The sequence below is a fragment of the Brassica napus genome, chromosome C6 (assembly GCF_020379485.1).
Source record: "Brassica napus cultivar Da-Ae chromosome C6, Da-Ae, whole genome shotgun sequence".
Taxonomy (NCBI): Eukaryota; Viridiplantae; Streptophyta; class Magnoliopsida; order Brassicales; family Brassicaceae; genus Brassica; species Brassica napus.
The window spans coordinates 43,511,256-43,650,205 of record NC_063449.1 but is presented as its reverse complement, the minus strand read 5'-3'; the positions used below and the strand labels follow the sequence as shown (position 1 = coordinate 43,650,205).

Genomic DNA, 138,950 nt, shown 5'->3' with positions numbered 1-138,950 from the left:
AAAATAGCATTTAATACATAAATTCAACCAATAGATGTTTTGGATTATATAAACAATTTACGTTATGAAATAAACATTTTTTTCTAAAACTACTTATGTATCAAAACAGGAGGAGTATATAAACTTGTTGGGGTCAAGAAAAATAAGCTCGATATAATCAAACAAATAAAAACGGTTATTTGTTTCAGACTGAACTAGTAGTAATTTATATGGTTACTGGCTAAGTTTGATAATTATTTTTGGGATTAGAAAATCATAACACCTATTGCAACTTTTTCTTCATGTTTAATGCATGGTCACAAAATTAATTATCAGGATTGATTTCTTATGCTAGAGTTATTTACCATAGTCAGACACAAGTTGCCAACGATCAAACAAACATTAAAAAGAAAACAAAATCTATTTTAAATTGATAATCGGTAACAAGAACAAGAAACTAAACGGAAAGAGTGAAATACAGACAACCCAAGGTTATTATGCATTATTTTTTTATATTTTTTTGGGTTTTGCAATTTTGAAGTATAGTGCTGTATTTGATGATGAGGTTTATAAGAAAATTAAAACATAAGAAGTAAAACTAATGGAATCCCATGGCTCCTGAAGAGGCAGGTGCGTCCGGAGGCGGTGAAGGTAAAACGGTAAACGCTAATACTCCACTGATCGCCGCTGCGATTGCTCCCAGTACAAATGCCGGTAGGTTTCCACCGCCAAAGAGTGCGTCGAAAGGTCCTCCTCCTAGTGATACTATCATTTGTGGTATCACGATCGCCAAATTTAGAACTCCTAAAGAAAGCCCTGTAAAAAACAAGAAGAAAACAAACAAATTTTAATTATTTAAGTTCGAGAAATGAAATTTTTTTGTTTCAACTATATCAGGTAAATTACATGAAATTCATGGGTCAAAGATTCATGAACGAATAACACAAAGATGTCAATACTCAATAGTATCACTAAGCTAATAAATCCAATTAAATGAGTATATAGATAAACTTGTAGACTTGTAGTTATTATAACCAGAAGGTTTTGAACAAGTTACAATGAAAACTAAATTTTAATTAGATACGGATAAAGTTGGAAACATATTTCTCAGTAACTTTATTCAATTCAAACGATTGAACTTATTTAACTGGTCACACACATTGTCAGACAAATAAATTTCTAAATTAACGAGATTTTTTAATATATTTTGTAAATAAATTTATAAAAATTACCTTGGCCGGCGCCGGAACTGCTTGAAAATATGGAGGCTAGTGCAAACGGAATACTGAAAGTAATCTGTAAAAAAAAAACGAATTATTTGAGTTATATTTAGCCAAAAACATAAAATTAAATTAATATACACACAAAAATACTTACAGCCAACGGGATACCAAGAACAGCAAATAGACTCAACGCTCCAGCTCTAATACCGGGCGACGGTCCGGCATAAGGACCGGCGATTTTCCGGTAATCCGCCGCCAACTTTGTAACAAGAACCGTCATGGCCAAACCAACAGCAAGAATGAAGTTCACAATGCCCCAAAGCCGTTTAGCTCCACCCACTTTCCGACCAATCCACTCAACACCAAGTGACATGAAACCAAGAACAATAGAGTTAAACATAAGTCCCAACGCACCAGAGTGTACTCCTTCGTTGTACAGTTTCTTCATTCTATCGTCTCCTTGTGAACTTCCACCGTACACTTCACGTCCCATCCAATCAGTATCGAACAAAAGAAACGGGAACCATGCGATCCAGTTAAGAGCCGTGACGATCAAAAGCATCCACATGGGACGTTCCATGACTCTAAACGCTCCAAAGATTTCTCCAAAGAAAGGAACGGTCTTAGTGTTCTCCTCACCGGGGTTAACCTGCGGAGGAGACCATTGTTTATCTTTAACGTACCAAAGAGACGTGACGGTGACGATGAGGAGGAGCGTGATGGACAAGAAGAAACAGCTCTTGAGATTCGCGCAGTATATATCGCAAGCGTTTGTCATCGCGAACGGGAACATTTTGTGTAGGTTCGTGTAGGAACCAGCCGCGTACCCCAAAACGTTTCCAACCGCCATAAAGAAGGAGAAAACCGCGTTTGCGACTCGCGTTCTTTTAGCGTCTCCCGCGGCTAAGTCGGCTAGAAAAGCGCGGCAAGGTCCTTGAAGAGTGTTGTTGGCAACGTCGAGGATCCAGAACCCGAGAGCGAAGATCCCTATGGCTCGAACCCTCGGCGTTTGCTCGAGCTTGTCACCCATTTTGTACCCGATGTCGGCGGCGTAACCGATCAAGAACACGGCGACGGCGACCAAGGCGGCTCCGGAGGCGATGAAAGGACGACGGCGACCGAATCTCGACGTGCACCTGTCGCTGTAGTAACCTACGATAGGTTGAACAATCATGCCGGAGATGGGACCGCATAGCCAGATGAGGGAGGACCATTTGTGAGGGATACCGAGAAGTTGTACGTAAGGAGTGAGGAGAGAGAGCTGCAGGGCCCACCCGAACTGTACACCGGCGGCGATGGAAGCGACGGAGATGATCTTACGGAGAGGAGATGGCTGGTCGAAATCTTCCTCGATAGACTGTGTCTCTAGCGCCGCCGTATCTTTAGCTCCCATTTTCATACAAAACAACAAGAGAAAGTGTAAGTGTTATAGAAGAAAAAAAAATAAAAGAAAATTTGTTTATTTTTCTTTTTTCTTCTTTTTTTTGGTTTTTCTGTCTTTTCTCTCTGTTTTTTTTTTGGGTACAGAAGGTTGTGTTTTTTTTTTGGTGACGAAGGAGACGAGAGGATGGTGTTGTATTTATAGTTAAATGAGGAAGGAGGAGTGATTTTTTTTAATTATTTTAAAAACTTGGAGATGAATATTTTCCGGTCAAGAAAATTAATTAGCATGAGTTTCTGTTCACGTGTTATTTAGATGACATTATTTCCTGTTTTATTTATTTGTTTTCTGTTCTTACGGAATTTAATTGGTTTCTCCTTCTTCTTGAATCAAGTGACTTTGACGTAGTTCAATTTCTTTGACACTTCTATTTTTCCTTTTAAATCCGAAAAAGTTCCGAAATTTATTAATCTCAATACATTTCATTTTACTTGACTAGATTTTTCTACGATATTCCATTGGTGGGTACAATGCAATTATAATTGAGTTAAGTTTGACTACAAATAAATATTGAGAGAAGACTTTATGGTTAAAATTGGTAGTTAATTAATTAATTTTGAATAATAAATCGCTTAAATAGTAAAAAATCTGAAAAGAAAGAACTGATGAATGTATGACTCCTTTTTGATGAATATAATAAATTTAATTTTTTACCAAAAAAAAGAAGATGAATTTTGACCACAAACAAGGTAATTAAATAAAATTATATTTTCTTTGGTAAACAGTCAAAGCTTTGTTTAAGCAAATACCAAAAAAGAACAAATACATGATTGTCAGCGTCCTACTTATTCACATGGTTCACAAATATCTTGACTTATTCTACACAATGATACAAACAATACTGAACTATCGAGTACGAGTAAAAATGTCTAAAGTTTAACGATGTAACAAAAAATAAATTATGTAGTTTAGCCAGGTAAACGTTATACATGTATGCCAACGTTAGGCCTAAAAAATCAGAAGTTTAAGGCACCTAATACTACATGGTTCAAGCCTTCAAGGCAAATTTCATTAATGGCCTGTTTGGATCGTCAAGACATATTTTGTGGTTGCCGTGGATCAACTCTAATAGGCTCCAATCACGTCATAGATGAAGCATTGCTCAGATCACACCTTAGATCAACCCATTCTCATACCCGACATGTTCATACTTGGGATTATATCTTACTAAGATTCAACCTAGGAAACACTTTCCAAAACAATTCTATACGAGTAGACCCAGCAATGGCATGGCTTCCTTGGAATTGATTATCTCACCGGTTAATCGCTTCGACTTTACTTACTTTCCAAATTTTACCTTTCCTTAGAATCGAGAATTCCAGAAAACATTTTTCCACTTTTCAACTGGACACGCGACTTGAAAAAAAATGCTCAATGCATTTAATTACTGAATTCTTGGATTCTAGTTGTCTGGAAGTAGTCTCAGGTAGACTCCCCCGGCACCTATGTTTATAGACTTTGATCACTTGTTTGACAAACTCTTAACGCTGTCTTTTTCTACCCATCCAGGGTCTAATTTTATCACAAGTTATTTACTATGCATAAAGTTTATATAAATTGCACTCATGAAACATTGTTTAGCCAAAGCACTTGAGCACCAATTCTCATGTCATATGACCATAGAAACGACGTTCACAACATGTCGGCGTAGCCAAAGCACCAATTCACGACAATAACGCAAACTCATTTCAGAAAAATAAAATATTTTGTAACGAGAAAAAGTGCTATATACCTGAATTTTTGAGATATTTACTCCAAATAAACTCACTAACCACACATAAATTGCACCCACGAAAATGAATTTTGAAAAGATGTGCTATATGAACATTTCAGGTTTGAGGAATGTACTCAACATAGCTGAATAACCTGCTAGTGGTCAAAATTGTTTTTTGCTAATCATTCAAAAGGGAAATTGCACCAACACCCTATATACAACAAAAAAAACTCCTCCCCCCCCCCCCCCCCCCCTCTCTTTCCTATTTTCTCTTCCTATCTTTCTCTACTCTTTCTCCCAAAATCTAATTTTCCATTTTTTTTGTTATTTGGCAAATAAGCCCCACAGAAAAAAAATCACAGTAATAAAAAAAAGGTTATTAACAGATAAAATCAGCAACCATTAGTATAACCATTCAAAACCTTTAACTGACACAGTCCACATAAACAACACAAACTTCTTACCAAATCATAGTCATAAGAACTCAAATAATAGAGTTAGTTATAGAAAATCCAAAGTTGACAAAAAAAAATTTTTTTTTTTTTTGAAACACATATATTTCATTAAAATAGAAGAAAGGTCAGTTAGGAGCATTGATACCATCCTCAACTACCAGCGGTTCAAATACAAGCTGAGCATTTTTTGCTAAAACATCAGCAATCATGTTCTTCTCCCTAGGAATCCAGCCAAAAGAAACAGATTCAAATTCAGCAACAATAGAAAGGATATCAGACACTATGCTATGCAACTCTGCAACTTCAATCTCAGTTTTTAGGCACTTAATTAGGTGGGCAGAGTCAGACTCGAAGCGCACCGATCGCATTTCCAATCTTCTACACGTTAGGGTAGCTTCCCTAAGCGCCAGTCCCTCCGCCATCAGGGGGGATCCAACGAAATCAAGGCGTTTTTGAAAAGACCTGATCTCCGGTGAGGTTAGGAGAGTCCATCCTAGCCCTGTAGAGTTTGATGACGACACCCACGCCGCGTCCGATCTGGTGATTGTAGCTCCACTCGAAGCATATATCTCCTGAGACCAACGAGCTGGTGCTCTTCCCAGCTCCATTTTCGCATTTACACTCCATTCACGTGATAGATTGATTGCAGTCGACAAGGTAACTTCCGGAGAAAGCGAGAAGCCCTCAAAAACAAATTTGTTCCTAGCCTTCCATAACGACCAGATGATCCAGGGAACCAGCGCTTTTGAGGTTATTCCCGAAGGGGGTAGACAAGTTTGGTTGCAGATAGAGGGCCATGCCGCCATTAAATCTATAATTCCTCTAAAGTCCATGTCGGTTCTAAGGGGAGCTAGAAGCCACACCTTCTGAGCAAACCCGCAGTGGAAAAGGAGATGAGTGATAGATTCGCTACAGCCACATCTTTTACACTTCGGATCGGCGTCAATATGTCTTTCAATAAGGCGCTCTCCAACTGGTAAGGCTCTTTTTAGGACTTTCCAAGCAAATTGTTTAACTTTTGGGGCGCAGTCTAAGTTCCATACAGTTTTTCTCCAGTTGAAACCCACTTCTGTTGGAGCCACTCCGTCATCCTCATCGATGGTGGAGAAGTATCCAGATTTGGTTGTGTAATCTCCGGATTTCGTACCCAACCAGATTAGCTTGTCTGGAATCCCAGTAACATTCGGTTTCAAGCATAAGATCTTTTCTTCATACTCCGGCACCAGTCGCTGTATTAAGTCTATGTTCCACTGTCCCGAGTTTGCATCGACCAGGGCTGATACCATTAGGCCAGCGCTCTGTTCCGTCGGTGGGCCCATAGGGCTCTCTTGTTTGCTCAGATTGAGCCATAGATCGCGCCAGATGCTAATAGAGTGACCATTGCCAATGACCCAGCCGATGTTTTTCGTAAGCAGGTCACGGCCGATCAGAACACCTCTCCAACTGTGTGACATAACAGAAGCTTCCCCTGCTGTCAAGAAATCACCGTCTGGGAAATATTTCCCTTGTAGGATTTTCCCCAAGAGGCTAGCCGGGTTGTTGATTAGTCTCCATCCAATCTTGGCGAGCAGGGCGTCGTTAAATTTCAGGAAGTCTCTCATTCCCAGTCGGTGATTTCTTGACAGCAGGGGAAGTGCTTACATAAGGACATGGGGAGCTTAAAACATGTCATGGAGAAGGAGAGAATGGCCGATAAAACACTCTGAAGCATGACAAGTTTGCCAGCTGAGGAGAGAAGCTTTGTGGACCAGCTTCGGGCTTTCTGTTGTATGCGGTCGACAATGGAGAAGAAGAGGTCGCGTTTCCGACCGCCAAAGTGCTCCGGTAATCCAAGATACTTTCCCACGCCTCCTTCCTTTTGGATATTGAGGATTGTCTTGATCGAGTCTTTCAACGCTAACGGGGCACGGTGGGAGAAGGTAACCGCCGATTTTTCACTATTGATCGATTGACCAGACGCTTCTTCGTAACTCCGTAAGATAGACAGTAGAGCCTCACTGTTTTCCGCTGAGGCATTGAGGAAGAACATTGTATCGTCTGCAAAAAGTAGGTGGTTAATCCGGGGACATCCTCTCGCGACTTTGACCCCTTGGATTAATCCTTCTTCTTGAGCTCGGTTACATAATCCCGAGAGGACTTCACTACACATAATGAATATGTAGGGAGAGAGGAATAGATAGACAGTAGAGCCTCACTGTTTTCCGCTGAGGCATTGAGGAAGAACATTGTATCGTCTGCAAAAAGTAGGTGGTTAATCCGGGGACATCCTCTCGCGACTTTGACCCCTTGGATTAATCCTTCTTCTTGAGCTCGGTTACATAATCCCGAGAGGACTTCACTACACATAATGAATATGTAAGGAGAGAGGGGATCACCTTGGCGAATCCCTCGGCTCGGTACTACCTTCCCTCTAGGCAAGCCGTTAATGAGGAAGGAGTATGTAACTGATGAAATACATTGTATTATCAAGCTGATAAGGTTTCGGTGGAATCCCAACCGAGCCAGCACAAGCGCGATAAAATCCCATTCTAGCCGATCATAGGCTTTGCTCATGTCCGTCTTGACTGCCATCGCACATCGCTGTTCCGCTTTAGATGTTTTTAGGAAGTGTAGGACCTCGTGGGTAATAAGGACGTTGTCCCCAATAGCACGACCCGGAACAAAAGCCGACTGATTCTCAGAAATCAGCTTCTCCATAATCGGTTGGAGACGTCTCGTCAACAACTTGGAATAGATCTTATAATAGATGTTGCACAACGCAATGGGGCGAAAGTCCGACACCTTTTGCGGGTTTGTGATCTTTGGCATAAGACGGATATGGGTATGATTTACCCCTTCTGGCAGCGGCTCTCCCCTGAAGAAACTCTGTATTTCAGTGACAATATTCGGTCCAATCTTATCCCAATGAGTGTGGAAAAAGCCCGCGGAGAAACCATCTGGTCCGGGAGCTTTATCAGCATGAATAGAGAGAGCCGCCTCCTTAATCTCAGCTGCCGAGGGCATGCTTATAAGCATGGTGTTGTCTTCCGCCGTTATGATGGGACGGAGAGCTCGTCGGACTGTATCTGCTCTCTCGCCGGGACTGGTTGTGAATAGCTTCTCAAAATACTCCTCTATGACTTGAATAATCTCCTCTTCTTTATAGACCATCTGGCCATCATCTCTCTCAAGCACAGTGAAAGCATTCCTTCTTTTACGAGTCTTTGTAATGGCATGAAAAAAACCGTTATTACGGTCACCAAGCTTCAGCCACAGCAAACGGCTTCTTTGCTTCCAATAGTCCTCTTCGGCCTGGTAGGCTGAGTTAAGTTGAGAAGAGATCTCCTGGATCAGGACCAGATCTTCCACTGGTTTTGAAAGGGCGTCGTTGAGTTCCTTTTGCTTCTGTTCAATTACCAACCGGCTGTTGCGTTGTTGTGTGCGGTTCCAGATTGAAATAGCACTTCTGGTGTTGGCGAGTTTCTCAATGACCGACACTCTCGGTTGTCCAGCCCATGCTTCCTCGATCACCTTCTTCGCATCATCGTTTTTACAGAGCCGTCGGTCGTATCGAAAGATTTCTCTCCGTCTTTTGCCGCCTTTATCAAAGAAAGATATTAGCGGTTTATGATCCGACCCCTCGAACCCGAGGTATTGACTCCTTACAGATGGAAAGCATTCCGCCCAGTGCGTGTTTGCTGCTGCGCGATCCAGTCTGCAGCGGACGATATCATCGCCTCGTTTTCCCCTCCAGGATAGCGGATCTCTCGTATGCTGTAAATCAAATAAGTCGCCTTCTGAGAAGAATGTCCTCATGTCTGAAAAGGACCTCTCAGGCCGTACTACTCCTCCATCTTTTTCATCGCCGCAGAGGATATCATTTAAATCATCCGTAACAAACCATGGTTCATATCGGGCTAAAGCTAGGCGGAGGAGATGGTCTCATGTAGCGTCCTATTAGTTCCAAAATATCTATCTATTTATTATGCCTAGCCGTTTAAGTTATGGCAAAATAATTGGAGTTGAATTTGTATTGATACGCGTTTTATATTTGATGTCTTTAGTTCTATGTTGACGCATCTCTTGGACTTGAGTTGTATCTTCTGTTGTTTTCCTCTTGTTCTTTACTTCTACTTCAACTCTAGTCTTAGATTCCCGTATCTTCAGCCATTTGATAATATCATCAAAATAATATTCCACAGATTTTTTTTAAATTATTATACATATGTATATATCGAAAGCAAAGTGAATATCCATGTGAATTTTTTTACAAATTTGTAATTTTCTTGTACCTAACGAATATTGGTAAAAATGTCAACTTCATAACCTTACTGTTATTCAATTTTAGAATCAGACTGAATAGCAAATTAAAATAGCTATTACAGAGTAGCAGAGATATCCGACCCTAACTAACCAGGCTTATTTTTATTCATTTTACCCCTAATTTTTGCAGCTCATTATGTGAATTTTGGACAGTGAATTTCTTCACTCAGTAAAATATAGTGATTCACAATTGTTACATGCAAATAATTTTAATATAGATGGTTATTTAGATAGGGGAAAACTAAACAAAAACTTATTACTAATAACAGAGTGGATATCAAACACAAAGTTTGGTGAGTAAACTAGTTAAATAGAGGAAACAGAATGGTCTGTAGGCAAAAAAAGAGAGAAGAAAAACAAAATTGGATTACATTGGAGGTAGCTTACAATTGGAGATCGAACATGAGTAGAAAACGGTTGTTTACAAAAAAAAAACATGAGTAGAAAACGGTAGGTCGATAGCCTACTGAAGGACATACACTGGTCTGGTTCTATTGAATATTGCCTTTCTAAACAATCATTTTAAGAAGTTCTCAGTATTTCCAAGATACTATCACTTGAAATATTTAATTTTACAAAAAAAAAATTGAACTAATATATGAGGTATTTTTATCTTCTTATTTTTATGGCTATAAAATATAGTGAGTATGTTTTCTGAATTTATTTACCTGCCAAATGCCCAAAACATTGAGAAGTTATGGGATCGAGAGGAGACTTGGTTGACTTTAAATAGTAGGGACAACAAAGAGACAAAGCCTCTCTCCATCACTCTATCAATGTCTATGAGGAGAAGTTATTGTGTCTGAATCTGAAATAGCCAAGTTGTTGTATGGATTCATCTTATTTATCCCACTGTACTCTTTTCCCTTCTCACCTTCCTCATCTCTGACTTTTCTTCCCCGTCTTTTTTTTTTGCCTTTTACACATTCACATAATGTCTTAAACATGCCCAATTTTTGTATATGGAAGATAATAGCAAGCTGGGCCAGACTGAGATAGCCCAGCATGAAGAAGCAAAGGTGAAGCCCATTACTTTAGCACCAACGGTAAAGTCGTCAACATTCAACGTTCAAAGGAGCTCTCGATGTACGACGGCTCCAGCTCACATCATCGGTACATCCAACAGATTTGAATGCCTTACCTCATGTGCTGTCACATGCTGACAAACTAAGAGGATAAGATCTATCTTGTATATAAATAGGAAACGATGATGTAACGTTGGATCAAGTTGAATAACAAAAGTAAAGTTAAAGTTATCTTCTTCATTCAAGCTTTTCTCTCTGATCTTTATGGTATCAGAGCATGGAAGACAATGATCCGTTCACGTCTCCTTCTCTGAGTATCACACACTGTGTTACTCTCAAACTCTCTTCCACAAACTACCTTTTGTGGAAAACTCAGTTTGAGTCTTTTCTGTCAAGTCAATCTCTGTTAGGGTTCGTCAATGGTGGCTCTGTTCGACCTTCGCCTACTGTCACTGTCCGTAACGGCGATGAAGTCACGGAGCAGGCAAACCCGGAGTTTGGCAAGTGGGTTAAAAAGGATCAACTTGTCATGGCATGGCTGTTTGGTTCACTGACTGAAGAAGCGCTTCGCTCTGTCTATGGTCTTCACTCTGCTCAGGAGGTCTGGTTCAGCCTTGGAAAGAAGTACAATCGGGTTTCAGCTACAAGGAAGCTTGATCTCCAACGAAAACTGCAAGGTATGGCTAAAGGCTCCAATACTATGTCTCAGTATCTTAGTGATGTGAAGAGTATTTGCGATCAGTTGGATTCTATAGGATGTCCTTTGTCAGAACAAGAAGTCATTTATGGTGCTTTAGGAGGTTTGGGTAAAGAATATGAGTCTATCTGCACTGTAATTGAACATTCGATGGATACGGCTGAGTTAAGCTTTGAGGATGCAGTCTTTAAGCTTACCAACTTTGATGACAAGCTGCAAGCGCAGAGTCAACCTACTGAGACAAGTCCTCATATGGCGTTTCATGCTGGTCGTGGGTATTCTAACCGTGGTCGTGGAAGTGGTACTTACAGAGGAGGATACAGAGGAAGAGGTTCTCAGTCTTACTCTACTCGTGGTAGAGGTTTTCAGCAGCAGTTCACAGGTGGTTCGAACAACAACTCAAGACCAACATGTCAAATCTGTGGACGCTATGGGCACTCTGCTGCTAGGTGTTACAATCGTTTTGATCAGGAGTATGAAAGTCCGGAGAATCTTCACAACGCCTTCACAACAATCAGGTTGTCTGATCAACAACAACAGTCAGGACAAGAGTGGTTTCCAGACTCTGCTGCCTCAGCTCACATTACCAACAATGAGTCTCAGCTCCAATCTTCAGAGCCATATCTTGGTAATGATCAAGTCATTGTAGGTAATGGTGATTATCTACCTATCACTCATGTCGGTTCAGTTGCTATTCACACGCCCCAAGGTACTCTACCTCTCAAAGATGTGTTAGTCTGTCCTACTATAACAAAGTCACTGCTCTCTGTTTCAAAGCTCACAAAAGATTACCCATGTGAGTTTACTTTTGATTCTGACTCTGTGTGCGTAAAGGACAAGGAAACAAAGCGAGTGATAGCAGCAGGAAGAAGGCATAAGGATCTCTACATGTTGAAGGATAATCGGTTTAAGGCTTTCTACTCTTCAAGGCAGCAAGTCACAAGTGATGGGGTTTGGCATCAAAGGCTGGGTCATCCTCACAAGGATATTCTTCAACTTCTGGCCAAAAATAAATCTATAGTTTTGAATAAGAAAGACTGTCAGTTGTTTTGTGATTCATGTCAACTAGGGAAGAGTTGCAGACTTCCATTTTTACCTTCTGAAACTGTTTCTACAAAACCTTTAGAGAGGCTTCACTGTGATCTTTGGGGTCCAAGTCCTGTAGTTTCCTCTCAGGGATTCAAGTATTATGTGATTTTTGTTGACAATTATTCAAGGTTCACATGGTTTTATCCACTCAAGATGAAGTCAGATTTCTTTTCAGTGTTTCTTCGGTTTCAAACACTTGTTGAGAATCAGTTTCAGGTGAAGATTAAACAGTTTCAGTCTGATGGAGGGGGAGAGTTCATTAACAACAAATTCCTTTCGCATCTGTCCAGTTGTGGTATTAAACATCTCGTGTCTTGTCCGCATACGCCACAGCAAAACGGTCTATCAGAGAGGAAGCATAGACATATCACTGAGCTTGGATTAACAATGTTGTATCACAGTAAAGCACCTCAAAAGCTATGGCTTGAGGCTTTCTTTACTGCAACGTTCCTTGGTAATCTTCTTCCCTCGTCAGTTCTAGAAGATAACAAGAGTCCCTATGAACAGCTCCATGGTCAGGTTCCAGTTTATACTTCTCTAAGAGTATTTGGGTGCAAGTGCTTTCCTTATTTGAGACCTTACATGAAGAATAAACTTGATCCCAAATCTCTTCCCTGTGTGTTTTTGGGCTACAATGAGAAATACAAAGGGTATAGATGTTATCATCCTCCTACAGATAAGGTCTATATAAGTCGTCATGTTCTTTTCGATGAGAGTTCTTTTCCGTTTGCTGATCTCTACAGCAAGTGTCATGATCAACAAACATCTCCTCTGAGAAGTGCTTGGTTAAAAACTGCAGTCACAGCAGCTATCAATGTGGAGGAGTCAGACGTTGTGTATACCGATGAAGAAGTTCCTCCTTTGAAGAAGAAGGTTTCTGCTCCGGTTCAGCTGCCTCCACTGAATGCAGATGAAAGTCACACAACTGAGTCAAGTGATTCATCTTCAAGTGCTAGTAATGATGATCAAGATCAAGTTCCACCTGTGATTCAAGAACCTTTTCCTGCTCCACCGGTCCACACTATGGTTACTAGAGCACGAGCAGGAATTTTGAAGCCAAACCCTCGCTATGCTTTATTTACAGTAAAGTCAGATGCAGTTGAACCAAAGTCTCTGAAAGCTGCGCTGAAGGATAAAAACTGGACTGCCGCGATGGATGTAGAAATGGAGAATATGGAAGAGACAGAAACGTTTGAGTTGGTTCCACCAGAAGAAGGACAGAATCCATTGGGATGTCGTTGGGTTCACAAGATCAAACTAAACGCAGATGGAACTGTCTTAAAGTACAGATCAAGGCTTGTAGCAAAGGGAAATGAGCAAGAAGAAGGAGTGGACTTCTTAGAAACATTTAGCCCAGTTATAAGAACAGCAACCATCAGGACTGTGCTTCATGTTGCGGTTACAAAGTCTTGGAAGATTAAGCAACTGGATGTTCAGAACGCATTCCTACATGGTGACTTGAAGGAGAAAGTCTTTATGATACAACCACCGGGTTATGAAGATCCAGCAAGGCCAGACTATGTGTGTCGACTGAAGAAGGCAATCTATGGCCTTAAACAAGCTCCAAGAGCATGGTTTGACAAGTTCAGTCTGTTTCTTCTGAAGTTTGGTTTTCAGTGTAGCTTCCCTGATCCATCATTATTCATATATCATCAAGGAACTGATGTGATATACCTCCTGCTATACGTTGATGATATGATCTTGACAGGGAACAACAACACATTGATTGATCGTTTGCTTGAACAGTTGAATGGTGAATTTCGTATGAAAGATATGGGTGACATACACTACTTTCTTGGTATTCAAGTTCATCACACTGCAGAGGGTCTGTTTATGAACCAGTCCAAGTATGCTCAAGATCTTCTGGTAACTGCAGGGATGCAAGACAGTGCTCCAATGCCAACTCCTTTGCCGATCAAGCTAGATAAGCTTCAAGGAGAAGATGAGATTTTTCCGGAACCAAGCTATTTTCGAAGTCTTGCTGGGAAGCTGCAATATTTGACACTCACAAGACCTGATCTTCAGTTTTCTGTGAACTACATTTGTCAAAAGATGCATCAGCCGAGTATGTCAGACTTCGTTTTACTCAAGCGTATCCTGAGATATGTTAAAGGTACTACTGAGATGGGTATAAGCATCAAGAAGTCCACGGACTCAACACTTCTTTGCTATAGTGATAGTGATTGGGCTGGTTGCAAGGATACCAGAAGATCAACTGGAGGTTTCTGTACATTTCTTGGGAGTAATATCATTTCCTGGTCGGCTAAACGACATGATACAGTCTCGAAATCATCAACTGAGGCTGAGTATCGCACCATGTCCATGGCTGCATCCGAAGTTGCTTGGCTACAAAATTTGCTGAAGATAATGGGATTGGAACAGAGGGTGACTCCATTGCTTCTGTGTGATAATCTTTCGGCGGTTTGTCTTACGGCGAATCCGAGGTTTCACAAACGCACAAAACATTTTGAGGTTGACTTTCATTATGTCCGGGAAAGAGTTGCCATGAAGTTGTTAGAAGTGAAGCACATTCCAGCGTCACTTCAAACTGCAGACGTGTTTACAAAGTCTCTGAGCCAGGAAGCATTCTATCGGTTGAGGAACAAACTGAGTGTCTCACTTCTGACGACACTAAGTGTGAGGGGGAGTAATAGCAAGCTGGGCCAGACTGAGATAGCCCAGCATGAAGAAGCAAAGGTGAAGCCCATTACTTTAGCACCAACGGTAAAGTCGTCAACATTCAACGTTCAAAGGAGCTCTCGATGTACGACGGCTCCAGCTCACATCATCGGTACATCCAACAGATTTGAATGCCTTACCTCATGTGCTGTCACATGCTGACAAACTAAGAGGATAAGATCTATCTTGTATATAAATAGGAAACGATGATGTAACGTTGGATCAAGTTGAATAACAAAAGTAAAGTTAAAGTTATCTTCTTCATTCAAGCTTTTCTCTCTGATCTTTAGAAGAGTCAAGACCCTTGTTCTATTCTATTATTTTCATTGCCTCCTTGTTTGTTCTAGCATGACGAATGCATGACATATTAACCTTAATCTAATTTACGATATCGATATGTAACTATAAGTCTTTAATAAAGGAACTAGTGCATCTAGATAAGCTCTCAGTTCATTGCGCAATTGTTTTGCATACCATGTTCCAAGGAAACTCTGTTTATGTACGTTTTCTGTTACGGATTATATTGTATAATCCTATATATTGTAATTTGTATATTGCTATTTGTGAAAGAAAAACGTTCAACGAATTATGATATATAAGAAAATGACAAAGAAACCTAATATATCTAACTTTACACCCAGAGGTAGACCGCTATAGCCAACTAAGAAAAGTTAAGATAATTTATAACTACCGAAATAAACAATACGTACCGGTGCTGTTAATCGTAGCTATTAATAAAATTGGTGCCCACCAAAAAGATTATTCGAACCATCGGTTTAGAAAAGTGTAAACAAAAATTGCATTGTGCTCTTTAAATATCTTGAATTTGAAGTGAGCTTTATTTATTTAGATTCATCGATCCATCACGGGCACCACCACAACGACGTTTTTTCTCTATATATAATTATATATATATACAAGGTGATTTTCTCGTGCATAACTGTTTCTAAATAAATATATTAATTTTTTTAATATTTTAATTTTTATTATTTTGTAATTTGTATGCACGATTTATTATAAATAATATTATTTTATTTTAAATAAACATGTAGTTTGGATATTTAACATTTAGTCATATGTTAAAATGTATTACTTATTAAAGTATAACTATATTTTTTGTGTTGAAATAGATTAAAATTTTGATTTTTTTTTGTTATTTTGTATTTAGACTTATCATTATGAGTATAAAAAGTTAGATATTTTAATTACTCATTTTGTGGGTTATATTAAGCTACACATATTTCCTCAAATCAAAGCACAGTTATTTTTTATTCTAGTTAAACTACATTAGTCCAGTTCCTCTTAAATACGTGTGTGTACTTTTTAAAATTCTTTTGTATAATTTGATATTTGTTGATTTGCAGAAATAGTATAAAAACTGAAATGATGATAGGTACCAAGTTTTATAAACAAACAATACCGATAAAATTTATGAAAACTCATGAACGGATATTAATATTTACAAAATATTTTTATTGTAAAATTCTAAGTAACTTTATACTTTAGATGTATAAAATATAAATTAAAAAATATTATAAATAACCTTAAGCATAAAATTTCCTACTGGTTTATGCATTCTTATTAGAAGTATATTATGTTGTATAAATATATAAAACTATTAAGCCTTAAATAATTTTTAGTCGTATATTAGGTTTGATTAAAGTCTGTAAATTTCTATATATATAGTTTAATTAATGAATGTGAAAATTTTAAAATATAACCAAAAGAAATTATACAAAAATTAATAAACATCTCAATAGTAGAAATTATAAAATATTTTTAAGTTCCTCAACGATATTTTAGTATATGCTATTTAAGTTACTTTTTTTAATAATCTGAGAAAAAAGATTGATATAAATAAAAAAAATTCATCAATTTTAAAACATATATTATGCTGTTTAGTATTATGTTTTAAATATATGTTTATTTTTTAACATAAAATATTTTTTCTTTCCTTTTTGTAAATATAATTTTTTTATTATATGAATATTTCCTTTTTATTATATATTTTATTTGCAAAATATAAACAAAAAAAATTAAAATTAAAATTAAAAAAAAAAATTATTAAATAGTTTTTCATAATGCCAATTAAATATAATATTTTAGTCATTAAAGATTCTTCTGTAATTAACCATGGTAAAAATTAACGTGATAGTGACACATAAGAAACTGATTTCTCAAATAATATTATATGTATATATATTTATTTATTTATAGTTGTCTTAATAAGTAAAACTGAGACGGATCCGGATATCCGAAAAATTTAGGGTACCCGGATCCGTGGATTTAATATTCGGATCCGTCGGATCCATGGATTTAATATCCGGATCCGGATTCGTGGTTTTCGGATATCCGGATTTCGAATATCAGTCTCGATATTCTATTACCTGCGGATATCCAGATCCGTAAAAATAATTAAAAATAATATTTTTTTAAAAAAAATACTATTTTTTCAATATATTACATAAATTAAATATGTATACAATATTTATAATATTTATATTTATATATGTCTATAATATTATAAAAACTAAAATATAAGATTAATTCATGTATAAATATTAATATATCAAATATAAATATTAATGAAATTTAAAAATTTAATGTGTTTTAAAAATACGGATCCGGATCCGGATATCTGGACCTAAAAACTAAGATATCCGGATCCGGATTCGGTTTGGACAGATCCAAGATTTTATTATCCGAATTCGGATCCGGACACCCCGGATATCCTATTTTCGGAGCAGATCCGGAGCGGATCTCAGATCGAATCCAGATCTCGGATAATAAGCCTCAGGCCTAAATAAGAGTGTTTCAGTTTAGATGAATTCTCTTACGAATAATTCAAGGATAATAATAAATATATTTAGGGTTGCAAAATATGGCGTTACAGATTGACTGATCGAATTGAGAATGGGACGGTACGATAATTAGAAAGACCAAATTAATGAATTCACAAAAGAGACAAACAATGTATTTTATTTTATCATTATGCAACAACAAAACAAATAGTATAAATGCATGTTTCCAAAATGAATACTACCTCTGTTTTTTAAAATTATATATTCTAGATTTTTCACACATCTTAATAAAACACATTAAATTTGCATAGTTTTTTGTGTTTATCTTTTTTTTCCATAATTTTAAACCAATAAAAATTTAACTAGTGCAATTAAGTTTTTTGAAGTTTGCAATTAATTAATAAAATATGCATTGAAAATATAAAATATGGATCTTTTTGAAACAATTTTTTTTTTTTAGAATATGTAATTTTAAGGAACGGAAAGAGTATTTTTAAGTATCATGTTGATCAATTTGGTCTTCCAGACGACGGAATTCACAGCTCACTAGATTCTTGTTTTTAATTAAAAAATATCAGAATGTTGTCCGTGACTACTATCAATAAATTATGCGGCAAATAAATAAAAACTTCTACGGAATCAAATTTATATCTGAGATTTAAATATTGTAGAGTATACAAAATACAGATTGTTGCGAACCTAAGAGCATCCTGAGATTTTAATTTTGTTTAATCACACATCATTGTATTGCGTGTTGCATATTAAAAGTTTCTTATGTTGGATACTGTCAGCAACAATAAATTGCTATTTTAACATGTTAGGAGACTTTTTTTGTGTGTGCTAAAAACATGTTAGGAGACTTGTATTAGAGACTAGAGTAATGGTAACAATGTACTAATCTTTTGATACCAAAGTAGTCTTAATATATTAATTAACCACACAGATGTAAAATCAAATATATTGTTAGAGAAGATGGATATATGTTTAATTTCTGATTAAAAATGTCAGTTTACATTGATCACACCTCTTATACTGAGATACCAAACCGACTAATCTATTTACATACTCTTACTCTGTTAGTCTGTTATATATATTTTATGAACTACTAAAATAATAGCCTTAAAAAAACATATTCCCGAAAAAAATATGTATATATCGATTACTTTAGAGCATCTCCAAAAGAAACTCTATAACTCTAAATATAGAGTTTTTTGCTCTAAAAAAAAAAACTTCAAAACTTCAGATTTGAAGTTTTGAAGAGTGAAACTCCAAATATAGAGTTTCACTTTTCAAAACTTCAAATTTGAAGTTTCATTTTTTTATTTGCATTTTGGTCCTTACAATTATACATCATATTTATAATTCTTAAATATTTTTTTGTTTATTATTTTATTCCTTAAAACTTTTATATCTCATAAATATTTCAAATTTGTTTTATAAATTTAAGTTTTACACATGAAATTAAATAAAAATTTTAAAACAAGATTTATAATATTTTAAAACTAGAATTAAACAACAAGAATATTACAAAAAAACCATAATAAAAACTTATTAAAAAGACACATGAAGACATAATTATTACTCAAATTTAAATATTATAACAACACTAATAGTCTGGTAAATTTGCTCCAGAACCTCCTAAATCTCCAAAATGCTACCCAAACAAATTTCGTGTAACCGAAGATGATTGTTGTTGTTGCTCTTGACGTCTTTTTCGTACGATTCTTTCTTGTTCAGATCGAATGTATTCACGAATATTAACATTATCGATAGAAGCTAAGTTTTTTAGCAATATTTTATTTTCCTCTTTTACTACTTTAAAAGCTAATTTTTTTGCTTCATTTTGTAGTCGTAATTCAATCATCTCATGACTTTTTTGCCTGCTTGTTTTACTTTCGTTTAAAAGATCAAGGATTTTTTCGTTTGATGATATCAAACTATCAGCGGGTATATTATGAGGATATCCAATTTCAACAATTTTTGGCTCGTAATCTACAAATAAAAAATAAAGAGAATTAATTCTTACTTCGAAATGCACTAGTTGATCATATATGAGAGCATTACGGAAATAATTTTATGCAATAATGTAGTATTTGCTTGCAGTTTAATATTTAATTATGTACTTTTATTTATAATTTTATATCTTAGTATAAGATTTTTTTAATTAATATTTATGTAATATTTATATATATGTACTAGTTATTTATAGAAGTTTTATGAATTTACATCAACTATGACAAATATAAGGACCATAGTGTAAAATATAAATAATTTTGAAGTTAGGTTTGAAGTTTTATTTTTGGAGAAAAACACATTGAAATTTTAAATATGAAGTTTTGGAAACTTCAAAATAGAGTTCTTTTTTGGATATGTTCTTAGAATATCGGTGTCACGGAGATACATACTAGCTATATGCATATAAAATGAATGGATCCCGTGGTATAACCATGTTTTTTTTTTTTTTTTTTTTTTTTTTTTTTGAACACAAAAATCAAAGTTGCATTAATATACAACAATGTACATGTCGGTCGATTCTTAAAGAATGTTCCATCTCAGAATGACGTTCTAATAGTATCACTATAAATTGCAAAAGTACAAATAGGTTTCATACAGGCACAAAAGTACAATAGATTTGCAAACCAAATTTGACTAATGGCCTGTTCGTTTGGTTGTTCAAAAAAAAAAAGGCCTGTTCGTTTCGAGGTTGATGCAACTAAATATTATCCGTTTGATTGTCGCAAGATCTGATAACCGGTCTTAGATCAACGAAAATTTTGATTTTTAGTCACTCACCTTTTTAGCGATATGAAATAGGGACTTGTGACTAATAGGACGAGCAGTTGAAATAGTAAACAAACAAAAAGTTACGATTTGCGATTAGTCGCTGCACAGATTGCAGGTCGCGTTCCCATGTCGCAGTAACCTTGAAACGCACAAACCCTAAATAATATTCTTCTGAATCTTTTTCCTTGCTAAAAACGTAAAAACTATACAAGTATATGTAACATGTATTGAGGAATATTAGATATATTACATGATTTAAAAAAAAGCTTTAACCAAATTTAATAGAATTTATGTAATTAATTAGTAATACTCTATATAAATCAAAAATTTGACAGATTTCCAAATTTTCATATCTATCAAGTTATCATAATTGCAGAATACGGTCCTGTTTTTAGAAACCAAAACATTCCAACGTATTGCTAATATCCACATACATATTAAAATACAATTGGTTGGATCGCGTGGTTCTATTAGAAAAGGATAATTATAATTTTAATATGATAAACCGAATTTGGAGTTTTGTAGCTCCCAAGACAAAATTACAGATAGGCCAGAACTTTTGTAAGACATAAATATTCTTTCCCCAGGAAATACTAATTGAGTTTTATAATGAATACATAAATGTAATAAATAATGGCAAATTGTGATCGAAACCCTAACAACATGATTAACGGGGATGCTTAGAGAGGGATGCTTAGCAAAAAATTAATATAATAGTGAATGGGATCCACGCAAAAACTAAGCACCTGTGCTTATTCTGCTTAATTAAGCACCGGTGCTAGCACTGTTTCGCGGACCCCACTGATACGTGGCGGTCCGCGATTGGTTCGTTTTTAATTTTTTTTTTTAAATCAGAAAAAAAGAACCAAAAAAAAAAAAAATTAAGCACCCCATTTAGGGTGCTAGGGTTAATGGTGCTCTAAGAATCCCAACGTAATAGTAATTCATAAGAAAATATTATTTCTTTTACTTTTCGAAGAGTGTCATTTTAAAATTACTGTTTTAAAGAAAAAATAATAGCATTCTACATTTTAATACAATTTCACATATTTATTTTTATTTACTTTTTGAATAACTAATAAATTTTATATATACATTTTATTAATTGTACATTAAATAGAAATATACTACTATATTTTATCATTTTTTAATCCATATGAAATAAATTAGAATAACACAATTTACCAAATAGAGGAAGTAACTTTTACATTACAAGTGAATGTCTAAGATAACTTTTTCTCTCAGCTGCATCTTAGGTTTGCATGTTTTTCTTATACTCTTGTTTATGAGTTTGGAAATTTGTATATACCTAAATTTAGAAACCAAAATAAGGCAAAGAAATTAGCAAAACATCACTTTAATTAACTAAAGCAAAATATAAAAGTCTAATATCAGTGAGATGGAAAAGATAATTAGAGAGTATCTATTGTGAATAAGTAATAGATTATCCTATGGTTGCCATTTACTTTTTTTTTTTTAGGTAACCGCGGGTTTCCGGCGATCGTAGTCAACCGACTATTCCCGCGAGGCCCACGGCACTCCACGTATTCTTGAGATTTAACCGTAGTCCGGGTGGCCAGCGGGACTCGAACTGCGGGTACCGTATTGGGGGTTTTCCCCTCAAGTACCACTAGCCCAAGTACTGCGGGTTGCCATTTACTTTCGAGACATATTTACCTTTGAGTAATTCATCCATAATATTCATAATTTGTTGAAGAATTCTTGGTAAAAAGCGTGTTTTTTGTTCTACGGATAGCAATAAAAAAATACTCTAAATATAGAACAATTTTATCTTACGAAACAGTTTAAATATATAACTGTATTCATCCATAATATTCATGTTGCTCGTATTTAAACCGTACAATTTCATATTTATAAAAATTTGCGTTTGTGGTTTATCACCACAAAAATGAAATAATATATATATTTAGAGTCTTTTATGGTTCTATACATATCTTGAATGCTTTTGAACAAAAAAAAAAATCAAATGTAGCACACGGTGGCCGGTCGTATGGTGATGCATGTTGAAATAACTAATTATTCATAATTTCGAGTAAATATTTACGTTTTAAAAGGCAAAAGAATAGGACTTTGAATTATCACCATGTGCCAATCATTCGTATAACTGTGCAAGTGAAGATTTCACATGGAAAAAAACATTGTCTGTATTTGGTTCCAAAACTCTTTGAAGTTAAAATTTTGGCACGCAATAACCAAAATTGCAAATCAAGCCCAGTTGGTCTGTTTATGATTGGAGGTTTTATTTGCATGACGTTTACGGATACGGTATACCTTTCCGTAGCATCATGGGGGTCATCAGGTAGGGCATTAACGGGTCTCAGTTGTCAAAACTTAAAACTATTTTATTCCTCGATATTTTTTTTTTAATTTGCCTTTACTTGAAAAAATAAAAATTTGATCTAATCACGTACCCATACATATTAATCATATAAAACTAAAGTTTAACGGATGGATTAGCAAATGAAAAAAAAAAAATTAAGTATACTTATTTTTGTTTTGCTTCGACTTTAATAGCAAGTATGATGATGTTTTCAAACTGAAATAATGGAACTTTTTCTCTTTTATATGTTTTTTGAATTCCGTAGGACTCTTTGTTCTTTTATATATTTTCTTAGAATTACTATAAAATTAAAAAGTTAATTCATTATAACAAAAATCTTTAAATTAGATAAGAAATATCCTGATACTAATTTTTACTGTTTATACATATAAATATTTGTATCATAAAATATTAGTATATTTAAAGACCAAAGAAACCATATTATCCAAATAAGCAATTATATATATTTTTAAAATACATGATAATAATTAAGTTTTAGAATATGATTAGTATGTTGACATCGTTGTATATAGTTGATTTATGTTATACTAACACTTAGGATATTTTATTAAAAATATAATTTTATATTTATATCTATTAGACTTTATAGCTTTATTTAAAACAAATTAAGTTTATATAATGCTAAATATTATCTATTATATATTTGAATTAAATAACATGTACGTGTAAAATATATGATATATATATATATATATAAGATTAGATATTCTAGTTTTATTTAAAATGTTAAAATATTATTTTATTCTATATTTGAATTAAATAAAATTTAGTCAATGAATGTATTTCTCTTAAATATTCTTTAAAAATTTAATATAAAATTATCATTTCTGTTATTTTTAATATATTTTATTTATGATATAAAATAATAAAAAAAATCATATCTTCAGTTTATTCACATTAATATAAATTATAGATGATAGACATTTCATTTTCATTACAAAACAAACAAATATATAGATATATATAAATTATTAAAAATATATTAAGTAATGCAATATAATAATACAAGAGATATTTATTATCGAGTTTATCTAATTTTCTAAAAAAAAAAATTTGTTAAAATATTAATAAATTAGTATAACAAAATTTATTAATTCTATTATTTTAAGAAATTTGATTCAAAATTTTATTTATAATTTTTAAAATTGTAATTGGTTTGAGTTAAAATATATTATTAAATATAGTCATATTTTTAGACTATTTGATGTAATGTTAAAATATATATTCAAATGAGAAAAGAATAAAAATCATTTTTGATTGTTTTTTTGAAATGTCCGATAACATGTGCACTCTTATTTTTTATTTACTGAGATGACATCGTTAAAATAAAATAAAATTAATAAATAATTTTATTTAATTTATATAGATAGATGCATCATTTATGTGTCTGTAAACAAGATTTCATTGTAATTGAATACTACTACTAATTAGTAAAAAAAAGTATTACATGCGTGATTTAATACTGCTTATTATAAAAGCTGAGCAGTCCATTATAGCAAAGATAGATTTCAAAATGTTGAAAATTAAATTCTGGTTGACAGCATATTTACGCAAATAGAATTACAAGTGTTTTTCCATGTACAATCTACCCAAAAAGAAATGAAACAATTAAATACACAAATAAATAAAGAATTCGTAGAGACAAAATGCTTGTCTTGGGAAATATCATTTGACTCTCAAATTCTTATACATTACTCCCTCCGTTTCATATCGTAAGTAGTTTTAGGGAAATTTTTTTGTTTCAAAATGTAAGTAGTTTTCGTATTTCTAAGTAACTTTTACATTTATTGAATACAGTGTGACAAATTAAATTAAATAAACTTATTTTTTATTGGTTAAATTATATCTAACCTATTTATTATAAAATACTTTTTAAAAACATAATAATTTTCTTAATTTTCGCGTTTTTAGCCAAAACTACTTATATTATGAAACGGATGGAGTATAATTTTCCGTGTATACCATTCCTGAATACAAATAATAAATAGTACTCTCTCCGTTTCATATTAAGTGTCGTTTTAGAGAATTTTTTTCGTTACAAAATAAGTATCGTTTTCGATTTTCAATGCAAAATTTATTAATTTTAAGCAAAATTTATTTTTCTATTGGTTGAAATAAGATTAGGTGTATAGGTAATAGTATTTTTTTATAGGAAATGTACAAAATTAATTGTTTCCTTAATCCGTGTTCTGAAACCTAAAACGACACTTATAATGAAACAGAGAGAGTACCTTTTATTATACAATTAAGAATTAATCGTGAAATAAACTGACTTTTTAATTCAAATTGCATAATACTTGTAAAACTCTGGGATATTTTTTGAAACGTAATAATTTATTTAATTTTGCATAACTCGCTCTTGACATTTATAAGTGTAGATATCAGCAACATCAACTTCAACTCATGTGTTGTCTGAGGTCTTGTCTCTTTCATTATGCTTTTCCATTTTTCTGCTGTAGAGTTTAGAAATATCATATGAACACTGTCCAAACATTCCAAACTTTTCTGGTATATACCAATTATTCATAATTAGAGAGAACCGAACAAGATTTTTATATTTAGTTAAACTCTGAAACAAAAATAAGTAAAGAGGAATCTTATTGAATTTTTATTAACGTGCTAACTGGTCTCCAATGATTGACCCAGGTTCTTGACCAAGTGGGACTGTGATATCTCGTCACTTGGTTAATATTATACTGTCAACGTTAGCACCGCCCGAGTCGTGTCGTTTATTCGAGCTTCCAAGCACAATTGTTTTCAAGTTTAATTTAGAGAAAAAGACAAAAATAGCACTAAATCAAGTTTTTGTTCACAAACTAGCACTCAAGGTCAAAAGTCACAAAAATAGCACTTAATGTTTTATCAAAAGTCACAAACTTAGGGTTTAGAGTTAAAGGGTGGGGTTTAGACCATCTCCAACCCATCCTTATTTCTATTTCTACATTTTCCCCTAAAATAGAGAAACTCTATTATAGAGGTGAAAATGCTCCAATGTATGCCTCTATAATAGAGTTCCTCTATTTATAGGGGAAAATATAGAGATATGATATTTCTACCTCTAAATATAGAAGCAAAAAATAATTTTCCTCTATATTTTCCTCTAAAATAGAGGAACTCTATTATAGATACATACATTTGAGCATTTTCAGCTCTATAATAGAGATCTCTATTTTAGAGAAAAATATAGAGGTGTACATTGGAGATGCTCTTAGGATTTAGGGTTTAGGGTTTAGGGTTTAGAGTTTAGGATTTAGGGTTTAGGGTTTAGGGTTTAGGGTTTAGAGTTGAGAAATGAGGTTTTGGGGATAAGATTTCAAATTTTGAAAAATAAAAAAATTAAAATTTTCAAATGATAAACTTAGAAAGGTGCTATTTTGGTCATTTTAGTTTTGGAGTGCTATTTTTGTGATATAAACTTAGAAATGTGCTATTTTGAAGATTTGCCCATTAATTTATTGTATCTGTAACGAAATTAAAGTAGAGCTAATTTTATGACGAAACCATACTTACTGGATAAGATTAAATCATAACAAGCTTTCTTTGGAGTGAATCATATAATTAACGTAATCCATAACATATATTTCTTGTCCTTTGTGACGAATTTATTGTATAATCACTAAGTTAATCGAATCTTAAATAGTGCATGAAAATATTTTCTTTTTAATCCTCATATACATGGGTAATTTTCCACTTACGATGAATATGAGTGGATTTGTAGATATATAATTTTCCACATGCGCATATACTTTCAAAGTAGAGTAGGTGGTAAAAACAGGGTTGGACCAATGGCATGATCATAGTTTCAATGAACACAGGGATATCAATCATCTATAGGGTCGATATAGAGTTGAGCCAGTTGGCCATGTAAAGATTCTTAGGGATGCTGTATTTTGATTCGAGTCCATCCTCCAAGCAAAAGTGAATTTGCTTACTTGTAATGTTCTCAATGATTTTAGGACCAATCATTAGTTTACTTAAACAATTTTAATTAGATTGATTAAATTCATTGATATTTTAATGTATAATTATATAATTAATTGTTTAAATGATTAAAAATTAATATTATAAAATTTATCTCAAAATAATGGAAAACTTGTTTGGAAAAAGAAGATAATTTCATATATTTATTATGTTTTTATCTACATCTTTTTTTCTTATTTCTTATTAATTTTTATAATTAGTATTATATATACACATATAATAATTAGAATTATCATTATACTAAATATTTAAAATAGGCTTATAATAATATTTTAGTACAATAAAGATTTATTTGTTATTATTCAGTTGCAAGAACAACATATATTTGTTATTTAAGTTAAAATTTAATATATATTTTTCAGCAATGTTTATTTGTTTTTATATTTCTAAATATTTTTATTGGGAATGAAATTATCTTTTTAAAATATTTTCAAAAAATGTGGTTGTTTATGAATGCTACCTGGTTGTTAGTTGATATTTTAATGTATAGTTATATTATTAATTATTTAACTGATTAAAAATTAATATTATAAAAATTATCTAAAAAAAATAATGGAAAACGTGTTTGGAAAAAAGTAGAAGATAATTTCATAGATTTATTATTTTTTATCTACATCTTTCTTTCTTATTTCTTATTAATTTTTATAATTAATAGTATATATGCACATATAATAATTAGATTTATCATTATACTATTTAAAATAGGCTTATAAAAATATTTTAGTATAATGAAAATTTATTTTTTATTATTCACTTGCAAGAATAACATTTATTTGTTATTTAAGTTAAAATTTAATATATATTTTTTGTCAGTAATGTTTATTTATTTTTCCTAAATATTTTTATTGGGAATGGAACTATATTTTTAAAATATTTTCAAAATATCTGCATCCAAAAGAGAATTTTTCATAAGATTAATTTCTATTTAAATCAAATACCTTATAAAATTTGAAAATTAACTCTCTTTACTTTTAAATTTTTCAAGAATTTCACAGAATTATAACTTTGTTTAAATTAAAATTTCTGTAAAAAATATTATGCAAAGAAAAATGAAATTCTATTTTTTTTGTAAAAACTATATTTTCCAAAATGATTTTTTAGTTATAATTATTAAAAAATACTATTATAATAAAGAAATAATATTTTATTGGAACGTAGCATTTTCTATTTTATTGAAAAAAATAGAGATTGACTATAATGTATTTTTATTTATTATAACATTTAGAAATGAATATAAGAATAAATAGAAAATGTTCTTATCTTCTACATTACATATTAATATATTTTTTTTGTCAACATGTTTGGTCTGTTTGAGTGTTTATTTAGTTATTATAGGAGGTATTTCACAATATAATTATACATATATCAATACTTTCATTTAGCTTGATTAATATAATATGTAAAGTTGAGTTTAGACTAATTTTTTTGTGCTTTTAATTTATTTTGAGATTTTGTAGGTTATGATAATTCCAAAATTTTGGTTTAATAACATCACGTTATATTAACAATTATATATATTTTTTATTTAGTTAGATAATTGTTTATAAATTAATATAGTAAAAACTGGTTAAGGATAACAACATATTTTAAAATAAAAAATATTTATGTTGTTATCTAGAAAATAATGTTTTTTAAATCAATAAAGTTGAAAATTAAGAAATTGAAAAACTAATAAATCAGTATAAATTGAAAGACTAATAAAATAATATAAATTGAATGTTTGATTTAAATTTTTTGATCTTTAATACGTATTTATAAAAGAATTATGTCTGCATGTGCGGGTAAAACACTTAGTAATAAGATAATGCGAACTCAAAACAATCAAATAAAGTTTGTAATAGTATCCTTTGTTAAAGATTCGATAGCTCATTTGGTAATCCCCTTGTCAAAAAAAAAAGAAAATCCTTTGTGGAATTTTAGTTCCAACTTTGTTCTAAATTATTGGCCTTAGAAAAGAATGAAGAAGAAAAATACCGATATTCACATGGGGTCGTGTTGTTTCTCTTTAAGTTTTAAATATTTATTTTGATATTTATTTTGACAAATAATATTGTAAATTCAGACAATTGGTGGGGACAAAATTTGTGGATTTCACTGGCAGTTTCTGCCAGTACGTACGCGCACATCATTTCTTAACTTCCACGATGTACTTAGCGTAATTCAGCGTAATATGAATTCTTCTGTTTATTGTAAATATCTTGTTGATATCTGGTCTACCTGTCAATTTTCTCTAAAATACTTAAATATACCATTTAATATTCTTTCATTTTTAAATAAATATCTTTGAGATTCTCTTTTGCCAAAAATATTATATACTTATATATAGTTGATGCAAGCAGTGTGGAAAAACATTGAGTTAGTCAAGAATCGTTGAAAAACTTATCAAAAACTGATTACCCGAACAAAAAAACCTTATCCAAAACTTTATCAGCATTAAGAAAAGTTATGACCTACTTGATAAAAAAGAGTCGTTGACCTTTCTGCGGAGAATCCGAAACAATACTCAAAAACGAGGAGAAGTGAATGCGAAAAAGGCTCTCGTTTCGAGTGGTATTGAAGTTACAAGCTACAACGAATAGTATTCGTGAGTTATGAGTCATCTACATGCGAATCAATATATTAAAATTTAACTGTTTTTTTTCATTCCTGTACTACGAAATACGAAAACTAACAAATAATGGAAAATATGTTCCAAAAAAAAAAAAAAAAAAAAAAACAAATAATGGAAAATAATAGTTGCTTTTATGACGCTGAAAAACAAAAAAAAATATAGTAAGAAACTACGAACTTGTACAGTGCACTAAGTGAAGATAACTTGTGGACCATTTTCCCTCGTTTGTGTCGGACTTGGATTAGCTGGTAATAATAGCCTTGCTCGTCCCTTGTAAATGTAGTACACTAGTACTGAATAAGCAAAGACAACCAGCGAGACATACCGGAATCAGATTTGAATCTATTAAAGTACCACTTGCTGTTGAGTTTATTAAGTTCGTTAGTTCTCAATTAAATGACTTGGTCATATTCTGTTATTTGTCAAAGTTAGTTATCGAAGAAATAGGTCTTAGTGGCCTTAGTCGTTTGTGGACGTAATGTCCGTTTGTTTCGGTAGCTCTGTTTCAGTTCTGTTTCTTTGTAAGCCTTTATAAGGCACTTGACTTTTTATTAATTCAGTTATCGTTTTGGAAAACTCTGAGCATTCTTTACATTTGGTATCAGAGCAAAAGCAAAGTGATCTGAGAGAGAGAAAGACATGGGTGACGATAAGACGCTTACGAAGATTCCACACTTCGATGGTCACTATGATCATTGGAGCGAGTTGATGGAGAATCTGTTGCGAGCTAAGGGTCTATGGAACATGGTGGCCGAGGGTTACTCTGAGCCAGCAGAAGGTGTTGAAGTTATTGCTGCTCAAAGGAAGGATCTGGAGGATCTCAAGATGAAGGATCATCAGGTGAAACACTACTTGTTTCAGGCAATTGATCGAACCGTGTTTGAGCAAATCCTGGATCGTCGAAACTCCAAGGTGATATGGGATTCGATGAAGAGGAAGTTTGGTGGAAATGAAAGAGTGAAGCGATCTCTCCTCAACACACTGAGAAGAGAATTTGAGGTGCTGGCTATGAAGGGAGACGAGAAGATTGATGATTACTTTGGGAGAGTGATGACTGTCTCAAACAAAATGAGAAGCAATGGTCAGATCATGCCTGATTCGAAGATCGTAGAGAATATTCTCAGAACGTTGACAGAGAAATTCACTTACGTAGTGATCTCGATTGAAGAATCAAAGGACACGACAAGCATGTCCATTGATGAGCTACAGAGCTCTTTGGCGGTTCATGAACAAAAGCTCAAGAGAACGAGCCATGAAGAAGAAGATCAAGCCTTCAATGTCAGAGGAAGGGGCAGAGGTTCATATCGTGGAAGAGGCAGAGGATGAGGACTCTCCTTCAACAAGGCTGTGATCGAGTGCTACAGATGCCACAACCTTGGACATTACCAATATGAGTGTCTAAATCAGAAGAATGAGGCTCATTATGCGGAGATAGAGGAAGAACATGAGGTTTTACTGATGGCGTATATAGAACTCAATGGTACAAAGAGGAGTGATGCGTGGTTTGTGGATTCTGGATGCTCCAATCACATGTGTGGAGATCGAAGCATGTTCTCAAGCTTGGACACAACATTCACACATAGTGTCAAGCTTGGAAAAAATCACAAACTCGATGTAAGTGGAAAAGGGGCCGTGAAGATCAAGCTGCAAGGTGTATGTTATGTGCTGAGTGATGTCTATTACGTTCCTGATCTGAGGAACAACCTATTGAGCGTTGGTCAGCTGCAAGAGAAGGGTTTGGATGTGCTGTTTAAGGGAGGGACACAAAAGAAATGTTGCATCTTTCATCCTACCAAAGGCAAGATTGCTGAATCCATCATGAGTGCAAACAGGATGTATGTGTTGATCACTGAAACACACACCAACGCGGAGGGAGAAGAACAATGCTTGCAGACTGATAACTCAGAGCAAGCCGAAATGTGGCACCATCGGTATGGTCATCTCAGCTACAAGGGGTTGCTCACCTTGCACAACAAGAACATGGTCATCGGTCTTCCCAGAGTTGAGCAAGTTGAGAAAGCATGTGAAGTATGCCTGAAAGGGAAGCAACATCGGGTACCTTTTCCAAAGAAGAGCACGTGGAGAGCAACTGAGAAATTGGAGCTCATTCACTCGGACTTGTGTGGTCAAATCACTCCACCATCTCATTCTCAGAAGAGGTACCTGATCAGTTTTATTGATGATTTCTCTCGAAAAACTTGGATTTACTTTGCACTTGAGAAGTCAGAAGCCTTTCACTACTTCAAGTTGTTCAAGTCTTTTGTTGAGAAGCAGACATGCGTGTTCATTAAGTGCTTAAGGACGGATATGGGAGGAGAGTACAACTCTAGAGAGTTCAATGAGTACTGCAAAGACCATGGCATCAAAAGGCAAATGATGACTGCCTATACTCCGCAGCAAAATGGCGTTGCAGAACGCAAGAACAAATCAATCATGAACATGGTAAGGATGGTTCTAACTGAGAAGGAGATCCCAAAGACATTCTGGTCAGATGCAGTGCAGTGGACAAACCATGTTCTCAACAGATCGCCTACATCAGCAGTCAAAGACATGACACCTGAAGATGCTTGGAGTGGGAGAAAGCCTTCTGTTGAGTATTTCAGGATCTTCGGGTGTATAGGACATGTCCATGTTTCTGATGTGAAACGCACCAAGCTGGACAACAAGAGTGTCAAATGCATTCTGCTCGGGTTCAGCAATGAGTCTAAGGGGTACAAGATGTATGATCCAATAGAAAAGAAGCTTCACATCAGCCGGGATGTAGTATTTGAAGAAGACAAACAGTGGAAATGGGATAACAACACTCATGAAGACGAATCAACAGAGCTTGAATGGAAGACTGACAACAATGGTACTGAGAATGAGAGAAGGGAAGACGATGCAGTGATAGATGCAGTAGGTGGAGCAGGAGAAGTTCAAGCAAACGTGAATGAGAATGCTCCAGTAGCAGAGGAAAGATAGGGAAGAGTAAGGAGACCACCAGTTTGGGCAGTCGATTACACCTCAGGAAATGATCTCTCTGATGCAGAAGATGAAGCTAACATGGCGAGCATTGAGGTGGAACATCTTGCTTTCATGATCATCTCAGATCCTACAAGCTTTCATGAAGCGGTCAAGTGCTCGAAGTGGAAAGAAGCTATGGACGCAAAGATCAAGTCCATCGAAAGAAACCAAACATGGTCACTGACCCTGCTTCCAGACGCAACAAAAGCTATTGGTGTGAAATGGATTTATAAAACCAAACTCAATGAGTTGGGAGAGGTTGATAAATTCAAAGCAAGACTGGTTGTTAAGAGCTATGCGCAAGAATATGGGATAGACTATACGGAGGTGTTTGCGCCTGTAGCTCGTCTGGATACTGTAAGGATGATCTTGGCTTTGGCGGCACAAAGAGGATGGGGAGTGCATCAACTTGATGTCAATTCAGTATTCTTACACGGTGAATTGGAAGAAGAGGTATTTGTGGAGCAACCTCAAGGCAAGGAACACATGGTTTACAAGCTTCACAAAGCTCTTTATGGCTTGAAACAAGCACCAAGAGCCTAGTTCAGCCGCATTGAAGCACACTTTGTTAGGGAAGGCTTCACGAGCAGCCTCAGTGAGCAAACCTTGTTCTTCAAGCGAGATGGAGGTAAAATACTCATTGTAAGTGTCTATGTTGATGATCTTCTGTTCACTGGAAATGATGATAAGATGCTGGAAGAATTCAAAAGTTCCATGAAGAGGGAGTTTGATATGACAGACTTGGGCAGAATGAAGTACTTCTTGGGGATAGAAGTAACACAAAGAGATGATGGAATCTTCATCTCACAGAAGAAGTATGCAGCTTAAGTAATTGATCGATTTAGGATGCAAGGTTTCAACTCGGTGAACAATCCAATTGTTCCAGGACAAAAGATTGGCAGAGATGAAGATGGTGTGAAGATCGACTCAACACAGTACAAACAAATGGTGGGGAGCTTGATGTATCTCACCGCTACACGTCCAGACTTGATGTTTGTGGTAAGCCTCATTAGCCGTTTCATGTCAAATCCAACCCAGTTACATCTTGCTGCTGTGAAGAGAATCATGAAGTACTTGAAAGGCACTTTGGAGTATGGGATTTGGTACAAACGAGGAGAAGAAAGCGAACTCATAGCCTACACTGACAGTGACTACGCCGGAGACATAGATGATAGCAAGAGTACATCAGGTTATGTATTTTTGATGAGTGGAGGAGCTGTAGCGTGGTCCTCAAGAAAGCAGCCGATTGTAACTCTTTCGAGTACTGAAGCTGAATATGTAGCAGGTGATACTTCTGCGTGTCAGGCTATATGGATGATGAGGATATTAGAGGAAATCAGTCACGATCAAGCTGAAGAGATAGTGTTATTGTGCGACAACACGTCTACTATAAAGCTGTCCAAGAATGCAGTCATGCATGGAAGATCAAAACATATCAGGGTTCGTTATCACTTCTTGAGGGACTTATCCAAGCAGGGGATCATCAAGCTGGTCTGTTGTCCAACCGAGATGCAACTGGCAGACGTAATGACAAAATCATTGAAGTTGGCCTCGTTTCAGAAGATCAGAGCAGCGTTTGGAATGGGGATTCTGAACTGAACCTTGTCAAAGGGTTTAGTTCAAGGGAGGGAATGTTGAGTTTATTAAGTTCGTTAGTTCTCAATTAAATGACTTGGTCATATTCTGTTATTTGTCAAAGTTAGTTGTCGAAGAAATAGGTTTTAGTGGCCTTAGTTGTTTGTGGACGTAATGTCCGTTTGTTTCGGTAGCTCTGTTTCAGTTCTGTTTCTTTGTAAGCCTTTATAAGGCACTTGACTTTTTATTAATTCAGTTATCGTTTTGGAAAACTCTGAGCATTCTTTACACCCGCTTAAAAAATTCTTACGTTTGCATAACAATTTTTCCTTAATGCCTATTTTACGTGTTAGTTCAAAATAATTGCATAAGTAGGTTTTTAATTTGATTGTGTCGCTACATTACATGATGATATTATATCTAAATTACGATCTAATATGGTGGATTTGTTCCATTCGTGCCAACCGCAAATTACCATTTAAAATGTTAAATATAAATTTTTAATACATCATCATTTGGTAATAATTGATTTAACCAAATTATGAATATGTAAAAAATCTATTGTTATGTTTTAAAAAAAAAATATTATGTTCTCTTGCATTTCAAATATTATTCAAATCAATTTCTGTTTTTCGTATCAAAATTTGACACCTGAAAATTACAAACAAACACTAATTTTAAAACAGAATAATGATAAATGACATGCAGTTGACATGAAAACAATACTTAGTTGTAATAAATGGTGTAGTTTTTTATAAGAGGTACAAGAAAATCCACAGTCGTGATTAATTAGCTTGGACACTACTTTCTACAACGTCATATTATACCATTAAAAGTAACTATCGAGTCGAAAATATGAACAAACCGAAGATCTATATTTGTTTTCCGGGTCCCAAGACCCGCTTATCCTGAAGGCCAGTGTAAAATATCCCCTGTTGTTTTCCATTTGAAATAAAATAAAACACGTAGTAAGGAATCCAAGAGTGAAGAGTCTTGCGACTGTTTTTACCAGCCGCATGCCTCAAAAAGACACCACTAAGCTGAAGTGGTATAGTGTAGTCAGGGCCGGCTGAGGAGGGGGACCAACAGTACGACCGTTCCGGACCTAAGTCTGTGTCTCCGGTATATTAATAGTTAAGGGATTTAATTTTTTTAAAAAAGTCTATATTTTTATATAAATTTTTTTATAAATATAATAAATAAAATTAAAAAGGGCCCAAAAAAATTTGATATGCATATAGTTTTATTTTCATCACAAAATATACAAAATATTACTGATTAAATTCTAAAATTATTTTAAACATTATCTCAATATAAATTTTAGAGGGTAAAAAAAAATGTTTTACCCTATGGTCCATAACAATGTTAAGCCGGCCGAGTACAATATATCGACTCATATTAAACATTCAAAAACGTCTTGGCACATGTTGAGGATGAAGAGCGTTAATTATGAAATACATTTTTGTCACAACTCATAACTGAAGCCCTACTTATATGCGTGTTCTTCTCTTCTTTTTCCTCTATAGTCTCTTTCCATCGATCTTGAGTTTTCCTACGAATAGCATGCTTTAAAAAATACAAATTATTATCAATATATATTTGCAGTACCGGTCATGAGTCATATAAGACCAGAAGCTAAAAAGAAAAAAAAAAGCTGAAATGACAAGATTTGAAGATTGAATTTAGGACTTTGAGGATCCGAAAAGCAAAATTACCAAAACTCACTTGAGCTGGAACATATCAATGAAAAAATATGAAATATCATAACATCGAGTGGCATTTGAAAGAAGATTATATTAAATGTTATGATATGATACTATAGTCTAGAAATTTATCAGTAAAAAGACTACCAAGAAAAAGAAGAAGCGAGAAACAGTATTTTTAATGGGCCTGTTTAACTTTGTGGATAGCAGTCAGGCCCATTCGTAGATTAAACGAGCTACGTAAAGGCCTCTCTACACATCAGACGATGCATTATGCAATACATATTGTGCTTTTTCTTGACTGTTTCATGTTTGGGCTAACTCCATCTTCTCGTTTACAAGTTGTTGGTCATCTATTTTCAGTTGGTCATTGTCTACAAGGATCAATGGCCAATGTCTGATTAGTTATTTTCCAAAAAGAAAAGATCAATGGTAAAATCGTAAACAAGTTAGTTTATTTGTTTCAGATTTTTTTGTCAACATCCATTGTTTCAACCAAATATGTTTTTCTTCTTCCGTGAAACTTTCAACCAAATATGTGTTATTATCGTCTTCTCTGATGATATAGGTTTCCTACGTGTTTTAACCATTATCATATTATTTTACCGATAATACTACGTTATATTACATTATTAGGTTAAGATTCGCGCCATGCGCGGGATGAGAATATGTATACAAATAAGTTTTACATACTAAATTTTATTTTGCGTGTATTTACGTATTATGTACATAATTAAATTAGAGTAAGTAAATAAATCAAAATAATATCTTTTGTTTATTGACTATTTTTTTGGCAAGTAAATAAAATAATTCATTTTAGTTATTTTATATTTTAGTTATTTTATATGGTATATAATTAAATTTCAATGATATTGAGATATATATATATATATATAGTATATTTTAATATAAATATTTATTATTGAGACTTTTTACTCATATGATTTTATTAACATTTGTATATTTTCTGTAACAAAAAAATTTAAATAATTAGTCACAAATTTTTCAAGGCAAATTTCAAAATCAAAGTACTAATGTCTAAATACGTTTTCAATGCAAATTTCAAAATTTACATATCTGTATATTTTTATATAGTATATAGTTTAACTTAAACAATATTAAAATAGAAATATATATATTTAATATGAATATCTATTAAATAAGACTTCATATTCATGTGATTTTATGATCATTGGTATCTTGTTATAACAAAGCAAAGTTAAACCACATATCACAAATTTTTTAATGTGAGACTTTAAATATTTTTAGTCATTTATAGTCATTTAAAAAAATTCAAAATATAACATATAAGAGAAAATCTATTTTTTTTATTACATGGTTGATGTGATTATTTAATTTCTTTTAAATAATATAAAATTAAACAAAAAAAGAGGGTATACAATAATTATTATCAAATCTTTATTATTCATAATCATTAATTGTCATCAATATGTTAATTATATTAGGTAATTTCGTAGATTTTATTTAAAGAAAGAAAACAAAAAAATTGTACACAACTAATCAATTTGATAGTTAGTTTAATAAAATGTATAATATATGTTTAGATCGACTAACCTATTTTTTTAAGGATTTTAATAATCATCCTAGTGATGACACGTGGCTACAAAAATGTTGTAATGTTTCTCAATTAACATATAAGGGATACCATGCTATTAATTTATTTTTTAAAATAATTAATTGAATCACAAAAAAAAGCATCACTTACTTACAATCTGCCATTGTGTTTTTACCAAATTTTAGTCTTCCTTGTAGTTAGAAAAAGAAACAAATATCTTTTTAAAAACAAACAAACAAATATCTTTTTCTAACAAGAAAAAATATGAGTGAATTTTATAAAAAAAGTGCAAGTTAAAAATTATTAATTGAAGTTAGACTTAATCCCGAATTAAAAAATACAAAATAAAACACTTACCCGACTGGTTCAAACGCAGCGGTTGCGGGTGTGGAAGTTTATGGATACGGGTGGCTGCGGTTCCAAGTGTTAGTAAGTGTTTTGTACGACTGGCACAACGTTTGAAAATTGTTGTGTTTGTGAGATATTTGTGACTGGTTGATTATGAGATTTGTGACTGGTTGATTATGAGATATTGCAGCGGTTTAATAATAAATTACCAATATTAACATATTATAACATTAAAAAAATATAAAACATACTATTGTGATAAAATATAATGATTATTAATATAATATGATTAATAATAATATTATGTTTATTTATGATACTGTTTGTGAATTTAAATTTATATTTAAAATGTGTATATATATTTTTATAATATTTCTATTTTAAAATTTTAATTTTTTTAATTTTAAAATATTTTTAAAAATAATTTTATATTTATTTATCCATCCGCAACCGCAAACACTAGCTGAAACAAGCTTTTGATTTTAAGAGGTTCGGAACAGTTAAAAATGATTTGTAGGGGTTTGTCTGATTGTTTCGAAACGCTATCAATTGTTATCAATCATAAAAGTTATGTTTGCGGGTGGTAGCGGAAAAACCATCTAAGCCCTTAATTAACTACCGATTCCTAGAAGTTTGACTTATAACTCATTAGATTTTTATATTATTACGATAAAATTTATAACAAACGAAATTCAAACATGGAGACGTGGACGAGACAACGACAACGAGTACGAAGTTTGTCTCTTTTTAAAAATACATTTTTTACCTTCGAATTTTGCGTCGATGCTCGCTAGTAGCTCTTTAGTGTGCCAATTGTGGGTTATTTGGGAATAGTTACGAATTATATATTTGGATAATAATTGAATTGCCGTATTTTTTTAAAGAGTATTTCGATCGTTTTCCAAATTTTTGGATTACGCGAAATCTCTTTGTAGGATAAAACAACTTTCATTCTTATTCTAGGGTAAAATACAAAAATAACAAATAGAACTTTAATGTTTATGTGTTTTTTTTTTCAAAACTCTTTTATGATATATGAGTAATAAATCTCTCTCTATCTACTAACTAGTTTTAATTTTTTCTGTGATTCAAGTTACGAAGTTAGCATTTGCCAATGCCAACTCTTCTTTATATAGAATACTTCCTTATATAGAATACTAAGAGTTGCAATGGTTAACACAAATAGTTGCAACTATTAATATCAATAATTATAATGGTTAGAAAAAAGTTATAATGGTTCGTCACCAAAGGCTTTAACCACCAAGGGTTGCAATAGTTTAGCACCAAAAGTTGCAATAGTTCATAACTAATAGTCACGAATACAAAAGTTGCAATTGTTCATTTAGACAATGCTATGCTTCGCTTAAAGGGTTGCAATGATACAGTTAAATATCCAGCACCAATAATCGAATATATTATTCTATTCCATACCTAACTAGCTTACTAGCTTAGCATTCACCTTTATCATAATGGAGCTGAATACGATCGTTCATTCTAATACTATTATTTTATTACGTGTTGTTTTTCCAAAAAATTAGTAGTTCACATCATCGATATTCTCTGGACACCAAAATATAATTTCAAATATAACATTGATATCGTTCTATCAATAAGACAAAAGATAAACTGTTTAGTCTACTGAAGTAAATAAAAAAAACTGTTTAGTCACTATCTGCTTACTATGGAATATGAATTCGGTTAGTGACTTATTTAGACGTAAAAATGATAAATATGATATTTTCAAAATTTAGATTAATTAGGAAGGATTAGTATTCAAAATCCAAACATGTTTTTTCTGAATTTCTTCTTTCAAAAAGATTATACAAAAAAATTATAGTTGAATCTTACATAAAATGAAGAAAGCTCATTTACAAAATAAGCTCTCCATATACAATGAAAAACTAGATATACAATTTCCAAACTGTGTAAATCACACATGACATAGCCGTATAAGATTGTTAACTGATAAATAAACTGCGACAAGTTCGTGTATATTAAACTGATTCTAGTTAACTATTAAAATAGTATTCAACTAATTAAACCAATCATGATTAATATAGTTTTTATAAATGAAATTTCATTCTAGACAAATGTAAGTTTTACTGTTAAACCTACCATCTCGTATATGAATGATTCCTTCTACTTCACTATTAGTCATCAGATATTTTTATATAATAAAATAAAAAAATTCTACTTTTTATTTATGAAAATAGATGGGTTATATGTCAACTACACTAATTCGTCATTGCTATATAACAAAAGAATTATTAAAAGTTAATTTATAGCAAAACTAGTTATTTTATCAGAAATGCGGAATATCAGAGGTTAGAAGAATAAGGTTGTACCAAAATATAGGAATCTACTTTCATAAAGCTTTAAACGAAAGGAATATGTTGTCTGCCATTTAGTTAAATTAAATATATGCATCTGTTCTCTTATAACGATACTCATTTGTCGCATATAAGCCACACATAAAACTATATAATATAACCATGTAGAAACTTTAAGTGATTATAGAAGTTCAAAAAAAATACTTTGTGATTATGTAATACCGTCTACAATACACTCACACGACCAATTTCAATTCCCCGTCTCCCTATCCAAGATTCTTCCCCTACACATAGTTAATTACTATTACTGACATGAACCTTATTTTATTCGAATTAATTTGTTGTTGAAAATGATACTAGGATGAAATTAACATTTTAAAAACTAGCTTACTTGATTAGAGAATTATAATATTTACATAAATGTCAGTATGATTGTGAAACTTTAGCCCCTTCGTATTGGCCACGAGGCATCAACCTCTCTTGTTATGATGTACGAGTCACTAACAATAAAATTTTACGTTAAATTTCGAAGACACATGCTTTGGTCGATTTGTTTTAATAACTCTATATAGATACTATGGTCGACAAGCCGAAATATAAACAAATGCCTATAAAGCCAAAACATCATATTAATTTAAGTGTTAGTGATGATTTAAGAAACATACTGATCGTGTCGTATTATCGGACCTGTCACTATCTTCTTCTGGGATTATGGGTAGCCGTACGTGCATTTTGCCTTTCAAGTCTTTATTTGACATATAAAATATATAATAATTATTGAATGGATTAACATCAAGTTTAGTTGGTGTTGTCTTGTGACTAAGTGACTTATGAGGCATTTTTTGAGCGTCTTATCGCATTATTAAAGGTTTTGTTCGAAACTTAAAGCAGCATAACTTTGAAGTTATAAACAAAGAATAGATTAGACGAAAAATCAATATTCTCAATTAAACCAAATAAAGCTATTTTATAAACCATTACATAATACAAACTGTTCCAGTATACGATTTGATCATTTATAAGATATAGATATAAAATGATATAAATATGCGTTGATTTTAAAAAGTGTAACATAAGTATATTGAGCTTACTTTAGATTTTTTATCATATGATATTCTCAAATAAAATCTTAAATTAGTAACTGACTGCATTTCATTGTTCTCATGTTAATATTCTAGCATTATAGTAAATCATAATATTCGAAACTAGTAAGTGATTGTAATCTAGCGGTTGAATTAGTGGTGAAATATTTGCCCTATGTGTCGAAAGAAACCATAGTCTGAATCCTACTAGCTATAGCTCTCCATTATTGGCTTTCCACTTCGTAGTTATGGACGCTTTAAATTAGAAGAATATTTTTTTGGTAAAACTAAAAAAATAGAAGAATACTTTACGTTTTACATGTTTCAATGCGAGTTTGTTTAGCAGTTGCCAACAATTTTCTTAATCGAGATAAATGTGAACCAAAACTAAAACTATTTTTAGGTACATGTAAAAGCTGCATATTCTTATCTTGCCGTTTAAAGCCTTTATAATGGCTAAGACGAATCAGTCACTAACAATTTTACCATACCAAAGAGTAAAGACCTTTAATTTCTAGTAATACATTTATTTAGTAATATCGTGTACATTCACACCATATAACGAGCTGATGAACGTATCTTCTTCAAACCTTATATAAATAAATCAATAAACAATAGTTGTAGACTGACTATATTTGATGAGTTTGAGACTACAAGAATCAATCTTAGGCATATAGATGTATTTTGCATATAGATGTATTTTGCAACAAAAAAAAATTATGAAAATTTGAAGGTTCTAAATATATTGTTAATGATTATCATATCACTTTTTTTTTTTTGAACAAATCGATTATCATATCACTAAGATCTACATTTCAAATAGTAAGTATGAATTATATTTTATACCTGAATATTAATATGTTACTGAACCGGTTTTGAACACTATCCAAAATCAGATGAAATAATATTATCTGCAAACACTTTGGACGAGGAATCGACAAAGTGATGCTCTTAATCCTTCACAATCAGGGGTTGATTTTTTATACACTAGCCTTTCCATTCCGATTCCATATATGTTTTAGCCACAGCCACATGTGTAGAGTTTCATGACATATATATCTAGTTGAAGAACTGGTTTTTTAAAATTAATTGAAGAAACATATATTCCTGTCATTTCTAAAATAACATGTGTTTTTGAAAACCAACATCTTGTAAATGAGGAAGAAATAAAATAAATTTGTTTTTGTCCCTCTTTTTTTTTCTGGTATCCCAACCCAATTGGTGACATTTATTCGACTTATCCCCGAAAGCATCTCCAGTCCCTAGCTATTTTCACCTCTCTATGCTATAATAGAGGTAAAAATGCTTCATCATATCTCTATTTCTACCTTTAAAATAGAGATGGCTATTTTTTCCTCTATTTATAGAAGAAAAAATAGCATTCCTCTATTATAGAGTCATACTTTTTTTCTTCAAAATAGTCTTTTATTTTTCAAATTTTTATAGTTGTAACTAAAACAATTATATTTATAGAGAAATACAGTTTTTGTAGGAGTATAATAACATTTTTTATTTACATAATAGTCTTTTAACAAAACTTTGATTTAAAAAAATTCATAAGTTTATGAAAATATTTTTAAAATTAAAAATAAATAGGGTTAGTTATCAACTTTTATAAACAAAATGTATCTTTTATAAAATTAAAATAGAATATTTTCAGAATATTCCTTTATAGAAGCAAAAATAGAGAAATACATTGGAGAGAAACTCATCTCTATTTTAGAGATGCTCTATTTTAGAAGAAAAAATAAGGGAATACATCGGATGATATCTGATCTAGTGCCCTCACTTATTTTGTCAGGCGGCTGCGCACGTGCAAACTTTCTCTATCGTCCCTATACGTATCAATTCTTTGAACTCGTACGGTTCCCTATCTTCTTGTCGGTCTAATAAGTAATAATCCAATTCCCAGAACAATGGACGTTGATTCTGGAAAAGTATTTGTTGCGTTCAAAATACTTTATTTGGTTTGATCAGTTGATGATAGAGAAGTCTCTACAGACTACAGGTATATGTTAACCAATAAGCTAGAAAGGCCAACTCAAAACAACTCTCCATATTTTGGAATGCTCTTAAGTGGTGTATGTTTTTTTTTTTTTTTTGAAAAATCTTAAGTGGTGTATGTTAGAACATAAAAATATTTATGTAGTACATAATATACGTGCATCATTCCATTTGTTGACATGGGGATTCATGAAAAACTAGTTTTAAGACTACTGTTGCCTTAACAAAATTAATATTTTTTTTGTTTGCAGCATCTAGTATACCCTTGTTTATTAGGCCTTTCTCATTTAATTCTAGTTAATCGGGGTACATTAAGAAAATGTTATACGAATTCAATAATCAATACAAATGTAACATAAAATATCTAGTAGGGTCATAATATGTAAATTTAATATTTAAATTTAATATGTATATATTATTATTACAGAAATATTTTTTTTACAAATTTAATAGGGACATATGAAAACTTATACATAAATTAGTGGGGTCAAATGCTATATTTTAACTAAATATTATAATAATTTTAGAAAAAAATACACCAAATTTTTTTTATCCAATTCTAGTGGGGTCAGTCACCCCACATTTTCCTCTCTACCTCCACCCCTGATTAAATCCCATAAGACGTCTTCTCACTAGTCCACCAGCACACTAGCGAACAAGTTAAACTCAGTACGCGCGTGGAATACCTTATTGTCCTAGTTCATTTGTATAACGTTTTATGTTTCTAAAAGTAAGTCAAATTATATACTGAAATAGAAAAGTATAACCAATTTGTAAATATCGAAGACAATAGAATGGTATAGAAAATCGTGTAAGACTCTGATTTGTCTTTAAAGTTTCGCTAAAACAAAAAGTTTTATTTACAAATGAAAGAATAATACAGTATAGAAATACTGCGCGCTACATGATGATACGAAACGTGTCATCGGCGTGAGTTGAATGCAAATATCGTCAATTAAATGCCCAACAGTTATCAAATCGTGAGCATCAGCATGTAGATTCCAGATCCAAGTGGTAGTGACCTCGTTACTCTTTTTTTTTTTGTCAAGACCTCGTTACTCTACTAGCAGTAGCCGCTATATAACAGAGTATTATTTTTCTATCATTAAGTTCTCAACATATGAAAAAAAAACAAAAAGAATAGTTATTATTTTTTTTTTTTTGTAAAAAGAATAGTTAATATCAAAAATATAAAAAAAAGTGGCTGGATTGTAACATCGATTTATTTTTATATTTGTTTCTTTATCTGGTGACTATAGATCATTGATTTTTTTTTTTTTTTGTTCACAGAGAAAATTTATTAATCGGTTAAACTTGGTTCGATACAAAACCCCTAAGGGCTTGTTTAGCAAGACCATCCTCAAAGGTTAGATTCTCACGACGACTAAATCGAAAAGACACAACATCAAAGAAGGGAGACAGAGAATGAATGTCAGAGAGGATTCCATGGAGATCAGAGAGATTCGCCTTCCTATCAATTGCTGTCACCAATTGCAGGGAGTCAGATTCAAAGATAACCTTCCTCAGCTGGAGGTTGATTGCACATTCCATCGCCAAGCGCATTGCTAGTCCCTCCGCCACAAGAGACGAGATCACAAACGCAGAGGTATCACTGTGAGAGAAAAATCTCTCATTCCGGGTGTCGTAGAAGGAAAACGCTAGACCAGCGTTGTTACTTTCCTCTTTCCATGCCGCATCAGATCGGCAGATCACATCAGCTTCAGGTGAGGCTCGGGGGCCTGTAACTCCCTGTAGTTTGATTGTTGCTAATGATTGGGCTTCCTCCCATTCTTTGGCATCACATATTGCTTTGTTGATTGTTTCCTGAGCTGAGAATTCCCTTTTTTGGAAGATTTGGTAATTCCTCGCTGTCCATATTGCAGAGATGATCCAGGGGGCCAACGGGCTTTTGCAGAGGCCAACAGGAGGAAGGGCAGTGGATTTCAGGGCAGCCTTCCATCCTGCAGCGAAAGAAATAACTTGCAGCGGGACGATTGCTCTAGTAACAGGTGCCAGTTCCCAAACTTTTTGAGCATAAGAGCAATGGTAGAATAGGTGGAGAATGGATTCAGAACTATCACACCTGATGCATTTTGACGTAGGTAGGACTTGTCTAGCAACTAGTACTTCTCCCACTGGTAGAGCTCCATGTAGGATCTTCCATAAGAGAAGTTTTTGTTTGGGAGCCATCTGAATTTTCCATACGTCTTTAATCCAATCATGACTATTCTCCTGAGGTGCTAGGATCTCAGGGTGGTATTTTTCCAGGGCTACATAGTACCCTGACTTGGCAGAATAATTCCCCGAGTTTTGTTTGAGCCAAATTTGTTTATTTGATCCTCCCCATTTGCTTGGTTTGATAGATTTAATGGTGCCTGCAAGGAGGGGGAAGTGGTTCTCAATTTTTCCTTCGTTCCATTCTCCTGTTTGGTCAGCGAGGAGATCTGCAACCTTTAAATCCATTTCGCTCTCTGGTATTGGTCCCATTGGGCAACCTTTTGCATCAGAGTATAGCCAAGAATCTTGCCAAGCTTGTACATTTTTCCCATCTCCGATTGCCCATCCTAGTTGATCTTTAATGAGGTCCCTTCCTATAAGGATTCCTCTCCATCCATGGGAACATGCTGATGGGGCCTTGACTTGAAGGAATTCTTGTTCTGGAAAGTATTTGCCAGCTAACACCCGAGCTAGGAGACATGATGGGGAGGTAATGATCCGCCAGCTCACCTTAGCAAGGAGAGCATCATTAAAGCTTTGGATATCACGAACTCCTAGCCCTCCATCTCCTTTAGATTTCATCATTGTGTTCCAAGAGATTAGGGACATTCCGCGGGTTCCTGCCTTTGGGTCCCACCAGAATCGAGTCAAGGCAGATTGTATACGTTTACAGAGTGAAAGAGGAAACTTAAAGCACTGCATTGTATGGTTTGGGATGGCTGACAAGACTGCTTTAAGGAGTACTAGCTTCCCTGCAGGAGATAGGTGCCTAGTAGACAACGCTACAGCCCTCTGTTTGATCCTATCAACTAAGGATGAGAATAGATCCTTTTTCTTTCTTCCAAAATGTTCAGGGACTCCAAGGTATTTACCAGCTCCCCCTTCTTTTTCGATTCCCAGTCCCGTTTTTATCTTTTCCTTTCGTAACAGTGGAGCAAGGTTTGAGAATGTGATACCCGATTTCAACGGGTTGATTCGTTGCCCTGATGCTTGTTCGTAGAGGGAGAGGATCTTCAATAGTGTGGAGACATTTTTGTTGCTGGTTCTACAGAAGAAGAGTGTATCATCAGCAAAAAGAAGATGATTTATGCTGGGACTATTGGTGGCCACACGGATTCCTTGCAGCTTATTTTCCTCTTGGGCTTTTCTACAGAGCCCCGACAAGACTTCACTACATAGGATGAAGATGTAGGGTGATAATGGATCCCCTTGCCTTATCCCCCTTTGAGGTTTAACCATTCCTTGAGCAGATCCATTGATTAGAAAGGAGTAGGTGACTGTCTTGATGCATTGCATAATTAGGTTAGTCCAAGCCGCGTTGAACCCAAGCCGTAGGAATACTGTCTCAATGAAATCCCATTCGAGCCTGTCATAGGCCTTGCTCATGTCAGTTTTCACTGCCATGGAGCATCGTTTAGTGGCTTCTGAAGTTTTTAGAAAGTGAAGAACTTCATGGGAGATGAGAATGTTGTCAGAAATCGCTCTGTCCTGAACAAATGCAGATTGGTTTTCCGAAATGAGGAACGGGAGGACTTGTTTGAGTCTTTGCGCAAGCAGTTTGGAGATTATTTTGTAGTAGACATTCCAAAGTGCAATTGGTCTATAATCTCCTACTGCCTTTGCTGCAGTGGTTTTAGGGATCAGTCTGACATGGGTATGATTCAAGGTTCTCAGCATTACACCGGAGATGAAAAAAGCTTGTATCTCAGAGACTATATCAGGGCCAACAGAGCTCCAGTTAGCTTGGAAGAAACTTGCAGAGAATCCATCCGGACCAGGAGCTTTGTCCGGATGAATTGCAAGTAGCGCCAGATGTACTTCATGTGCTGTTGGTAATGAGAGGAGACTTTCGTTATCTGCCTCAGTGATTTTTGGTGAAAGAGCTTGAGCTACGATGGATTGTCTTTCTCCTGGTATTGATTGGAACAGCTCTGTGAAGTAATCAACAATTGTTGCTGTTATTTCTTTTTCCGTGAAAACTGGTTCTCCTTCTGTTTTTTCCATTACCGAAAAATTGTTGACTGCATGCCTTCCTTTAGTGAGTGTATGGAAGAAGCCTGAGTTACGATCCCCCAGGCTCAGCCATAGATTTCTGCTCCTCTGTTTCCAAAAAGCCTCTTCAGCAAAGTAGGCTGACCTTAAATCGACATTTAGTTTTTGAAGGAGCTCTGTATCATTTGTTCTGCTAATCATGGCCTTCTCGAGTTCATCTTTCCACTTGTTGATAAGCAGTTGGCTGTTCCTCTGTTTTTCTTTGTTCCAGAGAACTATGGCCCGTCTTGTTTGACTTATCTTGTACTGAACAGAGGTATTTCCCGCTTTCTTCCACGTTTCATCTACCAAGGCAATTATCTCAGGATTGTCCTTCAATCTCCTATCGAATCTAAAGAGCCCTTTGCCTTTCTTTTTTGTTAGGTCGAAGCAGGTGAGAATTGGTCTGTGGTCAGACCCTTCATATCGTAAGTATTCCAGGCTAGCTGATGTGAAAAGATCAAACCAGGAGCTATTAGCCACGGCTCTGTCCAGACGGCATCTTACTACATCGTCTCCACGGACCCCTCGCCATGAGAGAAAGTCACCAGTGTGGGGAATGTCAAAGAGATCATTTTCTGCTAAGAAAGTCCTGAAATCACTGAACGAGCCTTCAGGTCGTTCTCGCCCTCCAGTCTTCTCTTGGCCATTAACAATGTCGTTGAAGTCCCCTATAAGAAACCACGGCTCATCTCTATTAGCCGCATCATTAGTGAGTTTTGTCCATGTGTTTCTTCTTTGGATAGGTTCAGGATCTCCATACACAAAGGTAGTTTGGAATAACTTGTTTTCATATTTGATTTGCACATTGATGAAGTTCTTACAAGAGTCTACTACAGTGAGATTAATTCCCTGCTTCCAGAAGAGAGCTAGTCCCCCACTCCCATGTCCTTGTGGTGAGATCAGGAGTGAGTTTTTGAAATCCAACGAATCACATTTGCGAAGAACAAAGTCGTTGGGATTCTTTGTCTCCGAGAGGAATAGGATGTCAGGAGAGAACCGTTTATGGATCTCCTTTAGATTCTGGACTGTCATGGTATTCCCCAAACCTTGACAGTTCCAGCTGAGTATTTTTAAGGAATTTGATCGGGTAGATTCTGAAAATCCACCTTTCTTCTAACAGAGCCAGGGATGATCTGAACGCCTGGTTGAGAAGTAGTTGTTGAGCTGATTCCTTGTACTGAGTTTGATTGGAGAGTTGGAGCTGTTTTCTTTCCTCTTGTTCCTCTCGTTGAGGTTGATGGATCCCTTCTTCTCTTAGGAGAGATACGTAGAGGAACTCTTCTTATTTTCCTTGTTTCTGCTCCTGATTTTACTCCCAGCGGCTTTGGGAGGTTCCTTGCCAAGGGGGGGTCTTCCCAATCTCTTCTTTACGGGCACTCTCTCAGTAGACAAAATTAGAGCCTCGTTGTTGGGATCAGCTGGTGGGCCCAAACGTGCAAGGGCAGGAGTTCTAATTGGGTTGTTGTCTTCATTAACATGAGAGCTCTCTCCCATAATTGCATCATTCGCATTTAAGGCCGCAACATTTAAGATTTGGGCATTTAGTGCTTTGGTAGCTGCAACCATATTTCTTGCAACTTTCTCTGCTTCTCCTTTTTCTTCAGCTAATCTCATTCTTTCTTTCCTTGCAGCGCTCTCAGTAGGATCAGCACAGCTTGAGTATTGGATCATAACTTCTCTAAGTTCTTCTCGGGCTTCTATGAGCGCTTCATTAAACTCTACTGTCTGCTCCATAGGAGGGGTTGGGCCTGATGAACGTGGGGGTCTAGCAGAAGAGGTAGCAACCCCTTCGCCCCTCTGGTCGGCTATCTGTAAGGTTGAAGCTCTAGTCTCTGGAACTTCCCATCTCCCTTTGTATGAATCAGTTAGATGATCTTTGTGGTGGGAGTAGGCAGGTTGAGGAATTCTTCTACCTGTATCGACCCACCGTCCTTCACCGGATCTATGAGTAGAAAGTTGGCGAGAGTTTTGAGAGTGGGAGAGAGACGGCTCTTGACGTTGCCTTGAGGTGAATCTCTGAGCTCTTCTATTTTCCTCAAATTGACTGGTTTCAAAGTGATGCTCCCGAGGGGAGGGACGGTGTTGACTATGACCAGTCCTTCTAGCATCTCCCATGAACCCTGAAGAGTGTTGAGGCTCAACAAGTTTGGGGTATGGTTTGTTTGGGAGTTGTTTCTTCGCATAGGAGCTATCCTTTCTTGGGGGAGGGGCGTTATTACGCTGTGAGTTAGCACTGTTGCGTAGACTGATGCGTTGGGGGCATTCTTCTTTCTCATGGTCTAACATACAACATATTGTGCAATGTTTTTCCAGCTTTTCGTATAGGAGATAGGCCACAACTTCATCCCCATTAGCAAATTCCAGGATGGACTCGAACATTAGGGGTCGGAGTCCATTCACAAGAGCTCTGAATCTAGCTTTTGAGGGGGTGATTTCCCAGCAGTCGAAAGATCCTATGTCGTCTCCAATACCCCGCAGAATAGCTTCGTTCCAGAGGTGGACAGGTACACCTTGAACTTGAATCCAAAACGGTATTTGGGAGGGGAACTCTGGTGAGATGTTTGGTTCCCACTTTTGGAGAATGACCATCCATTTGCCAAAATGATATGGTCTGTTTTCTAGCACTGCTTGGAGGTCTTCACTATTATCAAACTGGAACTGGAACTTTCCTTGTCCCAGGTCTGAGCCGAAGGGTCTAGATTTGCATTTCCAGTGGTCGGCAAGGAAGGAAATTAGTGACCACATCCTTTGAGCCCTCTGGTTTGTAGTTCTTCCAATGAGTGTCAGTTCGTGCTTGCGCATCAGATCTGAGGCGTCATAGTCAGGAAGCTTTACTCTCCCAAGCCTAGGAGGTGAGTTAGGTCTTTGGAGACCTTTTCCTTTTTCATTGTAAGATAGACGGCGAGACATAGTGCTGATTGTTCCAGACGTCTCTAGCAGTGGCTTAGTAATGGTTCAACACTTTACGTGAGAGGATTCTTAGAGATAAACTCTTGATTTATGAGATAGATTTCACTTACTTCCAGAAATAGAGAGGAGAGTTACCCAAGTTCACTGATTATGTAGGGGAGACATAACAAGAAGGAGGGTTAGAGGTATCAAACATGGACAGACCAGGAAGTATTCTTACCAGAGCACCGGAGGTGGGAGACGGCGGTCCTCCGACCCGGGTCGGGGACTGAACCCGGCGGATTTTGGATCAAGGTAAGCTAATATCCAGTGGTTACTTCTACAAAAAGTATGAGGTTTGAATTTTGGGCTAGATTTGCAGGGAAAGCAGGTACAGAAGGGGTAATAAACAGCGGGTAATAAGAGAAGCGGTAAAAGTCAACTAGCTACGGACTTCTCTCGAGACAAGTGCCTGGGAGCGTTTTTGAATATATTTCAAAGATAGTCGGTGCATAGATCATTGATTAAAACAAGTTTTTTTTTGGGTCAAAAACAAGTTTATACGAACTGAGCGTAAGTTTTACTTGCTCAAATAGTTGGAATATGGTAAGAGCATCTCCAACTCCTCGCTCCATTTTTTCTTCCAAAATGAAGTAAAATTAAAAATAGAATAAAGATTATTTTAACCCAACTTCAAATCTCACTCCGTAATAGAGTTTACTCCATAAATAAAGTAATCTATTTTTTGTTTATTCATCACTCCATTATAGAGTGAAAAATGGAGTAGGATTAGAGCATTTTTATTTCATTTTTACTTTTACTCCATTTTGGAAGAAAAAATGAATTATTACATAGGAGATATTCTAAATGGGCTACAGAATAAGGGTTGCGAAGGCTGTAACGTGATTCTCTCGAAGATATATTACTACTGGTTCAAATGTATGCTTAATTTTACAGCTTTTATTTTTTTCTAAAACTAGATGACTTCTAAAATTATAGCTTGTAAACTTTATTATGCATTTCAATTGATTATCTTAAAAACAAAAATATCTGGAATATGTAAATTAATCACTAGTTCATGTTTTTGTTAAGAATCGACTAATACATTCTGCAATTGCGTGAACGTCTATTTGCATGATATAAAGCTAGCTAGCTGATCATTTCAAGTTTCACCCATTATCGGAATCCTGTACCGCAACGTTGGAGCTTTTCTCATTCACCCTGCTAATCTTTAATCCTGGCACAACCATGTTCTAAACTACACGAAATCTAGCATATATATATATTGGTCGGACTTTACAATGCCTCACAATAGCATGGTTAGTGATTTCACTACAAGAAAACAGCGGTATTCTGACGGACATTCCGACGGAAAATGAAATCCTCGGAATTTCCCGAGGAAATTCCGAGGAAATTTCGAGGAAACCCAAAATTTGGGTTTCCTCGGAATTTCCTCGGAATATACCGACGGAATTCCGAGGAAACATCAATCCGTCGGAATATTCCGAGGAAATTCCGAGGAAAAATGTGTTCCTCGGAAAAAACCGACGGAATTCCGAGGAAACATCAATCCGTCGGAATATTCCGAGGAAATTCCGAGGAAATATTATAGGGATTTTACAAAATTCCGAGGAAATTCCGACGAACTAGTGATCGATCGATGCGTTTTTGGACATATACCCATCGATCGATCACATTGTTACGCTTTGGTCCATCTTAGTGATCGATCGATGCGTTTTTGGACATAAATCCATCGATCGATCCGTTTATAAAAAAACATTCGAGATTTTGAAACCTCAAACACTAGTTCCTCGGAATTTCCTCGGAATATTCCGAGGAAATTCCGAGGAACACTTGATATCCTCAATCGATCGATGGGATAATCTCATCGATCGATCACATTCTTACGGCCCGGTGCATCTACGTGATCGATCGATGCGTTTTTGAATATATATACATCGATCGATGCGTTTATAAAAAAAAATTGACGTTTTGAAACCCCAAACACTAGTTCCTCGGAATTTCGTCGGAATATTCCGAGGAAATTCCGAGGAAGAAGAGGGTTTCCTCGGAATTCCCTCGGAATATTCCGAGGAAATTCCGAGGAAATAGGGTTTTTAAACCGAAAACAACGTTTTGCGGTTTGAATAACACCTATATAACCCTTATTAAGGGTCTTACGTTCATTATGAAGTCAAAAATTTGTTCCTTACCCTATAATAAACACTTTTCCGATTGTATGAACGAAATCCCCACAACATAAGAGAAACACTTATACACTTTAATGAACGGTAAAGGGAATACTTACAATTCGTTTTGAAATTTTTTATTTCATGGTTTATGCTCATCTATACAAAGAATCCTCAATGGTATGCATTACAATTGTATAAGAAATGAAATACGGCAAAAAAATTGATGTTTTGAAACCCCAAACACTAGTTCCTCGGTATTTCCTCGGAATATTCCGAGGAAATTCCGAGGAACACTTGATATCCTCAATCGATCGATGGGATAATCTCATCGATCGATCACATTCTTACGGCCCGGTGCATCTACGTGATCGATCGATGCGTTTTTGAATATATATACATCGATCGATGCGTTTATAAAAAAAAAAATTGACGTTTTGAAAACCCAAACACTAGTTCCTCGGAATTTCCTCGGAATATTCCGAGGAAATTCCGAGGAACAATATAAATTAATAGAAATACATGCACAGGATATTTTTTTCCTCGAATTAATGAAAATATTCCGAGGAAATTCCGACGGATATTTAAGTGGCCGTCGGAATTTCCTCGGAATATTTTCATTTAACCGGGCAAACAAGCCGCCAAATATTTCGCGAAAATTGAAATTGAAATACTGAGGGAATTCCGACGGAAAATATCCGTCGGACCCAAGGTTTTATAAACTTGAAACGCATCTTCTTCCCCATTTCTCTCTTCTTCCCCATTTCTCTCTTCTTCCTCTCCGGCGATCTCTCTCTCCTTCCGGCGTTCTCCACCTTCTCTCGCGACGATCTCTCCGGCGAATCCTTTCCATTCCCTTGCAAATCATGTAAGGACCCTATCCCACTCTCTTAGGTCCTATTTGTTAGGTTTTTAAGTAGATTTGATGATTTTAGAAGGTTTTTGATAGATTTTTGTTAGGGTGATTGGTTAGGATTGTGATTTGTTGTGTAATAGGTTTAGAATTGTGATTTGGTTGTGTTGAATTGATTTAGAACTTTTTTTATAAATTGTTCATTATTTTTGTATTTACAAAACATTTTTTCTATATAAATTCGATTTTACAAAACGTTTTTTGTATATAAATTCGATTTTTGGATTTATAAAAGATGATTTCATATCTATTAAAATATTTATATTTATTAAAACTAATTTTGTATTTATAAAACATTTTTTTGATTTATAAACACTATTTTTTTTATTTTTGTATTTAGAAAAACTATTTTTAAATATACAAACCGTTCTTTGTATATAAATTCGATTTTTGGATTTATAAAAGATGATTTCATATTTTAAAATTAATTTTGTATTTATAAAATATTTTTTTTGATTTAAAAACACTATTTTATTGTTTTTTGTATTTATAAAAACTATTTTGTATTTATAAAAAGATAATTTCATATCTATAAAAATATTTATATTTATAAAACTAATTTTGTATTTATAAAACATTTTTTGATTTATAAACACTCTTTTATTATTTTTTTGTATTTATAAAAACTATTTTGTATTTATAAAAAGATGATTTCATATTTATTAAAACTAATTTTGTATTTATAAAACATTTTTTTTATTTATAAAACTATTTTTATTTTTTGTATTTTAAATATGTTTTCTATTTCAATTTTAATTTTATATTTTCGAATTTCAATTTAAAAAAATAAATTTATAATTTTTTTTTTTAATTTTGGAAATATTCCGAGGAAGTTTATCCCTCGGAATATTCCGACGACATCTTCCTCGGAATATTCCGAGGAATTTCTGACGAACTTGTGGTCCTCGGAAATTCCGAGGAAATAGGGTTTCCTCGGAATTCCGTCGGAAATTTCCGAGGGATTTCCGAGGAAATATGAATTTCCGAGGAGTTATTTCCGAGGATTTTTTTCGTCGGTATGTCGTCGGAATAGCGTTATTCCGACGACATACCGACGATTTTTTCCCTCAGTATGCCGTTGTTTTCTTGTAGTGTTTTATATGAAATCACAACACATACACTAATGTTACATTCAAGAAGGTGATCCAATTTTCTGTTAACCCCTTCAATGAAATTAATAATGTCGACTTAAATGTTTTGGGCATATGATGAAATATCGTTAAAATATGTAACATACATATACTATTATTATTTTATCAAAATGTAACATTTTATCATCGTATGTACTTTGGTACATTTATAAAACATATGAAAGTTTGAGTGTGGTCCTTATCAAATACAGCATACAAACCAAAACCACCAAAACAGAACGGAAATGGATATATTCTTGGGAAAATTGCCAAAGCGAAACAAAAATTTAGGATGGTTGTCTTCTAAGTATAATACCATCACTAAATTGTCCCTAGAGTATAATATTTTTCATAATGCCAAAACTAACTTTTCATTAATCAAATTAAACATACATTAAAACTATTTTTAAAAGTTTAATGAAAAAAATAAAAATTAAATGTTTTAGAAAGGCAAAAAAAATGTAAAAACAATTAAAAAAAAGGAACAAAAGACACTGAAGTACGGAACCAAATATCCCTACTAACCCTAATCTTCTTCCATATCAAAATCCTTCACAACCATTATTTTAAAATCTTCGAAGGTAGAACTTGATTCTAATAACAGTAAGTAGCCTACCCACTTTGTCATCATCCGAAACACTCATCTTGTGGTTGCACCAAATTCTCAAACACTACATGTTGTATAGATATGCATCATAGAACAAGAGTTTGTGAAAACCACAAGACAAACTATGGAGAAATCATAAATTGATGAAGAAAAGGAAAAAGCATTTTTTTTTTATATTTTTGCAAAGCAAATCGATCAAAACACGTTTTAGGAATTTAGAATATTTTCTTAGCAGAAACTTCTTTTTTTTTTGCGCAACTAACAGAAACTTCCTTAATTTTTGAAAAACATATTTTCTTATCCGCAGAAGACACCCTTCTACAATGAGTAGAACCATGACAAAAATCTTGAATGCAATTTTATCTCATGTAGACTTACGTGTTGTATTTAGATTTCGCATTCTCGAAATCTTAGAATACTTCATAAAAGTAGAAACTGCATTTGAGAGAAAAGTAGATATCTTAACAATTAGTAGAATTCACATTCTCCATATTTAGAATTTTAATTAAAAGTAGATTTTTTGTTCTAAGAAAAAGTAGATGGATTTATTTATTCTGGAATTCGTTTTCTACTAACCCATGTTTTGTAGAAGACGAATTCTACTAGTAGAACAAAATTTAAAAATATTATTTTTCAAGTTTTTCATAAAAAAAATATATGTGTTTGTGTATATCGGTATTTTATTAATTGTTTCTATTTTTAATAATATTTTTTATTCATAAAGCTATTTATTTTATTAAATTTCAGAAAGGAAAATGATAAAAGGGAGACAAAATAAACAAAATTGTTTATATACCAAATGGACAACCATGCTAAATTTTTGTTCCGTTTTGGGAATTTTCCCTATATTCTTTCAGGTAGTTAGTTCAAATAAAATCATTTCTTATAAACAATTCACAACTAAAAAAATGAAACTCTTACAATTAGTAATAGTTAGAAATCATAGCAATGGAATTGCTTTCATGACTCCTACCTTTGACCCCCCTTAATTTGCTCAGACACCTCACCATTTTTGGTTTTCTTTATTCTCTCCCGGAAAAGGATTATCAATAAGCAGTAAGGCATCTACTACTCGATATTGTACATATTAACATATTTCATTTTGTGTCTGTTCATTTGAGTAATTGAGTAATTGATATTGCTACAACCAGAGCCGACCTGAAATTCTGGGGGCCTTATCCAAAACAATTTTTTTATTTAATTTTTAAAAATTTTGAAGATATTTTTTTGAACAAAAAAAAATTAGTTTAAAATTATTTTTGAAGATAAAATATCTTTTGTTTACTTAAACATTTAAAAGAAATTTTTAGTTTATTATAATTTTTTTATATAATTATAGTTTTTAAAAACTGTTTTTTTTTATTATTTTTTATTATTTTACATTAAACATTTATTTATTTAGTATATACAAAAAAAAATATTTTTTTAAAGGAGCCCCACAAAATTGTAAATGTTTTATATATGGCCTTTTATGTATGTACTTTATGCATCAGGTAAGTTTATTTAGGATATTTGAAATACTGGTTTAATTTAGGATAAGTACTCGGTCTTTAAGAGAAATAAAGTGCAGATTTCCGCAAAATTGAAATGATTGTAAGATAACATATAAATTACTTAAAGTTATTCTGCATTACTCTTTATAAACTATATATGAAAATAGACAATAATTGGTATCATTTTCTTATATCAATTATCTTATACACTTTTCTTAGAGTTATTGTTTTTATATAACGATCTTTATACGAGGTAATATATAAGTAATTAGAATTATCATTGTTTTTAATATTACCACTTAAACAAAATCATTCAAAATTATCTTACGGGAAAGTGATAATGATTTAAAATATTAAATACTTTAAAATATTTTTTGATTCTCAAAATTAACATTGTTATGTTTTATTTTAATAATATTATAAATTTCCAATATTATAAACTATACTTGCATTATATGATTTCATATTTTCTAAAATCTATCAATGTGAATATAGATAAAGCATTTGAAAATATACTGATAGTTAATTATTTTTTGAAAAGTCTAAAGATTTCAGTATATACTACATGTCTAATATTTAACAAAATATTATTTGATATTTCAAATTATACTTATTATATATCTATGTGATTTAGAAAATCTAAATTGCTTTTTACAAAAATATTAGTATGATAAAAATTAATATATTTAATACATGTCATGCTTTAGTACATGTGATATTTGAGTTAAATGTAATCTTTGAAAATTTATTTTCTTGAAATAGAAATGCTAATATATATTTTAAAATAGAAAATTATATCTGATCTGAAATAAAGATTGTGTTGTATATATTTGTAAATTTATCATGAAAATTAAATTTTATATATATAAAGATTAACATCTTAAAATTTTAAAATATAGGATATTTACAAAAATCTGAACATTTACTTAATTGTTGAGATTGAATTTTTTGAGATATTTGAATTCATATGTTTTAGATCTGTTTGACTTAGATATAAAAATAAAGTTTAAACATATTATATACTTCTGTATCAAATAATTTAAATGTATAGTTCAAATAATAACTTAAACGTATTAATATTATTTTATGGTATAATTATATTTATTATTATGCAACATATAATATATTGTTGTATCAAATAATTTTATGTACTAATATTATATATTATGGTATAAATAGATATGATTTAAATATAATATATTCTATGCATGCATTTGATTAATATATTAAATATAATATATTCTATGCATTTATTTTACCAAAATATTATTAATAAATAATTAAAATTAATAGTAAAAATTAGTAGCATATATTTTAGTAAAAAAATTAACTAAAGACTTAAGAAGGTTGTATTTTAATAGATTAATTAAATTTACTTTAAGTGCAAAATATTTTGAATAGATTCAAAAGTGTGAAACATAAGACATTAGCTAAATGTTATGTCCAAAATATGACTATTTTAATATATTAGATATTATGGTATAATTAGACTAGATTTAAATATTATTATCAAATACTTAAATTAATAATAAAAATCAGTGGTATATCTTGTAATAAACACATCAACTAAATATTTCTTTTTAAAAAGTTTATAGTTTAATAGATTGTATTAAATATATCTTTAGTTAAAGGCTATGTCCAAAATAGGATTATATTTTAATATATTAGATTATTGGCTAGATACATAAAAACTTCTAGATTTATTTTTTGAAACAAGTTTTTTTTTTCAAAAGATTTATCATTTAAACTTTGTAAAATGGTTTATATTTTTCTGTGTATATATTTAGGAGTACAAGACAGAAGACATAAGCCAATAACCATTTTTACAAATTTTACGGGGGGGTTATTGGTTTAAGAATTCTAAAGGAATTATAAAATTTTACCAAAATCCATTGTTATTGGTTTGAAAATTTTTAAATTTCATTAAAATCCTTTGTTATTCAAAAAGTGTAGTTATCATTGATTTTGTAATTCTATTAAAATATATTGTTATTAGAAGTTAAATTTTTTATATTTTTACTCATAATACTAAACTTTGAAAATATCATGTGTACTCATAAGATTCTTAAAATCCCTGTGATAAAAACACACACATACAAAGCTCAAAAAACTAGAATCCTGTTTCAAAATTAACGTGAACACAACATACGAGATCATTATTATTATAACAAAAAGAAGAGTATGAAAACAAGACTGAAGAGAGAGATGATTATTATATATAACAAAACTATGAACACACCAGTTTTGAATGATACCGAGTAACAAAACAAAAAAAAAAAATCTGCCTCACCATAACACAAAGAACACACCATCAGCGTTGTGTTATGTTTATTGGTATCATATTTCCCAGATAAATGAACACACACTACCATAACACAAGGAACAAATACCAATAAAAATATATGCCTTACCATCATCATTCACTTCCATCTCCTACTGATCTGTCCACAGTTACGTGATGTTTATATATGGTTTACGTCAAGATTGTTATACATTATCTTATAAGGAGAAGCTTTTTGAAAAATAATATATTATGCAAATCCATAATAATCAATAAAATCTATAGAAATCAATACAAAATATTTGTTAACTCTACTTAACTTCTAAAAATCTACCAACTTTTAAAATTACTAGATTCTTTCCAAATTCTGATTCCAATAAATCCCCTCCTAAATGATAAATATTTGAAAAGAAAAACTTGTTTTGTTTGTGGTTTTTCTGTTAGGCCTTTGTTAATTTGCAGCTTTGTGTCTCGAAGGTTTATCGATCCTAGCGATGGCGATAAGAACATGATTAATTCGGGGTTCTTAGGATGAGGTTCTTAGCGGAAATTAAGAATCCGTTAAAAACCCCACTTTAAGAACCCCGGGTTATCATGGTCAAAGTTTTTAGCTGACAGTTTATCACTAAGAAACTCATAAGTGCGTTTAAAAAAAAAATTAAACTCCTCTATTTAATGCAGCTTTCCTCCTTTCACTTTCATGAGACAAACGAACAGATCTTTTATTTTTTCTGCGTTTTTATACTCTCGCTTTCCTTTCTAGCTCCCCTGTTTCACGTCTTCCCTATCTCTCTTCCCCTGTTTCACCGTAAACCTCGCAACTTACTTCCCTCCTTGTGTAACACGTCCAAAGGGCTTCCTCTTGCTACTACTGTTTGATATCAATGGAGGAAAAAAACCAAACAGACGATTTCTCTTCCCATAAACACCCAACTCTTCCTCAAGTCATAGAGGAGCTAAAAGAGCTCTGGGCCATGGTCTTACCGATCACAGCAATGAACTGTCTAGTCTACGTACGCGCCGTCGTCTCCGTCCTCTTCCTAGGCCGTCTCGGTAGCCTCGAGCTCGCCGGAGGAGCTCTCTCGATCGGTTTCACCAACATCACAGGCTACTCCGTCCTCGTGGGCCTCGCCTCGGGCCTCGAGCCGGTGTGCAGCCAAGCCTTCGGTAGCAAGAACTGGGATCTCCTCACGCTCTCTCTCCAACGCATGGTCGTTATTCTCCTGATCGCCTCCGTGCCCATCAGCCTCCTTTGGGTCAACCTCGGGCCCATCATGCTGTTCATGGGCCAAGACCCCGAGATAACCGCTACGGCAGCCGAGTACTGTCTCTACGCGCTTCCTGATCTTTTGACCAACACTCTGCTCCAGCCGTTACGGGTTTACCTAAGGTCGCAGCGCGTGACGAAGCCGATGATGTGGTGCACTTTAGCTGCCGTGGCGTTCCACGTGCCGTTGAACTATTGGCTTGTCATGGTGAAGCGATGGGGTGTTCCAGGTGTGGCGATTGCTTCCGTCGTGACGAACTTGATCATGGTTGGGCTTTTAGTGGGCTATGTTTGGGCTAGTGGGAAGCTGCAGAAGAGAGTTAGTGGGTCTACGGTGGCGGCTCAGTCGTCGTCGGCGGTGGAGTTCTTTGGAGGGTTGGGGCCGTTGATGAGAGTGGCGGTTCCGAGCTGTTTGGGGATATGTTTGGAGTGGTGGTGGTATGAGATTGTGACTATAATGGGTGGTTACTTGGAGAATCCTAAGCTTGCTGTGGCTGCCACTGGGATTTTGATTCAGACAACGAGTCTTATGTATACTGTTCCTATGGCTTTAGCTGGATGCGTCTCTGCTCGGGTACGTATCTTGTCTTTATCTCTCTTTTTTTGTGGATTTAACTGGTCAAAAATAAAATAAAATATCAGTGTTCTAAAATTTGGTAAATCATATATAAGCAAAAAATGCATATTTACCACTACTGATTTTCTAAACATTGGTCAAGATTTGAGTCAACAACGATTATTGATTAAGTCGTCAAGATTTGAGTCAAAGACTATTATTGACAAGTTGATTAAGTGGTCAAGTTATGAGTAGAAAAATGATTGTTTAAAATCAAAGCGTAGTTGAAACGTCTTTGGCAAAGCCTTGTCTTTTGATTAGATATGATATGGTATGAGATACAGTATTAATTAATTAAATTTTAGGACTTAAAGTCTTGGAACTCGAAGCTGTGAAAACAATTTACAAGAAGCAAAAACGTTACTCAAGAAAGATTTGATGCACTTTGTTCTTGTTATTGGCATTTTTTTTTCTTTTGAGTGTTTCCAAGGATAGAAAACGTGCAATGTGATGTAGGGTTTGTAAAATGTATTGCATCAACTTCCATTAATAGACCACCCCGTGACATGTGATTGGACATTAACATACCTAAAAATAAAATTAAAAAGTGGTTGAAAAGAAAGTAGTCAAGTGTGGTCTATTTTATTGTTGCCAATCTCATGACACTCTTCAACCTCATCGAAACCCACTTGTCCTTGTCTGTTTCCTTTAAACGTGACAAAAGGTTGGCTCCAATAACTAACTTTTAAGATTTCATTTTGCATTAATATTTCACAGGTTGGAAACGAGCTCGGTGCAGGTAGACCATACAAGGCGAGACTAGCTGCCAACGTGGCTCTAGCTTGCGCATTTGTGATAGGAGCATTGAATGTGGCTTGGACCGTGATTCTAAAAGAGCGCTGGGCAGGTCTTTTCACCGGTTACGAGCCACTCAAGGTACTGGTTGCTTCGGTTATGCCAATTGTCGGGCTTTGCGAGCTAGGGAACTGCCCGCAAACTACGGGTTGTGGTATTCTAAGAGGGACAGGCCGGCCTGCGGTCGGGGCACATGTGAATCTTGGGTCGTTTTATTTTGTTGGGACGCCTGTGGCCGTTGGACTAGCGTTTTGGTTGAAAATTGGGTTTAGTGGGTTGTGGTTTGGGTTGCTTTCGGCTCAAGCGGCTTGTGCGGTTTCGATATTGTATGCGGTTTTGGCAAGGACTGATTGGGAAGGGGAATCGGTTAGGGCGATGAGATTGACGAGTTTGGAGATGGGGAAGGTTGGGAAGGATGAGGAGTCATCGTCGTTGTTGTTGGTCGACGATCGTAATGGGAGTGATGAGAAGTTGAGTGATCTTTTGTAATAAAGTGTGGGGTCAAAAGACTTATTGTTGTTTGGTTGATCTTTGGTATTTTAACTAGTGGTGAGTGTTGTTAATGTTTTTGTGTCCATTTCGTTTTCTAATTGAAACCATGGAAGCTAAATCATTTTAGATGTTGAAAATCTGATTAATAAAAAATAATTAAAAGAGCAGTATTGGATATGTCTTTTTGCCAGAAATGGTGAAAAAGGAGAATATAATAAAAGCATGTAAGAAACCTTTTTTGGCCATATTAAGCCACACATCATTGAATGCATGCCTATATCCCTTAGTCTCCCTTTTAGTCTGGTTTTCATAACAAACAAACAAAAAAACATTTTTGAAAGTTTTATTTGTCTAATTATGTTAAAGTTTGGTCAAAAAACGATGATGGGGAAAGGGTACGATACATTTAATTTTTTGAAAAGCACAATGATTCAAAGCCCGACACACAGATACAAGTGTTCCCAGAAAATATCTTTGGGACATACCACTGCCATATTAGTCCCCATACAAAGGACTTCTTTTGGTCGTGCACTTCGAGTCTTAAACTATGAATTTAGAAGAAAAGTGTCATTATTACAAACCAATCCCATTTAGATTTGTAATTGTTGTAGCACAAACGTCATGAGCTAGAAACTCAGATTATTATTAGAAATTCATAACACAGTGACCAAACATAGTAAAATTTTCAGAGATAGGTTTTATTTCCATGTTATTAAACTCTAAGAAATAGACACAAATATCATATTGGGAATTGATAATAAGGTACAGCTCGTAGCAATTTCATTTTATGATTAGTAAATGCAGAAAACATGAAACAGTGTCAGAGATGGTACTAATTGTACGCCAGTGTCACTAAATATGTTGCAGATAGGTAGTGACAGAAGAAAGATCTAACCTACAAATCTCTGCAGATGAAAACTCTTATTTTGCAATTTTTTTTCTTGCACAACCGCTGATCACAATTGACTATATAGTAGTTAGTTGACGAGAGAACCGCTTCTGAGTTCTGACATTGTGATAAGCTGTCTAATCTTAAATTGATGTAGGGCTCTTTATTCTGTTCTGTTTCACAACTCTTCATAACTTCTTCTGAACTTGTCCAAGTCGCCAAGTACAGAATTCTCGAGGATATCTCACTCATACAGACCTCAAGAGAAGTGTTTACACTCATTACATTGATATTGTTAGTGACTGAGATCCAGTAGTTTTAAATAATTATACACGCTAGCAATTCAATTACTTGATATCATGATTCTGCAAAATCCACCTGGAAAAGTCAGATTTAAAGTCTGAGCATAACTATGTAACTGTGACCTGACCTCTAAAGCAAAACTTGTTTTTTTCACAATGAGAAGTAAGAATGCAAAAGATAAGCTACTAAACAGGAGAATAAACGAACCAGATGAACATGCAGGCACCAGTAAACATTGATTCAGTCTTTAAGACATTTAGCTACTCTTCTCTGTCGTTAACTTGACCTTGTTGCGCCCTGATCGTGGCTTCTCCTGCGAACCTGTTTTCCCTAAACTCCTCCTACCTGCTCTTGACCTTGTATGCGGCCTCTCCTCCGAACCTAAACTCCCAAAACTCCTCCTACCACCTCTTGGACTTGTGTTTCTACGACCACGCTTCAGACTCTGGTCTTGATCAACTTCATCCTCCTCCTCCTCGTCGGCATCAACAACATCTTCTTCACCCTCATCCTCCACTTCAGAACCAGAAACAACATCATCCTCACCCTTTGCCTCATCCTCACAGACTTCTCCTTCTCCTTCTACCTTCCCCTTATCTTCTCTCTTCCTGCTAGACACTGCATTGCTCTCTTTCTTAGCCTTACTCATAAGCTTCATGTAACGGTTACGGCTCGTCACCAACTGATTCCCCTCCACCAACACTCCCCTCTTGTAAGCATCCCTAAGAACCACAGTATGAGTCCTAAGCTTACTCGACAAGTAAAAAACACCAGGATGGTTATGGAGAACCCTCTTAAACCTCGACCTCAACCCCATAAACTCACCAAGATGCAAAACCAAATCTTTCTCAACCTTCTTCGACACGAAAAGATTCAAGATCTCATGCAAAACAGCCGCCGCCCACTTGTCAGACTCATCGCTCGTCGCCGAGAGGTGAAGCGCGTTATCATAGGGAGAGATATACGGCAGCTTCTGCCAGTCATCGAACCATCTCTTCATCTTCTTGTCAACAACAAAGCCGTTAGAGAACTTCATCGGAAAAGCAATCGGAGAGCCTTTGGTATAGTCTTTCGCCTTCTTCTCGAGCACAGATACAGCATGCTCCTTGCTCCAGCAAACAAGCTCAAGCTCGCCGCTACATCCTCTCAGCCTCGATTTGACAACTCTGAAGTAATCAGGGAACTCAGGAACCATCGTCTCCACGTATCCCTTTGGCAAACCTAAATCCCATTTCAACAAATCAAGAATCTCTAACGGAATCTTGTTGATTCGATTTATCATCAGGAGTTTTAATAGCCTATCAGCTAATCCTTGTTTATAATCCTCGCTCGAGTAGACGAGCTGCTCCTCGGCGTCGAGGTTGAGAGTCTCCGGCGTGAGGCTGATGTGAGGCTGGACGCCGATTCCTCCGGGGAGAGACTCGCTGAAGACGGAGGGGAAGCTTCGGATGAACTCGATCGGGCGGAGGGGGACGCGGAGGGAGTCTCTTTGGGCTGTGATGACGGAGATCGGAAGCGATTTGGAAGGCTCCGATGTGACGAGGTCTTTGATGCTGAGGAGAGGTCTGAGATTCTTCTCTCTTTCGACGGCGTGGTCGAGGCCTCTGTCTCTTACGAATTTGTAGGTTTCTTCGGGTGCGTCGGAGAAGGTGCGGCGGTTGGGTTGGCGGCGGAGGGAAATGGTGCGGAAGATTGATTTCATTTCGGAGGCGGCGAGTTTGGTTGCTCTAGGGTTTCGGGGGAAGACGAAATGGAGAAGGGTTTAAGGAGGATTTAACAAAACAAAAAAAAAAAAAAATTGAAAATGGAACAGATCAGAATAAAATAACCGAACCGAACCGAAATTCAAAATATTCATTTGGTTAACTAACGCTATTTCGAATTTCTATTTCGGTTCGGTTTGATTTATTCCAAATCCGGTTGATTGTCTTAAAGCCTACGCTGGTGGTAGATGTTGCGCCATGTAATTTATCTTTCCTTCTGTGGATTCGTTTGCAGACGTCTCTGTTCATAGTTACATTGACACAAATATTCACATCTTCGGCATTAAGCCTTGTGACCACAGCACTCATCATTCACAACCACGTGTGTTTGTATATCATATGTAATGTTCAAGTGAAATCAATGCGACAGTATTCATTGAGTTTCTTAAAAAAGTATTCCCTAATGGTGAATCTTCGTTTTAAGCTGAAGTACATATGTTGATATCGTTTTTTTCTTTTTGATAAGCTCTCATCTGGTCGACCCGGGAAAAACGCAATTAGTGCTATAGAGTGGACTAATCCAAAAGCGTACTACACTGCATGGTCCGAGTTTATGATAACTTCTGACTAATGCCAAAATATAGATCGATCATCTGTTACGGTCCACCATGTCAACCACTTTAGCCGAAACCCAAGTGCAGACTGGGCAAATAGTAATAATTTAGTTTCTAGACGAAATCATACTCAAAACTGATATGGATACACACCAAACCCCAAAAAATTGTCAATAAGCTACCACCACTTTGGTTTATGTTGATATCATTACAGCTCTGATCACAATTTTATTCTAAACAAACATGTTTAGCAAACGAAATTTAAAATAAACTTTTTTTTTTTTTGATGAAAAATTTAAAATAAACTTTACGTTGTAAAGGCTTGCCAATATATCATTCAAAAAATGGAGTTCATTGGCGTTTTCCTTTTGGACAGTAAGGTTGCTTTGCTTTAAAGCTTGCCAATATATCATTCAAAACATAACGAACATATACTATACAGTCTTTATTAACTATTTTTTTTTGGGTCAAGTCATTATTAACTACTATCTTATATATTAAAACAGAAGTCACACAACCTTGAATCATGTGTTATATTTAAAAAAATGGACTTAATGTACATATTTCTAGAAAGTCATGTTACATTTAATCTCTAATATCATTTAAATTTTGGGTCTACTATAATTTTTTATTGGGCTATCAATAATTGAATTTAAACAATCGATGATCCATTGGATTTATAGATAATATAAATTAAATAGATAGTATAAATTAAATAGATATAATTTAATGTTGTAATACTATATCTCCATATGTTAATTATTTAAATATTTGTCGATGTTAACTTTTAAAATTATAATTTTTTTTAAAAAATAACAAAAATCATATTATCTAACAATGACTAATCTTTACTACTTTAAACCAATGAAAACAAATTTTAAACTATATAGTTTATTTTAAAAATTAAACAAAAACTAAATGTTTAATTATTTACTCGATAATATAAATTTATGAAGCGAAAAGTTTAATTTCTTAAAAACTTTCTAAATTTGTGAAATGTTACAATATTTTTTGTTACAATATTTTTGAATATAACAATAAAAAAATATTTTACTAATCTTTATATATATAGTTACGATTTTAATAATGAAATAATAATCCGAAAATATATATATAGAAGAAGATACAAATACATGTGGAAGTTTGAAACAATCTATTTAATGAAAAAAATATACCGTAAACTTATTATGTTTTAAAAATTGATAGACACATATATATTATAATATATACTAATTTAGAATTAAAAAAAAAATATTTATATAAAAATAAATGAAAACAAAAATTCGCGCAGTTCGAGATCTAGTTTAATTTTAATAAAGTAACGATAATTAGTTGGATGCGTGGCAGTTGCATTTCTCTCAGAGGCCCGTCAACGAGTCTGCACACCAAATTAAAAAAGGCCGACTTCAGTTAAAAAAAATATATATAATCAGAACCAAACAATAAAAACAAACTTCAAAAAAAGTAACCTAAAGAAAAGGTCGATTCTCTCCGCCTCACACGACGGGCAATCTCACTTCTTCGTGCCGTCGCGCTAAATCCCACCGCCGATCGATCATGGCTACCTCAAACTCTCCTTCCATCGGGTTCGATTTCTCATCCGCTGATTCGCCTCTTCCCAAGCTTTCTCTCTCTCCCGATCAGCTCAGCTACTGCCACCAAGCTCTCAAGATTTTCCGCGAGAAGATCTCAGATCCTGACTCCATCGCTCGAGAGTTCGCGAATCTGCAGGTTTATAGATCCATCTCTTGACTCTCCTTTCTTTCTTCCTCTCTTATAATGTTAATACAATCTCTCTTGAAACGAAGGCTAATAGGATGCTAGCATCGGATATGCTACGAAGCAGTACGGTGGCTATCAACAGTGTCAATTTCGAGAAGAACAGATACACTGACGTTGTTCCATGTAAAAATTTTATTGAATCTTTTTTTTTTTTGCGGCTTTGGATTAGGTTTAGCGAATCTGATTTGGTTTGGTTTGGATGTTTAGTTGACAATAACAGAGTTGTTCTGAATCCGTGCAAAGATTCTCGATCGTCTGCAGATGGATATGTGAATGCAAGCTTGATTAAGGTGATGGCTCCGTATCAGTTTATTTTCTCTTGTGTGTTGTGTTTTCTGGTGATGGTTTTTACAATGGTTTGTTGTGTTGCAGACGTCTTCTTCGTCCTCTGAGAGTGTTTCTGAGTTCATTGCTACGCAAGGTCCTCTACCACACACGATTGAGGACTTCTGGGAGATGGTGATTCAGCAGCACTGTCCCGTCATAGTGATGCTCACTCGCTTGGTTGATAACTACAAGGTACTTGGTTGTGTTAACTACATATTGTTTCTGTGTATGAGTCGTGTTGGGTTGCTTGAAACTGAGAGAAATATTGCTATCGTTTTTGTTTGATGTTGATGAAGTCATTAGTTTGTAAGGGAGTATCTTGTGACACGTAGACATTAGTACCCGATGTTTTCTTCTACTTGATAGCTTGTTTGGAGGCCAATTGATGTGAATCTACATTAATATTTGAGTCTCACCAACCCTCATATAAATAATGTATTGGAAAGTACCTTAGAATGTACAAATAAGGAAGAGTGTTCACAGACTTTTTAAGCTAATCATCAAAGGATCTGTTACTTTATTTGAAATTAGACGATACCATATTGTTGTGAGCATTTAGTTCTGATGCATTCCCTCTTATTCAATCTAACATTAGCTCATTATGGATGTTGATGATGTTTAACTATCTCGCTGATGTTGTTTGATTAGTGGAGTTATCTGCTCTGTATCTTTCATATTTTCTTATTAGTCTTATTGTTACAGACTGTGAAATGTGGTGACTACTTTCCAGCCGAAGATAAACCCAGAGAATTTGGCAACATATCTGTTAAGACCAAATGGGTAAAGACTACTGATACTTCACTAGTGTTGCGGAATCTCGAGGTTAGCCACAAGGAGGTAAGAATCTTGTAGCCGTTTTCTACTGTTTCTTTCTATCAGATCAAAATCTATCTCTTCAAAGGGTCATACACAAAGTTTCACCACCTAAATTGAAAACTGTTTGCTGTATGTGTGTTTCAGACGGAGGATCAGCAGCCCATGTCCGTTTTGCACATTCAGTATGCGGAATGGCCTGATCATGGAGTTCCAAAGGATACCGTGGCTGCCCGTGAAATTCTTAAAAGACTGTATCAAGTACCACCTAGTCTCGGTCCAATCATTGTTCACTGCAGGTACGATGCATGTCAATCAATGTGTGTCTCTATAAGCAAGTGTCTTGCAATAGCTCCTGAGAGAATTGTTTTTGTGTCTTTCCAGTGCAGGGATAGGAAGAACCGGAACATACTGTGCGATACACAACACAATCCAGAGGATTCTTGTTGGGGATATGTCAGCGTTGGATCTTGCTAAAACCGTGACAACGTTCCGCAGGCAACGCATTGGCATGGTTCAAACCATGGTAATCTAATCTATAAATTTCAATATGTTACCACATTGTTGTTTTGTTCACGGTCGTTCTAACTTGTTAAAATCTAACTCTTGAAGGATCAATACTTCTTTTGCTACAACGCCATTGTTGATGAACTAGGAGATCTGACCGCGGGGACAAATGCTGGAACGAGTTCATAAAGGGTAAGGCAATTTAAGCATGCAAAAGCTTTTGGGGTTAATTGTATAAATATCTGATTACAACTACTTATCTATCTTTTAATGCAGCTGAATGCTACATTGTCGGTTTGGTCTTCTTATGCATAAGTAAAAGACGGGAGAATTCTTTAACGCGCGTAAGCTGGTTATGGAGAAACCAGTGTGGTTTTATATCTAGTGAAAACGAGTCTTGTCAAAACTTTTCCATTTCTGTAAAATTTGCATATGGTGATTAGTTTTCGTAACGATTGCTTTGAAAATGCGTGGTAACGAAGCAAATGAATTTGCCTATTCTAGATTGTTAAAAATGACTATAAATCGCATCTCAGGCGCTCCTGCTGATAAACCGGTTTGAATCAGTTGGAATCGATTCCAGATTAATTTTAGATAAGAAGGAAATCTATTGGTTAAGACTTAACCGAGATTATCTGGTAAGAAAAAAGTGGTAAGCGGTTAAAAATGTCGAGTCATTCACGCGGGAAAATCTCGCTTGTGGCGGAGCGTGTCGCCACGCGCAGTAAACTTAAAACTATTAAACCCCTCTTTGAGCTTTCTGGGGTCGTCATCGAAGCAATCATCGCCTCGAGGCTTCCTCTTCGTCTTCTTCATCCAGTCCGAAAATATCTCAAGGGTAAGTTTGCATATCCAGATCTCAAATATTTCTCCCTCTTTGACTCTAACGCGCAATTTGAATTGAATTTCTTGTGGATCTTTTGCATCCATCTCACAAATTTCGTCAAAACCATTTGATGGATTTCTAGGGGGAAAATTTGTATTATCATTTTTTCTTCTTAAAATGAAGTCTAGTCTCTCAAGTGTTTTGTCTATCATAAATCTGTTTGTGTATTCAGAGCTACCAGTTACTAATAGCTAAGTGTTAAGCAATGTGGAAAGTAATGAGCTTTTAGCTTGTTTTCTTTATCTACTTACTTAATAGTGGTTTATTAAAGAATCATCCTCGAGAAGATATTGCTGTGATCTTTTTGTTGACACAGATTTTGTTTATATAATGAGCTTTGTAATTAGTTTATATAGGAATTTACTCCACTGACTTTGGTGAATGGCTAGTTTAGTTCTTCTTCTTTTTTTGGAAAAAGACTCCTTTTGAAGTTCTTGTTCGATAGAAATGGAATTTGCTGAATCGTTTAGGCTTTTGTCAAAATCCAGGAGTCCTATAAAGCAAGTGGCCTTTCTTGTGACTCATAGGAAAAGAAATGAGCTTTGCGTGCCTCGTGTGCCACAGTGTAGAGAGCCCGGCCCACTCGTTTAGAAGCTACTCTGTTTCTAGCTCAGACAATGAAGGAAGATGCTCCGTGATTGCGAGCTGCCTCTCAAGGGCATCACTCATTCAAGCTGCTAGATCCAACACTTTCCCTGCTTCATCATCCTCAAAGGTAACCCCACAACCCAATTTCCAGGAAAGTGACCTGATGATAACTGAAGGAGCCTCGCCAAGGTTAGTGCGAAGCCGTGCGGTGAGAAGAGACATTGTCAGAGACTGGAACTTCAACGAAACCGAGTCTGAGCTTTAAATTTAAAACAAGTCTCACTCTCTTCTCTTGTAGATTAGTATCACCATGAATGGTTCAACCTCAGGAGATCTTATATTCATCACTTGTCAAGTTTTGTATTGTGCTTACTGCTTTATAAACCAATAATATAATATTATTATCCGCTTTGTTACAACTTAACTACACGTTAGATTGAAACAAGAACTTGGGAAAGCAACAACATACAGTCTAAGTACTATCTCTTAAGCTGTCTTAAAAATGTTAAAACAAACTGGTCACGTGATGTGAGGAGGGGGTTAGGCGTTGGAAGGCACGTGGTAGAATTTGCCTTTGCACAAGCACTTGTAAACGACAGGGCAAGCCTCGGAGGAGGAGCACGTGGAAGTAACCACAACGAGCTTGCATGGTCTACATGGTCCACAGGCGTTCGTGCAGTCCGGTATGCTTGACCCGCTTGCCATATCTACAACCAAACAATCGATTATTAATCAAATACATCAGATGCATATAATATATAGTTTCGATTCTCTTAAGATTGAATCATGTAACTGCGAAATGATACTAACCGTTAAAGAGGTCTACTCGGAAGCTATTACTACTAGCCACGAGTTGAAGAAGAAGAAGAATCACGAACAAAGATACTGATTTCATTTAGTTATGATTTAGGTTATCGTATAAAAACTCTTTTAAAATGGAAGAAAATGTTATGAAGAAACGATGAAGTGTAGAGTTGAAGATCGATGAGGATATATAAGAGAGTGACAGTAACATTTTTAATGAAATAGTGTTAGATTCACATGATTCATCCTCATTTTTTATTCATCCTTTACTTTTCAAAGGCTTTCACATTCTTTGATCCTTATCAATTAATTTTGCGTCTTCATACTGTTTTGTTTTATTTTTAAGAACTCATATTCTGGCAACACACTGGCATGCACACTCATATATCTGTATTAATATATATAAACTTATGTAAAGGTAAATATATATCTGACGACTCATTTCATTATCATCAAAGTCCTACCTGCCATCAAACGTGACTCCTAGAGACCTTGCTATTAATGAAGTCCTCACTCTTTGTTCACTCTCATTTACTTCCAAGTTCCAACATAGCCGTTTTAGCATTTCTCACATCAATTCTACAAAAATATCTTTACTATTATATTACTAAAGTATACTACTCTCTTTTTTTCAGTGTAAGATGTTTTAGATAAGAATTGGTGTTTCAAAATATAAAATGTTTAATATTTTTAAAATAACTTTCTTTATTGAAAGTTGACTGATTAATAATTTTTAATTACAGTATTTGTGATTTGTTAACTCAGTTTAAATGTATAGTATTAATAATATTATTTTTTAATTAATTTTATTATTTTTTGTGATTTTAGTCAAAATATGTTACAATATACTCCCTTTGTTTCTTAAGAATATATGTTGTAGAATTTTTACAAATTTTTAAAATATATGAAATTTTGATTACCAATGCATTATTTTGTAACTATATATTCCCTATAATTTTTAACCAATACTCTCTCTGTTTTTTTATATATAAGTAGTTTTAGTTAAAAATGTTAGTATCAAGAAAGTTATTACTTTTGAAAAATAGAATTTAATATATAAATTCAACTAATAATAAAAAGCATGCATTATTAGATTGGTCATACAATATCTAATTAATGCAATAGTTGCTTTGGATTATGTAAACATGTTATATTGTGAAACAATTTTTTTTGGCTAAACCTACTTACATATTAGGGGTGATTGGTTGAACTGTAACTGTAGAAATTTTACTGTAGAATTTAGGTTGTATGATTTTTTTATTTACTTTTAAGTGATGTAGCTTTAAAATTGATTGCTACAACAATACATTTTCTACGCCAAGAAAATGGAGCTTTAGAAAATAAAGTTTTTACAGCTATTTTTTTATTTGTTTGTTATAGTTTTAAAAAACAAGATAAAGCATGATTGGTGATGTAAATGTTGTAGATTAATATTAAAGATAAAATCAGCTTATACAGTCCAACCAATCACCTCCATTGAACATAGGGAGTATGATTTTAACAACCACAATTTCATTTTAAGTTTATATTTTCCATTAATTTATACATTGGAAACATAAAAATGTAAACAATATTATTTTCTAAAAAATGAATATTTTTGAAATGAAAGAGTATAGAAGAGAAAGAGAAAGAGAGAGAGAGGGGGTATTTGATACTATAATTTTTATTGAGTTTTGGGACATTTATGGGATAAATCTCATGACTCAATTGGGCTTCGTCCCTGACATTAATTTTGGAGCAGCCTAAAGAAATACTAACGGCTAACCAGCACCAACACGTGTCCTTATCATATGAGCCTGATCCGGATATGTCAATAAATTCCATTCGGACTTGCAAAATAATTAATGTTAATGCTCTTTCTTTTTTAAGAAGTTGATTAGTGTTCAAAAGTTAAGAAGATACTAAAGTGAAACAATTGAATGACTAAAATTATCAACAAAAAAAACTCTATAACTTCGAATATAAAGTTTTTTTTCAAGAATTTTTTTAAAACTTTAAATTTGAAAATTTGAGTAGTGAAACTCTATATTTGAAGTTTTACTACTCAAAACTTCAAATTTAAAATTTCATATTTTTATTTGTATTTCAATCCCTACTTATATATCACATTATGATTCTTAAATATTTATGTTTATCGTTTTAATCCTTAATTTTTTTATAAATCATAAACATTTCAATTTTTATTTTATAAATTTAAATTTTACACATAAAATTAAATAAAACTTTTAAGATTTAAATATTTAAAACGAGATTTAGACTACGACAATATACAAAAAAAAAACTTTACAAAAAAAACTTTACAAAAATTATACGAAGACCTAACTATTACACAAAATTAAATATTACAACAACACTAATAGTCAAATAAATTTGATCTAGAACTTTCAAAATCTGCAAAATATTGTCCAAACAAATTTAGTGTAGTCGAAGATGGTTGTTGTGGTTGTTTTTGATGTTTTTCGTATGATTCTTTATTGTTCATATTGAATGTATTCACGGATATTAATATCATCGATAGAAGTTAAGTATTTTCCTCTTTTACTTTCTTGTTCAGATCTAATGTATTTACAAATATTAATATCATCCGATTTCAACAATTTTTAGCTCCTAGTCTACAAATTAAAAAATAAAGAGTTGTTTTTTATTTTGGAATACACTAATTGATTATATATCCATTAGATAAATAATTTATGAAATAATATGTTATTTTGCTTGAAATTTAATATTAATTATTTACTTCTATTTAAAATTTTATATTTAAATGTAACATTTTATTAATTAATATTATTGTAATATTTTTATATATGTGCTAGTTATCTACAAAAGTTTTATAGATTTAAATTAATTATAATAAATATAAAGACCATATTATAAAATATAAATAATTTTGAAATTAAGTTTGAAATTTTGTAAGAACACATTTAAACTCTAAATATAGAATTTTTAAAATTTTAAAATAGAGTGTCTTTTTAGTTTTTTAGAGATGCTCTAAGTGATTTAAATCTTAACAAATTAACTTACAATATTCATGATGTGTGAGCTAGAATGAATGAATGATAGTGTGAGTTGTTCAAAAAAAAAAAAAAAAAAAAAAAAAAAGAAGAGCTAGAATGATAGTGTGATGTGTGGTGCTCAGCTAAACTGCTAAGAGCTAACTGATATTTGCTTATTAGCTACACAAGAAACATAACTATTGATATTGCATTGCATAGATAATTAAAGTAAAATGTTTTCATCCCTTATCCGAACCCATAACGAGAGGTAAATAAGTACCATATAAAACTGGACATGTATGTTAACAACTGTTCTCTCCCTTGCCTACGCCGTTTTGTTTAGGAACTCAGATGTCTCGTAGACACGAGCAGTGTTATCAACAGAGACCGAAACAACGAACTCGGTGTTGGCAGAGACTGAGATGGCCTGGACCGCATCTTGGTGGCCATGGAAGGTATGGACGCAGTTGCCTAATAAGCTGTCCCAAACACTCACCGTACCATCAGCACAGCCAGTGGCCAAGTACTTGGAGGTTCCCACCCAAGTCACACATGTCACACCTTCCTGTAATAAAAAAAAATAGAGTAAGAGGGACTTGTTGTTTGTCATTCCAATCTCTATTTTGTATTCTATCACATAAGAGAAAACTACAAGAGTGAGGAGGATTATACGGCGTGGTCGCAGATGAACCTGGGAGTTGAATGCTGCAGATCCCAGATGATAAGCTTCTTGTCCATCCCACCTGTTGCAGCCATAGGGATTGTTGCTGAGCTTGGTGAAAACTTCACACATTCAACTGACTCTGTATGAGAAGTCAGAGAGCTCACCACCTATTGGTATATGATTATGCACAAGTCAAACTTCCTTCACACATTAAACCAATATTGTGAAATGCAAGTAAATGAAGGCAATAAAACAAAACCTTTCCGGTGACTATGTTGACAATGTGAACAGAACCGTCTTTTGAGCCACTGATAACAAGACTGGAGTTAGAGTTGATGTCCAAGCATATCAGCCCTTCCGTATGATACGGATGACCTACATGAAATCAAAGGTTAGGTTCCAAACTTAGTGTACATAAGAAGCAACATGTAAACCGATGGAGAGAGTGATGTTCACTTGCCTTTAACCACATGAATGCTCTCACAAGTCTTTGGGTTCCATACTATCAAACTAGCATCATCAGAGCCAGTACAAATTAGTTTACCATCAGGGGTGAAGTCACCGCAAGTGACACTTTGGTTATGACCCGCAAACATATTAAGATAAGCCTCTTTATCAGCATTCCACATCCACATAGAACAATCTTCTGATCCAGCCAACACAATGTGTCCTCTCGGATGCCACTTCACCCACTGAAAACATCACACATGTTTTAGTATTATGAGATCAGAAGAGAGTAACTAACCATCATGGTTTATATATACCTCGATTCCACCACCAGGACCGTCCAAAACACACTTCAAAGCCCCTGACGATGAATCAAAGATCTGAACAACACCATCCAATCCTCCAGAAGCAAGTAACTGTCCATCGTAGCTAAAAGCTAAAGAGGAAACAGAGTCCTTGTGACCAGGAAGCTCAGCAGCCCAGTCTCCGTTACCAATCTTGAAGAGAAAGCCTTTGTCATCTCCACCTCCAGTTGCTACAAGGGTTGGATCCGTTGGGCTACAAGCCAATGCATAAAGCTCACCTGTGTGTAAAGATAACATCCTTAGTTTTTTTCATGAAAAACTGCAAATATCTTGAGTGATCATATAAAAAGGAGCTACCTTTGTGACCGGTGAATGTGTGAACAGAGTCATCGTTTTCATCTGCAATAACAACAACAAACCATTAACTTTATGCAGACACAGAAGATAGAATAGAAGAGGTGTGGTGATGAGTCACTACCAAACTCTTCATCACCATCATTGTCATCATCATCTGCGTCAGGAAGATCTGAATCCACAACCACAAGAGTCACATACAGCTTAAAGGTCACGACTTTAGGAAGAGATAGAGATGATTATGAAGAAAAGAATCAACCTTCGCCGTCGACATCGAACTCATGGATAACATCGGATTCACCGAGGAAAACGTCTCCCTCATCATCATCTTCTTCTTCTTCCACTGCTGGGTTATTACTCTTCGCTGTGTTACTCATCTTCTACTCCTCTCTTACCTCACCACGGCGAAGAAGCAAATGGGTGAAGAAGAAAAGAAACAGAGAGGCGGCGGAGAGGGAGGTGTGACGTGTCACGACGATTGAGCTCGGAGACAACACTACAAAAGCCCTTTTTAATGTTTTTTTTCTCAAAAACTACGCCGTTTTACTTATTAGATTGTTATTCAAAGAGCCAACGTCGGATAGATGTAAAAATGACGTCATAATGTTGGAAGTATTATGCAATTTGTTATTCATTTTATACACAATCTGACACCAAATCTTACACAACAAAATCACATTATCTTCGAATGTTAATTGTCAAATAAAGAAAAAAAAAAAAGAAAACTTGCCTAATTTTATAAAAATAATTATTTTCTCTTTTAAAATAGTTTTGGGTTACCTAGGACCAGATAACTCAACGGCATGCAGATTATAAGTAGAATCAACGATCCAATCAGAGTGAGGATTAGGACTCAAATCAATCTCTTCCCTCAATATCTCACCTTTCTGCCACTCGTCCCATCTCTCAGCAAGCCCATCTCCTTCCAGCATCCTCACGACTTCAGACATCTTTGGTCTTTCCATCGGTGAACCTTGCGTGCAAAGCAACGCCACTTGGATCACCTGTTCCAACTCTCTCTGCTCGTAGTTCGTCTGAAGATCAGGATCCACCAACATCTCTAGCTTCTTCTCCTTCAACAACCCTTTCACCTAAAACACACACAACAAGTTAGCAGCTTCACTGAGGGTTTTTGAGATCAAAGTTAGCGGCTTCACTGAGGTTCTTGAGATCAAAGTTAACAGTAGGCTTGGGCACATTTATCCGGGACTAAGAAACCAAATGAAATTTCAAAGTTAACTGGGCGGATCCTATACCAAAAACCGAATATCCTACAAATACTATTTAAAATACAAATTATATATTTACAAATATTAATTATATTTAATTTCTAAATAACTAAATATCCTACAAATACTATTTATTATCTAAATTATTTAATCCAAAATATTAAAAATTATCCGCACAACCCGAATTATCCGATTACAACTGAAAGACCTGAATTATCTGAAGTTTTTACCTATTTTTAAATAGAATCCGAGCCAAATTGGACCAGAATTTTTTTTGGATATTACTCGGTTCCCAACTTTACCAACTCAAACTGAACCAAAAACCGACATAACTAAACTGAAAACCAAATTCTGTAAATTCCTCAACTGTTACTAAATTTTTAGAACCGAAAAATCAAAAACCAAAATACCCGAACCTAACCCGGACAGAAAACCAAATGCCCAAGCCTAGTTAGCAGTTTCATTGAGGATTTTCGTGATCAAAGTGAGTAGCTTTATGCTTACCCAGTCAAGCAACATGACGTCGTCGTCGTTAGCTAGCCTCGCAAGATCGAAAGCTCTCTGTCCCGTGATGAGCTCCAAAAGCATGATACCGTAACCGAAAACATCCGTTTTCTCCGATGACTTCCCCGTCGAGAGATACTCCGGAGCAATGTGACCAATAGTCCCACGAACAGCCGTGGTCACGTGAGTGTCTTTGTAGTCCATCAGCTTCGCTAATCCAAAGTCACCAACCACAGCTTCGAAGTCCTCATCCAACAGAATGTTCGCTGCCTTCACATCGCGGTGAATGATCTTAGGGTCGCAGTGGTCGTGCAAGTAACACAAACCACGCGCTGAGCCTAATGCTATTCTCTTACGCGTTGGCCAATCTAATGGAGCCTGTGACGGTGGCCTCTCTGCGTTGTAATAAACCAATCCATTAGAGAAAGAAAAAAAAAAGTTTTAAAAAGATGTTTTCTTCTTCTTTTTTTTTTTTAAATTACCTCTGAGACATGAAGCAACGCTTCCGTTGGCCATGTAAGGATACACGAGCAATCTCTCTGTTGGTGTCATGCAGAAACCTCGTAGTCTCAAGAGGTTTCGGTGAACCGCCATGCTTATCATCTCTACTTCTGTCTGAAACTGAAGCTCTCCTCCTGGTGTTCGCTCTTCCTTCAGTCTCTTGACGGCGACGAGAGTTCCGTCTGCTAAACGGCCCTTGTAGACTTTCCCGAACCCTCCTCTTCCCAGTATGTTCTTGTTGCTGAACCCGTCGCTTGCAACTTGTAGCTCACGCAGAGAAAACCTCTTGAGCTGTCCTAGATGAACCTCTGGATCCTCCTCGGCTGCATAGAGATTTTGAAGTTAAAACTTTACTCAAAAGAGTTTGTAGTTACTAATAGTACTCACCAGGTACGTCGAAGAAGATATCTTGTGGCTTTCTTCGACGCCACCAAGCAAATGCTATTGCAGGAGCAGCAAATAGCAAAGCAGCACCTGCGGCTACTCCACCAGCTATTGCTCCAGTTATACCGTACCCACCTGAAAATCACATTAGATGCATCAAAACACTTGATAGAGAAGCGAAGATCTTATCTTCTGCTGATGTAAACTGAAAAGAGGAAACTTACTAGGGGTGGAAACTGGTGGAGGTGGAATAAAAGGCGGTGGAGGAGAAAACGGAGGAGATCCAGGACATGGGTGACTTGTAACAGGTCCACAGAGGTCTAAGTTATTAGCAAAACTGCAAGAGTCAATAGAGAGTTTCAGTTGTTGATAAAGTTGAGATACTTGACATGATAACTGATAACTGAAATGTAAACCTGATGGGTGTGAAGAGTGAGAAGGAGCCATTGTCAGGAACCGAACCAGAGAGTTGGTTATTTGATAGATCTCTGTGTTAATTGCATTAACTCAAAACAAATCAATTAAAGGAGGATAAAGCAGACATAGAATGAAAGATGATGAGAGAACTCACAGCACTTGAAGGGTAGTGATATTGGTCAGTGACATGGGAATAGAGCCAGTGAGAGTGTTGTTGTTAAGCCGGCTACTCTTGCAAGTAAAATATTCAGAAAAGAGTCAGAAACAACTAAACAATACTGTGACTTAGCAGATAAAAGCAAGTGTACTCACAGAAACCTAAGCTTTGAAAGTTTTCCCAATGATTCAGGGATGGGACCAGTGAAGCTGTTTAAGTAAAGATCCAAGCTCACTAAGTTTGTCAGATTCCCCAGATTGCTAGGAATAGGGCCAGTTATGTTGTTACTGTAAAGCTCTCTGTTAAGAAAGTAAAGAAACAACATTAGAAGAAGATTTAAAACTACAATTGCAATCTCCAGTGCATAAGTGTGACTTACAAATACTGCAAATTCTTGAGAACACCAAGATCCGGAACTAAATGGCCAGACAGCTCTGCATTTCCCAAATCGCTGTAGTCGACACAAAAGAAAATAAGCCATGTCAGGGAAGGGACATTGAAAATTCAAAGTGAAAAGAGATAGTAGGAAGCTTTACACTCTGATGACGCTGTTCTCGTTGTTGCAAGTGACGTGGAACCATGTGCAAGGATTCACAAGAGTAGGATCCCAGCTCTGCAAGACATTGTTGGGATCAACAAGAGTGACCCTCAGAGTATGCAACGCATCACCTGTAAACAAGAACCATAGATCCACAAGATTAGCACAAAAAAAAAAAATCTAATTCCAATAGAAATAACCTAACAGGTCTGGTCTCTTTAAGAGATTCAACCACCAATCAATAACTAAGCAAATCTGATATAAAATCAAGACCCACCAATCACAAACAAGCCAATTCTCACCAAACTTTTATCAGCACATGGAAAGAAGAAACAGTGGTCTGTAAATAGTGGATTCACTGTAAAATAACCACTAACTCTGAACATCCACAGAACAAACATCTTCTCATAATAGAAAACAAAGAACAGTCATCTTCAGAGCAGACAAGAACTCAAGTAAAACTAAAACCAAAGAACCAATTTTTCTAACTCAAATTACAGACAATGTGAGAGGAGATCCACTCCACATAACCAGTTAACTAAATCAGAGCGTTGAGTAGCTACAAACCTTCCAGATTAGCAGAGGCAAGCCAGAAGGTCTGAATCGGCAGTAAGATGAGCGAAACTAAGATAAACACCAGACGAATCGTCTCCATTTTTGATTCCACAACAATGCTAATCAACCTTCAGATCCAACATCACCTCCGAGAAACCCACAAAATCCCCCCACCCAAACTCAAATTCCAAATCCCTAATCAATCTCTGAGCTAACGAAGGAAACCCATTATCGATAGCAACGAGTTGGAGAATAAAAATCCTTGCTTTCCGGCGTTCTCGTCGTCTTTTCTCAATCAAACCACACTCACACACACACTCTCTCTCTCTCTCTAGCTTTGAGAAAAGGTTTTGCTTTTGGGAAAGATCTACGTGAAGTAATAATAACAAAGAGCTCTCTTTTTTTTTTTTGTTTTATAAATCTTATTATTAAGCCGCAAACAACAAAGCCTGCCAGAGAAAAAACTATGATTACTACTGTTCTTCCTCTCTTATCCTTTTTTTTTTCTCTCTTTTAAAATATTATTTTTGAATAAAATATTATGAATTTTAGTTTTATATCTCTCAGCATGCTTCTCTTATTTATGGTCATGCAGTGTGAGTGATGAAGACGAGGAATATAGCTGCCCGTAACGGTACTGCCCGCTTTTTTGGCAGTCAAATAAACGGGTTCGCGCGAGATCGTTGAAAATGACGTCACTTTGATTTTGGGCAGTAGTTGAAGCCCCGTTTTTCATCCTGGTCAAAACCTATGTGAGTCTCTCCATTAATTTAGATACGATAAAGAAAAAAAAAGAGAAAAAAAAATACTTTGTCCAAAAAAAAAAGAAAAAATATATAAATACTTTATGTATGTTGCTAAAAAAAAATATAAATACTAGGCCTGGGCGTTCGGGTCTTCGGGTCGGGTTCGGACCGGTTCCTTTCGGGTCTTAAATGTTTAGACCCAATAGATACTTAGAAATTTTCGGTTCGGGTTCGGGTCGGTTCGGGTCTATAATTAAAATACCCATAATTTTTCGAGTCTATATCGGATCCGGGTATTTATGATCTGAAAAGGACATGATATACCTAATTCCATCAACTTTAGTTGAATATTTGTCATATATATCTAAAATTTTACAAAAAAACTTAAATAAAACTATTAATAATTAAAATAAAACATTTTAAAACTCTAAATATTACATTTTAAAGCTTTATATTACTTAATAAATGTTAAAAAATAATAACAAATGTTGTTAACAAAAAATATTTCAACTAAATCATAAAATAATATATATAAAATATAACACAAAAACATCATAGTTCTAGATATACATGTTTTTAAATCGGGTACAAATCGGTTCTTATCGGGTCAGATCTATTCGAGTCGGTTCTTTTCGGGTCTGGGTCTATTCGGGTCGGTTCCTTTTCGGTTCCGGTTCTTTCGGGTAAAAAAAATTTAGACCCAAAAAGTACTTGTAAATTTTTTGTTCGGTTCCGAGTCGGGTATTTTTGAATCGGTTCCGATTCGGGTCTTCGGGTCCAGGTTAAAATGCCCAGGCTTAATAAATACTTTATTAAACACAAATTATATAATAAAATAAATCAAGAATAGAATATAGATGGCATAAGAGTTTTTACAAATATTTTCAAGATTCTTGTTTTAAAACCTCTCATCATTCTCTCGCTTGTGTTTTTGCTTTTTCATTATTTTAATTGTTAAATATTTTTAGAGAGATTCAGAGATTTGCCAATATAAAACTTCATTTTTCTCTGGAGTAATTTTAATTTTATAAAAGAGCTAAATTTATTTCAGTCCTGCTTTATCTTTAGAATAAAAAATAGAACAATGAATAAAAATAAAAAGGTTATTCCATTTAAAAAGTAAATTTATGTCATTATGGAATAGAAACTAAAATGGGACTGGGGCTCCTTTTTAAAACTCAATTTTAAAGTAAATTATGGAATTGAGTTGTAAATAATCTTATGTGGTAAAAATGTTCTAAGGCAGAGTTCGCAAATCCCAAATTTGAAAGAATAATGATTTTAAACTATAATCTACGCCATTCATTACCTTTGAATATGATTAGTAGACTGATACGCATTCCGCAAAAAATTACAAAGGAAGAATCTTTCAAATTGCGGCTCTAACGAAAATGCTGTGAATCTATGCACCTAAAAGGTCTGCTTCACTATCGCCCAATTGAAAACCTGCATTTGACCAAAGCTGGGCCGATGGGACAGCTCCAAAATTTCACAAAACCGGCCTAAACATAAACTATTAGGTAAATTTTCTATCAACACATATCTTAAGTGGTTGACATAAGAAAACATATCTCAAACGAAAGAGAAAGAAAGACATGAGAAACGAAAAAGGTAGACTACTAGAGAGACCCACAAGAAGTCTCGTCTTACAAAAAAAACGTTATATAGGCATGACACTGTAAATCCTGGAGACCTCTAAAAAAAAAGTTACAACTCCATTTTTAGAAGATTATCACTATCTCTTTATTCTTAAACTTAAACTAATCTAAAGAAATTATATTTACAATGTTGAATTCTAGACTTTCTGATGTAAAAACATTCATAAACTTTGTAGAAAACCCGTAGGTAATAGCTTTTTATGTTTTTCACAACGTGAATTCCCCAGAGAACCAAATTTTAGCAAAAAAAAAAAAAATCTTCCGCAGAGAAGAAATGGAAGCCTTTTCAAATTGAGTTTTTGTCAACAATTTGGTGGAAGATACTGTAGAGACGGCGAAGACAAAATTTGGCCAAGTTCCACTGTGGAGTACTATGGTGTGCTCTCAATTACTTTACTACTATTCCACAATATTACAGAAACTCGTCTTGAAATTGTCTTCTTACAATATTTTTCCCATTCAATGAACACATCGAGTAGTGCAGAAAGTAAAATAAAGAAAAAGGCAAAATGTATTTGTTACCCTGTAAATATCACACATTATGCTTACACCATGTGGTGGACTCTTTATGCTGAAAAGGTTTCTAGAACAAAAATAAAAGTAAAAACGAACCTACCAGTCAGTTCAGAAACATTTTCAAAATAATGCCTACAATTATTAATTGTGCGTGTGGCTATGACATTTATATAATCTGTAGCTATCCAGTGGGTGAATTGTAAATTCATAACATCTCATAATGTCATTGATTATTATAAAGAAAATCCTGTTGAGTTAGATCTGGTGCTATTTAATCAAATTTTGAAACAAAACTACATTTGAAGACGTGACAAAACTGCAAAGAAATATAAAACCAATAAAAGAACAAATTCAAGTTCACGATAAATATATGCCGCATAAAGATACCATCCCCATAATAATAATCTAAGTGCAAGTGGCCAACAGACGTTTCAGGCGAGGAAGAGGTAGTAAAACAAAAGCAAAAAAGTACAGCGAGAATCTAAGAGCATAGTAGAATTTACAAAGAAAAAGATATCATGCAAAAAAAAAAAGAAGACGGACGCAAACGCTTAACGTGGTTCTAAGTGAGTTTACGCCAGATAGATCCTTTGGAAGCAGCTAAGCACTTGACTCTCGGGAACACAAAGCCTGTCTTTGGAGGATTACCATCTACCAGAGTGTTCTCATATATTTCTCTGCACTCTTGTACCACCTGTGTTTTTTTCCATTACAATAACCATTTTAATCAACACTTTTTGTTCCTATTCAAATCTCAAGACCGTGATGTATACAATCCGTCTTAGAACCCGTCCTGTCCTAAACTTAACCTGTTCCTAAAAATAGAGTTTGGTGTTTACCTCTTTTGTGTCCTTTCGTGGTATGCCTTCACGCAGTCCAACAAGTTTCTCCACAACCTCGGCCTGCAAATTGATTTATTAGAGCTTATGTAAATTGAAAAGAGATTATTTTTTGCAAAATCAAAAGAGTAGGCTTTTGTTAATTTGATATTATTTACCGGGCAGTCAGGCTGGTGCTCAAGAATGTTCGAGTACACGAGTGTAAATGCATCTAGACTCTCCGCAGATGCAAGTTCTCTCAGATCACTCATTATTCTGAGTCTGCTCTCCACTTTCTGTAACACAAACCCCAGTGGACATCGCTGGTTATGAAGCAGTACTAAATGAAATAAAATTTTCCAGGTTGCTTAACCAACTTACAGATGCACTTATATACTCCCTAAAGAAATCCATGAGAACCTCCTCGTCCAGCCTCATCCGTTCAATAGTTTCTTCCTTGATGTAGTTTTTCTGGAATTATCAACCCCAAGGTTCAGTACATATGTATACTGATGATACATGAAAGGCAAAGACTGAGAGAATAGATGGAGAAACCTGTGTGAGGAGATGATCAACATAAACAACGACTGTTTCTTCCAGGCAAGCTTCGACAAATCTTCTAAATGATCTCTCTTCGACATACCTGCATCACCATTCATAACCAAGCCCTCAGTAGAGTTGTGATTATATAAATTCTGTTACACAAAAGGGTAACACGAAAAACTTACATTTTCACATCTGTGAAATAATCACTAAAAGTTGCCACGAGATACTCGGTAACCTGTCCTTCGCACCATTCTATATAAAGTAAACAGCCAAGGTTAAGAACGAAACCATAGAAGGACCAAGCCAAGAACAAGTGCCAAGTATAAATGTCATCTCGCTGAGAGATAACATGTCCATAATGCTGTTATAGGAGGAAAACAGATAAGAAGTATGAAAGAGCGTGACTTGATTCCTAAATGGTGTGTTACAATTATTTTTTTTTAAACTATTGACATTAAGAAACATATAGAAAATCTAATGCGGATGAAAATAGTCCAAATTTATTAAAAATTAGGGGAAATTAGTAGCAAAAGTAACAAGGTTAAATAGACTAGTCCCACATAATGGTAGATACCTTTCTGGTAAAGCTTGACAAGTAATTCCTGAACTCCTGGATCCTCAAAGATAACACAAACTGTTTGATGCACTGCTTCCTGCGATCAGAAGACCAGGTGTCACTCGTGTAAAATCCAACATAAATATTTTATCTTAACAGATTGGTCAGGTTAATTTTCACTTCCCGGAAACTTCACGGTCAGGCAATACAAACGGAAGAAGTACATTTGAATTACAGACGGGAGAAATAAGAATCTTTAACGCACCTTAGCCACCTCCAAGAAACCTTTGCAAGTGTCTTCAAAATTTACCTGAAAGAAACACAACAGTTTAAAAACATTTTCTTAGCATGCAAAAGAGGGTGATTGCGGGCATGGGCATGATACAGTGGAATCTAACAATTTCGATCAAAATAATATATTGCAAGGAAATCGAGATCAGAAAATGGCAGTTGGGGTTACCTGCTCCGCGTAGTTCTGTGGAAGAGCTTCTAAAGTGCTATTACTCAACTCCATGGCAAGGTCATAGCAGCGAAGGTTGTTGTTTATCTGTTGGAAGTATTACCAAAGATAAACTCATATGAAAAAATAGAAGAGTGGTACTGTGTCATATAAAGAGTCGTATGTTCTGACATACCATAGCGCAAAGCGGTTCCAGACCAATGTCAGAAGCGGGTTCTGCAACTCTCTTCCTTTCAGCTGCTTGGAAATCGATCATAACCTGAAGAATCAAAACGTAGAACATGCATAGGGCTTATGATACATTACCTAAGAAATTTAAAAGGTACAGAAGTTAAACAATAAATGAAGGATAGATTGTTGTAGAAAATTTAAGACCAGCTTAAATGAAGAGGGGAAAAAGTTGAAAGGGGAAAGAAAAAGAAATAAATGGAACTGGACAATAGGGTGAAATATGGAAAATAGCTGGAACTGGTAAAGTATCCAGTATTAACGTTCACAAGAGTCCTAGAAGAACGCAAGAACGATTTGAAATTGCTCAGTATATAGACAATGAAAAGCCTGAGAAGGAAGATGAATAGTCTCCAATTATAACCCATTTCAATTCATAGACACGCAAAGATATTGGGGGAAACCAAAAAATTATTTCCAACTTCTCTGACTTGCCTGAATAATCGCCAACGCAATCCTGTACAACATGACATCGGTGCTATTATCTCTGACAATTTGCACTTGCTCTCCAAGTATTCTGAATAAATCTACAGCAGCCGGTGTGTATAATTTTCCTTCCTCTGTTTTCTTAGGTGGTTGCACCTTATCCGCCTCAAGGATGTTCATGTACCATTTCTGCAACCAGAGACGATTGGCAACTAAAGTTTAAGCAAAAAGACTTAAAAATAACTGTAGGCCTTAAAACCAGCACTAGCTTGTCAAACGTGCATCTCATTACCTTCGTTGTAGCTTGCATTCGTTCAACATATGCATTCATTAGAGGGTCCATTGAACCACTCTCTGAACACACCTGAGCTAGTGAATCATCAACACCAAGTGCAATCAAGTTTTCTTGGTACTCTACCACCCAACCAGTAACCTACAAGGGATCCAAAAGAGAAAGAGGATATACATTACTTTCAATAGGATATCTGATGCACAGAGATGAGATAAAACGAATGAGGCATATTGCACAACATAAACAAGATAAAACAAATGAGGCATATTGCGCAATGTGTTAGGGTATAACTACAAAGGTGGAAACCACAAAATACTACCCCCTAGAAAATTCAATGGTATTCCCTGTAATGTCATGCATGATTGATTAAAAATGTCCTTGGTACTAAGCCAGGAATCACGGAGCAAACACAGGTAAAATATGCAAAGACTGAGCTGCGACACAACATGGAAATAACACTACAAAGAATTAAGCTTAGCACACCTTTAATATCTCAATATTAGTCAGATCGTTTGCCCTGTCACTGAGCAATCTGAGCATATGTATGAATCTCTCGGTATACAGGTTCACCATAAGCTGAAATATCTCATATCTGCCAACAGAAAAGAATTGTTAAGATGATAATTTTTACTGGGGTGAAGTAATCACCATTGTAGAGGATAAAAAAGAAGTTGATACAGGAAAAAACCTTGGAGGAAAACAAGGAGCCACATAGTCATAAATATCTCCAAGTTCTTCTCCAATCTAGTTGTCAAACACAACAGCAAGAGAGTGAAAACCCAGTTAAATTACAAACAAAAATGGTCAATGATAACAGAAGAAAACGAGGTTGACATCAATCATTATAACCGTGGAAAAAAAGGTTAAACTGGGGAATAACGTCTACGGAACAGGAACATCAGTATAAAATTGGCAGGTCTATGTGGAACAACAATACAATAACATACTAGATCATCAACCATATTCATAAAATACAAAAGAAGACGACTTTTAACTAATTCAGCTACTAAAGGAGATCTACTGAAACACCTAGCAGAAACAAAAATAGTTCAGAAACAATTCAATGAACTTCAGAAATACACAATGAAGAAGAAGAGTATGCAAGCATAGGAATCAGTTGCACAAACCATTCTAGCTTCCTCCAAAGCAGCTTTCAGATCTTCAAATACAAGCTGGTCAATAATTCAGCGTTAGCATGACCTCACAGAACATATTAATTTAGCCACCAAATGATAATTTTCAAAAAGAAAGTCCCACCGTCAAAAGCCTGTTGAATCGATCTTCGACTGACTTTCGAATCTGCTCGTAGCATTTGTCCTTGTAGCCTTTCCCTTGGACCTTTAACTTCTGTTGTGCGAGACCCTTTGACGAAGCTGACGTTGTAGTAGATTTCCTGGATTAAACACACACACAAAAAAGTGGCACAAGTGATTATGGGAAATTTCAACAAACTACTATTGCTTTTCAGGAGACTAGATGTCTAGATCAGTGCATCACTTATCTTGGTTATATGCACAGTGAATAAGTGAGAGATTCTGAGACAACAGATCAAGAAGAAAATAAACAAAAAGTTATCACTTACTTGCCAGGCCTCCGAGGATTTGCTACAGATGCCATCACACCTTCTCCCTCAGCCTCCGCTGCTTCTTCAGCCAGTTGTTGGTCAAGAATTTCTTGCATCTCAACAACCCTTTGAAAGAAGAGATCATTGTAAGTTAGTACCAGCATATGACATCATCCCATGTTTAGAGGACTTCAAATGCCAGCATTTAATCCACAGTATTGCAATGTATGTTGCATGAGATTAGAAAGACAGAGTTTGCTTGTCCAAAACATGTTGTCATAACTTCACTATCCTGTTTACCAATTTGAACTGATCTAGGTACTAAATACTAATCATCAGAAATTATTTGTCCATAATCTTCCTTGCATATTCAATTAGATTTGCTTGCAACAAATTTACTGAAAAGTAAAAATATTGGTAACATATGCAATAGACAAAGATGAAGGATGTCGATGGAGGGGAATCATACCTCAAAGCACGAACCAGCGTTTGTGGACTGTGGAACAAAAAAATACATCAGTAACAAGAGTGAAGTAACTAATAAGTAATTTTGAGAAAACCCAAAAATATGTAACACTTGATATCTTAGCAGAGTTAAGAGTTTGACAGCGATGAACTACTTGTATCAACAAGGTACAAATTTCAAATGTGGACTTACGCCCAATATAAAACAGAGAGCAGAGTAGAGCAATGCATAAACTATGTCTTGTCATATATAAATGTAGGTCTGGGCATTCAGATACCTTGGTTTTTCGGACTTCGGTTCTATTTTGTAACACCTCCTAGGTTCTATTCTAGTAAATTTACAAGTACGGATCAGATTCAAATATAACACATTGGATCAGTTCGGATATACTCGAAGTAACCATATATTGTTCGGATTCGGGTTATATTGGATCAGTTCGGATATATCCAAAATAAAATCTAAAATTTAAAAGTAAAACATAAGAAATATATAAACTAAAGGTATTTATTTAAATTTTAAATACTTATTATTAGATATCATATCAAAATAAATATGAAATTGAATATTTGAAGTACATATTTATGTTTCAAATATTTATATTATATATTAATTTAGACATTCGGATCGGTTTCTTTGGATATCTTTTTGGTTTTTCGGGTTACGTGTTCGGATTCGGTTAATAAAACTTGGGGTTCAGATATGTTTTGTAACACCTTACAAGACCCATTCGAGTATTTATGTAAGGTTCGGGTATTTCAGTTCGGATTTCGGATTTCGGATTTTGTACCGCATAACGTCCCTCTCGTCTATTGACATTGCTTTTTCCTTGCATTTAGCCTCATTCTTAACAAATACCAGCAAGGACGATAAATTATAAATATAAATCAGGCTTAGATCTGAACAAAATTTGATTAGGCGGAGAGGTTTCTAGCATCAGAGCCTATATTTACTGAAAATACCTTTCTTTAGAAAGTTTGTAAAAGTTGGAAACATGACCCCATAGTGTCTTCTCGAATGTTTCCCATGTTCTATCAACGTCTTCAAAATACTCCCTGAATTCATCAAAAGAAATACAGAAATTGGTGTGCGTGATAATGCAAAAAAGATATCATCATTGCCAACTATCAAAAGAACCACAGTTCCATGCACTACTTCATTTACATTAGCATAGGGACCTAGTTTCCTCATGTAATTAAGTAAGAGGGTGGAGTAAATACAAACCTTAGTCTCCCAACCTCCTCTCCCGCAGCTGCTAAGGCAAATCTCCGTTTACCATCAAGTGCAGTTAGTCTCTATAGACGAACAAAAAGAATATTATGTCTTACACCTGACATTCACTTTCTCAGAAAATGCCAGGAATGCACAGGAAGAGAACTCAAGCTACCTCGTAAGTGTTAACAATTTCTTTATCATCACTCAGAGACTCGCGAGCAGCAGCAGCTTCAACAGAAATCGACATCATACCTTCTACATCCTAGAAAACGACAACCGTAAGTTACAAGGACAACACTGAACCAGAAGCGTTTTGAGCAATGTATCTTACCTTTAGAGTTTTGTTTAGATTGTTCCTGGCGTTACTCAGCAGCTTTATCTGGTCATGATTGTCAATTAAAGTTTGGCATTCCTGACAAAGCCTATGGCACAATAAGCAGTGAAATTAGAGGAAGAGAAGAGGAGAAAACTGAAAAGTGAAAACTTAGCTTCTTAAATATCTCGCCAAGCTAAAAACATACTTGTCTATAGAGATGAAGTTATCACGCAGTTCATAGATTGTTTTCTCAGATGAGGAAAGCGACTCCAATCCAGCTTCAGCTTGTTCAACCTGCTCAGCCACCATGGTACTAAGCTGTGCATCGTTCGCCTGAGGAAAAACAGCAAAGTAATCACCAGTAAGGTCATTTACATATAGGGAACCTAACGATTCAAACCTAGAATCACTCATAAATAATTGATACTCGGTGCAATCGATATTTCTAAAGGCAATTCAGTTCCGATAGCAATTGAAATCAAGAAGGCAAACCTGTTGACGCGCGATGTAATCGGCTTTGATTGCAGAAATAGATTGCAAAAGCTCAGGTAAGGGCAAGAGCTTGGCCACTTCACGCACAGCCGCCTCCTTAGCTTCCACACCGAGATCCTCGACCATCATCTTCGCTTTAGATCACCTTACTTAGCAACTCCGATCCTAAATTGAAGACCTTACTTATCTGAAAGAAATATTGAAGATCCCAATGCAGAAGAAAATCAAGAGATCTGAAACAGAAAAGGTCACTTGAGCCAATTCGAAGAGCCAAAGCGTTTACTTCGTCGTTCCGAAACGCTGAACATTTCCTCACCTCGACGGCTGCTGTGGATTTGTTTTTTTTCTTTTTCTTCTCTCTTTCGCAAACGCTAACGCTGATCCGGTGAGCAAAACGCATATATACCCCCACCCATGGTCGGTCTATAAACGTGTGTGTTTTTTTATTTTCTATGGTTATAATTATCCCATGCATTTAAAAATATATATATTATTTCATAAGATAAAATTTTATTAATAGATTGTTAACAATTATTGTATTTTGAAAACAAAATGTTTATAATTTTCCACATAAATAAGAAAATATTTATTTTTATTTTTGATAAAAACACCATTAGTTATTTATATTTATAAACACACTTCAACCAATAACAAAAAAAAAAATCATATGGTATAAGACTATAAAATTTATATTAAAAAATATATAAGTTGAAAAAAAATCTATAAAATAGTAATATTGAAAAGATAATTTTTCTAAGATATCATTTTTTAAGTTTTTTTCACAAAAATAATTTTCAATGAGCAAAATAACCAAAAAAAAATTGTTTAAAGAGTAAAAATACATTTATACCATATGATTAATTAATCTATAATCAGAGTTTAAAAGTGGGATTTGGAAGATAATGTTTGAAATTTAAAAAAATAAAAATAAATATTAAAATTTTTAAAATTTAAAAGAGACTATTTTGTTTATTTTCTTTATTGAAGGTTATTTTTGTAGCAAAAACATAAAAAAATGTTATTCGAGAGATTTCTCTATTAAAAATGAAAAGCATTAAAATCAAGGTTTTAATATGTATAAAATAATTATTAATATGTGGATACTAATTATTTTTTTTTTTTGATTAAATACACTGGTGCCATTTGTGTGACGCAGAAAATTCGGACAATCCTAGTAAATGTATAAAGAATGTGAACGAGAAAAAAAAAACAAGAGATAATAAAGAGTGGACGAAACAAATAATAATCGTCGTCAACAAAATAACCGTACAATTTCAAAATCGGCGAAGTGAGGATAGTCTTTTTTGGTTTCTGGGAGAGATGATTCTCCTCCCTGCTCCTCCAATCATCTCTTTTCCCGCCAATCCCACTCTACTGCTATCTTCGCCACCGTATTGGCCTCGGCGAATAGACAACTCCGCCGTCGTCTCCGCCGCCTCCAGAGAGGCAGATAGCTTCACGAGTAAATCCGGTTATCTGTTCAACCTCAGCGCCGATGAGGCTGATTCTTTGTCGGAGTACAATTTTCCGAGGATCGATGCGATGTATAAGAAGAAGCCTCTGATTCTGCTCCGCCGGTTGGCTCAGATTGGGACTACGTTTGGTTTCTGGTTTGGTCTTCGCTTGGCCGATGAGGCTCTCGATCGCTCTGAGCAAATGTTCAAGGTATGCTAAATGTGATGATGGTCTTTGATGTTTTCTCTTGATGGTTTTGTTCCCATGCATCGTTTTCACGATTGGTTCTGATTAGGTACGAGCGGCGGAGCTTAGGAAGTTACTGGTGGAGCTAGGTCCGGTATGGTTTCTCTCCTTCTCTCCGATTTGGTAACAGTTTTTTAATCATTAATTGGGAATAATTAAGCTGCTAAATAGTTAAATATGCAGAATGAAAAACTGTGGAATGTTTTTTTTTATGATTAGATAAATTTTGGATTGTATAAATTTTACTGGGTGACGGAATATAAATCACACAAAACAAATTTTCAAAATATTATACATATATATTAAAATACTTGTGGAAGGAAATAAATCATACAAAACAAAATTTCAAAATATTTTATACATTAAACCAATCAAAGCCTTAACTTACAGATGCCGTTGAGGTTCAATATCACATTATTTTCTCTTGTCTTGTTTTCAGGCGTATGTCAAAATAGCTCAGGCTGTTTCTTCTCGTCCCGTAAGTTGCTCCTTCTATATTCTTCAAGCTTTAATATAACATTGTTCGCACTATATTTCTTGTGCTATTAAGATATAATTTTTGAATCGTTGATAGGATTTGATACCGCCTATATACTTGGATGAACTCTCTCTGCTACAAGATCAAATAACTCCGTTTTCAACCGAAGTTGCTTTCAATATGATAGAGGATGAACTTGGTCTTTCTATAGATGAGCTTTTCTCTGAGATTTCTCCAGAGCCTGTAGCTGCAGCCTCCCTTGGACAGGTACACTGAAATCATGTTATTCAGGGTCTAAACCTTATCCTAGTACTAGTTTCTTATTCCCAAATTTATGTATGAGAACTTCACTTATTATGTTGGATCCAACCTTTGGTCTACGTGTCAGGTATATCAAGCTAGGCTCCGTAGAAGTGGAGAGGTTGTTGCTGTTAAAGTGCAGCGTCCTGGTGTACGAGCTGCTATTGCTTTGGACACACTAATTCTGCGATACTTAGCGGGTTTGATTAAAAAGGCTGGGAGATTCAACTCAGACCTCCAGGTGACGTAAAACTTTTGAAATTTTGGCCCTTCCTCTGAACTGATTATCAAGCGTTTTCTTTCAACATTACTTCGCTTTTTGAACTTAGCTATGCAGAAGAACATTTAAAATGTGTTGAGACGTAGTCTAATATTCATTTCAGACGATTCTAGTAGAAGTGTACTGTTAAACCGGGTCCAATGCTGAAGTGTGAAATTTCATTTGCAGGCAGTTGTTGATGAATGGGCAACAAGTCTTTTTAAGGTAAATGATTCACATTTACCACAAGTCATGTTTTGCGTAGACATTTTTATTCGGACTAGTAGAGTATATTTTGCTTAAAATAAAACTGATAAGTTCTTGAAGCTTCTCTTCTCCCCCATTGAGGAAAGAGACACTGTTTTCTATTTGTGCAATCCTACCTTCTGTTCCGTAGAAAATGAAATTTGACGCTCTAAGTTGATACTGGAAAAAGATAAACTCCATTTCTAGCTATCATGTGAGTAATGGATAGATGCAAACAATTTTTATATAGTGGCTTGAAAGATCTTTTTGATGGACTAGTTGTTGCATTTAAAAATTTCTTGTTTCTTAGAGCTTTATATTGAATACAGGTAAATCACATTGAATGCAGGAGATGGATTACTTGAAAGAAGCCCAAAACGGAATAAAATTTAGGTAAAGCCTGCTAAGGTTTGAGTCTCACCTGCCTTGTTTGATCGCCCACTTATGATATGGCTATGACGAGTCCATTGTATTCTCATTAGAAATTATTGATCTGAGGCTCTGAGCTATGGATCATGTGGTTTGTTTTTCGCTTAACCGTGGTACTTGCTCATCTGATGGTTAAAAATATTGAATAGGAAGTTGTATGGTAGCATCAAGGATGTCCTGGTTCCAAAGATGTACACAGAGTACAGTACCAGCAAAGTTCTTGTAATGGAGTGGGTGGAGGTATGCAGTTAACGTTGGAAATAAAGAATCAGTTTTCTGGTTTGCGTCAAAGAGTTGTATATTTCTTATGGCTTTCCTCAGTCAAAGGGAATTTTATATTTCCGAAGCACAGAATAGTTTCATGTACTCTACTTTCTGTATTGCAGGGTCAGAAGCTTGCTGAAGTTAATGATCTTTATTTAGTTGAGGTTGGCGTATACTGTTCGTTTAATCAACTTCTGGAGTATGGATTTTATCATGCCGATCCCCACCCTGGGAATTTTCTTCGCACATACGATGGCCAACTTGCATACTTAGGTATTCCTCAATCTCAATACTAACTTTTTGTGTTATCATGCTGCATTCCATGGCCCAGATTATATTGTTGGTGTATAGTTGTTTCTTTGCTCAAAGAAAAGAGACTAGTCGATGATGCTCTGGTGGTAGATTCCACCTGTGTTTCAGCTAATCTATTTGATCATACAGTTAATTAACCAGAAACATGTACCACCTATGTGACTTTTTACTAGGTGGTTTTTCTGTTTTTCAATATAATACCGCTGAGCAAAAAGTGGGGACTTCTACTACCTCTCTGGATATCTTATTTACTGTATATATGCGTGGGGTTTATTTCTACAAAGTAAAGACATATTTTATTGTCCTGAGAAGTAACTTTAATTTATAACTGATTGAAATTTTCGTTTGTTTTGCTTCCAGATTTTGGTATGATGGGGGACTTCAGGCCAGAACTACGTGATGGATTCATGGAAGCGTGTCTTCATCTTGTCAATCGTGACTTCAAATCGCTGGCTAAAGACTTTGTAACTCTGGGGTACTCTGGTCATTAGTGTCCATTTGAATCTTAACTTTGAATGTTGACATTTCCTAATCTTATCTACACAACTTCTATAGGCTTCTTCCACCGACAGCTGAGAAGGGCGCTGTGACAAAGGCTTTAACAGGTTTGTTCTGGTGCTTTCGGTTTGGGAAAAAGAGTGTATTATGAAGCTACATGTCTGTATTAAACTTTATGTTGCGTAAATGTCTTCTCTCTACAGACGTTTTTCAAGACGCAATTGCCAGAGGGGTTCGCAATATAAGCTTTGGTGACCTGTCTGGCGACTTAGGAAAAACTATGTAGTAACACTTATACTTAAACTAACACATACTATAAAATTTTATTATTTTTTATCAATATACCTCGGGCATTGGGACATTTGCAAGAACTCTACTTGCATATGTTACGTTTACTTATTAGATGCTGATATTCATTTGTCAAACTCTCAGGTACCAATTCAAATTCAGAATACCGCCCTATTTTTCCCTCGTTATTCGCAGGTACTATATATATTCGTTCTATTGTAATCCCTCCGTTTTACTGGTATTATGGACATTCTTGTTTTGCGATGTTGAGAGTTCTTAACTTTCTAAGAGATATTGCAGAAGATTGTAGGTCCAACTGGTCTATGCGTTATATGATTAATTTAAAATTTTATCCTACTTTTACTCTCAACCACGGCTTATATGTGATTGGTATTTTTCTGTCTACTGAAACAGCCTTGCTGTTTTGGAGGGCATTGCCATTGGTATTAACCCAAACTACAAGGTATTGGGCAGTACATACCCTTGGATTGCTAGGAAAATCCTAACTGACAGCTCTCCCCAGCTGAAAACTTCTCTTCAGTCTCTTTTGTACGAGGTACTAAACTATCTTGTCTAGTTAAACTGAACATCCTCGTTTTGCACTCTGTTTCTTTCTGAACGTGCCCTCCTTTATATATGTGCCTTGTCCAGGATGGTGTTTTCCGAATTGACCGTCTTGAGTCTTTGGTTACCGAGGTGAGACTGGATTTAATCCCCCTTCGTTGTTTGTCTTTTTCTTTCACATTCGTGCGTAAGTTTCTTTATCCGTGCTGCTGAGCTTGTGTCTTTGGTTTGGGGTTGTGCGTATTTGGGTAAACTTGATGTGGGCTATTTAGTGTTCAGTGACAAATTAGTCAGTAGACAGCTGAATAATTATACAACTAGAACCAAAGACTGTGAAATCTGCATATGATGATTTGGATGAAAACTATAGAAAAGATGTCCTACTCTTGAGAAAGTCTATGGAAGTGTTTCAGGGTTTAGCTCCTTGCAGAACAAAGAATAACATTTGGTTTCTAATCATTATCTTCTTTCCTCAGTCTCTTAGGACAGAGACGGCATTGGTTCAGAAACCGGTGGAAGGCACAGACTCTAAGATCGTCATGAAGCAAATACTTGCTTTTACTTTCACAGAACAGGTATATATAAGCTGTAGTTCTTATACTCTACTAATTCTAAAATAGTGTTACAACTACTTAAATCTTGAAATATGGAACAGGGTTCTTTCGTAAGAGAAATCCTTCTTCGAGAGTTCGCTAAGGTGAGCATTTTAAATGTTTATCAGCAGTCGGATAGAAAGAAAAAACATTTTAATTGAAGATTAGTCCAAAAACTAACTGGCTTGACAAACATATATTGAACCCAAATAACTAAGAAATTATTTATCTTTATTTGAAAATTATCGAAATCCCTTGCCTTAGTTATTTTACCTGAAGTGTCACTCTCTTTGTTGATCAAAAGTATTGGTTTTTATTAATGTTATTCGACAGGGTCTTGATGCATTTGGATTGGCAACGTTGGACTCTTTCACATCTGTTGCTTCAACGAGTATTATGCCATTTTCTGGTTCAAGGCCATTCAACTCTTTGACAGAAGAAGACATGACAAACCTAATAACCTTTTACCGACTCATATCGTTGTTCTCAGGGAGGCGGGGATCTGAAACGGTAAGAAATTCATCTTTTTCTTCTGCTTTCTGTAAATGAAGTAAGATCAAATCATTTCTTATGTTCGCACCATCAATCCTGCAGCAAGTACAAGCTGTTAGTAAATATGGTGAGGCACGACTCACGCCTCTAGACGAAGCATCACTTGTCATGAATCAGCTTCCATCAGCTGAAGAGATGCTCCCGATTCTCTCCATCTTACCCGAGGTAACGTCTCTGCATAACAACACATCACCAAACACTTTGAAAGTGTTTTGACTAATCCCTATATTTTTATTTGGTTATAATTCGAGTTAGTTGTCCTGACTTCTTTTTTTTGGATGTTGAAATGAACGTTGCAGCTTCCACAAGAGTCGCAACAACGGTTGCTTCAGTTGCCAGGAGACTTGGTTGGAAGATTGGTGTCTCGGGCTTTCGCAAGAACCATTCGTAGGATGTTTCTTTGATGTCCGATTACAAAAAACGCTTAAAACATTGAAAAGACTTCTTACTTCATACATATACATGGGTTATATGATTCAACAGAGTACTGTAGTATTTTGTATAATCTCCATTGCCTCAGGAGCTGTATTTATTATTATGAGAATCATGTTCAATATTTTGTCCAGTCAAATTTGGTCGTAATTATTGTCTTTATCTATCTTTTGAGGCCATACCTACCTGTAATTAAGTATTACTCCCTCCGTTTTCTAATATAAGTCGTTTTAGAATTGTGCACACAGATTAAGAAAATCATTAATTTCTTATATTTTCTAAACAAAAACATCATTAATTATTTACCTAACCACAAATTAACCAATAATAAAATAGAAGGTATATTATTATTGGTCATATAACATTAACTGTTATTAAATCTTACATAGAAAACCGAAAACGACATATAATTTGAAACATAAAAATTTCTCTAAAACGACTTATATTAAAAAACGGAGGGAGTATTATGTTTCTTGCACAACTGTATTTACTTGAATTTGTCAAAATTCCTCCAGTAAAATATTTCGTATGATAATTCAGACGACCGATTCAACTATATTTTCAAAATTTTGACTCGAATGAATCATAAGTTAACTTGCTGGTGCAAACTACCGGGCATATACCACTAGTATATACATATTATTTACGATTACTTGTCCAGAAACATTCAAAACAAACCAAAAAAGGCTTATACAGAGCTCCATCTTTACAATTATTTGAAGTGCTTGAGGGGAATAATTAAGAGAATGATGGTGTGGGAAGGGTACGTGAGTGATGAGACGATGGGCACTATAGCTCCCATTATTGTCTATTGGGTTTACGCTGGAGTTAACCAGTTTATTAGCCCTTCTTTAGATAAATACCGGCTTCACAGCCTTGATGAAGAGCATGAAAAAAACGTAATACCGATCATCACAGTGGTCAAAGGAGTCTTGCTTCAACAGCTTCTCCAAATCTTAAATCACCCAATTCGGATTCCTTGTGAGTCAATACTATTTATATGCATTTTAACAAAATGATATTTGCATTAGCTAGTAAAAAAAAACGGGATTAATACGAAATCGCGTTTTGGGATTGATAAACTTATATAAGAGATTTATATGCAGAAGACATTAAACCGAATACACACTTCGCATAGTTTAATAATGAATGTGATTCGGTATGATTTGGACACGTTCACTATAGTCGGGAAGAAATTAACCACTTGACATCGTTTAAATTTCATTTCGATAGATTTTTTGAATTCTTATTTTCCCTAATATTATGTTATTCTAACAATAATCATCAGCAGTTGTAATTTATAACTTTGTTTTGCAATATCTCATATATATATATAAACAATTAAAAATACTACGTGAATAGTCAACTATGTTTATGAAGAATTGCATATATTTGTTTAAAAAGATGAAAAAAGTGTCCATAATTATTGACTAACCAAACTGGTTTGGTATGCTAGGAGCACAACCGGGTCATAAACTAATAGATGCAAATGATCCTGTACATAAGATTCACATCCTGACTTAATATTGCATCCAAACAAGGCTTTGACGTGTCTCAGGACCTCAAGGCATATAATGTAATTACTAGATTCTCTTTGACGTGTCTCAGGACCTCAAGGCATATAATGTAATTACTAGATTCTGACCCGCCCTTAAAAATGACGGGTATATTTTTTGTTTTACATCTTTTTAGGTTTTTTCAATTGGTAATTTAAATATAGGTCTAATGACATAAAGCATAATAAATAATATTCTAAATAATGATAAAGATAAAAAAAATAATAGTTGGACCATACTTTTATCAATGGGTCACACTGCTATTTTAATAGAATAGATAACAGTTGATGATGGTGATTTTTAATGTAATTATAATGTAATTATAACAGTTATTTGCTCAAAAAAAAAAAGATGGTGATTTTTTGTTCTATGTAGATAACTTCCTATGTAGAGGAAACCTCAAGGCCAACGGTCCAACCCTCAGTACCAATCCAGATCCTTCAGATATTAATAGCCATGTTCATATTCGACACGTGTCAGTACTTCGTCCACCGTTACATGCACCACAACAATTTCCTCTATCGCCACGTCCACTCGCACCACCACCGCCTCGTCGTCCCTAACGCCGTCGGGGCTCTCTACAACCATCCGGTGGAAGTCATATCCGACATGCTCGGGGGAGCCGCTGCGTTCTTTGCGTCAGGGATGACGCCCAGAACTAGCGTTTGGTTCTTCTGCCTCGTCACCGTCAAGACCGTAGTAGACGATCACTGCGGTCTTCGGATTTCGGGGAACTTGTTCCACGTTCTGTTCAAGAATAACGGCGCTTATCACGATATTCACCACCAGGTTAACGGCGTTAAGTATAACTACTCGCAACCGTTTTTCACGTTTTGGGATAGAGTTATGGGGACTTACATGCCGTATCACGTCATGAAGCGGCCCAGAGGAGGGTTCGATGTTAGGATGATGAAGAAAGGTTCATAGTTATTATACATATAATTGAATTAATTTGCATGTAATTAGGGTTTCTCGTCTGATAATTAGCGTTACTTTCTTTTCGGTAACATGTCAAAAGCTACCATTGATAATAGTGTCAGTTATTCTATAGCTTTGGAGAAGTTAAAAGTATTTCCAAAAGAGATATCTACGACCTTAAGAAAACGCATTGTTCTGTTGCATATCTGTGGAACAAGACGGTCACATGATGATAATTGTGAAGCTAGCTAGATACAACACGTTGACAAAAAAAAGGCATTAAGTTATTCCTTATATATTAAAAGATAAACATTATAATAAATGCATTAACACTATAATAGATATGTGGCAGCTTCACAATGATTTGATGATAAATATATCACACTATATTTATAAATATGTTCACACTATGTAATTTGTGTTTTTTTTAATATAAAACTCACATATATGGTTCCAATAAAACTTTAGATTTTTCGGTTCGAATAAAAATAGGTAACGAATCAAAAGCCAAACTATATATTTTATTTTTATTGTTTACGGATAAAGTTGAGCAAAATATTCATAAATTTTGATTCGATTCGTTATCCGTTTTGATTTGAACCAAAAAAACTGGATATCCGTAACTCTACGAAACCAATCAAATAGTACTAAAATACAATATCAAAAAAAGCAAATCACAAATACAAATATTTTTAGGAACATATATCTAATTCGATCTGTTATATGTGTAAAGAATTATATATATACATTATATATATTATACTTTATATCATTTTTACAATATTTTTATGAATTAAATTTATTATATTATGTACCAGAACTTAAAAAGTTAAATAATGTTTTATTTTTGTAACAAAATGTTATTATTAAAATTTTCAATTATTTTTAAATTTTATTTTATTTACGGATCAAATCGGATATTCCTTAAAATTCTAAAACATTTCGGATATCCGAGTCACCGAATATCTAGGTGGCTAAAGATCGAATCGACACGAATGCTTCCAAATGCCCAGATATTCGATCTGTGCCCACCCCTATTTACCGATACAATTTTATTTTCTTTATATGAAAAAATGACTGATGTTAAGGTTTTTCTATTTTAAATTAGTTTTAATTTTATCTCTCATGTATTATTTTGAACAAAAATGTCATTTAATATTAGTTAACAATATCTTTATATATTTGTCAACTATTTTTATATATTTTTTACATACACATACATGTGCACCTTGACGTGAACACCTTGTAACTAAGTATTCACCACAACTGAAGTATCTAATTTTTTTGAGAGTTGAAATATTTTTTCTTAATTCTTCTTTCACTACCGACCAAATTGTAGTGAAATGATTTGTCTTAATAATTTTTTTTTCTTTTTCTTAAACTATTATCTGTTTAGAAACTATAATATGAAACTATTGGTTCGACATGACGACTATCTAAAATTCATAACATGAAAATAAACAAATAATATTAATTTTTGGTTTTTACAGAAAAAAAAACCAAAAAAATCAAAAATTTTAACCGAATAAACTAAAATTAATATTAATTTAAAATAATAGTTATATTTTAGAAGATTAAAACCAAAAAAAAAAGCTTAAAACCGAACCAATATCCAGATTAAACAGATTTAATGTATTTTTATTAAAAATAACGAAACTAATAATCACATCCCGCGTACCTAGTTATTATATTATTTAATGTTATATCTGAATATAATTAATTTAAAGAAAATCTATAAGTTATTACAAATTTTATCCAAAATATAAATTAATCAACATTAAATGCATTGTTGATCCATGTCATAATTAGTCATGTCACAATTGTTAATATATCAAAAACAAATTGTACAGAAAACATCTAAGCAAAATTTGAAAAACCACTTTTCAACTAATGCTATGAGATTCTTACCATTGATAACAGAAGTTTTAGTGTGGAACTTTTAATAATTTTAATAACTTATTAAAAAAATTTAAAAAATCGATGCAAATTTCAAAATTAAAACACTAAAAAAAATTTAATACCTGTTTGATGCAAGCTTTAAAATTTAAATATTTATGTATTTTATAGTGTACATCGTTATATTTTTATATATTAGTGTGAATATCTATTAAATGAGATTTCTTACTCATGTGATTTTATGATTGTTTGTATCTTGTTGTGACAAAATATTTAAGCAATTAATTACACAATATAACATATACGATTTTTTTTTAAATTTATATGGTTAATGTGATTGTTTAATTTATTTTAACAATATAAAATTAAATAAAAATGATTAAGGATACAAAATTGTTCTCAAATCTTTATTATTAAAATCATTAATTGTTATAGATATATTTTAATTACACTATGAAATTAATGTGTCTTTTATTTAAATAAAGAAGGAAAAATATTAAATTTATAGTTTGAGATTTACGTAAAAGCATTTTAGTGATGACATGTATATTATGGTCAATAAACTTTCAACAATAAAAATGTTGTTAATGCTCCTCGAATAATATATAATGGTCAATAAACTTTCAACAACAAAAACAAGTTTCCTCGAAACTCCACTTTTACAATTATTTGAAGTACTTTGTGGTGGTATAATAGAATGGTGGTATGGGAAGAGTATGTGAGTGATGAGACGATGGGCACTATAGCTCCCATTATTGTCTATTGGATTTACGCTGGAGTTAACCAGTTTCTTAGCCCTTCTTTAGATAAGTACCGGCTTCACACCCTTGATGAAGAGAATGAAAAAAACGTAATACCGATCACCACAGTGGTCAAAGGAGTCTTGCTTCAACAGCTTCTCCAAATCTTAATTACCCAACTTGGATTCTTTGTGAGTCAATACTATTTATATGCATTTCAAGAAAATGATATTTGCATTATGCAGTTAATATTTTTTCGGGATTAATATGAAATTACGCCGTTTTGGAGTTCGTAAACTTTGATGTTGTGATAGATTTATGTGGAAGCGTACTAAATTGAAAACACACCTTAGTTATTATGTTTAGCAATGAACATGATTCAGTATGATCTAAAAACTGTCACAAGAAAAAAATCACAGAAAAAAATCAACAAATGACAAGTACTTTTTCAATTGAGATTTTTCGAACCTTTTTCTCTTTCGAGAATGCTCTTTAAAGTTATGTTATGCCTGCAATTCATTATGCAAAGTTATATACGTTCAATAAATTAAAAGTCATAGCTGTTTGTTAAGGGGATATGAGAATAATTTCCATAGCTAGTGATTAACCAAACCGGTTTATATGATGTAAAACAAACCGATGATAAACTAATAGATGCAAATAATTGCATTAAAACAAGGCTTTGATGTAGCTCAGGACCTCAACCATTGGTCATAATTGATTTTTTTTGTTCTTTGTAGATTACTTCCTATACAGAGGAAACCTCAAGGCCAACGGTCCAACCCTCAGTACTAATCCAGATCCTTCAGATATTAATAGCCATGTTCATATTCGACACATGTCAGTACTTCGTCCACCGCTACATGCACCACAACAAGTTCCTCTACCGCCACGTCCACTCGCACCACCACCGCCTCGTGGTCCCTTACGCGGTCGGGGCTCTCTACAACCATCCGGTGGAAGTCATATCCGACATGCTCGGTGGAGCCGCTGCGTTTTTTGGGTCAGGGATGACGCCGAGAACTAGCGTTTGGCTCTTCTGCCTCATCACCGTCAAGGCCGTAGATGATCACAGCGGTCTACGGCTTCCGGGGAACTTGTTCCACGTTCTGTTCAAGAATAACGGCGCTTATCACGACGTTCACCACCAGGTTAACGGCGTTAAGTATAACTACTCGCAGCCGTTTTTCACGTTCTGGGACAGAGTTATGGGGACTTACATGCCGTACAACGTCATGAAACGGCCCGGAGGAGGGCTCGAGGTTAGGATGATGAAGAAACGTTCATAATTATATGCTCCCTTGTTTCAGTTTAATTGGTTTGAGTAAAACATTCCGTTTCAAAATCAATGTTGTTTAAAATTTATATGCAAAATTTATTAACAAAATTTTTCATTTTATTTTTCTATTTTTTTATATATGGTGTATATGCATCTTAACGATAAACCTAACGTTGGCTAAAATAAAATGGAGTATATACAGATAACTAGATAAATCTTGATATTAATTTCCATGTAACTAGCTTTACTCATCTGATAATTAACGTTACTCATCAGATAGTCATTTTTAAGTTTTGTCATAAAAATAGTCCTAAAAAAATGACCAAAATAGCCTCCTCTTTTGTTTAGAAAATTTTTATTTTTATTTTTTATTTTTAAAAATTTAAAACACTATCCCCAAAACTCCACCAATTAACTCTAAACCTAACTCTAAACTAGTTAACCCTAGAATAAATTTTTTACCTTTTAATAAAATTTATTTTGGTCATTTTTTTTTAAAAAACTATTTTTGTGACAAAAACTCAAAAAGACTATCTTATAAAATTTTTCTTAGCTTACTTTTCATTCAATAACGTATGTCAAAATCTACCATTGATAATAGTGTCAGTTATTCTGTAGCTTTGGAGAAGTTAAAAGTATTTCCAAAAGAGATATCTACGACCTTAAAAAACGCATTGGTCTGTTGCATATCTATGGAACAAGACGGTCACATGATGATAATTGTGAAGCTAGCCAAGAGACAACACGTGACAAAGTAAGTAAGACGCATTCATTCACACAAGATTAACTCAAGACACTTGGAGAAACGTTTAAAATCAGACGGGCAAACAAAAAAAAAGTGGGTGATATGAAATGTTATTACATAAAAGATTTGATGAGGAGATGGGAGCATCAGGAGTCGGGTAATCTCATCTGTACGATCTCAGCAGGTGGACGCAGCGTACAAACCATCTCTCTCGTCTTCCCAAAGTAAACCTGCGTTTTTCACCAAACAACTCTCAATCTTGAGAACCACGCATCATTGTTTTTATAGATTCTGATTTGTGAGATCCTATAACCTGATCAAGTGAGTTTCTAAGTTTGCCTTCCAATTCTTCGATCATTCTCCCCATATTGCACAAATGCCCCTCTGCTACAGCGAGCTCCATTTTCATCTGATTTCACCAGTATCAGAGACAAAGATGTTATTGTTTTAGAGAAATATTGAGTATGTCTACTAGGATCTTTATCTGCAAAAGGCATGGACGGAGTTATGTAGAAGCTAAAGCTTACTTGTCTTCTAATTGATCCGGATAGGCCGAATTTGCCAGAGGGTTCGTCATCGGTGGTGAGAGAGAGCATAATAGTACTTGTTAAGCAATAGTGTGCCATTTCCTCCTCCTCTGGACCAACCTAGATTGAGAGAACCTTAAGTGTGTTAGAAGCTAAATATAAAGTAATTAAAGAGCTGCTTGGGGTTGCAGTTGTGACACAAAGATACACATGATGATGTATGTATTGACAATGTTAAGAGTCTCACCTGAATAACATGTATGGCGTCCCAAGCTCCTTCTTCCAGGCATCCTCTCCTACCATGACCTGACTTTGACCCATCTTCAACAGATAAAAAAGCAGAACGGCTCAGGTCAAAGAGTAGCCTTTGGTGTGATCGAAACTCGACAGAAAGATGATACCTTTCTTGATAAGGAAACATGCCACAAAGCCTTCATTATCATCCTCCCACATGTAGACTGAGGATATACCTCCTTCATAATACCTGTAAGAGAAAGAAAAAAAATGATTAAAACAGGCATATTGTTTTATAAGCACGAGAAAATGTGATTCATCTTCTCAACAGAAGAGAGTGAACGAGTGGACAACCCTTTTACAGATTAGATGCTAAATATATGTATCCATTTTTAAGATAACTCAAATCGCTTATCAAGTTGAACAAACGAGGTAGGTGAAAGAACCTCACTGGTCACGATAGATAGCAAAGATGTCGTTGGCTTCAACTTCGAGCTTTCTCAATTCTGATGATGGGTAGAGAGCATCCTCTAGCGGAGGATGGTACTTATTTGACCACGGTGACCTGCAAAATGTCAAAAAGATTAAAAGAAACAATTTAACTATGAACAAAGATGTAACTTAGGGTCCCTAGTTATATTCATAATAGCTCTCATCCTATATAACTTATTTCTTTCTAACATGATTCCGACCACCGAACCAAAGCCAACCGAACATCATTAAAGTATGTAATAAAAAAACATCTAGCAAAAAAAAAAAAGAGAGTACCTGTAGGAATCTGCATCTCTATTGTACTCACACAAGATGAAATCTTTCCTACTTTCAGCATCACGTAACACCTGTTACAGTACATGTAATACTATTCTCCGTCATTAAAGATTACAAAGAACTAACATTTATACAAAAGGAATCAACTTTAAGTTTCATATCGATTAACTAGGAATAGAGCAATTCTATTTAGACCAGAAGGACCAATAAATAAACACGACTCAGGCAGAAGAATAAAAATGACATTTTGAATCTAGACAAAGAGAGAGTTACCTGGAGAGGGAGATCGACTTGAGAGAGGAGATCGGAAGAATGCTGAGGCAGGAGGCTGAGAAGTGCTGATAGAGCTGTTTCCGATTGCTTCGGCGGCATTCTTCTGAGAAGCCCCAAAGCTGCTTCCATTTTTTTTTTCAACCTCTGTCGCCGGAGAAATCAATCTCTCCGATGGATGTATAAAAGGAAGATAACCGCATAAAACCAATGGTCTAACGGGCCATCGTTATCCTTTAATAACCATTAAGGCCCATTATACGGCCCAAACCGGCGTTGTTAGAGTATTCGTTCCCTTTTTAGATAAACCAATCGTCTAACAGGCCGTCTTTATTCTTTAACAACCTTTCAGACCCATTATAAGGCTCAACCTCTATATTTAGGCCATAAATGAGGCTCAAAATCTAGATTACTGATACCAAAACGGCGTCGTGGTGAACACTAGTAATTGTTTTTGCTTTCTTTTTTTGAGAAAGGAAAAAAAAAAAAAAAAAAAAAAAAAAAAAAGGAAGCAAAAACAATTACTAGTGTTTTTGCTTTCTTCCTTCGATAACCTTTGTGTCACGCACGTACCATGCGACAACAACAAAGTCGCACATACTTTAGCGCACGTTGATACGAATCTATGGTTTCTTACTGGTACTTATATGGATACAGCTTTATGTATTGTTCCTCTGTTGGAACAGGATGCTGTAAACATTTCAAATTCATATATAATCATATAATCATAAGCATTTTAGACGAACCCGCAAATCGTTAATTAATCACGTCAATAGTAACGATGCAGGAAGCTGAAGAGACTGCTCCGTTGCACGACGATTCTCAACCTGGAGGTGAAACGAGATCGCAATCCTCCGCCACGACGAAGGTGCCGGAGGTGGAGATCCATCTGTTTCTGACTGATAGAGGTATGAATCCGATCGATGTTTTCAAGTGGACTCTCGGAGGTAAGGAGCAGGGTCAGCTCGAGGTTCGACCTATTCTTTATAAATATGGATTAAAAAAAATCTTCGCTTTCACCGTTGACGAAGCTCGAGGCTTCTGCGTCCCCATCCGATTTAACCCTCAGGAGTACGGCCGGTCTCTGCTGACGTACGAAGATGGTACCGTCGTTCACATCATAGCTGAACCTAAGGTAATCATCTCTCTCTCTCTCTCTAAGTCTTTTCGATTTTGACCAAATTAACTGATTTCTTGAATGAGTTATATGAAATTTTGGTTATAGATTCCATAGTAATGTAGAGTATATATATTGATCAAGTCCTAGGAACTCACACGTTATTGAATGTGCCATGTGCAATGCTTCACAGTGTTACTTGTTTGTTATTTTTATCTTGCCTCGTGAGGTTATAGCTCAACGTCTTGTCGCCGTTGCATATTTTTATTAATTTAAATATTTACTTTATAGTATTACTAAAAATTGAAATATATTGTAAATTTTAAATTTTTGTCTTCTTTATGTATATAAAGTTACATTTAAAAATATAATTAACTTTTTAAAAAGACATTTCAATTTTCACTAATATTAATAAAAATAATAATTTAAATTAATAATATTTTTTGTAACACATACGATTATATTAAATCTAAAGCGAGTTTAAACGATTACATCCGGAGCTATGCTCAACTGTGACAAGATAAGAACCGGAGGGATCCTCGATGGTTTGATGAACATCATAAAACAGAATATTAAAACAAGTGATAACAAAGCAAAGCGAGTGAGTCTTGCTCGTCCATTGGAGAACCATATGGGAAGCATGAGATGTATCCCTGAATAGGTTACTACCACGAGCATGAAGTAGTCGGTACCGACGTTGATTAGACCAAACGGCAAAGTTTGGAAGGAGGTGGAACAAGCATGAATAGTTCTAGCTCCCACATCAAGGTTCCAAGAAGAGACTAGGTGAATCTCAACAGAACCAGAGAGTATAAAAGTCCTAGATTTGAAGCTGACGAACAAATAGAATGGACCTTGCAACCGAATAGCGCCAGTGACAAAATCAGAGCTAATGAAAACTCTACTGACCTGTGATGGATGTACAAATAATTGCAATTTAAGCACAACATCACGGTTTTGGGCTAGGTGAACCCTTTGCACTGAGACGCGACGGTGGACTGTGGACATACATGATGCTTTGGAGGAGGAATGATGGCTCAAGTTTATAACAATTGGCAAGTTTAAGCTTCATAAATGGTTTTCATTCTGTCAGTTGAGTACCAACAGCTCTCAGAAGGGATTGGGGTGACGGAGGCGATGCGGCGGAGGTGAGGCGAGGCGATGCTCTTGACGATCAACCATGAGAGAATGCGAACTGAGATCCAGCTGAGAACGTGCACTCCGATATTACCGTATCGGGATCCATAGCTCTCATGAAGACCTGAGCTAAACTGAAGACCCATTGCAACACTTTGAAAACTCATATCAAGAGATCTGTCGAGGTTAAACTGTCTGAGAGAATACATGACCAGCGGTTTGCAGAGATGAGATGGCGACGAGACGGGATGGAGGGGAGGAGACGCTTTAGGTACGCATAAACCCTCAGATCTGAAGAGTCCATGCTCGAGGTAAGTGGATCTGGTGGTTCTGCTTTCACGGAGAGGAGCGGCGTCGAGGGGTAAAGTATGATGGACATTGACGGTGGTGAGAAGAGGAGACTCTGGCTGAGACTCAAGCGTTGGCTTTGTGGTTTCATCGAGGTGAGCAGATCAAGTATGAAGAGCTTTAGCACTTCTACTCTCTTTTAGGGGGTGAGCGGTAACAAGGAGATGAACCGGGGAGGAGGTGGTGAGCCAGCTAGAGACAGGGGAGGAGGCGGTGAAGCGGAGAGAACCAGGGGAGGAGGAGAAAACCCAAAGGGGAGTAAGAAAGGTGGTGACGAGAGGAACCGACGGAACAGGACCGTTGGAGACGACAGAGACACGGTTCTAGCAACTGAAGATGATGAAAACGGAGGACCAGAGCAGAGCAGAGCAAGCGATGGAGAGGATGACCTGACGCCGGCGGCCAAATGCCTTACTGGCGTCGAGGAAGACAGCGTGCGATGTTGCTTCGGGAATCGGGCCTCGGAGAGAAAACCGTAGATTTTTTCTTTTTAACATATATCATCTATTTATTTTCCAATTTTTTTAAATTAATAACATTGTTTGAAAAAACAACTTAATTTTAAATTTGACGGTCAATATATATATATATGATTTTGAGAGTTTATGTAGTATTTATTAAAACAATATTATTTGGCTAACACATTTCATGGTCTATATATAATATTTTTAAATTTTTGCTTAGTTCAATATAGAATATGCGTTGATATAGAGTTCATGAATGAAAAAATACTATACGTAAAATTTATGTAACTTTTTAAAACTTTTATTTAGTTTAGTATAGAACATATACGATGCGTAAAATTCATGTTGAAATATGTCTTTTTCCTCTCATAGAAGCATAACTGTAGCTCATAGATTGTCATTTCTGATGTAGAAACTAGAAAGGGTGACACGGTACATGGAACTCGTTGGAGTTAACAAAAGCTTTGAATATATGCTTATAAAATTTTTCTTAAAAAAAACGTTAATAACATGCAGCTTTAACCACACGGAAGGTTCTAATAAGTTGCAATTGATAACTGAGTGATTCATCTAATGACATGATTTCTTTTGAATACTTCTTTGTTTCCAGAATCGTGTGATCGAAGCCATCCAAAAATCAGTGATTGGAGCCGTGTTTGCTTGGCTGTTAAATACGTTTCTAGTGAGGCGCCCTCCAGCGTGGATCAAGAACAACTTTTCCATTACGGACTTGCCTCTGTGGGCGGTCGTGTGCATATTCATAGTACTCATGCTAGTAAGGATGAATCGCATAGACATTTACAGGAAGCTTGGGTGGTTATAATATCACAGTTCCTAACACTCGTCTGGCTTGAAATGTGGCTTGTCTTAACCCAACAAGTTCCCTTCCTTTGTTAACCACTCTTCGTTGCTTTGATAATTCCCCGTGCGCCAATAAGCTTGCTTTCAAAACCAAGAGAGAGCAATCATTTTATCGTATTTGCATCTTGTTGAACTTGATATAAAGCTTTGATCCAAAAACTTATTTTCTTTTCACCTTGGTTAGAGCATCAAAATAAAGCCAATCCAACAAGTTATGTATGTTGAGAAAAAAGACACTAGCACGAGTGAAGTATTATTCTCTCTATAGAATAAAACAGAACAAAAAAGGTCCCTATAGGAATGTGCATCTCTGTTGTACTCGCACAAGATGAAATATTTCCTACTACTTAACACATGTTTACTACTCTCCGTCATTAAAGACTATAAAGAACTTACATTTATCTCACCCATGAAAAAGACAAAAGGAATCAACCTTAGGTTTCATATCCATTCAATACAAACTAGGAGTTTTCATGCTCCATGCGCAGAAATAGTAATTTTTAACATAACATTTTTTATTTCAAAATAAAATTTTGATTTATATTTCAATATTATTAATTTATATTTTAACTTCAATAGTTATAAGAAATCATAAACGTATTTTTGTAATCTTATTCTTTTTGATTTGGTATAATTATTTAAATTTGATTTGATTTAATTTTTAATAAAGATAAAATTAGATTTTATAAAAATAGTTTTAATATATTATTGTGTTTAATGATTATTTATTTTAAATATATATATATATATATATATATAAATCTTCCCATCTAATTTTAAATATATACATATATATATTTACATATAAATATAAAAACTAATAAATTTGAGAGTTTGTTTGTTTTAGTTAAACTAAAAAATCTTTTTGTTAATTTAAATGATGAAGATGAACGGATAAATTTAAATAATGTTTAAATATTTAACTATCAAATTTTTTTTGGATTAGTGTTACTTTATTTAGTTTATGTGAGATACACATATATTATTATTTTAATTGTGATATATGAATTATTAATATATTTAATAGTTTACCATAAATAAATATTTATATGAAAAATTGACATTAATGATGATATATGAGTTATTTTTATTACCATATTTAAAATCTCTGCAGAAAAATTTAAATTTTTATAAAGAAATTTTACATCTCACAATTAATATGATGTCATGTCACTATTTTCTAAAACCATGTCATCTATTTTAAGTGTTATGTATCTTTTTTTCAGTGAGAATGATTGTATTGACGAGGTAGGTATAAACCACTTCGCAAATATATCGTAGGGAATATTAATATCTCCGATGGATGTGAAAAAAAGGAAGACGACCGAAGTAGACAACCGCTGGTAACCGCATATACCAATAGTTAACGGGCCGTCGTTATCCTTTAATAACCATTTAGGCCCATTATAAGGCCCAACTCTAGACTACTCACACAAAAACGACGTCGTTGCGTATCCAATATTTGTTTTTGCTTTCTTCGTTTAATAACAGAAAACCTTCGATCGCTCCGGCGAATCCCTTTATCATGTCAATAGGAGCGATGCAGGAGATCGAAGAGACTGCTCCGTTAATCGACGATTCTCAACCCAGCGGCGAAACGAGATCGCAATCCGCGACGACGAAGGTGCCGGAGGTGGAGATCCATCTGTATCGAAGTGGGAAAGGTCCGATCGACGTGTTCAAATCGAATCTCGGAGGTTGGGAGCAGGATCAGCTCGAGGTTCGAGCTATTCTCGAGAAATACGGATTGAAATCGATCTTCGCTTTCAACGTCGAGAAAGGTCGAGGCGTCCCGATCCGATTTCAAAGGAATGGCCGGTCTGTGCTGACGTACAGAGATGGTGCCACCGTTTACATCGACGGCGAACCTCAGGTAATCTCTCTCTTCTTCCTTCGGATTCTTCTGATTGTTTTTGATTCTGAGTTGACTTTCGTATGAGGAAGGAAGAAGAAAGTGAGCGAGTTTCATTAGCTTATGTGATTGTGTTTGTTCAGCCTTACTGATTTATTGAATAGATTTATTTAATATAGTATATGAATTTTTGGTGAATTTTGCTATAATTACAAAGTAATGTAAACCTGGTCTGGTGGTGATTAACTTGAGGCCAAAATACAAGAAAGTTCCGGCCACCGGAGAATTGACATTTCGGCATTGCTGGGACACGGGACCAACACGTAGAAATACGTGACTAGTATGAACCATTTCTGCAGGGTCAGTATACCACTGTATAATTCAAAAAAAAAAAATGTAGAATATAAATGCAATGCTTCACAGTGTTGTTTTTATGACTTGTCTCGTTGAGGTTATCGTAGCTAATAAGAAGATAGAAACGTTAAAAATATGCATCTTTAACCACACAGAAGGTTAAAAATTATAATGATTTATCTAATGACGTGATTTGTTTTGAACGATTCTTTGTTTTCAGGATTCTATGATCCAACCCATCACAAGAATCGTGCTCGGAGTAGTGATTGCTACGCTGTTAATAACGTTTCTAATGAAGGACCCGCCAGCGTGGATCAAGAACAACATCTCCATTGGGAACTTCCCTCCGTGGGTGCTCGCGTGCATAGTAATAGTATTCACCCGAGCGAGGAAGAGAACCAGAGACTTCTTCAGGAAGTATGGGTGGTAGTTTCACAGATCTTGAACACTCGTCTTGGCTTGAAATGTGGTCGATATTGTAGTCTTCCATCGACCATATATAGAGATGTTATATCTTGTCTCAACCCTACAAGTTCCCTTCCCTTGTTAACCACTCTTTGTTTCTTTGATAAGGCGTCATGCGCCAATTTGCTTCCTTTCAGAACCAAGAGAGAGAGCAATCATTGTCTCCGTTTTGTATCTTGTTGAACTTGATAATTTTCATGTGTATTATGCGACGTGGAAACTGATACTAGAAAACCTTGGTAAATATGAATTCATGTCAATGCACAAATTTTAGATATACTAGACAAGTTTGGGAAATATCTACAAACGATATACAGAATCTTTAACTTGAATTTGTATATGGGTCAAATGTCAATATGTTGTTACAGAATAATTTTCTGTAATGAGAAAAAGTTAATTATTAAGAAAAGAGTTGATGCAGCATCTACGAAAATAGGCATGTACAAACTAAAATAGCAAACAAATGATGGATACAGTTTCATTTGAAATGATCAAATTGTTCCAAATATTATATAATATTTAAAAACTATAACTGAAATCAAAGATATAGCTAAGTTCTATTAATTTTGTATATCTTTGGAATGATATTCTTATTGGATATGAGATAAACAAATTTACTATTTGAATATTTCCTCCCATCACTAAACTGCAAGTTGCTAACTAAGAACTTGAACTAAAATTTTGTATATGATATCATTTTGTCTCCATAATAAACTGGTCAAATCGTAAACGACTCAAAAACAGAAAATAGTCTGATTTGATCAGTTTGTCTAAACAAAAAAAGTCTGATTTAATTAGTAGAATAAAATATTTACGTTATTACCAATTCTTAAGTATGCACGAAAGGCGACTATAAATAACAAAAGAAATATGTACTTCCATTAGAAAAGAGTCAAAAAAGGACATGTGGCATCCACAAATTCATTCTAAACTCAGTTTAATCATATGTAAATAGTAATACAAACCTCGCTATGATAAACAAAATGTATTCACTCGGAAAACAGGACATGTGACATCCACATATTCTTTTTAAACTCAGTTTAATCATATGTAAATACAAACCTCACACTATGCGATAAACAAAATGTACTCACTCGGTTCATTTGTTTTACATATTAGTGATGGATATTCAACGTGAGTTTGATGATACCTTTTCGAACATATAATGATGATATCATTCCAAATATATAAACAAATAAATAGAAAGTAATAACGATGAATTGTCCTATTCATTCAAACTACGTATGTCAAATCAAATTGTCCTATTTTGCATTGTTTATGATTTAACAAGTTTTTATGTGCACAAAAATCTTGATAACATTACTAATCACCTTGATTACTTTCTTGAATACTAGTTAATTTGCGTACATGTGTGGAATGATATTTGTGTTGGATATTGGAGAAAATATTGTTAATAATCAAGTTAAATATTTTGTCACTAATATTAAAACCAAAAGATGAGTCCGTCACCACAAAAAGCCTATAGTACTATGTCTTATTCAACATTTTCTTTATGTTTCTTTTCTACATTCAACATCTTTTTCGATCATTGAACATACATTCAAATTCTATACTTCCCAATGATTTTGTTTTTGTTTTGTTTTTAAGATCAACACTTTATCCATCTAATTATTTTATTTTATATTCTTATATGTTTTAGTTTTTTGATAATATTTTAATAGCTAAAAATATTATATTTTTTATCAAAAATAAATATGATAATTATTTATTAAATTAATTACAATAACTAAGAGTTAATTATCTTGGGTTTGTATTTAAAATAAAAATAAATCATAAAGATATAAATAAATTTTATTTGAAAAATAATTAGAATAATAAGATTTTGAAATATATAGTGTGAATAAAAATATCAACAATTCAAAAGCAAATAAGTTAATAACATGTTGTGGATGTAGCTCCACCCTTTGAGTTTTTAACGAATTGAAGAAAATAATTGTAAATAATTCACGTCGTTTTTATAATGTTAACAACATTTTAATTAACATAATTCAATTGTTAAAAAATTATACAGTCTAATGCGAATTTTGACGTAAAACTTGGTTTTCTGACCGAAGAGACACATCAAACTCAGATCTGTCGTTATGAATATGTGACATCCACACATTCGTTTTGAACACAGTTTTAATCATTGTTAAGTATGAAAACACATAGTGAACCACATAAAACTTCGTCAATTTATAGTTTAAGATCTCTTGTTTATGATAAACAAATGTATTCACTCGGTTCTCTTGTTTTACATATTAGTAGATATTCAACGTAAGTTTGACAATAACTTTTTAGATACCATATATATAACGATGATATGATTCATAATATATAAAAAAAAATCAATAGAAAGTAATAACAATGAATAATTCTAACTATGTCAGATCAAATTGTCCTATTTTTGCCTTGTTTATGATTTGACAAGTTTTTTATGTGACAAATACGATAGTCAAATCACAAATCAAGCTTAAGTCAAATCACAAATCAAACTTAAGTTAAAAAGAAAAACTGCATCTAATAAAAAAAAAAAAAACCTCTCTCAGTCACATCTTTCTGCCTGATATCTCTGATGTGAAGTCCTCTCAGTCATCATCTTACTGCTGCCTGATGTGAATACTACCATCAAACACAGTGCTAACAAACACAAACGTAGCCCCACATATACATGTTGTATTGACCCTGATGTCATCATCGCTCCATGAAAATAACCTCCGGTACTCAAAACCTTGCAAAACTCGAATATACACTTTCCCGCTATAGCGAACACAAAGCAGAGTGTCGGATCCACAGTTGCAGGTGTATTCTGCCTCCTTGAAGTGTTTCCTCCAGTTGACTTCAGATGCCATCGCAGAGAAGAGAGAAGAAGAGATAGAACACAATTTGAGTTTGAGTTTGAGTTTGAGTTTGAGTTTTAAACACAGTTTAAACATTTTAAACACAATTTTAATCATTGGTAAGTATGAAAACACATAGTGAACCACATAAAACTTCGTCAATTTATAGTTTAAGATGTCTTATTTATGATAACCAAATGTATTCACTCAGTTCTCTTGTTTTACATATTAGTAGATATTCAACGTAATTTTGACAATAACTTTTTAGATACCATATATATAATGATGATATGATTCATAATATATAAAAAAATCAATAGAAAATAATAACAATGAATAATTCTAACTATGTCAAATCAAATTGTCCTATTTTTGCCTTGTTTATGATTTGACAAGTTTTTTTTATGTGGACAAAATCTTGATGACATTACTAATCCATTGATTACTTTCTTGAATACTAGTTAATTTGTTTGTTTATTTGAAATGATATTTGTATTGGATATTGGAGAAAATATTGTTATAATCACGTTAAATATTTCATCAATAATATTAAAACCAAAAGATGAGTGAAATAGATTTGTGTTCTTTATAAATAAGAATCCTAAAGTACAAGTAGATTGTAACAAATCCACATCGCTTTTTACAATGTTTACAACACTTTAATTAGAATTAATGTTTGATCTGTTCGTGTGCGTGGATGTTTGTTTTAACATAGATATATAAGTGTATTGAAACACAATAATTTAGTGGTTGCACTTGCACTATTTGGTTTAATATTGCGATAATATATTGTGTTATTAGTTCTTGTTACATATATTTTTATTGGATGTGTGTTGGATTAGGTATGTAATTATTCAAAAATATTTTAGATCTAGCATAAATATACTTTTAATAACTTAAGTTTACAAAAATAACTTACATGTTTTACTATACAATGAAAATTTAATATAATATATTGCTAAGTTTCATGTCAAAGTTTAAAACCACATACAAATATATTTTAAAATAATTTCAACGTTTACATTTAATTTAGGATTTATATAAGTCTACCAACAAAAGAGTAAACACAATTAGGACATTAGTTATGAGTCATAACACATTACGAAGGAAATATGCTTTACTAAGATAGTAATGGAAAAAGCCCACAAAAGAATCAATTAGTCAGTAGAAAAATCTAACAATACTAAAAGGGAGATATGTTCAATGAAGAAGGTGTCCACGTCACTTTGAAAAATCGACCAATAACAAATAATTGTTTTGCCATGTCATCCGTAGTAAGCATGAAACTAAGTTTTGAAGTAACCGGACATTTTTGTGGGTTCATAATTATTCGCCATGGCCCATTTAGAGCCCATTTAAAAACAAGTCTTCACTCCGTCTCTTCCTTTCGTCGGTATCGTTTCGCATCCCTTCAAATTGATGATTGTTATATGAATTTATCACGACCCACTTTCAATAGGAAAATCTTTCAACTCCTCATGTCGCCATTTCAAATCTCTCGTGATGGTTTATTGTTCCATTCCTTCAGCTCCCCCAAATCTAACAGTCAATTAAATTCAATCTTAAGATCTCTCTCCAAGCCCTTTCTCAAAAAAGAAAGTTTATCTCTCTCCCCTTCTTTATATGTTTCACTATTATCTCCCTTCCTTCGCATTAGACTCTCTGTATCTCCCCAAAACTCTCTCTACAAACTATAATGTTTCAACCTTCAAATCGCCAAGACAATGGTGGTTCCGACTGATCTCCTCAGCAACTCTGAATCATGTCCGATGATGTCTTTATCTACTATGAATGTTATCGTCACTTCACTTTATAGTTTATACAAAAGAAGTGTTTTCTCATTGCAAGCATGTTTTCTCATATTATATAACATCTGAGATGGAAAGCTTTATTTTGATTTTCTATTCAATTTAATATACATGGTGAATATTTTATCCATGTTTTGAGTTTTTTGTCCATGGTTGTTGACACAGATACTGAAGCTTTTTCTGTCTTTTTATTAGTCTGATGTCAGCATATAAAGTATAGAAGATGATTCATATGAGTCCGTGACCGCAGAAGGTGCACTAACAAAAAGGCTAAGGCGTGTAAACATGAGAGTGACAGTGAAAGTGACTCTACCAGCTTGGATTCTGACTCTGGCAGTGACAGTGGAGAGAAGAGAAGAAGGGAGGCAACAAAGAAACACAGTTGAAGCAAGTTAAATAAGTGGCTTCTGAATCTGAAGTTGAGAGTGACGACAGCTAGAAAATTAAAAGTTACCCAAAAAGAGTTGACCCTCCAACCAATCAGATTCGAAAGAAGGGACAAACATGATGAACAAAGAAGAGGTGGGAGAAAGAGGTATGGCTCTAATTATTGTTAGCGAGTCTGTTTCTTAGAATGAGAAACAACAACTGCCCAAGAAAGAAAAAGCTAACAGTGGAGGACAAAACCCGAAAAGAGATGTCGACAATGTAGAGTCCACGAATCTGAAGAACAATTATAAATGCGCTTCAAGTGGCAAGAAAGCTTCAAGAGTCTCTGATGACAGTGACACCAAGTAGGGGAACAAGAAACAAGTGTTCAGTAAAGTAGAAGTTTATAGTGGAGGAATGACGCAGAAAAGAGGGGAAGAGGCTGGATCCAAGCATAATAAGGAAAGATATATATATAAGTGATTCCCGTGGCAAGAAAATTGCAAGAAACTCTGTTGACAGTTACTCTGAGTATGCAAACAAGAGAAAGCTGAAGGATGAAAATTTACCAAAGAGGAGGACACACATAAGGGAGGAGGTGGAGGACTACAATCAGACCACGGAAGGGACATGTATAGACGACGATGCTGGTCAGAGACGTGGAACAGTCAAGGATGGCTATATAATAAGCATAATATGGATAGGTATAGAGGTTGAGCCAGCGGTGAAGAAGATAATGACATGGATTGATATAGACAGAGTCTTGAAATGGTTAAGATGATGATGGCGACCACAAACGTGACACGGACAGGTACAGAGGCGACCAGGAGAACAGGTTTAGAGGTGATGTGGCTGCTGGAAAAGTTATCAGGGCGCGATCAAGTGAGAAGGTTTAAAATGTGATTGAGATTAATGATTTTGTTTCATATGTACGATTTAAGCTTCTCATATGCTTGTTTCAATGGGTTTGTAACAAATAATCCTTGCATGTTTGTCACAACATAACATATAATGAATAGCAACCAGGCTAGATCTATTAGAACACTCTCCATTTGAATGGAACCACTTAAGTTGAGTCTCACTGTCACAACTCCATTTTTACATGATGTATCTGGTTGGTAAAATGTGTACATCAGAGGATTTTTTGCGTTTGTGTAACCGAGAATTTGACGATTTGATTTGCAAACAATGCCCTTCTAAAAATATTTCTGGTTTACTCTGTGAAGCTCTAATTTTATGGTTTAAAGTTTCTTTAAGATCTTTTTTTTCAACTCATGATCACAACGTATAGAATATTTAAAAATCAATTTACAGTTAGAACTATAAAAATCTTAACATTATCGTAATATCATATTTCTCAAACTAAAATAGTAAGTAAATTTATTAGTGGTGTATCCGGGCTTGACCTCAAATGTTTTTGAAAAGACACAAAATAAAACAATTACTGAATTAACGGTAAGCTATCAGTTTGAGTCATTTCTGATGACATATAAGTAAAATGCTAAGAATCAAAAGATAACAAAAATATAAAATTGCAGTGCGATAAATTGATGTTTTCGAATTGCCAAAAGAATGTCTAAAATATAAGCAACATATATTGAATTTAATTTAGAACGATCAGCGCAACAAATTAGTTAATGTATCATTTACAATATATGTCACCAAATTATAAATTCTATACTTACACTAAATATTTTACATAAATAGTTTTAAATATTTAACAAATCATACTCTTAACTAAAATAAATTAACTTACCATTTTATATAATGAAAATCAAATTTTATTTTAATTTATAAACTCACAGATGCTTACACCAAATAGTATATAATTTATAAACGACAAAATAAAAAAAAATCAAGAAATCATTTAGAAAATATGTGGAAACATGAAAATGGATCAAACATTAAATAATATTAAAATGACAAGTGTTGTATGAAACAAATTATATTTCAACAAATTAAAATATTCAAATCCGCGCGTAGCGCGGTCAAATCTCTAGTTTATCTAAAAGGAAGAAGAAATGTGGATGAATCACACAAAATATAACACTTAACTATATCTTATGTTCGTCATAGAATATATTTTGAAGCAATTGGTGGTAATCTAAATTTTAGGAATTTGTTAGGAATTTGTTCACATATGAAATGTAGTTTTATTACAAGTACAAAATAAAGGTTAGGGACTTGATTTTCAATTGGTCTATATTTCAGCACTATTTTGTTTACATATTAGATGGTGATAACTTATTTAGCACCTATAAATAAAGATATTATATACAAAAATGATTGCCTTTTTACAAAATAATTAATATTTTAATGTACTTTTAAAATATTCGTGTAGGTGAGAAAAAGTGATACCAAATCTAGAACCGGTGGATTACTTAAACAGGGTGCATTAAATCTATAATCACCGAAACATGACCAGTGATCTACTGAATTAGAATAGTAATTCCCATAATCATAATTCATAACATGATCAGATGTGCATTTGGCTGTAATATATATAATTTGATAGGGTCAACATATGATACCACCTTGTAATATGTTTTTAATTATAAGATCAAATGTTTATGTCAACAAATGATTTTGTAGTCAGCCCAAATAATTATTGTTGATAATGATATAGTGTTAGTGTTAGTGTCAATGTTAATGATGGACTATATAATTAATGGGCTTTTGGCCTAGATTCATTGTTTCAAAATGAAATTATAAATGACAATTATCTAACTAAAAGTTTTAGATTTTAAGAGATTTTAATTATAACTGAATGGCATAAACTTCAAATGGAAAAAGAAAAAAACTGAATGGCATGTGTAATTACTAAGATGAAGTAAGGTTTATTTTAAAAAGAATATTTTAGTTTCAATAATATAGATAATTCAATAGTAAAAAAAATGATTCAGTCTAATGTCCAACGTAAAACTCGGTCAAAAGAATGAAGAGACACAAGATGATCAAACTCAGATCCTTAAGACCGTTTCGTTGGTTAGCGAATGTATAAATGCACACAACATACCTTCCACTCTCTTTACTCCTTACGTTTCTCTCTGAGAGTATAACCTAAAAACGGAAAAAAATCAAAACATCAAATAAAAAATAAAATCTCACAATCTGGAAAACACACACAACACACGCGAATCTCTTTCCACAACACCGAAAAAAACACCTAGAGATCATCTACCTATGGCGGCGGCGGTTGCATCAGGAATTGCCCCGACGACGGCGATGGTTGATCAAGTCCCTAACCAACCAGCGGTCACGGTCGCGTCTCCTCAATCCGCGACTCCGTTCACTCAGGTAGCCGCCGTGGCTGCAGCCGCTGCGGCTGCAGAAGCGTTACAAGCGCACCCTAACTCGTCTCTCTACGTGGGAGATTTAGACCAAAGTGTCAATGAGGCACATCTGTTGGATCTGTTCAACCAAGTTGCTCCTGTTCAGACAGTTAGGGTTTGTCGTGATCTCACTCGCCGCTCTCTTGGTTACGCTTACGTCAACTTCGCTAATCCCGATGATGGTACTTTTAATTTAAATATTATTATAATAATAAAATGATTATAATATTGTTATTTTTTTTATTGTAATAGCGATGCGAGCGATGGATAGTCTGAACTACACTCCCATCAGAGACAGACCAATAAGGATCATGCGTTCGAACCGTGACCCGAGCACGAGACTTAGCGGTAAAGGCAATGTTTTCATCAAGAACCTGGACGTATCGATCGATAACAAGGCTTTGTACGATACGTTCTCGATCTTCGGGACTATACTCTCTTGCAAGGTGGCGATGGATGTTACGGGAAGGTCCAAAGGTTACGGCTTTGTCCAGTTTGAGAAAGAGGAGACTGCTGAGGCTGCTATAGACAAGCTTAACGGAATGCTGCTTAATGACAAGCAAGTGTTCGTGGGACACTTTGTGAGGCGTCAGGACAGGGCTCGGTCTGAGAGCGGGACGGTCCCTAGGTTTACTAACGTGTATGTGAAGAATCTTCCTAAGGAGATTGGTGATGATGAGCTGAAGAAGACGTTTGGGAAGTATGGTGACATTTCGAGTGCGGTTGTGATGAAGGATCAGAGTGGGAGCTCGAGGTGTTTTGGGTTTGTGAATTTTGAGAGCCCTGAGGCTGCTGCGGTGGCGGTTGAGAAGATGAATGGGATTAGTCTTGGGGAGGATGTGTTGTACGTTGGGAGGGCGCAGAAGAAGTCTGAGAGGGAGGAGGAGCTGAGGAGGAAGTTTGAGCTGGAGAGGATCAGTAGGTTTGAGAAGTTGCAAGGTTCGAATTTGTATTTGAAGAATCTTGATGAAAGTGTGAATGATGAGAAGCTTAAGGAGATGTTCTCTGAGTATGGGAATGTGACCTCATGCAAGGTTTTTGTTCTTGATCCTAAAACATATTTTTATAACCATTTATTAGTTTAATTATACATAGACTAAGCTTAGGTGTTTTGTTTATGGCCAATCTTTAGGTTATGATGAACTCAGAAGGTGTGAGCAGAGGGTTTGGTTTTGTTGCTTATTCATGTCCTGAAGAAGCTTTAAGAGCTGTAAGTGTCAATTAAATATTCAGAATAATATACATTTTACTTATACTGAGTTGTTCGTCTGCCATGATGATTATACAGATGAATGAAATGAATGGTAAGATGATAGGAAGGAAACCTCTTTACATTGCTTTGGCTCAACGCAAGGAAGAGAGGAGGAACCACCTTCAGGTTCTTATCCCTCTCTCTCTCTCTGAACTGTATGTCTTGTAATGATAGTGATTCTTATATTCTATTTTATGTTTTCTTGTTTCAGACTCTATTTTCCCACATGAGACCTAATGGGACAATGTCGCCAATGGCATCACCAATGCCTGGGTTCCATCACCACCCACCAGGTGGTGCAATGGCAGGACCACACCATCCTATGTACGTGGGCCAGAACGGTCAAGGTCTGGTGCCGTCGCAGCCTATGGGGTACGGTTACCAGCTTCAGTTCATGCCTGGGGTGCGTCCAGGTTCTGGTCCAGCCAACTTCATGATGCCTTACCCTCTTCAAAGGCAGAACCAGCCTGGTCCCCGTGTTGGGTTCAGGCGTGGTGCTACTAACATGCAGCAGCACTTCCAGCAGCAACAGGTATGTAATGCTTGTTTTGTTTAGATCAATGGATAGTAGCAAGCTTGTTATCTTCAACTTGGCTAGGGGTTGTTGTTATTTTGAAACTGGCAGATGATGCAGCAAAATGCAAGTCCGGGTATGAGATACATGGGAGGCCCGGGGAACAGTAGGAATGGAATGGAAGGAACTGCTCCACAAGGGATCATCCCTTTGCCATTGGATGCATCTGCAATCTCTCACAATGCTTCTCAAAACCCACAGAAGCCGCCACTCCTCCCCATTTCTAAGCTCATGTCTGCCTTGGCTCTGGCTAACCCTGCTAGTCACCCACAGGTTTTTTTCCTTGTGATTCTCATATCTCCTCTCATTAGATTATGCTTGTTGAAGATTCTGAGTCATTGTGAATTGATGATGACAGATGCTCGGGGAGCAGCTTTACCCACTTGTGGAGAAGCAGGAGCCAGTTCATACGGCCAAAGTCACTGGGATGTTGCTGGAGATGGACCAGGCCGAGATCTTGCACCTTCTTGAGTCACCTGAAGCTCTTAAGGCCAAAGTCTCTGAGGCCCTGGATGTGCTCAGGCTCTCTGCTAATCCACCAGCTGTGTCCTCCGTTGATGACCAGTTCGCACCCTCGTCAACCGAGTGATGATCTGACTTATTTACTCAAGACATTATTTATTCTGGCTTTATTAGACTTCAAAAAAACTTTTAGGAACTCTTTAATCTCTCTTTTGCAACTTTAGTTTGTTTATGAGTTCAACTCTTATCGTTTCTTTTCTTTTGAGACTTCTACTCTTTAGCACCTTTATGTAGTTCTTGTTTTTTGAGTCTTTATCTAATGATTTAACTCAAGCAAGTCTTTTTCTCTAATCTGCAACCTCCTTGTCCTTAAACATAATACTGTCTCTAATCTACATGAAATCGGGATGTACCTCATCATCTACAACCTGGTACTCTGAACTTGCATCCGTAACACCTCTGTCCCATTCTCCAACACTATCATCCTTCAAAGCTCCTCTTGCTGCTTGGTGTTCTCCCTCGTCATCTATCAAGTAAGCGTCCCATTTCGACGTTGGCTTAGTAACTCTTTCTGGTTTGAAATTTCTTTGCTCTGTATCCTTGTTCCTCTTCATCACATCATCTGAACATTCAAAGAGCATAAGTAACTACACTACCTTAAAAAAAACATCTTAGTAAACAGAACAAATGTAAGTGAATTTCAACAACACTAAGTGTTCAGAGGTTCACAGCTCTCACCAAGATAGTGTCTTTGTATGTCAAACAAACAAGATTCGGCTCAATTTGAAAATGATGATTATACAACTTTCTAGTCTAGAGATGTAGCAGAATTCTTCTTACCTGAACGAAGATCTGGACATTTGATGCTGCGTCTGGAGAAGGAGGGCTGGGAGAGGCCACCTTCGTCTCTTTTACCTGATAATGATCCACCACCAGCCTTAGAGTAGTTGTTCAGCTTGGGCCTTTTAAACATGTCCTTAGGCATCTCAGTCACAATCTTCAGATCTGAAACAAAGTATCATACATTGCTCTCTCAAGATGCTAACACACTATATATTTTCATCTAAACGCATTGAGTACCTTCTTCTTCTTCGCCGTGTTCCTCTACAGTTAATCTACACCGTTCATTAGGTGGATCGGAATCGAGATATTCACTCCAGCCAGATCGCTTCTTACCTCGAATCTCCTCAGCCTCCTCATCGTCTTCAACCTCCGAGAACGTATCTGCGACCTCCTGCTTCTCCTCGTCGGCGACTTTACGAGACATGTTGAAGGACTGTACGAAGAGACGAAGGTCCTTGGCCTTGTAGCCCTGAGCGAACACTTTCCGCACGGATTGTTTCTGATTGCAGATGACACAGACCCAGTTGTTGCTGCTTTTCTTCTTCTGCTTCACCTGCATCGTTGAGCATTCGCAACATTGTAGAGCGAGGAAAAGAATACTCGACATTTTCCTTCTTCTTCTTCTTCTGCTCTCTAGGGATTTTGATTTTTGGTTTTAAAATGTATTTTCGTTCTTTCAAGCGTTTTTCAGCGCCAATTTGGCGAATTTTGGGAAATTCGAGATTATTTTGTATCCGGTTTGGTTAATAGCACATTTGTTTTAGTTCAATTCGGTTATTTTAGTATTGGGTAAAGAAATACAGAGAGTTCCGGATACTTATTATGAAGTTATGATATCAGGGCGTCAGAGATTTAGGCGATATATATCAAAATGACAAATCTACAAACACGTATTTAAAAAACTCATTTAAAATCTAGTATTATTGAACTTGACATTTTATAAATTACTCTGAAATTGAAAATATTTTAAGTTGTGGAATTTTAATGTTTTTAAGGGATTTTAGAGTGTTTGGATGAAGTTTCTTAGTTAAAAAAAAAAACTCAAATCTCATAGTTTTAGGTGATATTCTAGAGTGGTTTAACAAAAATCATTTTATTCTCTGCAGTTCCTTAAAATCATCTAAAACCTCATTAAAAATCAAATCACCTCAAATTTTAGATTGAATACACCCCCTTAAAGTAGATCTTAGGTGGATTGTTTACAAAAATTTGGTTTGCCTGGATAGTAAAATTAAAAGTTATATAATATCCAAAAGATATCAGGCTCAGGTTGGTTTTAATTTAGATAACTAAGTCGTTTATATAAAAATAGCATATAGTAGTCGAAATAATTAGAAGAGTTATTAATAATTTTAAACAGATTTTCATTAATTAAGTTTTCAGGATACATATAATTTTTTTTATTAACGTAGGATATCCCGGACCTACGAATTATATTTTAAATATTAGTATATTCAATTTAATTTTCTGTTTAATTTTCATCCGATGCAATTATTTTGAAATATATATATAAGTATGAAACCGTTCTGATTATTCAAATTAGTTTTTTTTTTAAATCCAAATTTTTATTCAACGCGGTAAACGAGAATTCAGATCCGATTACAAACCTCATTTGAACAAAAATTTCCAAATTCAAATATTACATTCTAGCTTCGTCCCCCCCAATAAATCTGGCATATTCCGCTAATCCGTTCTAAAAATCGTTAGGAGTCGGTTACCGTTCTCAACCATCAACGAAGATCATCCCAAGAAGGTGAGGTTTCTTCCGGATGTCGGGAATTTTTGAGTCGTCTTTGCAGTAGGTAGTTTCCGAAGAACTCCTCGGATTAGTTTGGTATCTCTTAATTCGATTCGGTTCAGTTTGATTATTTTGATTCGTTAATGCGCACAAGTATACTGTAAAAAAAATTAGCAAGCTTCAGAAAAAAAAAACTAAATACAAAAGTAAAAATAATTTTTTTTTTTGTTTTTAACGCGGAGCTAAAAAGAAAGCTGGCTAATTAGTAATTACTGGTTGAGAAAATAAAAGTAGTTAACCCGGGAACCATAATGTTAACACTGACTGGTAAAAAAAGCTGCGGACTTGTAGAAAATTAATTAAATTCCGCTCTTATGTCACACCATTGACTACCTTAATTATTTGATTTGATTCGATTCGATAAGATTCTTTTGGTTCCACATAATACAGACTAATGAAAAATTAGGAAGCTTCGGTTAATTTTGGTTAACCGCCCGCGTTTTCTTACACTCGCAATTCGCAATCAACACTCAACCCTAAAAACCGTAGGTGGAAGAGTAAAGACCATGTCGCTAGATAAGCACATAGAGAAGGTGCTTCTCAGCGCCGAAGTAATCGCTGAGCGGGTGGCTCAGCTTGGATCCGAGATTACCTCTGAGTTCTCCGGCGACTCAGATCCTCCTGTTTTCGTCGGAGTAGCCACCGGTGCTTGCCTCTTCTTGGCCGATCTCGTCAGGCGAATCGACCTTCCCATCTCCATCGATTTCATCAGAGCCGATTCGTATGGCTCTGGAACAGTCTCCAATGGATCTCCCAGGATTTCATTCGACTTGAAGCTGGACATCACGAACAAGCACGTCGTCTTGGTAAGTAGTCTCCGTTCGATTCATCTCATGTCATGCAATCTCAGATTCATATGAATTTTTTGAAAAGTTTGATTTTTTTTTTTGTGTTTAACGTATTAAGAACATAGTAGTGATACGCGAAACGTGTAATTAGACAAGAGACCACCTTGGACGTTGTCTAGGTACAAGCATTAGAAGTTCTCACTGCCTTTTTTTTTGTTAACTAGCTATGATGTTTTGTTTTCTGTTTTTAAGGTCGAGGATATTGTGGATACTGGTAATACAGTCAGCTGCCTGATAGAGCACATGACACTGAAGAAAGCATCATCTGTTTCGGTCTGTACTTTTCTCGACAAGCCATCGAGAAGAAAGGTTTATTTCAAACTGGTTGGAGACGGGAAGTTCTACAGTGGTTTTGAAGTAAGCTGCTTCTACTCGTTTAAGTGTATATGGTTCAGCAAATGTTTGCATAAACCATAAGATTTTAGCTATTTAGAGTCTGGATATTTGATGCAGAGAGGATATTTAGAATAAATATCTTATTTATTTAGTGTTTTATTTAGAGTTTAATATTGTGTGATCTTTTAGAGAATAGATGAGATCGTGGCATGACAGTGTTTCTTGATCTTCTTTGTTCAGTTGTTGAGGAATTACGGGCTTAAAAAATATTCGGTTTTTCATGCCGTTGTGTTGAACATGTGCAGTGTCCAGATGAGTTTGTTGTGGGCTATGGCATGGACTTTGCAGAGCAGTACCGCAACCTACCTTACATTGGCGTGCTGAAGCCTGAATATTACATGTGATCAAATATTACATTAACTGAATTTATTGGGCAGTCATGAGAAGTTTTGTGACCTGGCCCCTTTATATTGTTGTTCAAAGCAGTGAAATACAAAGTTATACTACACTTTGACAATGATTCTTATGCAAAAGCTAATGCAATAAGGTTTGATATGTTCGTTCAGCAAGAGCTTCACACAATACATTATATTCCAAGAAATAGAGATACAAACAAACATATGGTAATAACGGACAATAAGGTAAGGATGTATCTTCTTTCGTTTGCTTTGTTACTTCCAGGTGAGCAGAGGAAGAGAGTTCTTGGCCGGAGGAACAACAAGTCCTTCAGAATCATACAATATAACACCTGAGAAATCTGGAAGCTGGCACTTTCCACCCATGAGAATGTTCTTCTGCCACAACGGACCACGTCTCTGATCCCCACTCAGCAGCATGCTCGGCTCGCCGTTGTCTGGCTCATAAACACCACCAATCATCATCGTCATGTCGCTCTGGAGATGTATAACCGGTTCATGATCTCTATAGCCATAGCAGGCGGTCCAACGGCGAAGCTTCCTCTTTGAATTAGAAGCCATACCTGAAACGCCAGACGCGAGCTGTTTTGCTGCGGCTAAACCCAGTTGGAAAACTGAAGGAGACTGCGTTTTGGATGCTGGAACGGTACTAGCCATTGATGTAAGCTGGATTTTGAGTTGATACTGTCTTTGAGCTTAGGGGTTTATGTAGTAGTAGAAGTCAGTGGAAATGGAGTGGTTATTAGTCATGAAAGGTCAGTGAGAAGCTTTTGGTTCAGGTTTAGGTGCTTATGTGGTTTGGTTGATGGTTTGACCTTAACCAGTCTTCTTTTGACTTTGTTGTGCGACCAATGCCGTATTAGGACTTTCTCCACGTGGCAAGTTTTTTTTGTGTGAACTTCTTAGTGGGCCTAAATTTAAAGCCCATTAAATCCAAAACTCTCTTCCCCTTCTTCTTCTTCCTTCTGTAGGCAATCTGAAGTTCATTTCTTTTCTGCGCCGCCGACAAACAGATTCTCGGAGGGAACCTAACGCGGCGGAGGAAACCATGCGTCGTCACTCAGCAATCGCTCTCCGAAACTTATTCTCCAGAAGCTCTCTACGAATCTCTCAGAATCTAAGCGCTACCTCTTCTCCAGCTATTGTAAACTCGCTTGGCGATGTCTCCGGTCGTATCCGTTCTCCCTGTTCGACATCCAATCTCATCAAAGCATCATTCGGCCCAATGATTCAGAGGAGATTCAGCACCGCTGGCTCGCCGCCAGATGTGAACAAGGTGGTGGACGAGATCAATCTGAAGTTCGCGGAGGCGCGTGAGGAGATAGAAATGGCGATGGATGCGAAGGAGACGGTTTACTTCAACGAGGAGGCGGAGTGCGCGAGAGCAGCCGTGGCGGAGGTTATGGAGATGTTCGAGGGTTTGCTCGGGAAGGTAACGGAGAAAGAGAAATCGTCTTTGCAGCGATCCATGGGGTTGAAGATGGAACAGCTCAAAGCTGAGCTTCAACAGCTTAACGAATGATCGATTGATTATGATCTTTGATTATGTGAAGAACGGAAGAGGTTAGCAGAACATTTCCTCTACGGTATTATTACCGAACCATTGTTCTTGTCTTATTCAATAAATGTACTCGTTACCGAGCAGCTTCGTTGTGTGTTTTTATGAGGAAGAACTTGGAATAATTTACTCATAATAACATATAACAATCGCAAAATTCAAATTGTACAACAGTTTCGTTAACAGAATCTGCGAATATGTCACTGACTCTCAAACTTGAACCAGTCCCAGTTAGCATAGATTTCTTCATCCTTTCCCTGAGGGAAGCTGCTTGTGATCGGAGGACGATCAGTAGAAATCTCGCTTCTTGTTGTCACCGTAGGCATCTTTGCTCTGTACTTCTTTGCCATCTCTTCAGCCTCCATAAACACTTTCTGCATCAACAAGATTACAGTATAACTTTTAAGGGACATAAATGGCGTTTTTTTGTAATAAAATAGAACATGTTTATGCCTGTTATGAGTGAACGAACACTGTCAGTTAAAGGTTTTGCAAGTTGTACCTCTCTGTTGGTGATGAACAAACCCGGCTCGCTTTCAAGATCTGCAATGCTGTCGAGACGAAGAAAAAAAAAGTAGGAAGAAACATGTTTAAGCTGTTACTGAGGACCAGTGAGTTTTGGTTGCGTTTTTTTTACCTGAGAGAGATCTTGTCTGGAAATAGAGATTTCACAACCAGAACCTTTAAGCTTTCGTCCACCTGAAGCACATCGCTAACAGATCCAATTCTTCTGCGGGTTATGTTAGAAATGTGTAGCAGTCCACTGTGAAAACATGCATACGAAATGAAATCAAAATTAGTAGTCACATTGAAAGAGAACAAACTTATAGAAGCAGTAGACATGAACACTAACCTTCTACTACTTTCTCCGAGTCTGACTTGGGCTCCATACGGTAAGATTCTGGCAACTGTTCCTTCTAAGAGTGTTCCTTCTCTAAGGTACCGCTTCTCCTGTTACAACATCATGCCACATATTACTTAAGTCTCGTCATTGGTTTTCGGTATCAAGACAAGACCCGAAAACGATACCAACCCATGCTGTTTTTTCACTCAGTATCAAGTCGTTTTTGTCTTCATTCAATCTCGTAATCTGTACAACCAATCTACGACCCACCTAGAACGCACAAAAAAACAGCATTCAGCAAAAGAAAACAAAATGGGTTACAGCTGAAGAAGAAGAAACTCTTGCTTTACGTTTTCCTTCAACTCCGTGAAACTATTCACTCTCTTCACCAGCTCCTGCTTCGGAATAAACCCTCTCAAACCCTGAAATCAAACCAACTAAATTCCATCAATCATCCACTTCAATACGTACGAACTCTAAACAAACATGTGAAGCCTACCTCAATCCGGGTAAGGAGCCCTCCAGTATTCCACTCAGTTATCTTCACTTCAATAGGCTCATTAATCTGCTTAATCTATCACCACACAATAACCCACCACTCTTACATTATCATCTTCATCATACACCAAACCAACAACAGTTCTTTGAAATCAAAGGCACAAGAATAAGAACCTGCCTAACACGGTGCCAAGCGATTCTCCGAAAGTAACGTCTGGAAGAAAGCAAAGGCCTCCCACTCAACGTCCTCCCCAAAACCTCCGCGAAAATCACCGTCCCTATCTCCACCACAGGCCTCCCTTGCCTTGCAAACTCCATCACCTCAACACCATCATCCTCCTCATCCTTAACAATCCCCATTTTACCATGAACCAAGAACTCCTCAGCGTCGTACTTCAAATCACACAGCAAGTAATCCAACTCTTTGTCGTATAACGGAAGTATCTCCTTCGTCAACATAGTCCCCAACATATCCGCACCTATACTCACATCGAGCTTGTCCTCGTTACCTGAAACCACAACTCCAACGACAAATTCACCCGGCTTGGGATCGTAATACTCCACGGTGAGTCTCTCCGATTCTTCGTCACCTTCTTCTTCTTCTCGTTCTCCATGCTTGAAGAATTTCAAAAACGGCTCAAGAATCTCGTCGTCGTCAGGCTTCTCCTTATCCTCTTCCTCGTCCGGTTTCTGAGGATTAGGCCTGTTCAATAGCTCAAGCTCCTCCTCCTCCTCCTCCTCCGCCGCGATTCGAACATCGGAGACGCCGTCGCGCGAGCAGAATCTGATCCCGTAGGCTCTTCGAGCAGCGAAGCTGCGAAACGGAGAGGGGGTTAGGGCTCTGTGAAACTGAAACCGAGAAGCTTTCTCCGATGGTTTGAAGTGGATACAGTCTCTGACGTCGCCGGAGCTGTGAATCGAGGAAGGGAAGAGATGAGACTTAGATGGCTGAATGAGAAGCGTTTGCATCTTCTTCTCTTTCTTTCTCTCTTATCCGCCGCGCAGAGGATTCTTCAAACGGTTTTATTTTATCCATTTGCCTTTTCGCTGGTTTTGCAGAAAGTGTCCTCTAATTTTATACAATTTATTAAATCGGGCAGGAAGTTTGAAATGTAACATTGGAGCCCATACTGGTCGAATTTAACAACGAGCTTTTGACGACAACTTAACAATAGGCCCAACATTGAAAATGGACCTTAATTAGTGTGGTTATGCGTTTAATAAGATTGGACCTGTCTCTTATATGGGCCCTCGCGTTTATTAAACTTGCGTTATCAAGCAACCTATCATCGGCGGTTCAATTTATTCCAGAACGTTTTAAGAGTGGTGAAAACATTTTTGGTTTGGAGTTTGGACGGTGCTAGGCGTCTTGGTTATTAGAGACTGTATTAGACATTTCTATGGCGCTTTGGAAGATCTAGGCAATCCTACATAATTGATGAGTTATCATTTTTAGATGGTGGTTTTTCGATTTCTAATTACATAAAGTTAAATTTCCAAAGTTTTGGGTTCACACATATATGGTTGTCAAAGTTGGCATTTGTGTGTTTTCATACAGTTGCATATGTTGTAATCATATACTAAATTGGTGTGAACTCTAGGCAAACATGTGAAGCCTACCTGATTCGGGTGGGAAGACCTCCAGTATTCTACTCAGTTATCTTAACTCGAATAGACTCGTTAAGTTGCTCGATCGGTCAAGAACAATCCACTCTTCATTAGATGCTTGTTAATTCTTTAACCAAGAACAGTTTTGAATCAATGCACAAAAAGAGAACCTGCCTTATTCCGATGCCAAGCGGTTTAGACGGTACTAGCCATTTTGGTTTTTGAAGACTGTGTTAGATGCTCTATGCCAATTTGGAAGGTTCTGGGCCCCCATACAAATTTGATAATTAATTATCATATAGTTCATTTTTTTAGTGGTAGTTTTTCCATTTCTAATTACATAAAATTAAATTAGTAAGTTTTGTGTCCACACATAAATGGTTATCAAGTTGGCACATGTTGTTGATAAATGCAAATTAATTTTGAAAAAAAAAAACTTTCTTGAGTAAAATTCGATTGAGACAAACATCAATTTAGAGTGTATATTAATTATGTGAATGTTTAATTTTGCAAGACTCATATTTATAATAGCTTCAAAATTATATATTTTTAAACATTTTTATCTCACTAAATATATTTTTCTAATACTGATAAACAAAAAAAATATTAAAAGTTCCAGAATTAACAGTTATTAATCACACATGGAACTGATGTTCGCTGGTTTATGTTCGGTACCACCATATGATCAATAATTTAATAAGATGTATACATGTGAAACTTTTTATGATAAAATATTGAATTTTGATCCGCCAGAAATACAACATTATTGGTTTCAAATTGATGTTTTGTCTGATTTACGAGATATTGTGTTTTAGTTTTTTTTTTTTACAATATATACCCATATCTAAATGTACTTTGAGATTTTAATTTACTAAAAATATTTGAACTTTAGCATTTCCTAAGTTGGATCACCTTATGAAATTTTAATTTAATTAGTACGGTTCGAAAAATGAATTGTTATTATATCTAAAATACTCTATTATATGTGTCTGATATATATGTATATATAGTTCCTTTATGTTAATAATATATATATATATATATATTATGTTATAATCTTTTGCTCGCTTTAAATGACAAAATTTTGATTATAATAAACGCTTAGTCTTTTTGATAAAATGTATATTAATTAATTTAAAATTTAGGCAGAAAGTATGAATTAAGTAACTCTCATGTTGATATTGTTTTCAGTTGAAAAAAATAATAGTAACTTTAATAAGCAATATAAGTAGTAAAACTTATAGTGAACCTGAACATACTGCTTTGTGGTTTAAAAATCATTTGCGTCGGCCAATAAAATACAGTATGCACACTGCATTTAATTTTTTTAATACTCTTCTTTTTAATAATTCATGAAAGGGAAGTTTTGTTCATATCTAAAAATTGTTGGATTATAGTGAAACTAGTAGACACTATACAGCGATTAGACGAAATGCAAAATTTCAAATCGTAAATTATTACGAAGATGGAGACGAGATGATACTTGTTTATGATTATCAAGCTCTTGCCTGACAAAAACCCAACATCACTTTAAATAAATATCGCTGTTTAATTAACATAATTGTGATGGCCATAGAAACAATAAAAATAAAACTCACCGATCGATTATGATTAGTGATGGCTTTCCCACCTATCCACAATTATATAAATAATTATAGATTAAATGTTTTACTTAATCAATTAGTCATAGACTCATAGTCTATCAGTCTTTTTGTGCTCGCTGATTAGCATCAGAATTTTTTTGTTGCTCTCTCGTAGTGCAATAATTTAATAAATTCATAGATTGAGATTAGTGGTTATAGAACCAGAAGAGTATGTACTAAGCATTTTTAAGGGAGGCTTACAAGATGTTAAGTTCACTTTCAAAGGTCATATATTACTATACCACACATTCACAATCAAATTCGTGTTGTTGCAGTAGTTGAAACTTTTTATTTGTTCATCAGTTTGATAAATATTTACACTTGCCTCATCACCCGTGATAAATGTATGTAATAATGAGGGTGTCTATTCGCAAAATAAAATAATAACGAGGTCGTCGTTATCGCTTGACAGATATGTGGTATTGTGGTGAGTTAAGAAGAAAACGAAGTCTGATGTAAGACAAGTCCCAGCTTTGCTCTATCGTTCTCTTCGTATAATAATAGAAAGAAGAAAACAATTTGTAAACTTGCGTGGTAAACTAAAGTTTTAAATTTATACGAATCATAGATCATATATGCATATGACACGTACGATTAATTTCACAGATTTTAACAACGAATTAAACTTCGCTGTTTAATTTTTCTGATTTTGAAGTCCAAATGACATGTGCTAAGATGTACCAGTACAGCTGTGGTTACACAAACCGGAGGTCCAATCTGCGGAAGTAACAAAATGAAGGAGGGTTGACGTTGGGCTTCGTTCCTCACCGGTTTAAACTTTAAACTACAGTATACAGATGTGACTGGTATATGATTTTGAGTGGAAGACGGATAAAAAGCAGAGGACGCACGTAGGTGTATGGCACACATCTAATTAACCCATTCACCATTTTGTTTTAACTACCAACAGCTCCACCTTTTTAACTAATAAAATAATGTTGAACCACATGCGGTCCAAACATGTGAACAAAAATCTTGAACTGCCTACTACAGTAATTACACAGCAGAATTGACGTGTTTTTAGCCTTGTTCAAAATTACATTGACGTGTTTTTAGCCTTGTTCAAAATTACGCTAGGCGTAACGCGTGCGGTCAGGTAACGCCTAGCACTGAATCGATTATTCGGAAATTATACGTGGATTAATCGGGGAATAGTTTTAGGGCTTTTATCTCATTTTACTTGAAATATATTAAATATGTGAATTATTCCAATAGTTGATGCGTGGTCCAGTGGTTAATGTTCGCATACATAATGCATCAGACCACGGTTAGAATAGCGCTGTAGCCGTTTTGTACTTTTTATTTTATTTTTAGGTTTAATGAAGTCAATGACTAAAATGTCCTCGTCTTCAACAATCGGCCTGCAAATCCCAGAGCCGTTTTCCTTCTTTTTTTTGCGATTTTTCTGTTCCTTCTTCTTAATCTTGTTAGTTTAAACTGAAATATAACAGATATGCAATCAAACATGTGATTTTGAACTTCAAATATACAAAATGATGAACTTTAAAATTTTCACCGATTAAGTAACCGAATAGCATCAAATCGCCACACTCGGTGGCCGTGGAACGTTTTCCTGGCGACTATGCAGCCCTAGGCGGCGCGTTTTTGAACAAGGGTTTTTGGTTCTTATGTTTTATTATTTAATTTGATTTAAGATAATATATGTCATTCCTTTAAAAAATAGTCTGGTTATGTAAAAGTTTTTTAAAAAGGAAATTTTATACAAAAAGTCAGAAATTTTCGGATATTAAAATTATTCAAATAATAGATCAAATTTTATTTCATATTTTCATATATATACATATGTAATGTTTTATACTATTAGAACCATTTTAAAATATCAAATATTAGTTTAAATCTTATATAAACTATAATAAATGTGTACAGTACTCTAAACCGCTTTTTATCCACTTTCACCATTCAAACCTATATTTTTAACTGCTAAATCTGTTTAGTCCACTTTTATTCCGTTCGATCTGCTTGAGCCACTCTTGTTCCGTTCGATCCGTTTGGTCCGCTAGATCTGCAACGCTTGATCCACTTCCTCCATTCGGAGCCTATATTAGAGAGATAGAAAATCAAAGAGAGAGGGCACTATCACCCTTGAAGTCTTTGATTTTTTTCCCAGTTTTCACTCACAAATCGCAATGAAAAGTTGGGAATATATTTCCAGCTTTCTGCCGCTAAAAACAATTCAGAAGATATAAATAAAAATTATTCATTAGCAAATAAGAAAAGAAAAGAGGCTGCTTTTATTTTTTAATATTTTAAAAACACTTTCCTAAATTATTAAGTTCGTTTCAGTAGTCGAGAGTAATATCCAACATATATATATATATATAATTTATGATCTTACATTTTATTTACCACAATGAAAGAGAAGATATGTGAATAATTTGTACTATTGTTCAAATTTTATATATTATCACTTTCCCTACTATCATCATTTGTTCTTTTTATTTAATACTTTCCGATATTTATATAAATTATATAGTTTTTATTTGTTCTGTGTGCCTTGGATCTAGACCAAATGGGAAATCAAAATTTGTCTCCGTCGAAGGCTTTTATTATTTACACAACGATGCAACTAAATTAGAAAAAATCTTTTTTGTCAATTTATTACTGGGCCACGATAGGCCGGCCCAGTTGGCCCATCAGCATCACCGCAGGAGGCGCGGATCGAATCCGAGATGCCTGAGAGATTGACGTGGTACGCAGATCACCTGTCCTAGAAGCTCCCGGCAAATTAGAGAAACAAAAGTAATTTGGATGATGTTAGGATAATACAAAAATAGAAGATGATATTCCTAAAAGTTTCTTTCTCTCGTTTCGATAAGTAATTTGGATGATGTTATGATAATACAAAAATAGAAGATGATATTCCTAAATTTCCTTCTCTCGTTTTCGATAAGTAATTTGGGTGATGTTATGATAATACAAAAATAGAAGATGATATTCCTAAATTTCCTTCTTTCGTTTTCGATAATTTTCAAAATTTGTCTCTCACTCAAAACTCAAAAGATACAAAATCATGTTCCCCTATAAATAATTAGAGCCAAGTAACTGTGCAATAATATTAGTCATCTATAAGGGCCTAGGAGTCGAAGAGAAAAGCTTTTTGTCAATCACATATTCTTTTCATTTCTGAAAAGAATCAAATGTATTTTACGCATATTAAAAACCTTTTATAGTTTTAACTATAATTAACAATTTCAAATATTGTATACTAATAAATACTAACGATAATTTAGTTTTATTTTTTATTTTTTTTGTCAACTTTTTAATTTAACTTTTTATAAGTTAACATTCCTAATTAATTAAATTTTGTAAAAACCATTAAGAGTTAAACTTTAAAATAATAATAAAAAATCTTCGTGAGGAGTACACGCGGCATGAAATTGTAGACTGAAAGAAATGTAAGATGTATAATAAAAATGATAACGTTTGCTTAATATAAAGTTATAAACACAAGTATAAGTGGAGAAGCAAAAGGTCGGTTGGAGAAAGTGTTTGTTTCGACCTTCCCAAAAATAAAAGGCTCACATTCACACTTAGAAAAGACCCAACAAGCCATCAATTGCCTTCTTCTTCTTCTACTTCTTCTAATTCTTCTTCTTCAAGTCGTCACCTCCTCACAGTCACAAGTACTTTGCTCTGATCTCCTGTTACATTTCAGACTGTTCTTTTGTGTATTTCATTTTCAAACACTGTTTGAAGGGTTTAATCTGAACACAAAAGACTCTCACTTTAAGCAAGTGACTGTTAATACTTTCTAGTTTCTTCTCCATATCTAATAAACATTACCAATCTTGTTATTGCTTCATTACTTTTATGTAACCAATAAAAACATTCGTATTTATTACTTAAAAATGGATATGGAATATTTATGTGAACCTTGTCTACAGTCTATATACAAGGAACAAAACAAGTAAACAAAAGAACAGTGAGTTACTGTGTTACTTGGGACCAGTATATTCCCAAACAAAGGTATATTTGGTCACTTGTTTATATACTCGGCTCGTTATCTACACAATCAATAATACTAAAATATCATATCTAGCTATTATATGATTTAATTCCCAAAGCTGTTTTTTTTGTCATGGTTCGTTATAATAAAATAACCAAATTTGAAGCCAATTCCATTGTTCGTGACATTACATGTTTATGGCGAAATTAATATTTCCAATCATTTTTTAAGCAAATATGGGGTTAAAACCATTAAAATATATATGTTCAGTTTAAAGTTTGAAATTTATGATTGGACTAGAGTCTTTAGGATTTCATGTCATTTTCAACCAATGGTGTTACTCATTAGAGTCTTTGACAATAGAATAATATTATTTTTTTTGTTTGAATAGTTAAAAACTCTAATCAAAATTGTATGTCCAATGGTGTTATCTATTATGGAGTTCTTAAGAATAAAAATTATTCAATTTGTAAAACATTTAAATTTAAAACTTTTATTTATTGAATGATTAAATGTAAACATACAATAATTATACATCTTCATCATTACCAAACTTGTTCCAAATATTTTCAATTAAATCATATTTCAATTGTTCATGTATACGTCTATCACGAACATGATACTGTAGGCCAAACATATTACCGAAATTTGAAGGCATGTCGGTAGAATAGGACATATCCACATGTGAACTTCTGGTCAAGTCTCCTTCTTCAAACTCAGATGTATCATACTGAGTGTGTCCATTGCGTTCATTTTCTACTATCATATTGTGCAGTATGATACATGTTCGCATAACCATCCCTATTTGTCTCTTGTCCCACAAAATAGCCGGGTTTTTCACTAACGCAAATCGAGCTTGCAATACTCCAAAAGCACGCTCCACATCTTTTCGGGTTGCTTCTTGAACTTTAGCAAATAACTCTGCTTTAGGACCTTGAGGGAGTGAGATAGATTGGATAAATGTTGACCATTTTAAATATATACCGTCCGTGAGGTAGTACGCCAAATCATACTGGTGTCTGTTGGCCCCCTTGGAGCTCAACCTTGTAAAATGTCATCAAAAACAGGTGACAGGTCGAGGACGTTAATATCGTTTACCCGGAGAACCAAAAAAGGCGTGTCATATCCAAAGATCTTGTGAAGCTACAGCCTCCAAGACAATTGTCTTTCCTGATCCACGTGTGTACTGTCCTTTCCAAGCGGTTGGGCAATTTTTCCACTCCCAATGCATACAGTCGATGCTTCCTATCATCCCAGGAA

General features: G+C 34.8%; 22 protein-coding genes and 1 pseudogene across 26 annotated transcripts; 13 read left to right on the top strand and 10 right to left on the bottom strand.

Annotated features, from left to right (window-relative positions):
• Positions 1-381: 381 nt before the first annotated feature.
• LOC106376807 (sucrose transport protein SUC1) lies at positions 382-2,765 on the bottom strand. Its single transcript, XM_013816933.3, has 3 exons — positions 1,357-2,765; positions 1,212-1,275; positions 382-795 (listed from the first exon to the last, which is right to left on the bottom strand). The coding sequence occupies exons 1-3, from the start codon at positions 2,599-2,601 to the stop codon at positions 578-580; spliced, it is 1,527 nt and encodes a 508-aa protein (XP_013672387.1). The 5' UTR covers positions 2,602-2,765; the 3' UTR covers positions 382-577.
• A 2,172-nt stretch (positions 2,766-4,937) lies between these two features.
• LOC106373752 lies at positions 4,938-6,413 on the bottom strand. The gene has a single exon (XM_013813886.1). It carries the CDS (start codon positions 6,411-6,413, stop codon positions 4,938-4,940), a length of 1,476 nt encoding a protein of 491 aa, XP_013669340.1.
• A 22,483-nt stretch (positions 6,414-28,896) lies between these two features.
• On the top strand, positions 28,897-30,469 carry LOC106373751. Its single transcript, XM_048761359.1, has one exon. It carries the CDS (start codon positions 29,783-29,785, stop codon positions 30,467-30,469), a length of 687 nt encoding a protein of 228 aa, XP_048617316.1. The 5' UTR covers positions 28,897-29,782.
• Positions 30,470-32,992: 2,523 nt separating this feature from the next.
• On the top strand, positions 32,993-33,745 carry LOC125588551 (secreted RxLR effector protein 161-like). The gene has a single exon (XM_048759955.1). It carries the CDS (start codon positions 32,993-32,995, stop codon positions 33,743-33,745), a length of 753 nt encoding a protein of 250 aa, XP_048615912.1.
• Positions 33,746-59,088: 25,343 nt separating this feature from the next.
• LOC106397875 (protein DETOXIFICATION 54) lies at positions 59,089-61,772 on the top strand. The gene is made up of 2 exons (XM_013838502.3): positions 59,089-60,358; positions 61,118-61,772. Exons 1-2 carry the CDS (start codon positions 59,402-59,404, stop codon positions 61,682-61,684), a joined length of 1,524 nt encoding a protein of 507 aa, XP_013693956.2. The 5' UTR covers positions 59,089-59,401; the 3' UTR covers positions 61,685-61,772.
• A 1,034-nt stretch (positions 61,773-62,806) lies between these two features.
• On the bottom strand, positions 62,807-64,680 carry LOC106397653 (protein WHAT'S THIS FACTOR 9, mitochondrial). Its single transcript, XM_013838277.3, has 2 exons — positions 63,087-64,680; positions 62,807-62,954 (listed from the first exon to the last, which is right to left on the bottom strand). The coding sequence occupies exon 1, from the start codon at positions 64,579-64,581 to the stop codon at positions 63,136-63,138; it is 1,446 nt and encodes a 481-aa protein (XP_013693731.1). The 5' UTR covers positions 64,582-64,680; the 3' UTR covers positions 62,807-62,954; positions 63,087-63,135.
• A 1,903-nt stretch (positions 64,681-66,583) lies between these two features.
• On the top strand, positions 66,584-69,123 carry LOC106396985 (protein-tyrosine-phosphatase PTP1). The gene is made up of 9 exons (XM_013837506.2): positions 66,584-66,927; positions 67,005-67,101; positions 67,186-67,268; positions 67,351-67,497; positions 68,008-68,142; positions 68,266-68,417; positions 68,503-68,644; positions 68,731-68,817; positions 68,902-69,123. Exons 1-8 carry the CDS (start codon positions 66,754-66,756, stop codon positions 68,812-68,814), a joined length of 1,014 nt encoding a protein of 337 aa, XP_013692960.1. The 5' UTR covers positions 66,584-66,753; the 3' UTR covers positions 68,815-68,817; positions 68,902-69,123.
• Positions 69,124-69,276: 153 nt separating this feature from the next.
• Positions 69,277-70,507, top strand: LOC106399333. 2 transcript variants are annotated; one of them, XM_013839808.3, is made up of 2 exons: positions 69,277-69,463; positions 70,039-70,507. In XM_013839808.3, the coding sequence occupies exons 1-2, from the start codon at positions 69,292-69,294 to the stop codon at positions 70,362-70,364; spliced, it is 498 nt and encodes a 165-aa protein (XP_013695262.2). In that variant the 5' UTR covers positions 69,277-69,291; the 3' UTR covers positions 70,365-70,507. The 2 variants fall into 2 exon arrangements, 1 of the variants encoding a protein (XP_013695262.2); XR_001279991.3 differs by having other exon boundaries at positions 69,330-69,463; positions 70,000-70,507.
• A 3,578-nt stretch (positions 70,508-74,085) lies between these two features.
• Positions 74,086-76,185, bottom strand: LOC106401782 (angio-associated migratory cell protein-like). Its single transcript, XM_013842362.3, has 8 exons — positions 75,926-76,185; positions 75,791-75,838; positions 75,670-75,711; positions 75,325-75,590; positions 75,021-75,252; positions 74,820-74,935; positions 74,569-74,727; positions 74,086-74,461 (listed from the first exon to the last, which is right to left on the bottom strand). Exons 1-8 carry the CDS (start codon positions 76,041-76,043, stop codon positions 74,222-74,224), a joined length of 1,221 nt encoding a protein of 406 aa, XP_013697816.1. The 5' UTR covers positions 76,044-76,185; the 3' UTR covers positions 74,086-74,221.
• An 85-nt stretch (positions 76,186-76,270) lies between these two features.
• Positions 76,271-80,492, bottom strand: LOC106401127 (somatic embryogenesis receptor kinase 1). The gene is made up of 11 exons (XM_013841575.3): positions 79,964-80,492; positions 79,395-79,527; positions 79,238-79,309; positions 79,014-79,157; positions 78,856-78,927; positions 78,701-78,772; positions 78,509-78,621; positions 78,288-78,419; positions 77,882-78,223; positions 77,400-77,794; positions 76,271-76,757 (listed from the first exon to the last, which is right to left on the bottom strand). Exons 1-11 carry the CDS (start codon positions 80,049-80,051, stop codon positions 76,443-76,445), a joined length of 1,878 nt encoding a protein of 625 aa, XP_013697029.1. The 5' UTR covers positions 80,052-80,492; the 3' UTR covers positions 76,271-76,442.
• A 2,717-nt stretch (positions 80,493-83,209) lies between these two features.
• Positions 83,210-90,707, bottom strand: LOC106401126 (exocyst complex component SEC6). Of its 4 annotated transcripts, none has more exons than XM_013841571.3 (25): positions 90,531-90,707; positions 90,248-90,434; positions 89,961-90,088; positions 89,771-89,861; positions 89,612-89,701; positions 89,449-89,519; positions 89,187-89,279; positions 88,231-88,257; positions 87,780-87,887; positions 87,455-87,590; positions 87,325-87,369; positions 86,886-86,941; positions 86,681-86,789; positions 86,198-86,338; positions 85,915-86,094; positions 85,427-85,510; positions 85,252-85,338; positions 85,057-85,101; positions 84,810-84,888; positions 84,418-84,487; positions 84,245-84,332; positions 84,071-84,160; positions 83,869-83,985; positions 83,711-83,773; positions 83,210-83,565 (listed from the first exon to the last, which is right to left on the bottom strand). In XM_013841571.3, exons 2-25 carry the CDS (start codon positions 90,374-90,376, stop codon positions 83,434-83,436), a joined length of 2,259 nt encoding a protein of 752 aa, XP_013697025.1. In that variant the 5' UTR covers positions 90,377-90,434; positions 90,531-90,707; the 3' UTR covers positions 83,210-83,433. The 4 variants fall into 4 exon arrangements, with proteins under 4 accessions (XP_013697025.1, XP_013697026.1, XP_022560755.1 ...); XM_013841572.3 differs by having other exon boundaries at positions 90,248-90,412; positions 90,500-90,701; XM_022705034.2 differs by having other exon boundaries at positions 90,564-90,640.
• Positions 90,708-91,437: 730 nt separating this feature from the next.
• LOC106381075 (uncharacterized aarF domain-containing protein kinase At1g71810, chloroplastic-like) lies at positions 91,438-97,329 on the top strand. Its single transcript, XM_013820935.3, has 20 exons — positions 91,438-91,912; positions 91,998-92,042; positions 92,388-92,426; positions 92,523-92,693; positions 92,815-92,967; positions 93,175-93,210; positions 93,581-93,624; positions 93,810-93,900; positions 94,047-94,197; positions 94,597-94,711; positions 94,792-94,841; positions 94,938-95,016; positions 95,167-95,217; positions 95,437-95,578; positions 95,674-95,718; positions 96,063-96,161; positions 96,242-96,283; positions 96,513-96,689; positions 96,774-96,896; positions 97,031-97,329. The coding sequence occupies exons 1-20, from the start codon at positions 91,568-91,570 to the stop codon at positions 97,133-97,135; spliced, it is 2,103 nt and encodes a 700-aa protein (XP_013676389.1). The 5' UTR covers positions 91,438-91,567; the 3' UTR covers positions 97,136-97,329.
• Positions 97,330-97,488: 159 nt separating this feature from the next.
• LOC106398809 lies at positions 97,489-99,997 on the top strand (annotated as a pseudogene).
• Positions 99,998-101,381: 1,384 nt separating this feature from the next.
• On the top strand, positions 101,382-104,380 carry LOC106400431 (very-long-chain aldehyde decarbonylase GL1-9-like). Its single transcript, XM_013840792.3, has 2 exons — positions 101,382-102,464; positions 103,014-104,380. The coding sequence occupies exons 1-2, from the start codon at positions 102,231-102,233 to the stop codon at positions 103,560-103,562; spliced, it is 783 nt and encodes a 260-aa protein (XP_013696246.1). The 5' UTR covers positions 101,382-102,230; the 3' UTR covers positions 103,563-104,380.
• On the bottom strand, positions 104,264-106,307 carry LOC106397567 (probable F-actin-capping protein subunit beta). The gene is made up of 8 exons (XM_048761358.1): positions 106,100-106,307; positions 105,827-105,897; positions 105,510-105,623; positions 105,226-105,308; positions 105,072-105,145; positions 104,825-104,944; positions 104,611-104,706; positions 104,264-104,527 (listed from the first exon to the last, which is right to left on the bottom strand). The coding sequence occupies exons 1-8, from the start codon at positions 106,226-106,228 to the stop codon at positions 104,444-104,446; spliced, it is 771 nt and encodes a 256-aa protein (XP_048617315.1). The 5' UTR covers positions 106,229-106,307; the 3' UTR covers positions 104,264-104,443.
• Positions 106,308-106,784: 477 nt separating this feature from the next.
• Positions 106,785-110,226, top strand: LOC106398808. Its single transcript, XM_013839316.3, has 2 exons — positions 106,785-107,231; positions 109,773-110,226. Exons 1-2 carry the CDS (start codon positions 106,878-106,880, stop codon positions 109,983-109,985), a joined length of 567 nt encoding a protein of 188 aa, XP_013694770.1. The 5' UTR covers positions 106,785-106,877; the 3' UTR covers positions 109,986-110,226.
• Positions 110,227-111,492: 1,266 nt separating this feature from the next.
• Positions 111,493-112,906, top strand: LOC106381076. The gene is made up of 2 exons (XM_013820936.3): positions 111,493-111,896; positions 112,450-112,906. The coding sequence occupies exons 1-2, from the start codon at positions 111,549-111,551 to the stop codon at positions 112,657-112,659; spliced, it is 558 nt and encodes a 185-aa protein (XP_013676390.2). The 5' UTR covers positions 111,493-111,548; the 3' UTR covers positions 112,660-112,906.
• A 7,807-nt stretch (positions 112,907-120,713) lies between these two features.
• Positions 120,714-123,665, top strand: LOC106381077 (polyadenylate-binding protein 5-like). Its single transcript, XM_013820937.3, has 7 exons — positions 120,714-121,225; positions 121,296-122,077; positions 122,176-122,253; positions 122,332-122,421; positions 122,507-122,827; positions 122,921-123,142; positions 123,228-123,665. Exons 1-7 carry the CDS (start codon positions 120,895-120,897, stop codon positions 123,456-123,458), a joined length of 2,055 nt encoding a protein of 684 aa, XP_013676391.1. The 5' UTR covers positions 120,714-120,894; the 3' UTR covers positions 123,459-123,665.
• Positions 123,468-124,841, bottom strand: LOC106379352. The gene is made up of 3 exons (XM_013819330.3): positions 124,412-124,841; positions 124,172-124,336; positions 123,468-123,953 (listed from the first exon to the last, which is right to left on the bottom strand). Exons 1-3 carry the CDS (start codon positions 124,779-124,781, stop codon positions 123,724-123,726), a joined length of 765 nt encoding a protein of 254 aa, XP_013674784.1. The 5' UTR covers positions 124,782-124,841; the 3' UTR covers positions 123,468-123,723.
• Positions 124,842-126,391: 1,550 nt separating this feature from the next.
• Positions 126,392-127,721, top strand: LOC106381080 (hypoxanthine-guanine phosphoribosyltransferase). The gene is made up of 3 exons (XM_013820940.3): positions 126,392-126,778; positions 127,013-127,177; positions 127,462-127,721. Exons 1-3 carry the CDS (start codon positions 126,479-126,481, stop codon positions 127,558-127,560), a joined length of 564 nt encoding a protein of 187 aa, XP_013676394.1. The 5' UTR covers positions 126,392-126,478; the 3' UTR covers positions 127,561-127,721.
• On the bottom strand, positions 127,695-128,234 carry LOC106381082. Its single transcript, XM_013820942.3, has one exon. The coding sequence runs from the start codon at positions 128,227-128,229 to the stop codon at positions 127,828-127,830; it is 402 nt and encodes a 133-aa protein (XP_013676396.1). The 5' UTR covers positions 128,230-128,234; the 3' UTR covers positions 127,695-127,827.
• A 226-nt stretch (positions 128,235-128,460) lies between these two features.
• LOC106381081 (embryogenesis-like protein) lies at positions 128,461-129,255 on the top strand. Its single transcript, XM_013820941.3, has one exon. It carries the CDS (start codon positions 128,621-128,623, stop codon positions 129,092-129,094), a length of 474 nt encoding a protein of 157 aa, XP_013676395.1. The 5' UTR covers positions 128,461-128,620; the 3' UTR covers positions 129,095-129,255.
• On the bottom strand, positions 129,247-131,516 carry LOC106381078 (protein PIGMENT DEFECTIVE 338, chloroplastic). The gene is made up of 8 exons (XM_013820938.3): positions 130,647-131,516; positions 130,474-130,548; positions 130,325-130,396; positions 130,164-130,244; positions 129,984-130,081; positions 129,768-129,893; positions 129,633-129,681; positions 129,247-129,504 (listed from the first exon to the last, which is right to left on the bottom strand). Exons 1-8 carry the CDS (start codon positions 131,439-131,441, stop codon positions 129,331-129,333), a joined length of 1,470 nt encoding a protein of 489 aa, XP_013676392.2. The 5' UTR covers positions 131,442-131,516; the 3' UTR covers positions 129,247-129,330.
• Positions 131,517-138,950: the final 7,434 nt, after the last annotated feature.

Bases quoted from the DNA above. Each gene is read 5' to 3' on its own strand.
- LOC106376807 (XM_013816933.3), bottom strand. From the start codon at position 2,601: ATGAAAATGGGAGCTAAAGATACGGCGGCGCTAGAGACACAGTCTATC. The intron at 1,276-1,356 runs GTAAGTATTTTT...TTTTTTTTACAG, and splicing joins TTCTTGGTATCCCGTTGGCT to ATTACTTTCAGTATTCCGTT. The intron at 796-1,211 runs GTAATTTTTATA...TGTTTTTTACAG, and splicing joins CAGTTCCGGCGCCGGCCAAG to GGCTTTCTTTAGGAGTTCTA.
- LOC106373752 (XM_013813886.1), bottom strand. From the start codon at position 6,413: ATGAGAGACTTCCTGAAATTTAACGACGCCCTGCTCGCCAAGATTGGA.
- LOC106373751 (XM_048761359.1), top strand. From the start codon at position 29,783: ATGGGTGACGATAAGACGCTTACGAAGATTCCACACTTCGATGGTCAC.
- LOC125588551 (XM_048759955.1), top strand. From the start codon at position 32,993: ATGCAAGGTTTCAACTCGGTGAACAATCCAATTGTTCCAGGACAAAAG.
- LOC106397875 (XM_013838502.3), top strand. From the start codon at position 59,402: ATGGAGGAAAAAAACCAAACAGACGATTTCTCTTCCCATAAACACCCA. The intron at 60,359-61,117 runs GTACGTATCTTG...AATATTTCACAG, and splicing joins CTGGATGCGTCTCTGCTCGG to GTTGGAAACGAGCTCGGTGC.
- LOC106397653 (XM_013838277.3), bottom strand. From the start codon at position 64,581: ATGAAATCAATCTTCCGCACCATTTCCCTCCGCCGCCAACCCAACCGC.
- LOC106396985 (XM_013837506.2), top strand. From the start codon at position 66,754: ATGGCTACCTCAAACTCTCCTTCCATCGGGTTCGATTTCTCATCCGCT. The intron at 67,102-67,185 runs GTAAAAATTTTA...TTGGATGTTTAG, and splicing joins ATACACTGACGTTGTTCCAT to TTGACAATAACAGAGTTGTT. The intron at 67,269-67,350 runs GTGATGGCTCCG...GTTGTGTTGCAG, and splicing joins TGAATGCAAGCTTGATTAAG to ACGTCTTCTTCGTCCTCTGA.
- LOC106399333 (XM_013839808.3), top strand. From the start codon at position 69,292: ATGTCGAGTCATTCACGCGGGAAAATCTCGCTTGTGGCGGAGCGTGTC. The intron at 69,464-70,038 runs GTAAGTTTGCAT...TGTGACTCATAG, and splicing joins AGTCCGAAAATATCTCAAGG to GAAAAGAAATGAGCTTTGCG.
- LOC106401782 (XM_013842362.3), bottom strand. From the start codon at position 76,043: ATGAGTAACACAGCGAAGAGTAATAACCCAGCAGTGGAAGAAGAAGAA. The intron at 75,253-75,324 runs GTATATATAAAC...TGATGTTTTCAG, and splicing joins GTCCTGGTGGTGGAATCGAG to TGGGTGAAGTGGCATCCGAG. The intron at 74,728-74,819 runs GTTTTGTTTTAT...ATATACCAATAG, and splicing joins TCAACATAGTCACCGGAAAG to GTGGTGAGCTCTCTGACTTC.
- LOC106401127 (XM_013841575.3), bottom strand. From the start codon at position 80,051: ATGGAGACGATTCGTCTGGTGTTTATCTTAGTTTCGCTCATCTTACTG. The intron at 78,928-79,013 runs GTGAGTACACTT...TTGCAAGAGTAG, and splicing joins CTTTCAAAGCTTAGGTTTCT to CCGGCTTAACAACAACACTC. The intron at 77,795-77,881 runs GTAATTTAAAAA...ATTACAACGCAG, and splicing joins CGTTGCTTCATGTCTCAGAG to AGAGGCCACCGTCACAGGCT.
- LOC106401126 (XM_013841571.3), bottom strand. From the start codon at position 90,376: ATGATGGTCGAGGATCTCGGTGTGGAAGCTAAGGAGGCGGCTGTGCGT. The intron at 87,888-88,230 runs GTATGATTCCCC...CTTCTTTCAAAG, and splicing joins ACGCTGGTTCGTGCTTTGAG to GGTTGTTGAGATGCAAGAAA. The intron at 87,370-87,454 runs GTGGGACTTTCT...ATTATTGACCAG, and splicing joins GATTCAACAGGCTTTTGACG to CTTGTATTTGAAGATCTGAA.
- LOC106381075 (XM_013820935.3), top strand. From the start codon at position 91,568: ATGATTCTCCTCCCTGCTCCTCCAATCATCTCTTTTCCCGCCAATCCC. The intron at 93,625-93,809 runs GTAAAGCCTGCT...AATATTGAATAG, and splicing joins CAAAACGGAATAAAATTTAG to GAAGTTGTATGGTAGCATCA. The intron at 95,719-96,062 runs GTGAGACTGGAT...TTCTTTCCTCAG, and splicing joins TTGAGTCTTTGGTTACCGAG to TCTCTTAGGACAGAGACGGC.
- LOC106400431 (XM_013840792.3), top strand. From the start codon at position 102,231: ATGGTGGTATGGGAAGAGTATGTGAGTGATGAGACGATGGGCACTATA. The intron at 102,465-103,013 runs GTGAGTCAATAC...TGTTCTTTGTAG, and splicing joins TTACCCAACTTGGATTCTTT to ATTACTTCCTATACAGAGGA.
- LOC106397567 (XM_048761358.1), bottom strand. From the start codon at position 106,228: ATGGAAGCAGCTTTGGGGCTTCTCAGAAGAATGCCGCCGAAGCAATCG. The intron at 105,898-106,099 runs GTAACTCTCTCT...GTACTGTAACAG, and splicing joins AAGTCGATCTCCCTCTCCAG to GTGTTACGTGATGCTGAAAG. The intron at 105,309-105,509 runs GTGAGGTTCTTT...TTTCTCTTACAG, and splicing joins TTTGCTATCTATCGTGACCA to GTATTATGAAGGAGGTATAT.
- LOC106398808 (XM_013839316.3), top strand. From the start codon at position 106,878: ATGCAGGAAGCTGAAGAGACTGCTCCGTTGCACGACGATTCTCAACCT. The intron at 107,232-109,772 runs GTAATCATCTCT...CTTTGTTTCCAG, and splicing joins ACATCATAGCTGAACCTAAG to AATCGTGTGATCGAAGCCAT.
- LOC106381076 (XM_013820936.3), top strand. From the start codon at position 111,549: ATGTCAATAGGAGCGATGCAGGAGATCGAAGAGACTGCTCCGTTAATC. The intron at 111,897-112,449 runs GTAATCTCTCTC...CTTTGTTTTCAG, and splicing joins ACATCGACGGCGAACCTCAG to GATTCTATGATCCAACCCAT.
- LOC106381077 (XM_013820937.3), top strand. From the start codon at position 120,895: ATGGCGGCGGCGGTTGCATCAGGAATTGCCCCGACGACGGCGATGGTT. The intron at 122,422-122,506 runs GTTCTTATCCCT...TTCTTGTTTCAG, and splicing joins AGAGGAGGAACCACCTTCAG to ACTCTATTTTCCCACATGAG. The intron at 123,143-123,227 runs GTTTTTTTCCTT...TGATGATGACAG, and splicing joins ACCCTGCTAGTCACCCACAG to ATGCTCGGGGAGCAGCTTTA.
- LOC106379352 (XM_013819330.3), bottom strand. From the start codon at position 124,781: ATGTCGAGTATTCTTTTCCTCGCTCTACAATGTTGCGAATGCTCAACG. The intron at 124,337-124,411 runs GTACTCAATGCG...ACTTTGTTTCAG, and splicing joins ACACGGCGAAGAAGAAGAAG to ATCTGAAGATTGTGACTGAG. The intron at 123,954-124,171 runs GTAAGAAGAATT...TTGAATGTTCAG, and splicing joins ATGTCCAGATCTTCGTTCAG to ATGATGTGATGAAGAGGAAC.
- LOC106381080 (XM_013820940.3), top strand. From the start codon at position 126,479: ATGTCGCTAGATAAGCACATAGAGAAGGTGCTTCTCAGCGCCGAAGTA. The intron at 126,779-127,012 runs GTAAGTAGTCTC...TCTGTTTTTAAG, and splicing joins CGAACAAGCACGTCGTCTTG to GTCGAGGATATTGTGGATAC. The intron at 127,178-127,461 runs GTAAGCTGCTTC...GAACATGTGCAG, and splicing joins AGTTCTACAGTGGTTTTGAA to TGTCCAGATGAGTTTGTTGT.
- LOC106381082 (XM_013820942.3), bottom strand. From the start codon at position 128,229: ATGGCTAGTACCGTTCCAGCATCCAAAACGCAGTCTCCTTCAGTTTTC.
- LOC106381081 (XM_013820941.3), top strand. From the start codon at position 128,621: ATGCGTCGTCACTCAGCAATCGCTCTCCGAAACTTATTCTCCAGAAGC.
- LOC106381078 (XM_013820938.3), bottom strand. From the start codon at position 131,441: ATGCAAACGCTTCTCATTCAGCCATCTAAGTCTCATCTCTTCCCTTCC. The intron at 130,549-130,646 runs GTTCTTATTCTT...GTGTGGTGATAG, and splicing joins CTTGGCACCGTGTTAGGCAG to ATTAAGCAGATTAATGAGCC. The intron at 130,082-130,163 runs GTTGGTATCGTT...ATGTTGTAACAG, and splicing joins TGAGTGAAAAAACAGCATGG to GAGAAGCGGTACCTTAGAGA.